The 113,158-nt window shown below is 55.2% G+C and overlaps 6 protein-coding genes across 10 annotated transcripts; 3 read left to right on the top strand and 3 right to left on the bottom strand.

The window, feature by feature from the left end:
- Positions 1-1,873: 1,873 nt before the first annotated feature.
- ODAD4 (outer dynein arm docking complex subunit 4) lies at positions 1,874-13,999 on the top strand. The gene is made up of 12 exons (XM_062595776.1): positions 1,874-1,981; positions 2,159-2,290; positions 2,578-2,731; positions 4,670-4,731; positions 5,775-5,931; positions 6,983-7,207; positions 8,214-8,421; positions 9,971-10,057; positions 10,539-10,735; positions 10,938-11,038; positions 11,890-11,968; positions 13,677-13,999. Exons 1-12 carry the CDS (start codon positions 1,874-1,876, stop codon positions 13,979-13,981), a joined length of 1,815 nt encoding a protein of 604 aa, XP_062451760.1. The 3' UTR covers positions 13,982-13,999.
- A 315-nt stretch (positions 14,000-14,314) lies between these two features.
- CNP (2',3'-cyclic nucleotide 3' phosphodiesterase) lies at positions 14,315-21,410 on the top strand. Of its 3 annotated transcripts, none has more exons than XM_062595544.1 (4): positions 14,315-14,415; positions 16,780-17,449; positions 18,099-18,241; positions 18,842-21,410. In XM_062595544.1, the coding sequence occupies exons 1-4, from the start codon at positions 14,323-14,325 to the stop codon at positions 19,292-19,294; spliced, it is 1,359 nt and encodes a 452-aa protein (XP_062451528.1). In that variant the 5' UTR covers positions 14,315-14,322; the 3' UTR covers positions 19,295-21,410. The 3 variants fall into 3 exon arrangements, with proteins under 3 accessions (XP_062451528.1, XP_062451529.1, XP_062451526.1); XM_062595545.1 differs by lacking the exon at positions 14,315-14,415 and adding an exon at positions 14,538-14,607; XM_062595542.1 differs by lacking the exon at positions 14,315-14,415 and adding an exon at positions 14,860-15,238.
- Positions 21,411-26,791: 5,381 nt separating this feature from the next.
- On the bottom strand, positions 26,792-48,220 carry DNAJC7 (DnaJ heat shock protein family (Hsp40) member C7). The gene is made up of 14 exons (XM_062595541.1): positions 48,117-48,220; positions 37,038-37,126; positions 36,377-36,501; positions 36,175-36,288; positions 35,541-35,615; positions 33,814-33,932; positions 33,231-33,384; positions 32,284-32,448; positions 31,170-31,261; positions 29,897-29,970; positions 29,343-29,489; positions 28,878-29,030; positions 27,954-28,016; positions 26,792-27,091 (listed from the first exon to the last, which is right to left on the bottom strand). The coding sequence occupies exons 1-14, from the start codon at positions 48,197-48,199 to the stop codon at positions 27,054-27,056; spliced, it is 1,491 nt and encodes a 496-aa protein (XP_062451525.1). The 5' UTR covers positions 48,200-48,220; the 3' UTR covers positions 26,792-27,053.
- A 144-nt stretch (positions 48,221-48,364) lies between these two features.
- NKIRAS2 (NFKB inhibitor interacting Ras like 2) lies at positions 48,365-51,753 on the top strand. 2 transcript variants are annotated; one of them, XM_062595832.1, is made up of 4 exons: positions 48,365-48,519; positions 49,264-49,403; positions 49,718-49,959; positions 50,470-51,753. In XM_062595832.1, the coding sequence occupies exons 2-4, from the start codon at positions 49,310-49,312 to the stop codon at positions 50,707-50,709; spliced, it is 576 nt and encodes a 191-aa protein (XP_062451816.1). In that variant the 5' UTR covers positions 48,365-48,519; positions 49,264-49,309; the 3' UTR covers positions 50,710-51,753. The 2 variants fall into 2 exon arrangements, with proteins under 2 accessions (XP_062451816.1, XP_062451817.1); XM_062595833.1 differs by lacking the exon at positions 48,365-48,519 and having other exon boundaries at positions 49,310-49,383.
- A 2,033-nt stretch (positions 51,754-53,786) lies between these two features.
- ZNF385C (zinc finger protein 385C) lies at positions 53,787-103,156 on the bottom strand. The gene is made up of 10 exons (XM_062595338.1): positions 103,131-103,156; positions 102,148-102,242; positions 87,866-88,105; positions 62,176-62,318; positions 59,055-59,165; positions 57,164-57,329; positions 56,678-57,001; positions 54,878-55,065; positions 54,350-54,454; positions 53,787-54,194 (listed from the first exon to the last, which is right to left on the bottom strand). The coding sequence occupies exons 1-10, from the start codon at positions 103,154-103,156 to the stop codon at positions 53,964-53,966; spliced, it is 1,629 nt and encodes a 542-aa protein (XP_062451322.1). The 3' UTR covers positions 53,787-53,963.
- On the bottom strand, positions 65,573-73,548 carry C26H17orf113 (chromosome 26 C17orf113 homolog). Of its 2 annotated transcripts, none has more exons than XM_062595687.1 (3): positions 73,470-73,548; positions 69,703-70,332; positions 65,573-67,639 (listed from the first exon to the last, which is right to left on the bottom strand). In XM_062595687.1, the coding sequence occupies exons 2-3, from the start codon at positions 70,219-70,221 to the stop codon at positions 66,107-66,109; spliced, it is 2,052 nt and encodes a 683-aa protein (XP_062451671.1). In that variant the 5' UTR covers positions 70,222-70,332; positions 73,470-73,548; the 3' UTR covers positions 65,573-66,106. The 2 variants fall into 2 exon arrangements, with proteins under 2 accessions (XP_062451671.1, XP_062451672.1); XM_062595688.1 differs by lacking the exon at positions 73,470-73,548 and adding an exon at positions 72,340-73,443.
- Positions 103,157-113,158: the final 10,002 nt, after the last annotated feature.

Genomic DNA, 113,158 nt, shown 5'->3' with positions numbered 1-113,158 from the left:
AAATGCAGCAAGACGTCTATTTACCAACGTTCGGAGGAAACAGCAATCCCGGTTCAGCTTACGTGAGCCAAGCGGACGGCCCCCAAAGCACACTGGGGGATGTGGGGCAGGACGGTGCCCAGGCCACGCTGTCTAGGGGGCGTGGGGCAGGACGGTTCCCAAAGCACACCGTCCGGGGGACGTGGGGCAGGACGGTCCCAAAGCACACCGTCTGGGGGGGATGTGGGGCAGGATGGTCCCAAAGCACACCGTCCGGGGGACGTGGGGCAGGACGGTCCCCAAAGCACACCGTCCGGGGGACGTGGGGCAGGACGGTCCCAAAGCACACCGTCCGGGGGACGTGGGGCAGGACGGTCCCCAAAGCACACCGTCTGGGGGGGACGTGGGGCAGGACGGTCCCCAAAGCACACCGTCTAGGGGGACGTGGGGCAGGACGGTCCCAAAGCACACCATCTGGGGGACGTGGGGCAGGACGGTCCCCAAAGCACACCGTCCGGGGGGGACGTGGGGCAGGACGGTCCCAAAGCACACCGTCTAGGGGGACGTGGGACAGGACGGTCCCCAAAGCACACCGTCTAGGGGGCGTGGGGCAGGACGGTCCCAAAGCACACCGTCTGGGGGATGTGGGGCAGGACGGTCCCAAAGCACACCGTCTGGGGGGGACGTGGGGCAGGACGGTCCCAAAGCACACCGTCTGGGGGATGTGGGGCAGGACGGTCCCAAAGCACACCGTCTGGGGGGGACGTGGGGCAGGACGGTCCCAAAGCACACCGTCTGGGGGGGACGTGGGGCAGGACGGTCCCAAAGCACACCGTCCGGGGGGGACGTGGGGCAGGACGGTCCCAAAGCACACCGTCCGGGGGGGACGTGGGGCAGGACGGTCCCAAAGCACACCGTCCGGGGGACGTGGGGCAGGACGGTCCCAAAGCACACCGTCCGGGGGGGACGTGGGGCAGGACGGTCCCAAAGCACACCGTCCGGGGGGGACGTGGGGCAGGACGGTCCCAAAGCACACCGTCCGGGGGGGACGTGGGGCAGGACGGTCCCCAAAGCACACCGTCCGGGGGGGACGTGGGGCAGGACGGTCCCAAAGCACACCGTCCGGGGGGGACGTGGGGCAGGACGGTCCCAAAGCACACCGTCTGGGGGGGATGTGGGGCAGGACGGCCCCCAAAGCACACCGTCTGGGGGACGTGGGGCAGGACGGTCCCAAAGCACACCGTCTGGGGGGGATGTGGGGCAGGACGGTCCCAAAGCACACCGTCCGGGGGACGTGGGGCAGGACGGTCCCAAAGCACACCGTCTGGGGGACGTGGGGCAGGACGGTCCCAAAGCACACCGTCTGGGGGGGATGTGGGGCAGGACGGTCCCAAAGCACACCGTCTGGGGGGGATGTGGGGCAGGACGGTCCCCAAAGCACACCGTCCGGGGGGGACGTGGGGCAGGACGGTCCCAAAGCACACCGTCCGGGGGGGACGTGGGGCAGGACGGCCCCCAAAGCACACCGTCCGGGGGGGACGTGGGGCAGGACGGTCCCAAAGCACACCGTCCGGGGGACGTGGGGCAGGACGGTCCCAAAGCACACCGTCCGGGGGGGACGTGGGGCAGGACGGTCCCAAAGCACACCGTCCGGGGGGGACGTGGGGCAGGACGGTCCGCGGGGCGGTGGCCGCACCGCGGCGCCAGGGGGCGCCGAAACGGCGGCGGGGCGGGGCGAGGCGGTGACGACACGGCCGTGGGCGGGGCCGCCGCGCCGGAAGCCGGCCGTTGCCAGGCAGCCGTTGCCAGGCAGCCGTTGCCAGGCAGCCGTTGCCAGGCAGCGGCGGCGCGGCGGGCCGGGCCGGGCCGGGCCGGGCCGGGCCGGGCCGGGCCGATGGCGGAGGCGGAGGTGCCGGCCGGCACCTTCCCCAGCTTCGTGGCCGAGGGGACGCTGCTGGTCCGGCGGGGCGAGCACGACAAGGCGCTGCCTTGCTTCACCAACGTGAGGGGCCTGCGCAGGGGACGGCGGCGGGCGGGAGGGCGCGACCACGAGGGGACGCGGGCTGGGGAGGAGGCATCACGAGGTGGCATCGGGATCCGTGTAGGCTTGGAGCAGGTTGCATCAAATGCGTGTGCTTACGTGCTTCCCGACCGCGCATCCATGTCCCCTGCATTCCAGGCGCTGCAGCTACGACCAGGCGACAAGCACTGCCTAGTTGCCCGCTCAAAATGTTACCTTAAACTTGGAGACACAGAAAATTCCCTCAAAGATGCAGAAGCTTCGCTCCAAAACGACAAAACATTCTCCAAGGTAAACAGCATGAAGGGATAAGAGAGCCTGGGGTGTCTAAGGACAAGTTTTTTATCTGTGTGAAAATCTGAGCATTCTGGGGAAACAGCTGACTTGAAAAGCAAGAGGGGCCTCATCCTGCACACTTACCTTAGTGCTCCCAGGGAGGTGGAGGTGGTTAGTCATCTCGGCAAGAATTTCAGGATTGGACTTTACTGTATGCACGTTGAGAGGGCACAGGGCTCTCACTTCTGCCGAGCAAGAAATGTAATGAAGTTTCCAATGTCTTTTTTTAAATGTCATTTCAGGGACTTTATCAAAAAGCTGAGACTCTATATACCATGGGTGACTTTGAATTTGCATTAGTGTTCTATCATCGAGGCTACAGACTACGTCCAGAACTACAGAAATTCAGACTGGGTATCCAGAAATCCCAGGAGGCAATTGTTAACTGCATTGGAAGTAAGATGTATTTCATGGAGCTTATAAGCATAGCCAGAAGCTGTCCATTTGATAGCTGATGACATGTACACACCAAAAATGGCACAGCCCTGTTCCTGGTTTGGGTTTTTTTTTAGAGGGGCTGAATGCCTATTCATATAAGTGTATCTAATAACTTCAGTTATGAAAGTAAATTATGACTTTGGCACAATTTTGATTATTATATTTTGATTACTAATATTTCTAAAGTCACCTTGAAAATACTCTAGGTACTATAGAAGAAAGCAGCACATCTACTTACTACCATACTCATTTTTCTGCCTTCTGTATTAGTAATTACAGAATCCATTTTGAGATCTTTATCCCCATATTAAAACTTCTTAATGAAATTTGCCTTGCCACCTGAGACTGACCATTCTGAGATCCTGATCTTCCTCCAGTTTACACTGCATAAGACCAGTGAAACTGTTGACTATTGCAATGGAGCACTGCTTTCATAATTTCTGGCTTAGATCATAGAACTCTGTCCTGCAGGAGAGAGGAAAGGCCAAGGACCTGATGACGTTCAAAGCAAAGCAAAACCTTGTCCCTTTTCCCTTAGTTTTCCTCTCAGCAATGCTTTCTCACATGCAGACAAGTGTGGACATGATGTGCACCCGCTCTTGGGCACATGGACACACCTCAGATGGGGCTGCCACCTTACACAAATGGCTTTATTATATGCACAGAGCAACCTGCACAGAGCAGCTCGCAAGGCCACTGTAAAACCTGCCAGGCTAGTTAGAAACTGCTCAAGTGGATCCCCTTACAGCCTATCCATTCACAGAGCCAAGACACACCCTGCCTGCACACCCATACATGTAGGTAGTGATCCTTAAGATATTTAGGTGCCTCACTCTGTTTCAAAATTTCAGTCCACCTCCAGTGCAACAGATTAACTTCATGTCACAGCTGCATCAAAGCCTGAAGCTTTTTTTTTGCATGTGATGTTCATTTGGAAGACAAATAGGGAAGGAGCCAAATCAGGCTTTCTTTCCTCCATTGCTGCTGCTTTCTTAGCTTAATCCAAGTATCTAGATATCATTGCAATTCTCAGTTAAAATGCTTGCTGTGCTTGATATAGAGCTAGGTACTTTGAGCATCTGGGCAGTAAACAAGTGAACAGATGAAAAACAAGCCATTTTAAATCAAGCTATATCTCCTAGATGCAGGGGGGAAAAAAGGACAAAGAAACATGTTGTCATTTGATCTGGATGTTTAAATAGTTGGGAAATGCACATACGTTAATAGGGCACATCCCCCAAACCGCTTTACTAAATCTGTTTTGCTTGGCAGATACAAAAACACCTGCCTTCCCTGATATGCATGTACTCACATAGCTTATGTTGTCCCAGTTGCCTTGCTGGAAGAAATACTTCTACAACAGCATTTGAAGCTCCTTTCTTCCTTCTGACCAGGCCAAGATAAAGAAATGTTTTTCACTGTTCCTACATTGCCAGAATGGATTCTGAATAGCAGAAATGGATGTCACAATGAAAATGAAATGGGATTTTTGCCATTGTATCAGTGCCTAAACACTTTAAAATACTTCTCTGCATTGCTGAAGATCCTTATGAGGTTTTTTCCTCATTTTAAATTTTAGCTTTGATCCCTTAGAAGAACATGCCAGCCTTTTGTTAATGCCTCCACACAGGATGTAGCATATGTCTATGTCAGAATTCTGATCTGTGATCGGAGCCCCCGGTGCCATGTGAAAATAATAATTAAAATCTAGAGAAGATCAGCATTTATGAGCTGTAATCCCTGCTTAAAGAACATACAACCACATATTTCAAATGAAAGAGTTAGCTTTATTTGAAGCAGGATAATATAGGTCTGGCACATTTACAACCATTTTGACTTCTAGAGCTCTGTATTGCAGTTCTTGAACACTAACAAATACATTCTCTGTATTTGCAGGTCCATCCTCAGTTAAACTGGAGAATAAAGAGGACCTCTGCTTTTTAAGCAGGCAGGCAGAGGTATAGTGGAAGAGCTCTTTCTTTGGAAGCTAACCAGAGTTATTATAATGCTAATGCCTTCTGCAAATAGGCACTACAGGATTAATAGTTTCTGTAGCAACATGGATGGGGATATGACTGGTCTAGTGAAGCATTCTGAGCATAAGGAGCATGCTGATCCTTTATGAGAGTATTTACACACCTGCTTTTAATGGAATTTTGGCTCAAGCTACAAAAAATAGAAAGGAGAAAGCAGAAGGGCAGGGAAGAGCAACCAAGGAGAAACAGAGCCTAATTTGAAATTTCTTTACCAGCCTGACTGTTGTTTCTAAAGGGAGATCACCCAGCAAAAGGTAATAAGTAACAGCACTGAGGTTGGAGCCAGGGTACATTTAACTATAGTATTTACTTTGGTTTTACCAGATGTTTAAGGTTCACATTTTTGATAGTGGGCACTTTCTCAATTGCTTAATTTTGAGGTGGTCTCCTGAAGTAGTGCCTTGTTCCTCTGAGATGCCAAGCACACACATCTTCCTTTGAAGTCAGTGCAGTGAATGCTCATCCATTTTTTCAGCTGGAATTTTGGGTACCCAGTGGTTAGAGTAATTTGTACAAAGAGGACTAAAGATAAGCACTGCAATTGCTAGGATTTGGGGTATGAAACTTTAGAAATACTCTCAGAAGCCCTGGCTGTTAAAACCTCCTTTTCTTTGACTGAGGAAAGCTAGACCTGCCTATCCCACAAACCTAATGTGCTTCCACAGCACTGGCCAGAAAGCCCTCTGAAACAGTACAAGACACTGTACTAAGACAGTGGTGCTCTTGCTCTAATGCCCCCTCCTGTTCTTGGAGGAGAGGGAACATGTTTGGGTTCAAAATTTCAATTGCTTACGACTAAAGCAATTGGTGGGACACACGTCTGACTTCTTGCTTTTACTTAAAAAATAATTTGACCTATACAGAGTGTAAACAGAATTCTAAAAGCCAGGCCTTTCCTCCAAATTTTAATGTTCCCTGCTTATCTCCCTTGACTTACTTGATTTTTTTTTTATTTATTTCTATAGAGCAAAAAAGCAAAACAGAAAGTCCAAGTCAAACTGACCAAGGATCAAAAGCGGACAAGCAAACAGGAGCGTGTTAGGAATCCACAAATAGAGCGACAGCTTCTCGGAGAGCTTTATGCTGACAAGGTTTATCTAGAAAAACTGCTCAAGGATGAAGGTCTTTCTACAATATATTTAACTAAATGTTCTTTCTATGCAGTTTCTTCCTTTCTTTTTCTTCCTTCTTTTATATCCCTATGACTATTCTTCCCTATTTCCATCACAGCTTACATATCACATAATGTATGCAGTGGTCTGGAGAGAGGTAGATGTCTGGAGAGTACAGGTGATTTTGAGCCAGATCCAATATTCATAACTGTGTGTGAACATGTTTCCTTCCTAATGAAATAGCAGGTTTTTCTAACGAACAGTTTAGCAACAAATCAACTAGAAGTAATCTGTGCTGATGAAATCAAAAGCAGAAACTTTATAATTAAAAATTATTTCATTTTTTTGCGTAATGATAAAATACACTAAGATTCATATTAAGTGCAAGACACTGCTAATAGATTATACTTATTCACAGTTTCATTATAAATGCTGTTAAGATCAAAATGCAGGGTTAGCAGAAGTATCATATTTTAGAACTAGCTGCAGAGGTGATCCCCATGTAGTCATTTTTCTAGGAAACTGTTTACCCAGTAACAGAAGAATAATTAAGAATCTAGTCTATTGGCAGCTTTTATATTATTAATGACAATAATACCATATGTGGGCTACCTATTTTCCAAGCATGCAAAAGCCCTCTCAATTTCCATATTTCAATCTAATCCACAATACTTTCTTGCTTTGAAATGCAATTTAAGTACAAATGAGTCTGCCAGGGAAGCAGTTCCCCATGCAGTTGTTTTGTCCTGGAGGAGAGGTTCTCACTTACCACAGCTGACTCCCATTAAGTAGGCCTCTTCTTGATTCTGTCAGCAGGAAAGGCAGCAACTCTAGGGGCTGGGAAGCACAGCTCCAGCTCACTAAAACATACATGGATGGGAAACCATAGGAGAAACTTTCTCCAACCTCTCTCCCAAAACCACATTGGTTCTGAGGAACGGAGTTTCTGGGGCTCTCTATCGTAATACACAAACATTCACAGGCACTCCCCCTCCACTGAACTGCAACTTCATTCATCGCAGACATTAATCCTTTCCTGAGTTCTACCATCTTATTTTCAGACTTGATGAAGAGCACCACAAAGGAAGGGATCAAAGTAAAGGACCTAGTTTTGAGTGGCATTACCTACCTGGACACACGTACAGAATTCTGGCAGCAGCAGAAGCCTATTTATGCCCGAGTGAGAGAGCGCAAGCTCAGGCAGCAAAGGTGGATCCGAGACAAGAAACGAAAACCAACTGAGGTTGCCAGATATATTGTGAAGAGTATGGAAGACATTGACATGTGTACGTGTCCTCACTGGAGGTAGTAAGAAAATGATGATTGGCATATACAGTTATTTGCTGTAGTAATTACAGACAACAGTGCAATTATTAACAAACAGTACCAGGCAGATTTTGAAAGTATTTGTTTTTACATTCTTCCCCTTTCCCAAAGCAATACTTTGAGGAAGAGAATCCAATACTTTATTTATTTATTTAACTTCTTCTGTACTTGAGGCCTTGCTAACTGTTTTTCAGAACAACACAAAGCTAAGTAGGCCACTGCTGCATGCTTAGCAAGTGCCCCTGGCCGGTCTGGTAATTAGAAGTTGTTTTACTGAGAGAATATAGGGTACTGGAGTTAATCATTTCTGTAGCCGAAAAATACCACTGCAGAAAAATGAAGAATCTGAAGAACAGTGGTCTAGAAGGAAGGAGTAATTCAGTTCTACCTCTGTTCTCTTTCTCTTCGGGCTCCATGTTTTATAACCCAGGAGAGAAAAACTCAGACATTACTGCCATTTAGTTAATTTCAGTTACAACAGCTTGGTGCAGACAATGACAAAACCATCCTGCAGTCTAATCCCCAGAGCACTGTAACCAACTGGATGCAATCAACAGCTCACCAGGAGAGGGTAAGGGACTAATTTAGGAGATAAAAACCTAAGTATTGTAGCTAGTACTTCATCTTCAAGACCAGGTTTCCCTGCTAGAATGACTACATGCTTTCAGCTGATTTTCAGGCAATGGACATTGTCTCATTTATTTTTCTTTACCAAATGTGAAGTGCTACCAGAGTGCTCTATCACTTGCTGTGATGAAAGTGACTGCTAGCAGTGGGAAATGAAGTACTGTCTCCCAGGGGCACATTTACTGGAGACTGATGGGGAGAGTGTAGGTGATACATGAAGAACCAAGAGCAGTAACCCTTCCCAAGCTGTTTCAGAGGCCTACACAACTGCTCTTATTCTTGCTTCCCAAATATTGCTGTGTCCACACACTAGCACCAAACTTTGCTCTTTATCTCTAGTGCTGACTGGTGGCTCCCCAGAAGAAAGCTGTAAGAAAGCTGAGCATGTGCTAAAGACAATAAAAGGATGGTCAGATGACGAAGTTCCCAACAAGAATGAACTGATTGGAAACCTCCATAACTGCATTGGGAATGCTCAGATAGAGATGGGCCAGATGGATGCAGCTTTGCAAAGCCACAAAACTGATCTGGAATTTGCCAGGCAGAAGTAAGTGCTGAGAAGCTCCAATGCATGGGGAAAAGATCCAGTGTGACGAGGAAAGTACCTCCATTCAGATGTTTTAGCATCAGATAATGTAACTACCGCCCGGAGATTTAACAGGGCATTGCATTCAGATGCTGCCAAAGTGTCATGGTCTCTAGTGACTTATTATCCTTACTGTTTAAAAATAAGAAAACTGAAGCAGATTGTTAAAGGACCTGGCCCACATGACACACCAAAATCTGTGTTTAAACAAAGCAAAAAAAAAAAAAAAAAAAAAAGAACACAAATCTCAGACTCAGCACTTATAACCTCTAGTCTGCACTTCCTTCTCAGAAAGGTCAGGCTCTGATTCTTATACAACTTTTTCCTAAAGTCATTTGCATTCAAACCATGATGGTATACATGAAATATTTATCTAAGAGGCATGAGCTACCTGCTCATACAGAAAATTTGCTGTAGCCTTTCAGCTAAAACAGAATGGAGCAGATTAGATTAGTAATCTAATTTTTCAATGCACATCAGAAAACACTGAATAGTTGCTTGAAATTATGTTATTTTGTTTTTATTCTTACTGATATTGCATAGGGCTGTTAAAATGTAACTGGGTTATTGTTTATCATTTTCACAAATGACAAATGGTTTATTTTTTACTGTTGTTTAAAGACACTTCTACCTCCTTCCTGGTGATCTTCACTCCCCACTCTCCATGCCAATCAAAGTTAAGAATTAGCAGTGGAGAGGCAGGAAAGAGATGCATAATTTTACTACTTTTTCAAACTGACTGAAGGTTGTATTTAGAAGACAATTGCAGCAATTACTGTGGGGGGGGGGGGATCGCCCTCTGGTGGCTAGAGTTCAGGAAGAGCAAGAGGAGACGTTCTGTTGGCTCCCATAGCCCACAGCAATGCATTGATTCTCTCCTTTCATCAGCTTTTTTATTTGTAAGGTGAGGGTAGTTAAAACAGTCCACTTCCAAACATGAGAATGAGGACTAAATAAGAAAAAACTTTAAATTCTGCAGGCTACATTATTCTAAAAGGAGCTGCCGTTAGCATAGAGGAAAAGCTCATTCAGAGCACTGGGAGCATGGTCTGTTACAAGGAATCTGTTGATGTGAACACCCTGCAGACACTTTGTTCTTTCACTTTCTCCTTGGACAGGCATCAACTATTAGTGCTAGAGACCTAGCAGCTGACAGGGTTCTTCCATGGGAAATGTGAAAGATCCACACGGCAAAAAAGGAAAGTTGAAACAGAGAGTAGTGGAAAAGACTCACAAAGTGCTGCCAGCTTTACATGAAGAAGTAAAAGTGACAAAACTAAACCATTTTTCCCTGTGTCTTACAGGGCTTCAGTTACAACAGCTGTAGATAAAAAAGCAAAAATGTACCTTGATTTTATGACTTTGATGTTGGTCCTTTAACTCTGCTCCTCAACCTTATCCTGCTGTCAGGTTGATCACCAAAGAAAATATATAGGGCTGAAGAAAATGCGGACTGTATCAGGCACAAGACTACTTTAGCTACTATAATTTCTTTTTCTTTTCAATGCAGCAATCTGCCGGATGCCATATCCAGAGCGCTTGATAACATCGGCAGAGTTTATGCCAGAATCGGCAAATTCCAGCAAGCTATTGACACGTATGTAAACTTAGTAACAGAAAAAAAGAATAAGGTTTTATTTAGAATTAAATAGATGCTCTCTTTTCAGGTTGTTTAAATACACTGCAAGCAAGGGTGACTGAGAAAGCCAGTTGTAGAATACATGCCTTCTGCCAGGAACTCAGCTGAGGTGTACCTCTCACTGTACACAGATCACTGACAGCACCAGATGCTTCTGGTGCTTATTGACTGAACAGATTTTGGTACTCAGGAGTATTGATTGCACCTTTGTCCCAACCAGCAATATAGACAGCAACAGCCTTAAAAATCCATCATCAATCTGGAGTTCTCCAGATTTTACTACTTGGTCTTTTTCTAAATACTTAGCAGATCTCAGTATAGAACAACTTTTCATAATAACAGCATCTGGAACCTTTTGTTTATAGAACCAATGGTTGAAATTATAACTTAAATTATAATAGCACTCATTGAAATTCAGTAAATGTCTTTCTTCTTAAAGTTGGGAGGAGAAGATTCCAATGGCAAAATCCAGCCTGGAGAAGACCTGGTTGTTCCATGAAATTGGCCGATGTTACCTTGAACTGAATAAAGCTGAAGAAGCCCAGAATTATGGAGAGAAGTCCCTACAGTCAGCAGATGAGGAGGGAGATGTTGAGTGGCAACTCAATGCTAGTGTACTGGTGGCACAAGCACAAGGTAAAGATGTTAGTACAAATTTCACCTTAAGGATGGAGACAGCCACTCTGTTAACCATCTTAATGAGAGCAACTCCATGATTTAACAACCAAAGCAATTATTCAGATAAAACTTTTCATGGTAGATTTGCTTAATTAACCTGTTGTTTTTCTTTCATTTGTGATCTTGGGTTAAAACAGATGTTTTTGTTTGTTTGTTACAGTAAAATTAAAGGATTACCAGGCTGCAATCATCAACTTTGAAAAAGCACTTGAGAAGGCAAAGCTTATTCACAATGATGAGGCTCAACAGGCCATCATTATTGTAAGTGGCACGTTGCAACAAGGAGAAAAGTTTGGGGAAGCATCAACAAGTTAGCTGTAACTATTGTTCTAATGTCATGAGGACAGAGAAAATGTCATTAGACAGTTATAGCATTAGAATACATTCTCTGAAGTAGTTTACATAATGAAAGATATGAAGCCTTCCATCTTGGAAGATATAATCCCTGTTTGTGAACCAGTACAACATACAGAGGAAGAAGTCCTGGCCCTGTTCGGGTCAAGGGAAAATTTTCTTTTGGCCTCCTTGGGGCAAGATTTTCATGCTCAGAATACAGTGGTGTCTCCTTTGTGTTCAGTTGCTAACAACTGGAATGTAGGGTTGAGCACGTCTCACCCTTTTATGACCTCTGCAAAATGCCCCAGAGAAACCACTTTGCATCAGACCATGGAACAACATCTAGGGCACAGCCAGTGTCCCAAGCATAAAACAGTCTGCATGTTACAGCAGTCTGTCTTCATTGGTCTGCCAGTGCGTTGTGTGTGATCCTCCTGCCTAGCTCAGACAGCACTAGGCTCATCAGGCACCTCAATCACAATTTGCTGCATAAAAACATACCTGTTTGGGGATGCCTCATGGGTGTCCGAAGCTCAAACCAAACCTACTCTCCTGCATGAAGAAAAATGATTGTGTGTGTGTGAGAGAATTTTCAGAGGAGGAGACATTTGATAAGGGATACTAACAGATATTAATAATTCTTGCAGGGATAAATGAAGCACATTGCTGCAGAGAGTTTAGGATAGTGAAGGAGCAAGCAATGATAGCAGAAATAAAAAGAAACCAAACTTTAACTGTATTTCTAAAGTCTTATTAATGAGCCATATCACTTTCAGGCCTTAGATGACGTGAGCAAAAGCTTCATCAAAGAGTTGAAAGAAGGAGAAAGAGAAATGACAGCTGATTCTTCTAAAGGTAGTTGTTATCTAGACCTCTGCACCACATACAACTAACAACTCCCCACTTCCCTTTTCTGGGGCACCGACTGAAACATGGGAACAAATCTCCTGATACTTTCAATAAAATGACTGCATACCTATCACTCAAGTTTGCTGCAGTCAGTGCTTGAGGGCCTGAGGTCCATCCAGCTCAGGTTTCTTTAATTTTCTGTGCATCATAAAACTACTGTTTTCAGCATGGTGTTCTTGCAGTGAAAATACAGATGAGGACACGGCATGTTACTGTATTGTCCAGAGAACAGGCTTGCACTTCGGGTGACAATAAAGCAACTGCCACATTGCCAGATAGCAGGCATCCAAATTTCTGGGCTGCATGCATTCTCTACTTGTACACTATAGAAGGAATTATTTTATATGTGAGGTCATATCCTAGTTACACCTTGTGGTTTCAGTTTTCTTGGCAGTGAGGGTTTAATATTGATACTTTGGTATAACCTATAGCAACTCTCATGCAAGTGAAGCCTTGCTAACTTGTAACGGGGAATGAGCTTAATTTCACTCTTCAGTGCCATCCATATAAAAAGCTGCTTCTAAAAACACTGAAAGCAGCTCAGTGGGCCTAGTCAGAAGGAAAACAGCATTAAAATGAGACTGTAAAAATGACTGTGAATACAGGAGATCAACAGTGCTGAGACCTTCAAAAACCTCAGCTGGATTTTTAGAATCCCCATTATATAGATGTATGTAATTTTATGATGCCATCTAAACAATAGTACGTACTACCAAGCATCTACAGCATGAAGCATGACAGCATAAACCATTTACAGGTACACAACAAACAGACACTGTTCCTCATCTCAACATATATAGCTTCCCCCTTCTCCTTCTGCCCCCCCAAAGAGTGAGACCTAACATACAGTATCCTCTCTGCAGTCCCAACTGGCAGGCCTTACTCCGTGTAGCTGTAGCATCCTCGTGGTGAATGAGAGGATAATTAAGTTCTTGGAACTCCACTTCCATCACCATGCTCATCTAAGGGCTCTCTCAGGACTATATCCATCCTGCTCTATCTGAGCAGGAGATGGCAGCACTTCCCAAGTTTCCTCTTTGTGCCTGCAGGGTACAAAGTCTGTGTACAGTCAGACCTGCTCTGGAGTCATCCTTCACCATATTCTTGTGCACTGTAAGTGTAGGAAAGCTTCCTCCTCAGCTGGAACAGGGCAAATTTGCTCACACCTACTGAGCAGCAGGAGCACTTGCAAGCAGAGTTAGCGAAGGATAGCTCTGGAGCAGTGTATATTGCTCAAGACATACATGCCCCAGACATTTAGGACTCAGGGTTAATCCTGTTAAGCTTTTCTGAGCCAAATGCTGTAATTTGAATGAACAAGGGAAAGTGCAAGCCTCCCATCTCGGACCATCACTTTTCTAGCTCCACCTTTCCTAGGGCTCGCTGCAACCACTATACTTGGACTTTATTTTGTCTTAGTTGATTAATTCAGACTGACGTGCCTGCCAGGTTGGTTTCTATTCACTTTAGATCATGCAGCTCAGCTTTTTGCATCATCAGTAAATGGAGTCTTGTGAGAAAGAAAATAAAGAGAAGAGTTTTCTGACTGTAGTTAGTGAAGCAGGCCAGGAATTTCTTCTTTTTTGTGCCCTATTGATTGTTCAGTGCTGGAAATTGGTTTAAATTTGCTTTCCTGTCCCCTACCCCTCCACAGACGATGATTGCAGCAGTGAATACACAGAAGACAGCTCCAAGAAGAACACAGAGAGAGAGGAAAGTGAGGAAAGTGACCAAAGCATTGAGAATCAGACAAATGAAAAGCAAGAGGAAGATGCTGAGAAGAACAATGAAGAGGAGTACGGAAATGATAAAGAGGAGGGAAATGAACAAGAAAACGAGGAGTGCAAGAGCAATGAGGAAGATGATGATTATGATGAAGAAGAAGAAGAAGAAGAGGAGACTAGCATGGGGGAAAGGGAAGATGAGGATGAAGAGCAGCACGACTCCGCATCCGAGTAGAGTAGCAATTCCTGAGGAGCTAGGCAGTAGAATTAAATTTTGTGCTGCAATGTTGGTTTTACAAGCAAGAGCTCTCTCCCCTTTGCTGTGCCTGGACAGCAGCTGTGTCGCCTACCTATGAGTCCAGGAGCGTGAAGACTTCATGCTCTTCCCCCCCAGCTTGCACGGGTGTGCTGGAAGCCCCCGGCACAGACACAGCTGCGTGGCCGAAGGAGTCCGGCTTCCCGGCCAGGCGTGAAGGTGCAGCTCGCTGCCGGCCCGCGCCGGTGCCCCGGTCCTCCCGGCGCAGCAGAGCTCCGGCCCCGGGGAGGGGCCCGGGCGGGGCCGCGGGGCCCCGCGCTATGAAAGCGCCCGCGGCGGCGCCCGCCCCAGAGCCGCTTCCCTGCCGCGCCGCTCCGCACCGGCGGCCGCCCGGAGCCGCTGCCCTCACCATGGTGAGCGCCGGGGGAGGCGGGGGGAGAGCGCGGCCGCGGCGCCGCTTTCGGTTTTGATTCCTGGCGGGGAGGAAGCGGCCGGGGCGGAGCGGAGCGGAGCGGAGCGCAGCGGGGCAGCGCACGGCACCGCGGAGCGCCCGGAGCGGCGGGGACGCGGCGGCGGCAGCGCCCGGAGCCGGCGGCGCCCAGGGGGTAACGGAGGGGCCGGGAGCGCCGGGAGCCGGCGGCGCCGCGGGGGCAGCGCGGGGGCCCGGGGCCGGCGCGGCAGAGCCTGGAGCTTCCCCCGGGAGGGAGCCCGGGGCAAGCGGGGGCGCCGCGGGCCGCGGGCGGCGCTGAATCGGGGATTGTTCGCCCGAGGAGCCCCCGCTCCCCGCTCCCGCCCCCGCGGTGCCACTGCGCGGCCGCGCCGCCCGTGAAGGCGAGCATTATAGCGGGAGCTGGCCGCGGAACAAAGGCCCGGGGGGGCTGTTATTGTTCTGTTGTTTACGCAGCTGAGAAGCGGCCTCAGTCACTGCCGCTCGCCCGCAGCTGCTCCCGGCAAAACAGTTCGGCTGGCGCAGGCCAGGCCTGTGCCGGGCACGCGTAGCCGCCTCGCCGGGCGGCCGCAGGAACAGCGAGTCGAGAGGCTCTGCAGGTCCGCGCTCGGGCCAGACCTCCCAGACCGCTTCGGAAACACGAGGCTTCTGCTCTGAGGAGGAGCAGCTCCCTGGGGCGTCTCATGCTGTCTCCTTTTCTTGCACTCGTCCGTGGCGATCAGAGGAAGCTGAAGTGCTTGTCCTCTTACGCGATGACCTGGGAGCCCGGAGTCCTCAGGGAAGCCAGCGTAGGTGTCCCAAGAGACCGGCTTGCTCCTCGTTTTTGTTTTTTTTTTTTTTTTTTTTTTTTTTTTTTTTTTTTTTGATCCTACTCTTGGGGTAGGAATTCTGCACCAGGTGCCCCGGGGACCATGCTTGGAGCCAGTCGTCCCCTGCTAGAGGCCTGGCCTGCTGCACAGTGAACACTGAAGCAACGCTGGTGCACAGGGCTTGTGCCAGGGTGCCTCAAAACCAAAAAGCCACCTCCAAATTCTAGAATGAAAAGTAGACAAATAAGTTAATCAGTTGAAATAGTTCATTTTCATGCAGTGTCCTCACCCCGCAGAGTCAAGCAATATTTTTCTGCAATGGGCAGAACATTTATGTAATACGAAAACCCCATAGATCTTCGGGTCAGTGACAAATACGCTCTTCCAGTATCGTGTCTGTGGTTTCTTGACTGCTGGTACAGAGCTTGGGTCTTGTTAACAAGATGTTGTTGTTGGCAGCAGAGCTGGGACTAGTCTGTAGCAAGGATGCAGCTGGGGAGAGAGGCTGGAGAGTTTGTGTATTGGCTGACAAAATTGTTGTCCCTGTTGATACTAGCAGAACCTTAGACAAATTCCTCATTTTCATAAAATCTCAGATTATCCTAGATCTTAATGAGAATTAATCTTAGATACCAGTTATTGCATCTGGTCAGAAAAGGGGAAGGAGGAAGTGCCAGCTGTCTCGTGGTGTCGAACTCGACCGTTTGTTTTGGTGCTGATTGGATGCGTTTAACTTTCAGTTTGAAAAATGCTAAGAGCAGGTTTGCTTTTGCCTGAAGCAATTTAAGTTGTTCTTCATTACAAGACCAGCCTGAAACTCCCACCTCTGAGGGGCAAAGGTGCTGCTGTGCAGTGTCCTAGGCATGAAGAGAAGGCAGTTCTTAACATGAGGTAGTCTTGCTGGCTTTACTCTGAAACAGCCTTTCCTACAGGACTAGAGAAACCCTAAACAGGCCTAAATCTGTTTATAGTCTTTGGATGAATGAAAGAAACGTGAGCAACTGTTGCGTTTCCCCCTTTCAGGCCGAGTTACCCCGGCACGTGGTCTCTTTGTAAACTAGCAACCACAAGTGTCGGTTTAAGCATCCTAACGCTCCAGCTGCCCTGCCTGGCTTCAGCTTTGCGGGAGCTCGTGGGTGCACGCTGCTACCGCGTGGCGGTAAACCTTGCACTTCCAGCTCGGGCAGCGCTGCGGCCGCCGCCAGCGGCTAGCGAAGGCCTGAGCCGGAGAGGGGAGCAGGGCTCCCCCTCCGCTGCGCCTCCTCCCCTCTGTCCAGTGCCAGGACAACACGGTGCCGCCTGCGACTGCTGCAGCGGCTGTGGGAGGGGTTTGAGCCACGCGGAGCAGCTGAGGTTACGTGGAAGCGGTGGCACAAATGCACTCCCAGAGCCGACGACACCCCTCTGAGCACAGCCTTCCTCCCCCCCGATAAGGGTCTGAGCGGCGCACTGTTGTGCAATAGAAATATGCTGTCTCTTGGGATTGCTGGCCTACAAAATATTTTCTTCTTAAATTTCAGAACAGAGGCTTTTCGAAGAAGAGTCACACATTCCTGCCTAAAATATTTAGAAAAATGTCTACTCAGTCAGCAAAAGAAAGGCCTGAAAGCTTGCAATACCCGTTCCTTGATGATGATGATACCATCTCCACGGTCAAAGAATCTAAAACCTTTTTTATTTTAAGAGGCTTGCCTGGCAGTGGAAAGTCCACTCTTGCCCAGGCTATTCAAGATAGGTATAAAGATGCCTGTAAGGTGATTTCTGTCGATACCTATAAAATTGTCCCTGCAATAAGAAGCACTGTTCCTGAAGAATATTCAAAAGTTGATGAGGATTTAGTTGACTATTGCAAACGAGACATCAGTGTTATTGTTTTGGACGACACTCACCATGAAAGGGAACGACTGGATCAACTGTTTGATATTGCTGACAAATACCGGTACAAAGTCATCTTGGCAGAGCCAAAAACACAGTGGAGAATAGATTGCTTGCAGCTCAAGGAAAAGAATCAATGGAAATTGTCAGTGGAAGAGCTGAAGAAAATGAAACCAAGCTTGGAAAAAGAATTTCTACCCTTGTATTTTGGGTGGTTTTTGAGTAAAAGAAGCTCAGAGATCCTGAGGAAGGCTGGACAGGCCTTCTTAGATGAGCTTGGAAGTCTTAAAGCCTTCAAAAAGGAGAATAAATACTGTATGTATAGAAATATCTTTTCAAGTTTTTACTCTGTTGATCAAACATTAACATTCAACAAATAGAAGCTGACCAAGTCTGTTCTAAAATGACACTTTTCGTTAAAGTTTGCAACAACAAAAACTCTGTTTAAAGATACTTACTAGTCCCTATATTTTCACAGTTGACAAAGTTGCTCTTGTAAGTTAAAAAGAAATGAAACAGTTTTCTTAAGAAAAGTCTGCTTAGCTCCTCTGATATTGTAAGGAGCTGGGGTAGGATGCTGGCAGTGTCACATAAAGCAGCTGAGCATCCCACTGGTTATTGTGGGGGACTATGGAGAATTAATGTGAAGAATAAAACAGAAAAGGGAAATATGAAACAATCTTGCCCTTTATGTGGTTCTTGCAACACAAACCACAAAGATGAACAGAAGTTTTTCTAGTTACAGCCACTATTAGCCTAGGTGAGGAGGGAACAGAAGTTTTTCTAGTTACAGCCACTATCAGCCTAGGTGAGGAGGGAATAGTTTTATTTATCTAGCAGCAAGTAAGATGAAACATTAAGGACAAAGTTGAAGAAAGTTGAAATGGGGCTCAGGCTTGTGGGGTGACGTGGGGGGGTGTTTGTCATCTTTTAGTAGTAAATTTTTATTTACCTGTATTTGCAGTTGCTTCTGCTATTGAAGATCCCAAAATAAAGATAGATCTCACCAGCTACTTTGTGAAGAGGCCACCTGGAGTCTTACACTGCACCACAAAATACATGGATTTTGGAAAAGCACCTGGAGCTGAGGAATATGCCCAACAAGAAGTTAGTGTCTGGGTTCTGACTTTTCCCTGCGGCTCTTTCTCCATCAGACTCTCCCGTCTTTCTAGCAGTATATCCACAAAGCTGAGGGAATGGGCTGGGGACGCAGCTTCATGTTGAGGTGGGAGGTGATTTTAGAGAGAACATCTGTGTCTAAAGCATAGCAACACTTTCTGGTGGCCTGTGCAATAGAAAAGTCTGAAGTGAGAGAGACACTGACTAGTTTCTGTTAGTCTGAAGAAAATACACCTACCCCCAATGCAGCCCTGACTTCCAGCATCATCCCCAACAGCTTGATTTGAATGATAATGAATTAAGGTGCTTACACTTACAGCTAAACTATTTCATGCTTTAACCGAGCACCCAGTTAAATAATGGGATTTATGAAGGAAACAGACATAACCAACTCCAGATTGTGGAGCAGAAATGTTAGGCCACCAAGTTCTACTTGTATGCCCTGTTACAAGTTTGTCACAGTGAGGGTTACCATGATTAGCTAAGACCCTGAACATGTGGAGAATAAAGCTAACCACACTGCTAGAAATCCCACCCATTTGTGGTTCACTAAAGCTTTGTTCTGGGCTTATTTCCCTCTTTCCCCAGGCTGTGAAGGCTTCCTACGGCAAAGGCTTTACCTTGTCCATTTCTGCTCTGTTCGTCACAACAAAAACTGTCGGGGCTCGCGTGGAATTGAGCGAGCAGCAGCTGCTGCTGTGGCCAGGAGACACCGATAAGATAACGCCTGCAGACAACTTTCCAAAAGGCAGCCGGGCGCACATCACCCTTGGCTGTGCCAGCGGCATAGAAGCAGTCCAGACCGGGCTCGATCTGCTGGAGTTCGTAAAACTGGAAAAGGCAGGGAACAAAGGTGAAGATGTGGGGGAGATTGGAGGAGGGAAACTGCTGTATTTTAATAATGGAATGTGGATGCTTGTGCTTTCTAAAAAGATTGATGTGAAGGCAATATTCTCGGGTTACTATGGTAAAGGAAAACTTGTGCCTACACAGAGCACCAACAAACGGGGCTCTGCTTTTACTTCCTGCACCATCATCTAATAGTATGGGCAGGATAGATTATTTGTTTGTTACCATTTGTTTATTTTTTAAAGCAAGTAACTCCTGTAACCTTTAAAATTGTAAAGTGAAATAATCGTACCTTTACTAAATAAGTCCTTTTGCCAACTCCAGTATGTCTCCACGGAGACAGTTTATTGGCCTCAGGAAGAAAACAAGTGACTCTTGACAGACAAAGGAAAACTGTCAAATAGACCCAAACAGTTAAATAGATAAAAATGTCAATGACTGAAGTGCTGAATGCTTTTTTAAGTAGAAGAGTTTTGGAGAGGCCTAGCTGCACTGCTCTGCTTGTTTGCTCCTTCAGAGGAAGATCCATGGTCTTTTATAACTTCCCTATGAACCACAATCGTTAGATCACTATATGTCAGTACTATATGATCAAGCAGTGGCAGCCCAAAGCCTGTAACTGGTGTGAAGCCAGGTGACATGAACTGTATAACATCCCCCCCACACCTTTCCTAAAGCTGAGGGACTAATACTAGCAATACTAGTAGCTGAATTACTAGGTAAAGACCAGTAAGACCCAATTATGGGTAATTTCTACCAAGCATGGCAATTACTTCTTAGTCATCTAGTCCCCAAGATCAAAGATTTATGAAGGACATCAGGGTACACAAAAGCCTCGAGGAGAGGGCAGCCTCTTGCGTCCACGTGGCTGCCCAGGCCTGGGCTACCCAGCTTCATGCTCACTGTTAGCACGCAAAGGCTTCCTTCGCTGTGGAAGGGGATGTGCAGCTGGGTGGCCAGAAGGAAAGTGCGTGGCCAGAAGATGTCTTAAAGACAACTACTGTGGGCTAAAAGAGTCACAGAAAGGGAAACAAGCTAAGCATCAGGAGATATATTCAGTTCCTGTAACATGGCTCCAGTCACTTTCACAGCACGCGTCAAATTGGGCTGAACCAAGTATGGTTCAGTGAACTTATCCTGTAGGGAACAATCCTGCCTTGGCAGGGAATGGAAGAGATGAACTAGCATCTTTTCCGTTTATGTTATAGAAACTAAAATCATGTCTGAAGTATAGATTTGTACTTCATACAAGATTTTACTACTTTTATCTAATGTAGTTGAATGTTAAAAGTTAAGATGGAAGTAACATTGTAATTTAGGAAGTAAATGGAGGTACTGTAATGACATAACTTAAGTCTGCTCAGATCTAATTTTTTTTCCAGCTGGTGGTTTAATGTTCAAGCACTTCCGTTAAGTTTGTCTTACTGAAGCTTATGTTTTTGCTTAGTGAAACTGTTTGCCAGTTGGTCACATACTGTCATTACCTTATTATACACTTAGCTCAACTAATGGGATTCAGGTCAGAACAACAGTTTAAGCTCATGCTATGGCTCAGTGTTTGGTATATTGAAATTAATCCAGTACTAATATGTAAATGCTTACTGTGTTTGAAAAGCATGTGCTGGGTTCATATCTGTAAAGGAGCTGTCACATGGATACAGCTTACCAGTAGCTGTGCACACACCGAAAACACTGTTTACCCAGCCCAGTGCTGCATGAGAAACACTTCCTCTCTCCAGATTTAAAACAAAAGCAAGGTGCACGTTAGGGCTAATCTTGTAAACACTGTGCAAGCTTACTGGTAAAGGAAAAGAGTTCCTGCTGTTTCAAAAAAGATGGATGACAGAATAAATTCCCATTATACCTTAAAAAAAATCCCCCAAATCCAAAAAACCTAAACTTGTAAACTCCCCCCACCCCCTTTACCTTCATCAGAGTAAAGGTCACTGGCTCCCATCAGAAACTATTTGACGAAGCCACCAGAAAAGTTGCGTCTGCCTGATGCTCAGCTTGGGCCTTTCCTGGCAGAAAAATCATATATGGCTTTGTTTTATCAAAAGAAATAAGAAGTATTTTAAAGCATCAGTTGAAGACAGCTCTTGCTACAGGGTAGGAGCCTGCTGAATCCCCTTTCCTTTCAGTGTTCTGGTAACATAACCCAGTGCTCCAGATTACATCCAGCACCGAAATACACAGCTAGAAAATCTTGTTCATTTGCCTGTTTAAGAACAACAGTGAGACTGTCATCATTTAAGTGTTTATTAGTTTGTACATCATATACAGTTTATAATAAAGTAAACCAATTGCATATGGTTTTGCTTCAGTCTGTGATATTCTTCATATAAACACATCATTATGAATTATGCCTAATGAAGTAAACAACAAATATTCACATTTTTACTGTTCACATCCTAGAAAGGTAAGGGTCCAAAGAGGAACAGTGTTCATACTAATGTGAAGCCTGCCTTAGGGAGGATTAAGTGTTTGGCAAAGCGATCTGCAATATTGATTGCTCCATGCAATATTCCTTTCCTCCTAATGGAAAGGTAATTTACACTGAGGTAAATATTCCTCCTTATGGAAAAGTATTTACACTGAGGTAAACGTTCAGAATTTGTCTTCAATTCAGATAAATAAATACTATAGCACAGGGTCTAGCATCCTCTCCAAGTTGGCTTCACATCAGTGTCTGCTTTTTGTCTTGACTACTCCTTTATGTCTTTACAACAAAGCAGATATGCATGCAATGAAGGTGTTCGGTTTGCTGTTTTGCACTCCCCCCCAACATTGCTTCACACTCTATAGTCTTCTCTGAAGCACAAGCTATTGAGTGAAAGCAGGGAGTAAGATGGGGTAATCAACATAATACTGGCTATGCCAGAACTACAGTCAAATTGCATACGCAGCCAGAGGCAGCATACAAGTTCCCAACGAGCTACTGCATTCCTGAGCCATCACCAGTAACACCAAAGCTGGAGTTCAGTAACATCATGTTGCAGACTATCTTGGCACTCTACCTAAAAAGCTTCACACAAGGGCTTTCCTCCCTAGGTCAGACCTATGCTAAAATGAAAAATTAATTAGTGCTAGTCAAAGAAGAAGGGATAATCCTGCCCCTTCCTCTGCACACGTGGGGAAAACCAGGGGAAGTCAAGGAAGGCCAAAGCATTACATACTATCTTTCACAGCCAAGCACAGGTCCTTCTTCCCCGGTGAACAGGTACAATATGGACATCCACTCTGGAATACAGTAGCTGCTGTGCACAAATGGCCTCTGGGTGTAAGGAGGGTCATGGAACTGCTATCACCAAGTTTGTCATCTGTCAGAACTGGTTATAGCACTAATATAACAGAATGAGATGGACCTTAGCACTACTCAGAAAAACTGAAGTAGGTGCAATACATAAGCTGTCTTCTTCCCTAAGGAAGGGGAAGGGAGGGTACAAGGCACAAATTTAAATGGGACGAAAACATCCGCTTGAAGATAAGTGAACATTTTTAAGTTTTTACGGAAACTGAGGAAGTAATTTTGAAGGAATAGCAAACCACTGTGTGGTCCAAATGCTTTGGTCATTCAATTGGTTGAAGACTGATTTGGCTGAGCATGGCCATCCAACGAGGCTGGCTCAGAAACCAGCTCTCATGGTTGGGCAAAACCGCCAAGTGAGTTTCCGTATCGGAAACGGAACGGCACAATAGCTTCCACTCTGTATCCTAGTCCGATACAAAAAGAGCTTTAAGGGACTCGCAATATTCCATGGTTACTTAATACTGTTGTCCCTAAACCTTTTTTTTTCCTCCTCTTAATTTGCATAAATGCAAGTATTTACAAAACAGTCAAAAGCCTTTAACACTAAGAATCCAGCTTTATAGCAAAACTTCCAAGTTCACAAATGAAATCAGGTACCTTCCTATGTAGCATGTGTAGCAGAAACAATTAGAAATGCCTGTCAAAGTGGGCAGCCAGAAGCATCTTAATGTTCTTTACAGCCGATTTCAAGTCCAGGTTTAGTATATCTGGAAAAGACTCACACAAAGCTCCCCTGCAAAAGGTGGAGCTAACAGAGCATCAGATTTGAAAAGTAAATCTACACAAGGAAAAAAAGAATAAAACCACACCACACTGGGCTTTGTGGTCTAGACAACTTACATGCAAGCATCTCCCAACACTAGCATTACTGATGCATGTTTTCATTTTCAAAGCATAAAATTCCTTCCATTTTAGTATGAATGCAACTGCACTTCACTATGTGAAACTAGCCCTACAGCAGCTCAAACATTACAAGTATCATGAATTAAGCAAAGAAACTTTAGAGGGAGAACACAATCGTTAAACAATTCCTTATCTTTTGGCAAATGCTATACAGAATCACAACAGCTTAGCCTAGCTTTACACAGGTTGCTCTGCTGACAGCCAAACTCCCCATATGCACAGTTTTTCTATAGCTTACATCTTCTATTGACAAAGTCAACGGTTACTCTATTATTCAGTTATTGAACAGTCCAATAGCAATTACTTTTGTCTTGTCTGCTAGACCTCTCCGGTCAATAATCTGTTCTGCCTTTTACCCACACCAACTCTCCCTTCAGGCTATCTCCTATCCGCAGGGGGTCTGAGGAACAAGCAAGAAAGATGAATCGAAAGCTGCTCAACATGGACATTTCAGGTCAAGGGAGTATAACTATTTACCAGGCTGATAAGGGAGCAGGGTCTGCACATGGCAAACAGCCTGGTGACATTTTTAGCTACATTTTTGAGTTTACTATTAAAGCTCGCTGTCGTGCCCCCCCCCCCCAAAAAACTCCTTTCAGTAATGATCAAGACCAACTTCCAGAAAGACTTTTTTTTCATTAAAAGTAGGAGCTTTACCATCAAGTTCATGTTGTACCCTGCAGTCATGTCAAAGGGAAAAGCATCTCTAACTTAGACTTGATCCAGGTATATCCCCCTATGCTTGTGTTTGAAGAGCATCATCTAACTTCAGAAAAAGCACAGGCATAACATCAGTTTAAGATACTTACTAATCATTTGGGGGGCAAATTCCTACACCTGGTAGCTCCTATCAAGCCAAAGGAAGCCAGGGAGGCCTGTAAATGGTAGCAGCTATAAAACAGCATTAAGGTTCCCTGTGGCTACATATGAAATACAACCCACCAACACCATTCTGTGACTATTCAGTGTGAAAGGCAATGTTTTAAACAATGCACATCTGAGCAGACTTTTTCCTGAAAGCAGCAGTTCTGTATCTCCAAGCTGTGCTAAGACAGGATGGAGGTTACAACGTCAATGCAACCTGCATCACAGCACCCTGCTACTGTCCTGAGGTAACAAGATAGTCACTGAATTCCATTAACATCATAATGCACTCTGCAAAAGTGAATATATGTTTGTACTCACTTTTAATCACATAATAGTGCTCCTTAAAGAACTCTTGGCACTCACCATATTAATATTTAATAACATTAAATCATGCATTCATGTACAGTTTTATATAAATATCTGCTGTTTACATTTTCCCTCTCAGGAGGGCTCTCAGAAGCATTCTACTTCTGTCTTCCAAAGAACAGTTTCATCTAAAGTTTGGAGAGAAGGAAGCCTCTTTTTCTTAATTGGGGGGAGACAGGGAGGAAAAAAAATTAACAGCAACAAAAAAAATCATACTGAGAAATGCAGGATTTATCCCTGCATGGTGATAAAAGACTAAGAAAATTCCAAACTGTACAGTAATATTAATACACACAGACAAGACATTACGAATCCAGAATGCCTCACTGAAATAAGTCCTGTAAACTCTAATTTACAAGTGCCATGAGAACTGGAGAAGTCTCAATATGCATAGACTGGTATTTTAATTCCCCAAATATTTACCATTCCAGAGTCTAAAAGATGCTAGGACCTTACTTTGCTCTCAGTGCAATCCGGGTAGATCCATCAAGTTACACTGGTGCAAAGAAAGTTAGAATAAATGTTGCAGAGTCTATTTTTGGAAACATTATTCAATATTGACTCATTTTAAAAGTTGAATTTTGAGTGAGTTATAAAATGTCACCTTTGCTCTGCAGCACTAGAATTTAAGCCCTTAAATCTTCCCTCTATGAAAACAGATTGTCAAAAATTCTGACAAAGAACAGCCACAGGACTGTAGTATTCAGCAGCAGCACCACGTTTCTATTGAACTGATGTAAATGAAGTTAACTTGCATTGCAGTCTAGCAACTGTCCAACTGAACAGGACAAGTACAGCCCTCAGAAGAAAGGAAGACAAAGATATAAGCAGTTTCATGCAATGAATTCATTGCAATCCTTTTTTTTTCCTGCATTAAGAAGTCAAGTCAGATGTTATAAAAAAGTTAGTGTCAGGTTTCTCTAGGAAAAAGTCTTGCAGACACTCAAAAGAACATCTGTTTTCCAGCCAGGCAAAATCCAGCTCTCCAAATGTCACTACACTACAGCAGATCAGTTGAAGAAACTCCAGATACAGCAATGCCTCTAAGAGGCTCTGCCCCTTCACACTGGTGCTGCTGAGTGCTAATACGCACAAACCTCACTTCTGCAGCAAGGTCTCCTACAGTTCTGTCAGATCTAATGCCACATGCTAAGCTCCAGAACTCTTTTAAAGGTAATATTTAACTTGATCAAAGCAACTAGTCAAAAAAGAACTTCCATTTTATCTCTTCACATTGTAGAAAAAAAATAACTCTAGAAGCAGAGTCCTCCTCGGCTGATAACCTGCTATAACATTACATTTATGGTGAAAAATAAAGCAGCATTTCATTCATGCTAACAAACAGTACCACCAAGCCAAATCCATTCTGAATTCAAGATGGTGCAGCTGCACACAGCTCCAGGTTTTAACCTCATCACTCCAGCATTTGTCCTGACACTGTGCAAGAGAAGCAAGTTACAGACTGTCAGTTCAAAGTTTAACTTTGCATTTTCTTGCTTCTTTGAACAAGTAAATTATTTTTATTTGAAAAATACTTAACTAATTTAACGTATTTGTACAGTTCCTGTAAACGTTATGAGAACACACTCCTGCACACACACATAGTAACCATTTTCAGTTAATTACCTGAATATAATTTTGCATGTCTTCAAAGCTAGAAAGGGCTCATCCACACTATGGATCAGTTCATGAAATCAAATATGAAAATTTTAAATCATAAAGTCAATCTTTAACACAAATATAAACATTCAAGTGGATTAATCAAAGAAGATATTGTGAGGAAATTCAGCCCAGGGCAAATTAAATGTTCCCTTAAAGACAACAATTCTTAGAGTGGAAACATAAAGCCCTTAATTCTAACTCCATCACCAAGAACTCTCACATAAGCTGCCCTTCTAAATCCAAAGCATTTTTCTTGATATGAAAATGTTAACCTCTCATGCTATCATTTAAGTTAATGCCCAAATGTACCATTCTGATAGAATCATGACAAAAAAATGACAGCTGGTAGGTTAAAAAAAAAAAGCAATTGTATCATTGATTGAATCTTAGCAACACTTTCAGAAGATCAAAATAACTTACAAGTTGCTACAAACCCTAGACATGCTGCCACACTACACTCTGGAGCCAACCAAAACAAAGCAGATTATGTCACCCTCTCACAAGTCAAGATTCCAGGAAGAGGACTTCAAGGAAATCCCCTCTGTCGAGAAGCAGGAACAGTCTGAAAGTACAGGCCAGCATGGAGGGACCAAACGATTCAAAGCTTTATTATTATTATTATTATTTTAATAAAGTTAACAATAAAACAAAATTCACAAGCCTTCCCCTCCCCGAGCTGGTTTCCTCTTTACACACAAAAAGCACACAAAACAGAGGTCTCCAACCGAGAAAATGAAACTGCTCTAAGTACAATGAGACATGATGAAGGAAGGAGTCTAAGTATGTCCGTATTCAAGGTTAAAATAAGCAGATCAGGTATGTGTAGGGTGTTTTTTTTTTTTTTTAGCCAAACTGGAAAAAGAAATTTCCTGGCCCAGAAGCTGAAAAAGAAAATGAAAAATATTTAAACTTTCAAAATTCTAATACACAACTATTAAATATCATCCTGCAATATCTTGATACCAATCAAGTACTTAATACAAACAAAACCATTTGGACAAACAGAAAACAGCAGATCTTTTATGTATTTCTAACAACCAAAAGAGTAGGCTACTGCTAATATGCGTAAAGGAGGCTTGGAAGCAGATTTACAAGGATTAAGGTAAATAACACACAAAGTATCCAAGACTTCTCAAAATTCACTGACCAAATAGCCTTAAGGTATGTGCAATTTCCTAATGGTGGTATGGATACTACCTAAGTGCTGACAGCCTACTCAGTGCTCTATAAAGCCATTCTACTCCATGGGGTGTGACGAAAGCCTGATCTCACAAAGTTTGAAGGGCACTGAGTAACAGCTTCCACTGCCTCCAAAATATCTAAAGGCGGAGGCCTTCAGAAGGATTTACAATCTTACGAAATTAAAAGGAGATAGACGAGTGATACATATGCACAGTATTTATGACCAAATATCATCTTTTCTAGCTTTCGCATCAGTAACTGTATCCATGTTATGGTCAAGTAGTCCCAAGCAGCAAAAAACCACTTAGATGGTCAAAGCTCACACACACTACTTGAGAAGAAAATCCCTGGGTTTGGTCACTTTTAAACATAAAGGCATCAAAACCAGTCATCAGCTGAGATGCTGTGCAGATAAAACTTTCAAAGTGCTCTTAGATGCCCTTATGTAGAAAGGTCAAATACTCTCCTCAAACAGCACATCTCCTCTGGCAAACATAGCTGTCCAGTTCAGTGATGCACATACTCACATTTCAAAGTTGATTGAAGGACACTTCCACCTACCTTCAAAACTGAAGCCACCTGGCCCACCAAAGAAGGCCTTGAAGATATTATTTGCATCAAAGTCTACAGGGGAGAAAAAAAGTTGAGTTGAATGTAAATAACCAGGTATATTTTTCACAATTTAGATAGTTACTTAATTGAGGTCCCATAAAGCATTTTACATATAGACAGAAAGCTATAGTCAAATAGTTTGCTTTGTCTGTTGTAAGTCAAGAGCACAAAACAATGCTATATAGCAGCAGACAGAGGTCACTGGAAGTGACAGAAAATAGACAAAACGAACAGTTGCCGGAGAGACAGGTTCAGTCACAGGGCACCATACTAATTTTGGATAAGCAGCATTTAGGGACTCAACCTTTTGTTGATGTGATTTTATACTGCTTGTTAAAGCCAAACTTCTGCACAATGGCAGCCACAACATATATGCTGAATCAAGGATAACATCCAGCATGTAATCCAGAATGTCCTGCAGCTTCAAATGTTCTGTGCAAGTCTGCCACTCAAATACTTTCAGAAGCTAAACCCAGTCATAGAATCAGAGAATCAGTAAGGTTGGAAGGGACCTCTGGAGATCATCTAGTCCAACCTCCCTGCTCAGCAGGGTCACCTAGAGCATGTTAGACAGGGTCGCATCCAGGCGGGTTTGGAATAGCTCCAGAGGAGGAGACTCCACAACCTCCCTGGGCAACCTGTTCCAGGGCTCTGTCACTCTTACAGTGAAGAAATTCCCCCTCACGTTCAGGCAGAACTTCCTCTGGTTCAGTTTCTGCCCACTGCCTCTTGTTCTGTCACATGGGACAGTCAATTCACAGGATTATCACATATAGGAGGTAAAAACTACCAAGCTCCTTTAGAGTAGGAGGCAGACTCAATGCTCTGAACTTTTTACGGCTGGCATGGTAGAATACTGTAAAAAATGCTTACCTCCCATGTTCAATCCATCCTCTTCTAGATCCTGCCCACTGTCGTAGCGAGCCTTCTTCTTGGGATCTGACAGGATGGTAAAGGCTTCACCAACCTCTTTAAATTTCTTCTCCTCTTCCTTCTGTACTTCTGCGCTTGCTCCACTGTGTCGGTCTGGGAATAGCACAGGAAAGAAGCTTTCAGTTTCTAGTGCAAATGGAAAACAGCACAGATTCCCAGCTACTGCAGGCTTGCATGAAGATACAGACAATGCTATCTGAATTGGTAGAAAAAGATAATCAGGCAATTTGGCACATGATATATTTTAGAAATCTAGGGTCAAAAAAAATGTACACAAATTCCACTGCCTCTTTATTCCTGTTTCTATGTGGTGGGAAAAACAACAACAACAATGGTCATCCCCCCCAAAAAAGAAAACCCAAACAAAGCAATTATATATGCTCCAATAAAACTGTTTTGGGGTACCTGGATGATGCATTAGTGCTCTTTTTCTGTAAGCCTTCTTGATCTCATCTTCAGAGGCATTTTTGTCAACTCCAAGGATTTTATAGTAGTCTTTTCGTTTGCTCTTTTTCAGTTCTACCTGTGCATTCTTTAGAAGTTGCTTGTGTTCTGGGAAAAAAAAAAAAAAAAAAAAAAAAGCAATGCCAAAGGAAAGCAGCTTTAGTGTCAGGCACAGTATCTTGCTCTAGAAGAGGCTGATAGACTAACATGTTGAGGCAACCTAGGATGAAGTATTTGAATGTCACAAGTAAATAATTCACTTCATTTAGTCAGATAGCTAACTGAAGTCGAATTGTCATTTAAAGTTGGTTCCAAATACAGGTATACTTCTTAGTGCTATTAAAGCAATTTTTATTAGACATTGAACCATAAAGACCAAGACTACTCTGCCCATTTCAGGTACTAAAAAAAAAAAAAACAGAAGAAAAAGAAAGAAAGAAAAAGAAGACAGAAACATTTGGCTCTTTGGTCAGTGGAAGCTTATATGCACAAAAAGAGAACACTAATATACTTACCTTTTGTTTTTTCTGTCTGATAAACTTTTTCATAGTCTCTTACAGCATCTTCATATTGTTCTGTGTCCATATAACTACACAAAGAAACAGTGGTTACCAAGGTATACTTCACAGAAAACAACAAAAGAGAATTTAAGTACAAGCTTTCCAGACAGACATGACTTAAAGTCATGCACTGGATTGCAGAAAGAACAATTGTTACAAGAACCCTCAATGGGTCACAGCTAGACTGACTAGAAGCCCTGGCACCTGTAATTTGTGGGAAAATCTGGCACAGGATCCTGTACTTTGGGCCCCAAGCTCAGAGCGCAATCTCATTTGGTAGCACAATTTCTGCTTTGACAGTCTGCTAATTATTTTATCCAGTGGCAGGATCTAACATGAGCCAGCAAGAATTTAAGGAAGCTGGTGCAGAGTTATACACTAGCAACCCTGGTTAGAAGTGACAATCCTCACATTTCGGAGAGGTAAGTGTACCCTCTATTGACATTTCAACCTCAGTTACATGATTTTAACTAATTACTGTAATTTAACAATTACTGAGGTGGAGCTCAAGAAGAACATTGAGTGTTAGAAGTTAAAACGAGCACACAACCGGAAGGCCACAATAACAGTTTTGGTTCATCTATAGGCCACAGAGCTCTGCCACAAATAATCAGGAACTGAGGAATAATCAGTACTGAGGAAAGTAGCAAATAAAGTTGCAGTCAGAAGAGGACTTTGACTGCTTCCCTGGTTGCTACCAAGTTACAGGGGAGACCCAAATATGCCATGTACAACTTGCCCAGTCTGACTGTGTTATACTGCAATATTACCTACGGCTGAAATACATACAGTCTCAGCTAATTTCCCCTTTATGGGAAACAGGACAGTGTTTCAAGACCTGCTGTCAGAGGTGTGAACAGCTTGCTCTGGGTAAGATCTCTTACTCCCAGCAACCTCTCTGAAGAAGCTTAGCAGAGAGGATCTCTGAGACAGAACAATGTCCTATATTAGTCTATAAAAATAGCCAGTGAAGCCTTAAAGCCTCACACACACTGTGCCTAAACACAACAGAAAACACAGTCCCAGATCCATGAAGACAGGGTAAACTATACAGTCCCTCTCCTGTCTCCTTGGCAACATACGAAAGGGGAACAAATTCAGGGCTCTTAAGACAGAGCTTTTTATTTCAGTTAAGCTTCAAAAATGTTATCCCTGCCACACGGTGCTGTAGGCATGAAGTTCCTACCCAAAAACCTGCTCAGCATATCCATGATACAGATCTACTTACCACTGTGCTCTCCTCAAGTATGCTTTGATATACGTCTCATCCAGTTTTACCGCATTCGTGCAGTCATCTATTGCTTCTTCAAGTTTCCTAAGCTACGATGACAGACGTAAGTAAATCTCAATCAGAGAACAAATTCTGATAAATAACATTATGCTTTTAGGCAAATGGAAGTCCAGGAATTTTTTCACCAATCCCTTCACAACACAAAGCTTTTATTCCCTACAGAGAAACTAGAAATTAGGCTAGTGAAGCAGTAAGTTCTTTATAGAACTACCTGCTGCTTCCTTCAAGAAAAGCACTTGGAAACAAGGAGCTTCCTGAGAATGAGTTGAAGAAAAGTTACTCTGGGTCCAAACTAATTCAAGACAGGGTAATAAATTTAGGAACATTTAAGAGAAAAAATAAATAAAAAGTATTGTCTCTTTTCAGGCACAAAGACACTAACAATATCCATTAGTACTGCCTTTGGCTCACTCCATTTCCTAGGTTTTGGGAACAGCCCCTGTTTCTTGACCAAGTAAGGTTATCAAAAAACTCCACTTATAGAGTAGGCATCAAAACACAGATAGTTTAGGAGAAAATATGTATAGAGGAAATGCATGGTGGGAATGTGAAGCAATGTCACATGAACCACTGTTTCTCCAGATAGGTTGCTGTTGTATGTTGGTCCTGCACTGGTAAAGGTGCCCAGCTTTTTAAAATTAGGTCAGATTATTTTAGATCAAAACACAGAGCAAGACAGATGACCTGCTAAAAACAACCAAAACCAAACCAAACAAACCTCAAATCCCACCAGAACAGAAACAAAAAAGGATGCTTAATTGCTGATTAAGATAGGGTGGAACTACATTCCTCCTCTCCCTCCCACTCCCTGTAGCCTGAGTACTTGAGTTTTGTTTCTTCAGGAGTCAACTTCTTTGGCTGTTTGGAACAATCCCAGTCATTATGCAAGTACAGAAACTTGAAACATTCTCTACAGCACTAGAATGATCCAGCTGTTCTAGAGAGTCAGGGAAGCTTATGCTTTCCAGAACAATGATCTGCAATCTATAAGATATGTCGTGAGGAATACACCTCAAGATGAAAAACCACCTGCTAGGTGACTATTTCTTACCTTTGAATTAACTGTCCCTCGGTTACAGTAGAGTTTGGCATTTGTTTTTATGTTATTTGGATCTATTCCTAGTGCCTCTGTGTACAGTTCATATGCTAGTTTGTAGTTTCCTTCTTTGAATGCTTTATTCCCATCTTCTTTCTTTGCTTTAAGTGCTTTGGCATTCTGAAAGTAAAAACACCCTGGTAAAACACTAACTTAGTTGTTCAGGGAGTGGCCAGCACCTTATTTTGCTGGGCTAGGCTCCTTGAATATAACTGTTCTGGCTTTGTTTCAGACACTATTCAGGCTACAAAAGCTGCAGCCTTGCTACAGCAGCTGAAACAAGATGCAAGCATCTCTCTTTCCCCCAAAGAGAAGGGCTGAGGAACAGCCAATACCAATTACAGGCATTCTCCACAGAAGTGATGGTTCTTTAACACTTAGGATGAGAACATAACAGTGAAGTAAACCTATGTATTAAAAAAAAAAAAAAAAAAAAAAAAAAAAAAAAAAAAAAAAAAAAGGAAAGTAACCTTTTTTTAAGCACTTATATAACTAAACAGATGAAAAACTTGTACACTGTACAAGTCTGTACACTTGTACACTGTACTGTAGAGAACTACAATGTAGTAGAAAGGAGGGAGGGAGCAACCTGAAAGGCATAAATTGCTTAAATGCAAGGTAAACTATACGCACTAACACTGACAGTCTGAAAATCAAAAGTTCTTTACTATATCTGATCAAGGAAAAAAAGAATGGAAGAAAGATCTTCTAGCAACTCACAGTTATACCTAAGAAGCAGTAGGCTGTCTTTGGGAAAAGTTTGACACACTACTTGCTACTGTAAATCTGGGGAATGATGATCTTGAGGGATGGAGAGGGGATTGTTTCAATGGAACCTAGTTATGAGTCTGGTAAAAGACTCTAATAGTTTTGCAGTCCCAATCCCAGTATCCACAACTTACACGGCAGGCAAGACATGCTTTCTCATGATCAGGGGCCATTCTGAGTGCCTGGATAAAGAACTGCACTGCCTTCTCAATACAGTCCTCATAATAAAGGCAGAGACCACGGACATACAGAGCGTCTGCATTTGTTGAGTCCATTCGTAATATGTCACTGCAATGGACATACACATATTAAAATAAACCCAAACAAACATCCCCTGCCCCCCACCCCCTGTCAGATGTTTCCCTTTTCCAAATTCCTTCTGAGCTCCAAAAGCACTTTTCCTCTGCTGAGCTATTTAGTTATTCTATCAAGTTTGTGGTATAGGCATGCAAAAACAATAGGCACATCCTCAAGTAGGACTGATGGTGATTAACTGAGCCTAGGTATAATTTCCTAGTGAGATTAAATTGAAGGGGGATGAACTCATGTACTCTTTCTCACCACAATTTGCATTAAGGACTATTTCCATTTTATATCTCCTCATTCTGGGACTTTCAAACTAAGCTAAGCAAATCTCTTCTCAGCTAAGGGGTTGGGAGAATTACATAGAACTCTATACCACTTACTACTCAAATTCTATATGTCGAAGATGCTCACCTTGCTACAGACTGTGCTTCTGGGTAGCGACCCAATAATGCTAAACATTCAGCCTTGAGAATTTTGAACCGGTGACAAGCAGGAGCAAACTCCAAAGCACGATCCATGCAAAATACAACCTGATGTGAGAAAAAATACCACCGTGAACAAAGCAAATAGCCAAAGGCCTACTTTGAAAGACTCTTCCATTACCACACTTGAGAATTCATATTTGTCTTTGAACAGGAAGGTAAGCGTGTAGACACCTGTTTCCTCTGCAACTGGAAACACTTATTTCATCAGAAATTTTTCTCATGTGCAGGGTTTTTTTTGTTTGTTTGTTTGTTTTTTGGAAGGACTTTCTTTACAAAAGGTCTGCAGCACCTGTTATTTGGGTATCAAAAAAGCACTATACATAGTTTGGAAATACACAGAAGACTAAAGGGACACCTGTAAAAGGTCCATCCCTTTAACCCTTCCGAAACTGTAGGCCCTAAAGAAAAAGCCAAGGAAGACAATTCTGCCTCTTCTTCCTGCATTATCAAGACATGTGGGAGAGACCGAAATTCAATACATTGAGACAGTTTGGACTGGACAAAGCACAAAAAAAAAAAAATGTGAAGGGCCGATCTTACACCGATCTGACTGCTATGGGCAGGGTGATCTAATAGGTCTTTTCCATCTCCAGCTCTCTGGTGGGGACAGCTGCACGAGAACAGGGTCATTGTTCCACCAAGGTTCATCTGCCTCCCTGGCCCGTGACATCACGATTGCTCTGTGGGAAGCACTGTGCCACAGCCTGAGGAACCCATGGCTGCTGGGTGAAGAAGGAGCAAGAGCAGCTCTCCAGAAACAAAGATCACATTTCATGCAAGACTCCCCAGTGAAGTGAGATCAGAGAAGTGAAAGGACAGATGCAAAAGCCCAGAACATGCAACACAGACAGGGCAATTGCTACACACACAATCCAGACTGACCATACATCCCAGTTGCTCTTCATAACCAGATAAGGCAAAGCTGGGATTTACCCTTTCAAAATTTTGGTTTTAACCTAGAAGGCAGCAAGACACTGAGCTTATGATGTGGTGAACAATCCCAAACTTGGGCCATATACGCATCCACTGAAGAGAAACAGTTGCTTGAGAAGTAATTAGTGCCTTTCAGATTTCATGCTGTCATTTCTTGTTACATCAGGTCAAGACCAGCTGCATCCTGTCACCGCCCTTGGGAAGAAAGATTTAGAAACAGCAATGGAGCTTGCCTGAAGCAGATCTGCAATCCTCCTTCAATGGCCCTCACTATAAGAGTTTTTTTGTTTGGTTGGTTGTTTTTTGTTTGTTTGTTTTTTAGGAGGGGTGGCGGAGAGAGCGAGAGCGTTGAGAAAGAAGGTATGCATTTTAGGAGCAAAGCATGATCAAACGCTGCTGCTGCAGACACAATTTGTATCAAACGCCTTATTCATTGTTCCACTCACCCTGCAAAGTAAACACTAAGAGGAAATTTGTCCTGAGCCAGTCACTCTCTTCACTTTGCATTTGTTCAATGCTAAGAGAACATGAGCTCTGCCATTTTCACAAATCTTACAGTTCCCAAGACAACCCTGATCCAATAGCAAAACTATGTTGTACAGCACTTCCCATGAGGGCCCAGCTGATGCTAGGCAGGGGGATGAGATCTGCATCTGGCTGAACTGGCCAGATAAGATATGCCAGTTTGCAATGCCACAAAAACAATCAAATAAATTTTACCTTCCTGAAATCTCGTTTCTCAAAATCCACTTCAGCTATTTTTTCATACTCAAGAACAGTACTGGCGTTCTTCAGCTGAAAGACAGAAAAACATAAACATTGCAGAACAGTCACTGATCTACACCACCATCAAGTAGCATTTAAGCTGCCAAGTGTCAAAGCAAAAACTATGGCCAGCTATGGAACAATAGTACAGATTACATTAATGCTTTTTGCGGGATTAAAATCAGTTTGAAACCAATTGACCCAATGGGTGGCTTAGGAAAACACATGCCTGTGAGTGGGATATACCAAACACAGTTGAGGCAGCAGTCTTCTACATGCTGCATCACCTGTTTCCATGATCCCTCACCACTGTTCACCACTCCTGGAGTGCTGGGAGAAAGACCAGCTTAGCCTCCATGCTGCTCTGCTAAGAAGAGACAGTCATACGTAAAGTAACTACTGAATCCAACAGTTTACTGAAAAACAGACACCATGTCATTTTTTCCACCACATCACAGTATGCAAACAATCACTATGAACCTGAATGTGATTCCACCTTGCAAATTATAAGTGAAAAGCTTACTAGTTCAATCTGTTTCTTTGGAGAGTCCCATGTACTGGGAATATTTAGATTTTGAAAGCTTCTTACCTCTTGCTGTGCCTGAGTATTCTTATGATCCAGTTCTAAGACTCGTTGGAAGCAGCGGCTGGCAGCCATGGCATTCCCTAGGGAAAGATGGCACTTCCCTTCCCGTAGATGGCCCTGAAAAGACAGTTAAAAGGCAGTTGCAAAAATGGTAATAGACAGAGACGGGTATTCAGACATAAGAAATATGAAGTTTTCTGCATACCCTTACAAAGGTATCATCCAGTCTGACGGATTGCTGAGCATCCCCCAGCGCTTCTCGGAACCTCCCCAACATCATTAGGGTGGCAGCTCTGTTACCATAATAACTGGCATTGTTAGGACAGGTATCTACGGAAAATGTAAGAGCACTCACCGTTAGTGTAACGCAGGCAGCTCTACAACTTGTAAAACATATTATAAAAGCTGTTGTGGGAATCAAGATCATATTCCCTCTGAATTTATAACATAACACCTGGGTGGCTTAAGCTGATGCATGATGGTCAAGCAGATGTTTATAAAAGCTTAGGAGAGCAAACCAAAAACCTATTGCTTGTCATATTGTACACAGGAATTCATACAGAACATACTTTGTGGTGTTCAGCTTGGCAACATTGTCGACCATGCATTAGAGGGAAATGCTGGATTGGCTTAATGTTAAGAATATTCTGGTTGGAGTAGACTCAGAAAAACTGCTGCAATTACCCACATCAGCACTAGCTTTCATTATTAATCTGGTGAAACTTTACAAGGTAAACAGGCAAAAAAAATAGTTTCCACCTGGCATGTGCTGTTAGCAACCTTGCTGTGTATTTTAAATTGATAATCAACTTTGATTTTTAGACATGGTATTCTTCAGGATTAACAGTATCACCAAATGTTCTCACCTATGGCTTTCGTGTAATAGTTGTATGCTTCATTATAATCTTTCTTGGCATAGTACGCATTTCCTTGTTCCTTGAAAGATTCTGCTTCTCTGAAAAGGAGCAAAACACTACACATTAAGATGAACAGATCTTAAGAACACACACTGACCACAATCAAGCATCTGATCCCCAAGCTATCTTAGTATAACTCTTTAGTGCTTCAGAACAGATGAAAAAAGCTGGTTGATGCAAAATTTCCTCCATATACATTACTCATAAGAAAAGAGCACCTCATGTTCTGCTGGCTTTCAGATACTCTAACACTTCAGTAGGACCATGAACAGGGAATTACTCACAGGATATGACTTAGCTGAACGTTACATGAATATCACAGTAAACTAAACCCATCTTCGTGTATCCCTCCTTCAACAACATCCGATTATTTTCTTTCAGAGTTGAGTAAAACTCAAAAAATTATACCTTGTTAATCAAATCAGCCTAATCCTGCAAAGTCCTCACACTCAAGAGCAAGCATTTACAGGGACAGTTTAGGAGATTTAAAAACATACAACATATGGTTTAAAGCAGCCTTAAACTCTTGGAAGTAAACTTTCCCCTCAAGAAAATGAAACTCTTCTCTATCTTCTTCCACCCACCTTCACCACTTTATATAAGCAGCCGAAGAGGGAACTTTTATTGGCACTATTCTACAGTCACGGTTAAACCTCTGCACTCTAAGGAAAGCTTCATCCACAACAAATTCAGCATTCACCATCCAGAATCAAGTCCTGTTATTAAGTCCTGTTATTAAAAAAAGTAGCCTTTATCTTCATCCCTGTGACTACAGCACAGCAGCTTGATCATACCAAGACCAGTATCTACACTGTTCTACTATCCTATAGGTTGCTCCAACACAGTATCAATGGGAACAAAATCCCCACCTATACTTAGACTACAACAAGAAGAACACGTGCTGTTTTCCAGGAATCCTTAACGTGTGATGAGATCATGGTGTCGTGAAGTTTAATTCAGAACATTCATTTCCCTTCCTAGGCTATTTAGCACATGAAAACAATGAGACCAACTCAGAAGAGGCATCCCCCTGCTCTAAGGTACACCAGTCAATACTTGCATCATGCTTCTGCATCTTCACTGCTGTAGCTAGAGTAACAGCCACCGCTTGTCTACTCTTTGAAAGTCCCTGCACGACCAGAACTCTGGTCACAGATGAAGACACATTCTAAATATCAGAACATTAAAGACTGGCACAAAACCACCATATTTAATGGCCCCAGCAGGGACTGACTCAGCCAACATATCTATGATTCCCAGTTACTCTCTCCTTTGATAACAAGCAATCTTGTACTAGAACAGCCCAGCCATAGAGATCAACTGCACATGGGAAATGACTGTAACTGCACCAAAAGTGCAATTAAACTTACCACAAGTCATCTTGTTCCTCTTCAGTGATAGCCAACTGATCTGGATATAGCCTTTGCTGAAGCAATGAGGCAGAGGCCAAGGAAACTAAAGTAGCTGGGTGACATCCCCATCTGCCAGAGCACAGTTGCACTCGCAGGCTCCAACTTGGGTCATTTCAGGCTGTGCTGGAGCACTGAGCTTCAGCATTTTCTTGGAAGAAGCATCCAGCAAGATACAGAAGTGCAAGTCTCCTTGCACCACTAACTGAAGGAAAGCTATTTACAGAAAAACCCGTGGTAAACAATAACATGAGAAATCAGGGAGTGCAGGGACAAGAGAATGAAGAGTCACAGGACTTTTTTTTATACAAAAAACTGCTTCCTTCCAACTGCAGGGCAACCACAAGCTGATCAACTGCTGTTAGATGAGAAGCTTTATTTCAGTATCTTGCAGCATTATTGTAACAATCAAAGGCCTAAGTCAGAGGCAGTCTTCATTGTATCAGGTACTATTAATGCAGAGATAATTTTTACCTCTAAAAGTTTAGGCTAATAATTGCAGAAGGTATAATGCAGTTGATGTCATTCTGTATTTCTGGATACCTTTACGAAATTCTCAATTCAAAAATTAGGTGCAGCTCTGGGGAAGTTTCAGGATTAGGTTTTACTCAGAGGAAGCAAAGACAAAAATGACAATCATAATAAAGTTAAGAGGATGCAAGTTGACTGTCTTTACTAAAGGCTGTAGCTACAATGCATTTAAAAAGCAGAAAAGCAAAGGTTGTCATTATAAGATATGCACTGATGATATCTGATTTCACTCTACACCAGTGTAAGAGGCCTCTATGAGTATGTAAAATAAAATTGACAGGAAGACTGATTAGTCCTGCACTTTAGTAAGCTGCCAAAGAGCAGATTTTGTAAGTCATCAGCATTTAGCATTTATACCTTGGTAGTACCTAGAAATCAGGCCTAATTTTACTAGTCCCTATGCCTAGTAAGTCTTCTAGCCAAAGAGTCAAAGCTGAAAAATACCTTTTAATACTAAAATGGATTGATTCATGGTTTGTAAAACCATACATGAGAAATGCATTTATCAACTTGAAACTGCACTCACTAAGAAGCTGCCAAACTAAGGCAGACTGTGAACTCAAACAGCAGCCTCTAGTCCAGCCCCTTTCTCCAAGGGGGGAATGCTGTATAGCCCTATCGCGTTCACAGGGGCTTATTTCAGCAAAGGCAGTGCAGAAGGCAATAGTGGAGCAGAGAAAGCAACAAGAGTGAATGAGAGCAATGTTGAGCTAAGCCACTAGGGAAAGAACAAAGGGAATTGTGTTGAAACAAGTTAACATGTTTTTAACCTTATTCGGGCTCGCCATTGGCCATTCCCACACAACTGCCTCATGCAAAGGGTTGTTTTCACAGAAACATCACAGTTTTGCCAGCTGGCAAAACAATAGACACAGGGTGCTACCACTCCAAGTGCCTTCAGGGTCAGGGCTAAAGTATGTGCTGTTCACTTTCATTTTTAAGTTCTGCTACCAATTACATTCAGACAATAGGCCAGATGCACCCCTACTGTAACTCTACTGAAGTCAAAAGATGGAAATAACACACAGTCCTGCTGGCATATTTATTGGAAATCAGATGAACAAGCAACTGGGTGGCAAAGAAATGAGTTGGTGTGTGACTTTCTGCAACAGCAACGAGCTCGCATCCCACAGCTTCAGCAGGGCCCTGTCACAGCTTCCAAAGTCTGTGCTGCATTCCCATCTTCCCATCGAACCTGGCCCAGCGCCCAGCAAGTTACAAACTCACTGGGTAAGCAGGGAAAAGGCCGTGCCTCCTCCTTCCCTGCCCCTCACAAGGGGCGTAAGATCTAGGAACAGCTATGCACTCTTTTCATTTTCTGCTAAGAGAAAAACAGACTTGGCCTAGTACCAGAAGCAACATGGTCTAATTTTATTACTCAGATAACTGGTTTCTGTAGTTTGTTGGGAGGGATTTGTATCACAGAGGGTGGAACACATACTTTGTATGATTAAAAGCGCATCCAAACACAATTTCTTTTGAATATTGTGGTTCAACACTCAAAATACAGCAAAAAAATAACAAGTCTGCGCCTCCAGACCAGGTGACTAAGTAGTTTAACCAAAACTTTAGTCTTTTGTTTCTATAACTACAAACTGAAAATTGAGAAGAAAATTGTTAACTGTATTTAAGTATTTTCACTCAAAAGCTCTTTGTTATATAGTCTAAAGAAAAGGATGAACAGTATTAATGGCAGAACTCTTCTCTCTGAGCCACCACTGTATCACAGAATCATAGAACAGTAAGGTTGGAGGGGACCTCTGGAGATCATCTAGTCCAACCCTCAACGTAGCCCCGTATGGGAATTGAACCCGTGACCTTGGCATTAGCAGCACCACGCTCTAACCAACAGAGCTAAACCTGCTTAGCATACCAGCCCCTTATTCATAAATCTTTTAGCAATTTTACCTGTCATTTTACAGGGAAGCACTGCCTAACAGATGCAGTTAGAGGGCTGCGTGCCAGCACATCCCCTCTGCCAATGAACTGCTGGGAAGAGTTGTGAAAATGGAAGAAACAGATTTATACGGCAAAACAGCTTTCACAAAGCACCAGAATCTGGATTATGAAATACTGGAGATGTAAACACAAGAATTACCGTCTCCTACTATTATTTGTTTAGTTTCCTTAAACATTTATTTTAATACAGACTGATACATCTACAAGTCACAATGCCTCAGAAAGCACTAACAAAAGAAACACACGTGGATATTTCTATTGTTCACATGGTTTAAAGCTGAATAATGAAAAATGATCAAGCAAGAAAAATAAAGTTGCCTTCAGAGCAAAGGCAAGGACAGTTGCTGAAAATGTAAGATTTGTGGTCTGAGATCCCAGAAACAGAACAGAAGCTGCTCTCCCCAGTTGTGTTCCACTGACATAGAAAGCTCACAGAGAAAGCAGTTCTTGTTTACCACAGGCTCTGGCTATTATAAGAAAAGATGCAGATCTCCTGATATCACTGGTAATTGTTTCAAACCAAACAGATGCTGCAGCCTGAATGAGATCATTCTGCATCTTGCACTGATGTAGGCTGCATTCCCCACTTGCTACTTTTGAAACTGAAGAAGAATCACGCTTTGCTAAAAATACAATCCGAGTTGAATGGATTCCTTTGTTAGGAGAGGCTAGTGTCTTTTTAGGGCCTCTCCACAGTGAATCCAGGGGATAGAGAAGACAGTTGCATCAAGAATCTCAGTAAGAAGCCTGTCTTTCACTGCTTATGCGCATCGACAGCTCACAAGGAGGGAACTGTTTGGAATAACTCTCTTCCTGCAAGCTATTCAATTCTTTTTTTTTTTCTCCCCCTTTTATAATGTCTGTCAGGACCCCTTATTTAAATTCTCTGGCTCCTGCCACCTAGAGACTTGTCACCGACACAGGACAAAGCCTGACGCTCCCTCTCATACCCCAGGTCTCACAGAATGCAGCGTGCCATCGCCACCGTCCTGCCTCTCGTCAGGGACAGCACGCGCTGCCTGCCTGGTGAGAGGAGGAACCTCACAAGGCTCCCTCTATTCACCGTGCCCCGCTAAAAAGCTCAGCCCATGCTCGTTCCCAGAACAGAACAGCTATGAGAAACAGTCATCCTGCGCAGCAGTGACACAATCCCACATTTGCCTAAGAACTTCTGCCTCCTTATCAGAGCCTTCCATATGCCACCCCCGTTTGAGCTCCGATCACGGATTCCACCCCTCCTACTCTAGCTCATAATGAAGCAGATGAAGATCTACCTTGCGGTGAACCTGATTTTCCTAACTTGTCAGAAACTTAGGAGGTGCTGTTTGCACAGATCTCCAAGGTCTAAATGTGCTGGCACAGACCCTGCTCCAACACTAACATTCTGTGCACATATACACCGGTATTTTTGTCAGGCCTCAAGGACTGTGCATTAGATGACCCAGCAATCTCTTCTGGGCTGTTTGGATAAGAGACACACATCTGGATTTTCTAAGCAATTCTTGCAGCGATTTATTTTTTCTTTAATATGATGTGGTGCTTTTTTCCCTGATGCAGTTTTCTTGCTGAAATTCCACCCAGATCTCAGCTGTCGGATGCAACTGAGCTGCTTGGGTAAAATAAGTTTGGTGATCTCAGTAGAGTTTACAGCAGGCATATGTCTAGAGCTTAAAATTAGCCATCATATTTGCCACTGGACATACTATACTCTCCTGTCCTTTTTTTCCAGGGCTCAGAAGAGAAGCCAAATACTGAATGGGCCATAGAGATTGATCTTCCCTGGATACTTCAGAGATCCTTCCTCCAGGTTAGGATTTACACTCTATAATTGAGGATTTACAGTGAGGGGAACATATATCTCATTAGTAGTGTTTATGCTTTCTGTCTCTAGGGCACAGAGAGCGCAGCTGCAAAAACAGGTCCCTGAAAATGAAACAAACCCACTTTCTCTCCTACAGCTAGACAGTATTACGCTGCCCCTACTGCAGTACAGACCAAAATGAATACAGAGCAGAACAGTACACCAATGCAACATGTATCTCTGTGCATCAGCACCCCCCACTGAACAAGAAGTGGTTTTACTACCAGCTGCAATATACCAACGAAAATGAAGATGTTTACTCACCCCAATACGAGGAAAACTGAAGTCTTTAGAATAAACATACTGATATTTGCACATGTAGACTCATCAGCTGAAATGTAAGACTGTAAGGGCTGCTTTGGGATGTCAGCATCTTGCAGGAGCAGACAACAACGTAACTGACATTTAACTAAGGAGGTGCACAAAAGATCCAAAGTATCCTCTATTCACACACCCCAAAACATTCCCAGTACCTGAGTACAAACTCGAATATGAAAGACCAAAAGCCACAAGAACTAAAATGCACCACAAGAGAGCAGAGAAGATCAAAGAAATCAACTAATACTACTCCCTGTAGCTCTAAATGAAAACAGCCAGATGAGTTCTGAAGTTTAATTACATAGTTATGTAATAAACCTTGCTAGCAGAGGGCAGGATTAACTTCCTTCATAGTAATGACTTAATCATTTCAGGCAAGGTAAAATCATAGCATTCATAAAAATCCACAGAAGGGTCCAGAACCAGCTAGAGACTGCTTTTAACACAAAGACCTAAACCAAGGAAGCCAACCAGCAGTAGGAATTACATGGTAAGACAACTGCATCTCCAATGTGGTTCACCCTCCCCTCCAAAAAAGAATGCCTTGTGTTAAAGGTAACATGCTTAAATTATAAAGTACTGGACATTACTTATACCATATAGAGTGACTGCCTAACTTAGACTATTCAAATATTCAGCAAATGTATGGGAGAGTTAACACCTATTATCATAATATCATAAAATAATTTTACATTAGTAAAATAGGTTGGATTTACAGCCTGGGAAATTCAAGTGTCCATTTACAAGCAGAAGAGGAATAGTGGAACCTTAGACTATCCCATAACAAAGCTTATCCACAAATAGTGCTCTTACAGTCAGTTCAACCCCCACAATTCTGTCAGCACTCTCTATAAAACCAGGCAAGTAATGACATTTATTCATGAAGAGCTTAACTGAGATGTAACTCATTTTATGTAAACAAGCAGTAAAAAGATTCTTGCTAATAATCTTCACCTGACAACCTCCAGGCAACATCTGTTGAACCCATCAGTGACCTTGCAGTTAGGTAAGGTCTGAAACATTCTTTTCAACTTCTGCACAATTTGCTCTGGTGGCAAATTCCACCTTCACTGTTTCACTGCGGTAATTGCTATTTCCTACCCAGCCCACAACTCTTCTGGACTCTACAGTAAAAGCACTGTAAAAGCAACAGTTCGGACAGATTATTTCATAATGACATTTTCCAAACTATTTGAGATACCTCTTTTTAAGAGGCTTACATATCCTCCAACACTGAAGAATGAGGAGAAAAATCCAGTCTTAAACACACACAAACAGAATCTAGAGCTGCCAGGAAAATGACAGGCAAATTACCCCTGCCAAAACTCCATTGACCCCAAGCTCTCAGACCAGCTGGACCAAGTAAAAACCCTTCCCATATGCTGGAGATCTAAAAACAAACAAAAAAACACTTTTGGGGGTGGGCTGGTCCCTGACTGCACCAGAACTCAACTCCAGACAATCAGTTGCTCCTCAGCACAGAAACTGGCACTAACGTCACCACTACCCAGCAGATAAAATTAAAGCAGTTACATCAACTCTTTCCCATAAGGATCCCCAAACTTATGCAGCAGTAGGAAATGATTATCCTGTGACCGTGCTCCATTTCTGTCCCTTGAGCAACCTGTGAAAGAGCCATTCAGCATATTTAAAGCTGTTCCAGTGCATCACAACTGCAACCATTCTGAAATACAGATTTGCACTTTTGCTAATTTTTACCTTCTTATTAAGCCACAGAGAACAGAATCATATATTTAGATAGAGGTTAGTCCACAAGCAGAATATCAGTATCTTGTCAAAATGTAATTCCTAAACAGAAGTACAGAATATAGAAACCCTAGATGGTGACTTATAGCAATGATTTACAGAGTTTTCATTTATTCTTGCTGGGTTTTATAGATTCTAGCACACTTGCACCATAAAGATTGCACTGTATCATCAAATTCTGAAGTGTATTACTGTGTATGCCCATTAATGCCCAATGCCTGCAAAGCCCTTACATGACTCAAGATGTTTTACAAATATTAGACAGCTAATTAAGTCTCCAACTACTCTCCCTAGGACAGGGAGCATCACCCTAATTTACATTAGACTAACTGAGCCATAGAAGTTAAGCAATTTAGTTAAGCCAGGATGGGCCAAAGCAGAGAAAAGGTTAATGCACAGGATGATCTTGACACCAAGAAAACCTGCTCTGGCTGGCAGGCATGAGTGTTTAAAGTCTATGCCTTCCAAGCAACTAAAAAGAGAATAACTGCAAGTAAAATAATCACTTCCTACCTGGAATAAGTTTCCACCAAATGGCACAAACACTTCTCTTCTAATGAGATAAAAAAGTGTATACCTCAACAACAAAAACAAAACATTGCAAAAGCACCTACAAAACCATGGAGAGACTGAAAAGTTAATAACCATGAACTATAGTACTGGCCTTATCACACCGAGAAAAGCAAGAACATCTAGGCTGTCTCTGTTCTTCACAGTTGAGGCTTCCCCTCAGAGCAGGGAAAGGACCAAGAATTCTTCTATGTCTGCACCTGTTCAGACTTTCCTCTGAAGATTGTCCTATTCATTACTGATTTCCAGCACTCATCACTTCTGCAATGAAACTTGGGAAGGAGGAAGGAAGGCTACTGTTAGAGGTCACCATAATAAGATGACAGTGCCTTTAGCATGATTTTTACGTTCAGACACTCAACATTTCAAACGCCCCATTTAAATAGCCTGGGGGGAAGGAATGATTTACACACAAATAGGGCTTTCCCAACTTTACAGGCCATGCAATTTGTCTTTAGTCTAGGCACAACATCCAAGTGCTTCTTCAGAAACATCTAATTTAACTAACTCTTTAGTATGACATCACCAGGAAGTCAGTATATTTCCAGTGCTGCTCCATAAGCCTTCAAACCTGAACAGTATACAAGCAGCACAAAACACCCCAGGCCATCAATATTACTTTGAAAATAGCATTCCTCAGAGGCCACTTTCAGTTCTGTTTTCTCTTCACATTTCCATCAACTGAATAATTCTCTGGAGCAGTTGCCCTGCCTTTTTGCAGAAATAGTTCTCTCCTCCCCAGTTCCCCAGGAGATAAAAAACTGCCCGTTTTAAATGCTGCAGAACTAGTGGAGTTTCCTAGACACTGGACTTCCTCATTTCATTCCCTGTAGAGACTGCAACACTCAGATGCACGTGGGAACCAAGATCACTTGCTCTTGAAAAAAAATAATAAAAGAAAATCTGTAGCTGGAAGAAAAGTGGGAATCCTCACCATTCCCAGTCCCCAAATCACTGTCTATTCCTCAGGCAAGTTATAGCAAATCACTTCAGAAATTAACTAGTTACAGGAACTATTTTAACAGTTACTTTAGAAGCTCTTTTAACTACATCAGCATTTTCAATCATCCTATTCTGATATACAGCTGCAACTGACATTTTTCCCCATTATGCACAGAAAGGCAAGGCAGAGTAAAACTTGCTCCAAATACCATTAAAAGATTTTCAATCATAACAGCCCATCATACATGAGGCAATTTGGTACAATATACTGCTCAGAAAGCAGGTATGGGAGAAGTGAAGAACACTCAAATCTGAGAATTTGAAGCTGTGAAGACTTCCCCTTCCCCACCAGTTTAATCCTTGCTTCCTAATCCTCCATGATGGGAAAAGAGCTTTCTTCAGAAACTAGACACTCAAAATCTGATTGACTGAAGACAGCTCCACTCTACACACACAGAGAGAGAGAGAGGGAGAGAAAAAAAAAAAAACACTTATTCTAATCCTAGTATATACCCTTTGGAAACTATAAGGTTTAGCATGAGATATACAACCAAGGCATCCTAAATTGAAACATCATCTGGCAGGAGGCACAGCCCTTCATCACACATGCTATATCACAGCTCTGGGCTGGATTACAGAGCATCTCTGCAGAGCCCTGGGTCTGAGCAGCCAACTCTTCCCCGTAGAGTTGAGAAATCCATAGCTAAAGGTGCTGCTGCACCCTTTGCTTTTACGATTTGCTCTGAGCAATAACCTGTAGCAAGCTCCTCCCAAGTGAAACATCACTGCTGCTTAACACTCCTTATGCTACAAGCTTCTTAGCACCCCAGTGCACGCCAGATCCCACTCTGCTCTCAGCTGGTGGGTGCTGCCCACTGCAGAGCACCAGACAGGCCCACAGCGACATGCCTGTCAGCGGCCGTGCTCTAGGGGCTGGCAGAGACCTCCCAGGCCTAGTCCAGCCCCCAGCAGGCTCCCAGCGAGGACCAGCAAAGGGAGAGTGGCCGTAAGGCCTGCAGCTCCCTCAAACCAAGGTCCCCGGTGCCACCGTTCCGCCTTCTTACTTCCCACAGGGCTGCCCCCCACCCCCAGCAAGGCTCTCCCAAAGCTTATCTTCTTTCCTATGGGGCTGCCCTATACACTATACCTTAACTGTGTGCAGCTGTCCCAAGACTGCCCTGTAACCTATTCCAAACCTGTGGGGCTGCCCCACACCCCAACCCTGCAGGGCTGCACCAAGGCTCATATCCTACGCCAAACCCGTGGGGCTACCCCAGACCCTACCCCAAACCTGTGAGGCCGCTCGAGACCCAGCGGCCCCGGACTGCCCCCAGGGCCCCCCAGACCCTACCCCAAACCTGTGAGGCCGCTCGAGACCCAGCGGCCCCGGACTGCCCCCAGGGCCCCCCAGACCCTACCCCAAACCCGCGGAGCTGCCCACAGGCTCCCCCAGACCCTAATCTCCCCCTCCCCCCCCCGTGGGGCTGCCCCCCACCTCCACCCCCGTCCTCGGAGCGGCCGCCAGCCGGGCCATGCGGAGCTGCCTGCCGGTTCCCCCGCCGGGCCCGCGGCCGCCTCCGCCAGCCGCCGACCCTCCGGCCCCGGGAGCCCGCCCGGGCGCCTCCCCGGCGGCAGGGGCAGCGGCCCGCGCCGCGCCGACAGCGGCGCTACCTGCGCGCCTCCTCCTCGCTCTCCAGCGCGCCGGGCGCCTCGGGCGCCGCCATGATCACATCGCACTCGGCCGCCGCCGCCATCTTACCGCCAGGCCGGGCGCGGGGGGCGGGCGGGGGCAGCGGGCGGGAGGCGGGCGCGCAGCCGGAAGGGGCGGGGACTTCCGCTGGCCACGACGGTGGCCCCCGTGGGCCACTATTGGGGCGGGCGCCCGGGCCAGCGGGCTCGCAGCGGGGCCGGGGCCGGGGCCGGGGCCGGGGCCTCCGGCCGTGGCGCGGCGCTGCCGGCGCCGGGGCGACTCACGGCCGTAACGGACGCGAGGCAGCGGCGGCCGCCGCCTCCAGGGGGCGCCGGGCCGGGCCGGGCCGGGCCTCGCCGCGCCCCTTCCGCCGCCGCGGCGCAGGTGAGGCCCCGCCGTCCCCCTGGCCCGGCCCGGCCCGGCCCCGGTTGCGGGCACCGCACTGACCCCCGGCCCGATCCCGCCTCCCCGGTGCAGGGGGGGGGACGCTCCGTGAGGGGCCGCCGGTGCCATCTCGGGTCCTCGTCCCGGCTGTGGCCGCACCGGGCAGCGTGCGGGGCCGTGAGCCCGCTGCTGTCCCCCCCGACGGGGCCGTGAGCCCGCTCCTGCCCCCCCGACGGGGCCGTGAGCCCGCTCCTGCCCCCCCCCCCCCCCCGCCGAGGGGGCCCTGTGCCCGCTCCTGCCCCCCACCCCGAGGGGGCCCTCTGTCCACTCCTGCCCCCTCGACGGGGCCGTGTGCCCGCTCCTGCCCCCCACCCCGAGGGGGCCCTGTGCCCGCTCCTGCCCCCCACCTCCCCGACGAGGGGGCCCTGTGTCCACTCCTGCCCCCTCGACGGGGCCGTGAGCCCGCTCCTGCCCCCCCCCCCCCCCCGCCGAGGGGGCCCTGTGCCCGCTCCTGCCCCCCACCCCGAGGGGGCCCTCTGTCCACTCCTGCCCCCTCGACGGGGCCCTGTGTCCGCTCCTGCCCCCCCCCCCCCCCGCCGAGGGGGCCCTGTGTCCACTCCTGCCCCCCCGACGGGGCCGTGTGTCCGCTCCTGCCCCCCTCCCCGAGAGGGCCCTGTGCCCGCTCCTGCCCCCCCTCCACGGGGCTGCGTGCCCGCTGCCCCCCCCGACATCGTGTTTCGGCAGGGGGATCTCTCCAGCCCTGGCCGTGTGCGGAGAGCCGTGAGCCGGCATGGGGAAGAGCTGCAAGGTGGTTGTGTGCGGGCAGGCCTCCGTCGGGAAGACGTCTATCTTGGAGCAGCTGCTGTACGGGAACCATGTTGTCGGTGTGTATGGAGTGGTGGTGCTGGGTGGGGGAAGCCTGGAAGGGGCCTGTCTGCATTCCCACTTGCTCCACAAAGCCCCTATGGATGAGGGAAAAGACAGGGGTGAGACAGCCCTGCACTGTGTCTATATGGGGGTCGTCAGAGCCTGGCACTGTTGAGCCAGAACTGTCCCCCAAAATACACTGGCATCAGCGGAGGAGGAATGACTTGCGGCACCCTGCCGCAGGCTGCCCGGCAGGATGGCTCTCCAGGCTGCGGCAGGGACAGTGCCACGGTCGGCTTCCCTGTGTCACCCCAACCCATCTCCCTTGCAGGTTCTGAGATGATCGAGACGCAGGAGGACATTTACGTGGGCTCCATTGAGACAGACCGCGGGGTACGCGAGCAGGTGCGCTTTTACGACACGCGGGGCCTGCGGGACGGCCTGGAGCTTCCCAAGCATTGCTTCTCCTGCACTGATGGATACGTGCTCGTCTACAGCACTGACAGCAAGGAGTCCTTCAAGCGGGTGGAGCTCCTCAAGAAGGAGATTGACAAATCCAAAGACAAGAAAGAGGTGAGCAACTACAATCTTCCCAAGGGAATGGGGCTGCAGAGCAGGATCTGCTCCCTTTCTTCACCAGTTCTCCCCAGAGAGACTATCCTCACCTCTGGCTTTCACAAGATGGTGATGAAGGCCTGTTCCGTGAGACCCTCAACTGTAACTGGTACCATTCTGGGATGCTTTCAGGGGAGGGTAGGGCTGGTGATTGAGATCTCTCTTCCTGCCCTTGTGGACTCAACTCTTCTGCAGGCCAATGTGGTGTTGAGTGTGCAAGTGCTCCATAGGCCCTTCTACTCTGCAAGTGCTCCATAGGCCCTTCTACTCTGGGGCTGGTCTGAGACACACAGTCTGAACAAGTTGTTTTGAAAAAAAGTTGTTTTAAAGGCCTTTGCAAAGAGGAGGAATTTAGCAGCAGAACTGGGCCTGGCACTGAGGGTATTGTCAAGGCAGAGCCAGGCAGTACCAGTGGACTCTGTGCTTGTTACCTTCAGGGGTTCTTCTCATCCTTGTTTTTTTGAACAGGTCACCATTGTGGTTTTGGGTAACAAGTGTGACCTGCAGGAGCAGCGCCGGGTGGACCATGATGCAGCCCAGCACTGGGCCAAGGGCGAGAAGGTGAAGCTGTGGGAGGTGTCTGTGGCTGACCGGCGCACGCTGATCGAGCCATTCATCTACCTGGCCAGTAAGATGACGCAGCCACAAAGCAAATCTGCCTTTCCCCTGAGCCGCAAGAACAAGGGCAGCGGCTCTATGGATGGCTGAGCCTTGTCCTTCCTCCCTCTCCGTTACCACTTCCTCTCCCTCACCTCCCTCCTTTCCCTGCATTCACCTCCTGCTGAGCCTGTTTGGCATCACAGAGCCAGCGGGAAGCATGGTAGCAGGAGGAATAGGCTTCCCAGGGCCGGGGACAGTCTTTGAGGATGAGAGAGGTGACCCACCTGCCTGGGCTGGGGCAGGGACTGCTCTTTCACTGTCCACGTCCTGCAGCCATCTGAGGTGCTGCAGGAAGGCCCGAATTCGCCGAGTGACACTCCTCTCCTCACAGGCCTCGTCTCCCGCTCTCGGGCACGGGCTGGCAGACCTGGGGGATGCATGCTGCTCAAGGTGGGGTACAGCATGGGGCTAGCCAGCAGGTTGGGATCAGCTCCGTGTGGGAAGGCTGCCAGGCCAGAGGAAACATTCCCTGGCTGCCAAGCTGCTCAGTTCTGTATTGTACTGGTACCGCGTGAGAAGAGGCTGTTTGCTGGCCGTGCATCCAGCACAGCCACGGTCAGAGCAGCGCTCCCTTGTCCTGCTCCTGGCTGGCTCTGGGGGGATGTAGCTTTGGCCCAGGATATCACCCCCTTCCCGGCGGCGTTCTCTGCTCCTGTACATGCAGAAATGTTTGGTTCTTGGTCAAGTTGTGTGCAAGGTGTACGTCGTGCCCCAAGGAGGGCATGGTGCAGAGCACCGCCTGCCTCATCTGTTGCTGAGGGCAGAGTCAGGCCTGTGTCTCACAGTGCTTACATCCACGATCCTGTCACTCTGCTTTTGCTAAGTGCATAGTCCGTCCTAACTTGGGAGACACTGGAACTGTGCTTAGCTTGCAATGCCCTGATGCTTAGGGCTGTGGCAGTGCTTCCCGTCTGCCTGTCACAGTGCTGGCTCTCCTCTCAGAACCACAAGACAAGGGGAAGGTTTCCTGCACGTGCTCCCTTTGGCTAGTCTGGATCTAGGCAAAGATGACGAGAAAGCCCTGGCTTGTTTATACTTGTTCCTTTTATTTACTGAGTAACACAATAAAGCGATGAGATTTGATTATCAAAATATTTTCCCTTTTTTTCCCCAACAGTTATAGTACATCAAAAAATATACAATGAACATTACAGGAGGGGTACTGGCCAAGTCCCTAGAGTCTGCTTATTTCATTTTTGTGGGGGCTTTGTTTAATTACTTTTTTTTTGGAATCAAACTCTGTTCACATCACTCCAAGGTTATTTACAGAGGGGCACACGTCATTGAGCACTGTGGACTATGCCCTACTACCTAGTACAGCATATGCTAAGTCAAAGGCAGTAAATGCTTTGGATAGCATGGGAGCAGGGAGGGTCTCTCTGGCGGCAAAGGGGGAGGCGACAGAGGGATGTGTTCTTATGCAGCTCGTTGCAGTATTATTGTTATTAGAAGGAATGGCTTTCAAGGGGTTAAAGTGCCAAGTGTAGGAGTGTATTAGGACTCCACTGGTGGAGGGGTGGTGGGAGCAGCCACTGCTGGCTCCAGCAAAGGCTTTTTAGAACAAAATGCAAGGGAACAACCCACCAGGGCCTACCGGCTCCCGCAGGCTGGAGTATGGCCACAGCTGCGTGCTCCCTGGTCCCCCCTGCTCCTGAGGCTGATGTGTGCATGCAGGAGAGGACGTGCCGCCCTTCTCGGGTGGGGCCGTGCCGGGAGCCTGACCCTGACCGGGGAGGCAGCGTGAGGAGGGCAGGGTGAGATGAGCGGGGCAGAGGCTGCCAGGAGCAGCGCGAGGGCTGGAGCTGGGGTGACCCACGGGCTGCTTGGCGTTAAGACGCTGCGGGAGCTGTGTCCCTCCCGTTACCCGCGGGGCCCCTGGCAGCGCAGACCCCTGCTGCATGTGTCCCCCTGCGCTGTGGGACCATCTCACTCTCCTGGTCTCGTCTGCTGGGAGCCTTCCTTGCCTCAGCTGCTCTCTGAGCCAGGTCTCCCACCACCCCTCTCAAGACCATTCGGTCGTCTCTACCCCCATCCTGCCATTCAAGTGCCCTCTCCCGCTGCCTCCCACCCCACTTCCCTGCACCTCTGTGGTGGCTGGGGTAGTGGGGAGATGCCCTGAGAGGATAAATCCATATCCACAGGCTCCCTTGCCCTCCTGTCCTTGCTTGGCAGCACCCTATAGCAGCAGTGCGGGTCAGCACTGCCCATGGCTTGGATTAACGGGACCCTCCAGCAGCAGCAGCCCGGCTCTGTGCAGCCCCTCTCCCGCTGTGCAGAATTGCCTACCGTCACCTGAGGCTCCCGGCTCTCTCTCCTCAGACTTCTGGGAAGCAGAAGATTTCAGCCACGTGAGATCCCGTCCTGAGCACCGGTTGTGCACGCCGGCCAAAACCTCCCCGCGCTCCTCGCCTCGCCGACAGACACCGCTGGCAACGCGCGCTCGTGGGCTGCCGGCGGCACAGACCGACCAGCCTCTTTCCCGAGGGCTGGGGGAGAGCGTGGCCCGGCGCACGGGGCCAGGGGCCGCAGCTGGGCGGCTCTGAACCAGCACCCGGAGCCAGGGGAGGGAACCGCCTGCACGGGTCCAAGCGTCCCATCGGTTTTCTGCTCCAGACGACACTCCCGGCTGCACAGACAGCGTGAGCACCAAAGGAAACCGCAGCCAGCAGAGACGAGGGGCGAGCTGCTCCCACGGGATTGCATAGATTGGGGTGGGTCGTCACTCCAGCGCGAGGTCCGGCTGGGTTGCAACGTTCCTGCGTATTTCTACCTACAGCAGCGCCTCGGGCAGCGCAGTAGGAGCCCGCAGCGCCGCCCTGACAGTTTTCAGGCCAGGCCGTCGCTGGGTCTTCTGAGCACAGTGTAAAGCAGATCTACGGCTGCAGGGTCGCTCCGGAGCTCCAGCCCCGGCGTCCCCGGAGCGCGGGGGCCGCCCCACGCGCAGGCTGGCAGCGGCGCGGAGCGGGGGGACGGCGCCGAGGGGGGACACGGCGGGGCTGTTGGGGGGGGGGGGGGCGCCTGCCCGCCGCCCCGGCCCTGCCGTGCCGCCCGGCAGCGTCCCTTCGGAGGGGCCCGGGCTCTGCCGCCGGCCCGGAGCCGGGAGCCGGCCCCGCCGGGGTGGGGAAACGCCGCTTTCCACCCGCGCCGCGGGCTCCCGGGGCGGAGGGAAGGGGCCGCCGGAGCCCCGCGCGGCCGGAGCCCGCTCGAAGCGGGGGGGGAGCCTGGGTGCGCGCCTACGACTACGTTTCCCCGCCGGCCAGAGCAGCGGCGCGGCCGGGAGCGCGGCGCCGCGGCCGGCGGCCCTAGTAGGGCGCGAAGACGATGGGGCCCGGCGTGGCGCGGACGTGGGCCGGCGGCGTCCGGAAAAGGGCTGGTCCGAGGATGGGCGCTTGGAAGAGGGTGGTGGCGGCGGCGGCGGCGGGTCGCAAGGCGAGGGGCCCGGGCACGGCGCACACGGCGGCGGTGGTGAGCGGGCTCGGCAGGAAGCGGGTCGCCAGCGTCTTGGTGAGGTGCTTCTGCAAAGCCAGCTTGGACTGCGGGCGGAGAGAGGCGGCGAGCGGCAAACCGTGAGCGCAGCCGAGCCGCCGGAGCTCCCGCGGGGCCGCAGCGCCAGCGCGGCGTCCCTGCACGGCCGCCAGCTCCGAGCGTCCGCAAAGCCACCGGGGAGCCCGCGCGGCCGGCGGGGAACACTCACCGCGAGGGCCGCGTTCTTCTGCAGCTTGTTGTAGGGGCTGTACTTCGGCTTGGGCGGCTTCCCCGCCAGCCTGTCTTTGTGCCGCCGGCTGCTCATGTGCTGCACGGGGAGAGCAGCCCGCGTCACCCGCCGCCGCCGGAGCGGAGGTATTAATCTGCGTCGCGCAGACCACCCCGCGCCGCTGCTTTTCTCGGGGCGCTTCGCCGGGGGCGCGCGAGCCGCTCCGCGCGAGCCCCCGGGGCCGCTGCGCCCCGGCTCGGCTTTGCAAACCCAACCCCAGCAAAGCCCGTTTCCTCCCCAGGGCGGGGAGAAGCAGCGGGGCCCGGGCAAGCAGGTGCGGGGGATCTACATCCTTAAGGATTTAAAGGGGGTGCATCATGCAAATCTGGGACGTCAGAGCCCCCGCTGCCCCGCGTGGCCGTCGGGTGCCGGGAGGGGACGCGGCGCCCCGGCGCGTGCCCGTTGCAGCGGTGCCCGCGCGCCTCCGAGCAGCGAGCCGCGCCGGCGGCCCGGGCTCATCACCTGCTTGAGCTGGGTCTCCGAGTTCACGTAGATCTCGCAGACCTGGCAGTGAAACGCCTTATTCTGGATGCTGATGCTGCCCTTGTTGCCGATCCTCTTGGCCTTGTGCCCTGCCCGGGAGAGGAGCTTGCCGCGGCCTCGCCGCAGCTGGGCGCCGTGGCCCTCCAGCATCGACTTGTGCTTGGCGCCTGCGGGGAGAGGGGAAACTCGGCGAACACGGAGGTACCGCGAAGGAACCGCCGTCCCCAGGACGCCCCGCGCGGCGCCAGGCTCCAGTGCGCTTCGACCCCGCCGCTCCGGGCCGACGAGAGGCCGGAGAGGGAAGGGAGGCTCGGGAAGGGCCGCGACCTTGTCGAGGTCAGCAGCGGGCTCGGGAATAGGCTCCAGAGCTCGTGGGTGGCTGCTTGCCCGGCTGCCACCCAGCTAGCGCCCCTCTCTGCACTGCTGCCTGTTCACCCATCGGGCAGCCGCTGCTTCGCGCCCGGCCCCGTGCAACCGCCGAGCCCCGTGCAACCGCCGAGCCCCGTGCAAGCCCCTGAGCCCCGTGCAACTGCCGAGCCCCGTGCAAGCCCCATGCAAGCCCCTGAGCCCCGTGCAAGCCCCTGAGCCCTGTGCAAGCCCGAGCCCCGTGCAAGCCCCTGAGCCCCGTGCAACTGCCGAGCCCCGTGCAACCCCCGTGCAAGCCCCTGAGCCCCGTGCAAGCCTGGCTTGCATGCACCAGTCCTGGCTGCAGCCGGAGGACGGGGTCGCTGGCGCCGGCGGCTCCGCGTGAGGCGGCTCGCCATGCCGGCATCGCCTCCGCGGACGCTCCGCACAGCAGAGCGGGGAAGCGCCATCACTTGTCCGCCATCACCCCGGATTTCGCATCCAGCTGCCAGACACGCTCCGCTGGGGAGAAGCCGCCTTCCCAGCCATGCTCCCTCCTTCCCTGCACCAGACCTTCGGAGAAGCTGCTATTTTAAGCACGTCCTGGAGCCTGTTCGCCCGTGCCCTGGCATTAGCATGGTCTGCGGCGCTCGGCACGCGGTGGCCGTGGCGCCGCAGCATCCGAGCCGTGCCCAAGGTCACAGCAGAGCCAGGAATAGCTCGGGGGGTTAAAGGAGGCAGGGAAGCGGGAAGCAGAGGTCCTGCACACCTGGGAACAGGGCGGCCTGTCCTGCCGCGGGGACCGCCAGCACGGGGGCACGCGGGTAATTTAAGCCAGCGCTAATTCATTCTATTTTTTAAGGCGCTAAGCAAGGAGCCTGTACGCTGCGTCCGTGCGACAGCCGCAGAGGGACACGAGCCCGCGAACATTTTGTTTGTTTGTTCTTTTCCCCCCAAATCAGCTCCTAAATTTGTAACCGGAGCTGACAAAAGCAAAAGGACACGTCTGCAGCTAAGCCGAGGCTCCGTCCTCAGCCGACCTCGGCGCGCGGGCACGCAGCCACCCCGGCGCAGCGCGGCTGCCGCCCCGAGGGGGACTTTGGGCTGGGGGGGGGCTCTCCCCGAACCGGGCCAGAAGAGGGGCTTTCCCTTAAAACGCGGGTGTCGGTGATTTTTAGCACTGCACGAAGAAACCGGCGGGGCAGGAGCTGGCACTGCAGAGACCGCCGAAGCCGCTGGAGGTGCCCCGCGCGGCGGCTGCCTCGCGCGGCCTTCGGTCAGCGCCAGGAGAGCACCTCGCCCCGCCGGGAGTCCCCGCACGAGCCGCGGCACCGCGCGCTTGCAGAGCGCCTGCAGCCGCCCCGGGCGCCGCGCGGAGCCGGGCCGGAGCGGCCGGGTGCCCGTCCCGTCCCCGCCGCGGGCGCTCGCCCTTACCGGTGTTGTGAGCCTCCAGCTGGGACAGGGAGTTGACGGTCACCTTGCAGGTGGGGCAGTAGAGGTGCTGCCTGCTCCTCCTGCCGTCCCTCTCGGCGTCGGGCGCCGCGGCGGCGCTGCCGCCCGGCTCGGCCGCCCGCCCCTCGGCGCCCGGCGCGGCTGAGGACGAGGCCACGCTGGCGGCGTCCGAGCCGCCCTCCGACGGCTCCGAGCCCGGCGGGGAGCCCGGCGGGGGGACGGGGCCCGGGGACGCCTCCGGGCTGGGTGCCGGCAGCCCCGGGCCGCTGCTCTCGCCCTCGGCGTCCTCGGGGCTGCCGGCGGGAGCTGCGGGAGGCAACGGGAAAGGGGAGCGGGGAGCTCGCCGGCCGCTGCCGGCGCAAACGCCGCTGCGCCGGGTCGGGGAGGACGGCGCCGGCGCCGCCGCAGAGCCTCCTTCCAGCCTCCGCGGGCCCCCTCCCTCGCATCGCTCGCCCTTCCACCCCGTACCTGCGCCGCCGCCGTCCCCGCCGCCCTCCAGCGCCGCGGGCAAGTCGCCCGGCTTGTCCCGGCCGCCGGCCGCCGCCGCCGCCGTTTTCTGCTTGCTCTTCATGGCCTCAATGGCCTTCAGCCGCCGGGCGTGCTTGTGGCCCTTGTAGTGGGCTTCCGCCTGGTTCTGCGGGGCGAGACGGGAGGGCGCGTCGGTGCCGCGGCGGGGGATGCATGCACGGACGCACGGACGCACGGACGGATGCACGGACGCACGGACGGATGCACGGAGGTGCCTGCCCCGCGCCGGCCGCCCTGCCCCGGCCCCGGGGCCCCCGCGCTGCCCGCCGGCCGGGCCGTGCCCGCGTGCCGCGGCCGGCGCGCTCGGCTGCTCCTCTGCTCCCGGCGGCGCCAACACGTTCGGCGCGAGGCATCACCTTGCTAAGACACCGCCGCCTTGCAGGGCCGAGATAAGGGCCCTGCGCTGATTAAACACACCGAGCCGCTTCTAGAAGGAGCTTTCAGGCAAAATTTATGACTTCAGAAACCTACAGTGAATTGCTAGCTGTAAAAATAAAAAAGAAAACCACGTCGGTGGGGAGGACGTATCCCCTGTTGTAACCTAGCGGGTGTCTAACACGGCATTTACGTTCACGGGCTCCTTTCTCCCGGGAAACGCTGCATAGCGAAGTGCGTATTGATGGGTTCGTGCCTGCGCGGAACTGATAAAAACGCACACAAAAGAGACCAACCCGACGGCGCGCGTGCTTGGCAGCCGGGGACAACGCAGCACTGCCTCCGGAAACGCGCAGAGTTCAGCGACTTACGGAGACTAAACCCAGCGAGAACTAAGCCGCTGTATCGGGGACGGATGCGCGCGGCGCTTTCGGAGGCGGCCCCCGCGCTTGGCAGGCAGGACCCCCCCCGGGGGCCGGGGCAGGCGCCCGCCAGCGCCGGGACCCCCGGGGCAGCGGCGGCGAAGGGGGCCGGGGTGGGGCAGCACCCGCCAGCGGGGCTCGCATGGGGCCGGGCTGCCGCCAAGGCGGGTCGCCGCACGCAGCCGCGGATGCGGCGCCCGGCGCGGGACCCCACGCGCCGCGCGGCCCCCAGCACCAGCCCCCTTCCAAACTTCTCCTCGGTTCCCCCCCCAGAAGATGAGCTGCCGGGATCAGCGAACATCTCCTCGGGCCCCTCTCCGAGGCGGCTCATCTGCTTGGAAGAAAAGAGAAACCACCCGGGCAGCAGCGCTCCGGGGAGCCGGCGCAGGGAGGTTACGTTCAGCTCCCGGGGATCAGGTACGAACGGCGCAGGCCGATAGAGCAGCCCGAGCACGGGGCCGAGGAGACCCGAACACAACGCCGAGGCCGAACGAGCCGGCGCGGCAAGCGGAGGGCGCAGCGGCCCGGGGAGCGCTCGGGCCCGCGAGCGGGAAGATGCCGGGGAAATCGTGAGCCGGGGCAAAGGCAGGCGGACGGGGAGCAGAGCTGGCCGGAGCTGCGAAACACCCGTGGGCCCGCTGCAGTCGCTGGGGCAGCATGGGTCCCGCGGGGCATCCGCGGCTGCCTCTGCCGTGGGCTGGGGCCAGGCTGCTGCCGAGCACGGTGCACGGTGCTGGGTACCGCGGCACACAGTGTTGGGTACCGCCATGCACGGTGCTGGGTACCGCGGCACACAGCGGTGGGTACCGCCGTGCACGGTGCTGAGTACCGCGGCACACAGCGGTGGGTACCGCCGTGCACGGTGCTGGGTACCGCGGCACACAGCGGTGGGTACCACCGTGCACGCTGTTGGGTACCGCGGCACACAGCGGTGGGTACCGCCGTGCGCGCTCAGCCCTGTTGCCCCTCGGCGCCCTGGGCCCGCTCCGCCTCCCGCTAGGAGCACCCCGCGCCGGGGTCGGCGCCCCGCTTACCGCCGAGTTGAAGCGCAGGTGGCAGATGTTGCAGGAGATGAACTGCTTCTTCTTGAGCGGGGCGGGCACGCCGAAGGTGTGGCTGATCACCGCCTTCTGCACCGGGTCCATCTGCAAGGGAGGCAAGGCACAGGCGGCTCGGTGCCGGGCCGCGCCGCGGGCGTCCCCGGCCCCCGCGAGGGCTCGCCGGGGCAGCGCCGGGACCGTTCGCTCCTCGTTTCTGGGAGCGAGCAATTAGCGAATGAGTTGGGATTTCGGCCAAGCCCAGAGCTGCCCGTGGGAGACTCGTGCACCGACTACGCACTCTGCGCCAACGCGTTCTGGTTGCTTGTTTTAACTATGCTTGGAAAAAACCCAGCCTGCAGGGCCCAAATACTTGCTCTCGCCTGGCAGAGGGTGACAAGACCCCCCTGTCCCGGGGCCTGCGGCGCCCGCTGCTCCCGCGGGCGAGGGGGCTCTGCCCGCCGGCGGGCGCGCGACGAGCGGGGCCGCTCGCAGCGGGGCCAGGACGGAGCCCGGCCGCGGCACCCCGGCTGCCGCCCCGCGCCCCGGGCTGCCGGTGGGAATTACCGGCCCCTCCGAGGGGGGTAACCCCTGCTGCGGCCGCCCCGGCTCCGGGGCGAATCCCCCCGCTCCGCGGGCAGCCCCGTTACAAGCGCCCGAGCGGCGCGGGAGCCGCGTCCGCGCCCGGGGCTCACGGCAGCCCTGGCGCTTCTGCCTCTCCCGACGCTCAGCGTCGGTCCTCGGCTGCAGCAGCAAACTTGTTTGAAAAGCCATAATTGTTTTAAACAAAACACATTTATTAAGGGGGGGGGATGAGAATAACCTCTTTGTCTGAGCCTGGCTGTAATCTATAATGCAAGTATTGTTCCCCTGCCCTGCGGCATAGGAAGATTATCTTATCTGAGTCCTGCTGTCAGAAGAGCCTGGGGTTTTTAGGCGATCGTATTTCTCTGCAAAGCTATTTAGTTGCCGAGACAGGTGCATCCGTCTTCGAGGCACATGCCTGGACAACGGAGCCATTATCGAGACCCCAGATTCCACCGCAGAAGCGAGCGGAATGGTAATAGCAGGTGATTAATGCAGGGCCTGTTTCCATGAAATTTTGCTCAATTCTCTGGGATGCAACGGAAGCGGCGCTGGGGGCGCGGTGGAGCGCCGGGGGGACGCGCAGACGGCGGCGACGCTGCGCCCGGCGCCCGCTGCCCGGGGAGGCGGCTCGAGCAGCCCCGGCCGCGGCCCCCCGCGCGCGGCCGTCGCCCCCCGCCCCGCCGGAGGCCAAAGCAAGCCCCCGGCGCCGGGGCCGGTCCCCCGCCTCGCCGCCGCCCGCGCGCTGCCGTCCGGGCGGAGATGAGAGCGCCCGCGGCTGCCGGCGCGGCGGAGCAGAGCGGGTCTGGGGGTGCACGCGCTGCGGGAGCGAAGATCCCCACTTTACAGTCAGCTCTTACCGACTCAGATGACTTTCTTTATCCCTGGATGTTCCTACTGATATAAATAGAGACCTCGGCGCTGAGCTTCCTGCCAGCCAACGGGGTCAGAAACGGGGATTCGCGGGGACAGAGTATCAGTTCAGATCGCGTCTTCTGCTGGGGTTTTGCAAGATGCTGCTAGATCTCGGAGATTTGCATTATCCTAAGAGCTGGGAGTTGCCTTTCAAGCATGAAATGCGCCTTCCCTGTCGCGTTAGGATCTTTTTTTGTCCCCCTCTCCTGTTGTTGTTGTTTTAAGTGGCAGGAAAGCTCGGCTTGGAAAGGTTTTGCTTGCTCCAGAGTAAAACATCTGCTGGGTTCATGAGAGCCTGGTGACCTGCTCAACGGGCCAAGTGCTCTGCCGGGCAGCTCCTGCTCCTTGCTGCTGCGGAGGGGACGACTTGCACCGCGGTCCGCGGGGCAGAGCGATGCCAAAATTCATTTCAGCCCCCTCTGGGGCAAACCACAGCGGCAGCCCGAGCTCCCGACACCGCCGCGCTGGGCCCGAGCGAGACGCAGGGCTCCGGGACGCTCCGCTCCGCGCCTCGCACGCTGAAACCTCTCCGCCCTCCTCCCGGAGGAGAGACAACGCTGACGAGCCCCTTCTGCACCTGGGGCTCTGAAAGCTTTCTCAGAGCCCTGCAAAGTCGCAGCACGCGCGCGGGGACACGTGCATCCCGAACGGCTGAAGGGCTTAGTCCTGTTCCGGCCCGGAGAGGTGCGCGGCGAGCGTCCCGGCGAGCCGGGGATCTGGCAGGGATTAGCTCCCAAATGCAGAGCCGCCGCAGGGGCGACGGGCCGGACCTGCCCCTCGCACAGCTGTGCTGGGGGCGTGCGTTTCCAGCAAGTGTAAGAGATTAATTCCCTAATTTTTTTTTTTTTTTTTTTTTTAAAGCAACACGACTTTGGAAAACACGTGCCAAGGCAGGGGCAAGGAGAGCCCAGCGGCACAAACGGTGCCTGGTTCAAGTTAGCTGCTGACTCCAGCGACTAAAAAAGGAACGAAGAGCAGCAACGCTAACGGCATCAAAAACCCCCTCCGCTCCCGTGATTCTGCTTGTTAGCACAGGGGAGAGACGGGCTAAAGCCGGGATTTCTAAAGAGCTTAAAGGAGTTAGATGTCTGAATCCCATTCAGCAGCGGCAGGAATTTGGTACGTAATTTCCGTGGCCGCCTTTGAAGAGCCCGGTGACGGTTTGCACCTCGGTGGCACGGCCGGTCTCGAAGCCGGGGCGCCCGCTCCACGGCCCAAGCGCCTGGTCTGGCTTCGGCTGGCGCTTGAGCCGTGCAAACTAGCAAGAGAAATTCTGCGACGGCGAGACGGCCCAGCACCAGCTCGGGGCCGCGTGCCGTCAGCCGGACGCCTCGCGTCCTCGCAGGCGTTCTCCCTTCGCTTATTTATTTATTTTAAACTATTATTTTAAACTAACGAACTGCGCTCTGCAGTTACTTCATTACTATCGATTCCAGGAGCAAAAGCCAGCTGAGCTTGGTTAAAATGAAGCGTCTTTTTAACCTCGGTCCCGGGCAGCGCGCGCGCGGGAGGCGTTGCGGACCCGTCACGCGGCCGGCGTTCCCCGGGGGCCGGCGGCGCGGGGGGAAAGGCGCCCTGGGGCAGGCGCCCGGCCGCGCTCGCCAGCCCCGCGACTCACCGCGTTGAAGTTGGGGAAGAGGTTGAGCGGCGACGTCCCGTTGAGCCTGAAGGTCAGAAAGTGCTTGATGTCCAAGGGGGGGTGCAGGGGACGCCCGGGGATCGGCAGCGAAGCTAAGAGGGGGCTGCTGTGTCCGGACGGGCCTAGACGGGAGCGGAAAGAGAAGGAGGTTTAGGCGGGTCTCGCTCGCGGCGCTGGAGCACGAGCGGGGCGTCCCGCGGGGACCCTGGCCCCCCGCCCCGGGCCGTCCCAACCCAAGCGGCCCAGGACACCCTGGGGCTCAAAATCGACGCCCGAGTCAAAACGCGCTGCAGCCGCCTTCGCATGGGAACGGCGCCGCGTGCAGCATCGCGCTTTGCGCCGTCGGAGAGGATCTTGCGCCGCTGGGAAACTCCCCGGCGGCCTCGGCTCCGCGCCGGCACCGGAGCTCTGCCCCCGCCGCTCTTCCGGTGGGAAGCGCCGGTGCGAGGCCCCCCCGGCCGGCGACCCCCCTCGGCAGCTGCTCGGCACCTTCCCCGCACGCTGGCCGCGAGCTCCAGGGCTGCACCGTGCCGCGCTGCAGCGTACTGTGCTGTGCCGTGCCGGCGGGGCTGCACTGTGCCGTGCTGCACCGTGCTGCACCACACCACACCGTGCCTTGCCGTGCTGGCGGGGCTGCACCGTGCCGCGCTGCACCGTGCTGCGCTACACCACACCGTGCCGTGCCATGCCGGCGGGGCTGCACCATACCACGCTGTACCGTGCCTTGCCGTGCTGGCGGGGCTGCACCGTGTTGCGCTGCACCGTGCTGCACTACACCACACCGTGCCGTGCCGGTGGGGCTGCACCGTACCGCGCTGCACCGTGCTGCACTACACCACACCGTGCCGTGCCATGCCGGCGGGGCTGCACCATACCGCGCTGCACCGTGCCTTGCCGTGCTGGCGGGGCTGCACCGTACCGCGCTGCACCGTGCTGCACTACACCACACCGTGCCGTGCCATGCCGGCAGGGCTGCATCGTACCGCGCTGCACCGTGCCTTGCAGTGCTGGCGGGGCTGCACTGTACCGCGCTGCACCGTGCTGCACTACACCACACCGTGCCGTGCCGGCGGGGCTGCACCGTGCTGCGCTGCACTGTGCTGCGCTGTGCCGTGCCGATGGGGCTGCACTGTGCCGCGCTGCACCATGCTGCACTACACCACACCGTGCCGTGCCATGCCGGCAGGGCTGCATCGTACCGCGCTGCACCGTGCCTTGCAGTGCCGGCGGGGCTGCACTGTGCCGCGCTGCACTGTGCTGCACCACACCACGCCGTGCCGTGCCGGCGGGGCTGCACCGTGCTGTGCTGCACCGTGCTGCACTACACCACACCGTGCCGTGCCATGCCGGCGGGGCTGCACCGTACCGCGCTGCACCATGCTGCGCTGTGCCGTGCCGATGGGGCTGCACTGTGCCGCGCTGCACCGTGCTGCACTACACCACGCTGTGCCGTGCCATGCCGGCGGGGCTGCACCGTACCGCGCTGCACCGTGCCTTGCCGTGCTGGCGGGGCTGCACCGTGCCGCGCTGCACCATGCTGCGCTGTGCCGTGCCGATGGGGCTGCACCGCACCGTGCTGCACTGCGCCGTGCACTGCACCTGCACACGCATGGGGCCGAGGCGGCTCGACGCCGCTGAACGCGCCTCTCGGCCGGCAGGAGCTTACTACTGCTCCTTCTCCCTTTTTTCTCCTTTCCGTTTTGTTTTATACGACACTCACTGCCAGCAGAAGCCAGGCCGATACAGGCATGGAGATAAAAACCTGAAATCCAGAGTTCAAAAGATTCGCGAATTCCCGAATAAAAAGCTCGGCGCGCGGGGCCCCTCCAGGCAAAAATGACCTCTTTCTGGGAGAACGCACACAGCCGATTCTGTATCTTCCGAGGAGCTATCCCTGAGTCACTCCTGACTCCAGGGTAAAAATTACATTTTGCTTCATCAGGCGTGCATTGATCGAATTAATTCCAAAGTCACCCAGGAGGGAAATCTGCGAAATGGTTTAAAAATAAATAAATAAGCTAGCAGCAGCGGGGAGGAGGAAGGCAGCAAAACGGAGCAAAAAAATTGGGCGAGCGCCACACGATTAACCCTCCGGGGTGCGGAACGGCTCCGGCGGGGCCGGGCGGGCGGCGAGCGCGTCCCCTCGCCTCCCCGCCAGCCTCCCCGGGCGTCCCCGGCCTCAGGGTCCGCGCCGGAGCTCGCGCCGAGGCGCTCCGCGGCGCGCGGGAGCCCCGGCCCCGCCGGCAGCAGGCGAGCGGAGCTTGCTGCTCCGCGACTCCCGGCAGCGACAGCGCCCGGAGCGGACGCGGCCCCGCCGCCGCGGGAAGGAAGGAAAGAAAAAAAAGTGGAGAAAAGAAAGGACCGGGCGCCGGTCGGCTCGCCGGCGCGCTTCGGGCACCTTGGCCAAGGTTACGCCGCGGCGCCGCTGCTCCCGCGCCGCTGCCCCTTCCCCGCCTTCGCCGCGGGCCGGATTCCGGCGGCAGCTGCCCGCCGTATTTTTAGGCATTAATTAGACACCCAGTTAAGGGGATTTGCTTTGGCAGGAGCGGAGCCGCGGGGCGAAGGACGCGACCTCCGCGCCGCTCCTGCCGGGGCTCCTCCGGGGCGGCCGCGGGCAGGGTTTGCTCTCGCGGCGGCGCAGCCCCGGCGCCGGCGTTCGGGTCGAGGTCTGCGGCGCGCGGACGCCGCGTCCGCCGGACGGGGCCGACTTACCCGGGGCCGGAGCCGGACGGTCTCGGCTAGGCACCTCCGCGACCAGAGGAGAACTAAGCCGGCGGCGGGGCCGCGGCGCCGGGCCGGGGGCTCCTGCCCGGGAGAGCCCCGGCGGCGCCCGACGTGCCGGTGGGACGCCGGCGCCTGTGCGCGGGGACAGGCTCTGCCGGCCGCCGGCGCGCGAGAACGACGCGGCGCCTCGGCCTCGCGTTTCGACTTTATTGCAAAGTGAAAGCGGGAGGAGGGTCCGCCCGGGCCGGGGAGAGCAGCCCCGCGCCCCCCGGCCCCTGCCCGCCCGCCGCCTCGCCCGCCCACGGGAGGGAACGTCTGAGAGCGAAAAAGGAGAGAAAACGCTCCTCAACCAAAGGGAACTCCAGCTCGCCCCAGGAGTCCGTGTCAGAAGACTTCCTTTGGCTGCAAGATGCAGAGAGCTTACGCTGCAAAGGGAACTTAGGTACATGATGCTACTCTGAAAAGACAAGCAGTTCACTTTTTTTTTCTTTTTTGGACCCCTGTTTATAATTTATTCTGTCATTGCAAAAAAAAAAAAAAAAGTCCTTTTAAATATCTTTGTACTTTAAACACTAGCAAAGTTAAGATAGATCTTTTTATATATATATATTTATATATATATTTATATATGTACATACAAATATATACACAATGATGCATTTAAAAGTTACCATTTCCTTGATGATTACAATATCATTCTCTAAATGACTCGCTTTTGAAATGATCATGACTTGGATCCAATGCCAAAAATATTTTGTGCTGTGTGCAAGAATATCAACAAGACACTGCCAGGCATTTTTGGATTTGCCACAGAGCTAGGAAGATAGGCTGCCTTCTCTGCGTTCCTTCGAGGCTCCAGGATAATAAAAACCAGAGATTTTTGCAGGGTATTAAGTAAAAGCTGCTGGGTGTCATTGTGCAAAGGCAATGTTACATCCGAGTTCGTGAGAAGATTTGCTTTCATCTCCCCCAGGAAAAGCTCGTCACAACTTGGAACGGAAGAAGGTGGTTGAAGCCCCCAGGAAGCCTCCGCAGAGGCTTCGAACCCGGCCGGCGCCGGCGCCTCTCGGGGGGCAGCGAGCGGGGCTGACGCGGCTGGGCGAAAGGATCCCGCTCCCTCTTCCCGGCGCCGAGCCGGCCGGGCTCGGCCGCCCGCGCCGCCGCGTCCGCCTGCCCGCGCCGCCGCTCACTTCACCTGCGCCACGAGGAAGCTGGACTCCCGCATGCTCTCGTAGTACTCGACGGCCAGCGCAAAGTCAAACTCGCTGATGGCCGGCCCGTCGATGGCGATCTTCATGAGGTCGGACAGCCCCTCGTCCCTGGCGCAGCGCGACCGCCCGCGCTTCAGGAGCTCCCGGCCCCGGCTGATCTTCTCGGCCAGGACGGAGCCCAGCGGCAAGGCCAGGGCGATGGCCGCGAGGACGGCGAAGTCCGGGAAGAGCTCGTGCATCTCGGAGTTGCTGTACACCAGTTTGACGCAGAGGTCCTTGAAGGACAGCTGGCTGAGGCTGAAGACGATGCGCTTGAAGAGGGGGAAGTCGCTGATGGCCCTCTCGCTCACCACCACCCGCGAGTACGCCTGCAGGAGGAAGTTCAGCTCGCTGACCCCATAGCTGCCAATGTCCTCCAGAGACTGGGGGTAGCACTTGGGGTTAAAGATAGCTGAGAAGGAGCTGATGGCCTCCAGGACGCTGCTGGGGAACCTGTCCAGCAGGTTGCCCCGCACGCTCTCCAGGTAGCTCTCCTTCAGGTGCTCAAAGTGTTTCAGATGCACCTCGGAGCAGTTGGCCAGCTCCACACCTTTGTAGTAGAGCCGGCTCTCGCCCTCCCGGTCATCCAGCGGGTGCTCGTTCATCTCGTTGAGGAACTCCTGGAGGTTTTGCCCGCTGGCGCTCTTCTGGGCCTGCAGGGTGGTGGCCGTGGCAGAGACGATGGGCTTGAGGATGGAGAGGTCAAAGTCCTCAATCTGGAAGAAGCGGCTGAGTTTCTGGAAGATGGGGAGGACGTCCAGGAGGATCTTGGTGAATGCCACAAACTGGAACTTCTTGAGCTCTTCGCAGAGGCTGAGCGCCACGGGCGACCGCTCCGCCTCGCTCTCCAGCAGCAGCACCAGCGTGGGCCACGAGGCATCGATGGCTTCCACAGCTGGGAAAATAGAAGTCCAGTGGATGGTCTTGGGGCTCTCGAGGTCTATCTCGCAGAGGTCCAGGACGCTCCGCAGCTCCTGCAGGCTGTTGCTTTCCCCTTTGAAGCGGGAGTAGAGCCTGTACACGGCATCCACTGTAGTCTCGTATTTCTGGAGGTACTCAACGGTGACGACGCTCTCGGCCGGCAGCAGGGAGCTCCCGTGGGACAGGCAGTGCACCTCCGTGAGGAGCGGGCAGAGGGACGTCAGCGCGGTCCCCACCCCGCTCAGCCGCTCGGCCCCCAGCGAGGCGCCGTCGGCGCTGAGCCAGGTGATCTTCATGGTGGGGATGCCGAAGGAGCGCATCACCTCGCCCACCTTGCCCGCCACCGTGGAGGCCTCGCTGGCGGGCAGCTCGAAGCTCCCTAGGAAGGTGGCCGAGGTCTGCCCGCTGCAGGGGGAGACGGTGGTGGTGAACATGGCCAGGCTGCGGTGCTCCATGACGTCCACCGTCTCGTCCACCACCAGCCCAACGAACGGCGAGGCCTTTATCCTGCGCCTGTCCTCGTTGCGCAGGACTTTGGCGATCGCTGCCTGGGCCAGTTAAAGAAGGCGGGCAGGGGAGGGAAAGAGAAACACAAGTGAACTTCAGATCCACGCCGGAGGCGCAGGGCGCTCGGAGCTCCCCGAAGGCAAGCGGCGCGCGACGGGAGCTCTCGCGAGCTCCGCGAAGCGGCGAGTCGCGCGGAGCAGGAGAAGCCGCTTTTGCTCCCGTCCTAGAAAGCCACTCGCTGACGTAGGAGCAAAGATCCCCCAGCAGCCGAAGGAGCTTAGCTTCAAGCGCACGTGAATTGCCCTCAAAAACGGATTCTACAAATTCTGCTTTCTATTCCTGATGCTTCTTAGGAGCTGGGGAAAGTCAGCGGGACACAGGCATTTTTGAACTGGATTTTCGAACATATACCTAAAATTAAACACGTTCTAGCACCCTTTTGCGAGTCAAAACGCTTCCCCAAGTTGTAGCTTAAAATACGCAGCAAGCCCACGGTCACTGCTGTTTGAACTGGACTACAGCGTGCCCACATTCACGGGAAAAGAGCTAAGGACGGTATCTGTGTGGACCTTATTTAAAAGCATTATATGCTTCCATGTCCTACCACATCAGTTGAGAACTTGCTGGGTCTCATTTTTCCATCTATTCCATCGAAGTGCAGAGTGTAATACTGAAAACTACCACAGGTGCTGAGTAGTACAGCAAGGGCATTTTATACTAGAGTTGTGGCCACAGATCTCAGAAGTAACTTTGGCCCCGTAACACCCCAAAAGGCGTATGCACACGTCAGCTCCCTCCTGGACGTTAATGTATTCCCTCCTCTTTTTCCTCGCCTGCATCCAAATCATCAGGGTAAGGTTCTGGCTCAGGAAAGCACCAAAATCTGCACCAGCACAAAGCACAGCTAAATGCCACGGGCTTGAGCAAGGCTTGAACACCCTCAACAGCCTGCAGGTATTTCCTGAGCAGAACTGAACCTCTCCTTCCCCCTTTGCACAGGGGCTCCTGAGACTCGGTCTGTGCCAGGAGCTGATTAGGAGACCCCAAACTTCCTCCTTAAGTTATAATTTCATTAATTACTTTCACGTTTTAAAAACAAAGCATAGGTAGGAGCAGCAAGAGGACGTCATGGCATCTTTCTGCTTTACTTCATTTCACCCGTCTCATTAAAATGCCCCTGGTTTGAACGGAAAACTTCCTTCGTGTGTGCAAATGCTGCAAGTAGCACTCCAGGCAGAGAAATCTAATTAATGGATTTAGTCTATCTGCAGTAAAATAAGGCTCTTTATATATCTAAAATGACTGGCAAACAGCCAAGATTCACTAAAAAATTAATTTGATTTTAACAGGCATGAAGCATTGGTAAAATTAAGAAAATCCTTTCTAAACTCTCTGGCTACTTGATCTTTCTGATCGCTCCGTTTAAGGCAAAAGAGGAAAAACCCACAGCACTCGGGGGCTAATTGAACTCTTGAGCTTTTATCCTTCAAATATTCGCCACTAAGCTGCCGCGAAGCCTGTTGCGCTCGGACAGCGGGTGGAGGGAGCCCAGGGCTCCCGGCCGCGAGCACGAGGCTGCCGGCGCCGGACCGCGGCGCCGCCTCCAACCCTCAGTGCTCCGGGTTTGTAAGATAAACGCGGCTTCCCTCCGGCGAAAGCTGCCATCAGCCTCTGCTGAAAACAGCGGGCGAATCGCCGGCGCCGCGGGCGGGATCGGCGCGGCCGGGTCCCCTGGAGCCGGTCCCCGAAGAGGTGCTGTAGCCGCACAGGACGCACTTGTCCGTCCGAGGAGCAGCATCGAGGTCCGGCCGCGAGCTCCGCCCGACGCACGGGGCTCGGGGCTCCCCGCGCGGGCAGGGCGGGCGCCTGCCGCCCGCGGAGGGGGCCGAGCCCGGGGGGCTCCTCCTGGCCCAGGCAGCTGCCAGGAAAGCCCCAGAGCACGCGCTGATGACGCCTGACGCAAGACAAAGCGACGGTGCTGCAAAGCACCGAGTCCCTCCAGCCCGGGCTCCCGCGCGTGCCTAGACGCCGCTTCGCCCAGCGGGTTAGCGGGGCGGCGAGGCCGCGGAGACCGGCAAGGCAGAGCCCCCCTCCGCATACGCACCTGCATCTCTCTGACGCTGCTGGGGTGGTAGTATTCGCTGTGCTCGGAGGTCAGCAGCGCCTGGCACAGGTTGAACTTCTGGAACTCGAGCAGGGAGGAGCACTTCTCGTCCGGGATCTCCTCCTTGGCCATCCAGTACACGGTGGTGAGGATGGCGACCTTGGCGGGGTTCACCTCCACTTTGATGACCGAGCGCAGCTCTGGATGGCTATGGACGCGCGCCTCGAAGGCCAGCTGCTCCCGGTTCACCGCCAGCGCCTGGCGGTGAGCGCCGGAGGTGACGTGCCGCAGCAGGGCATGGCGCTGGAAGTTGTCCGTGCCCACGGTAAAGGCGTTCTCCGCTTTACCGTGCTTGTTCTTCACCAGCGCCTGGCGACACTCTATGCAAAACATGAGTTTCCTCTCATAGTCAAACTCCAGCCAGGTAAATTCTTCCTTCCAGTGCTCATTGAAATAGCGCTTACACTTTTTATTGGAATTGGAAGTTTCCCCAGCTGGCTTTTTCCCTGGAGGCACCATACTGCTGTGGCTGGGAAATCAAACACTACAGTTGAACTGAAACTCTCCTTGGAGGATCAGCCTCTACATTTAATTTAGTAAGGAAGGTCTATTACCACTTTCCTGGTTCGACTGGAGATGAAAGAGACACAAGGGGAGAGGGATTAGGGCCCTCGCAAACCTTAGTCTTTGCTGATATTTTTATTCTTGCAGGCTAACGACGACACGATGGTGGCAGGAGTGCTCAGACGAGGCAGGACTGTGCAGCAGCCCCAGCGCTGGGGGAGGACCTCCCACTGAGCTCCTCTTTTGCTGTCCTCAGCAGCTCCAGATACCAGTGCTGGGATTAACATGCACACATGGCCCTTCTCTTAAATTACAGGGTTGTCTAAATTCACTTCCAATCAGACCAAACCTTCAGGCTGCAGCTGATGTTCGGAAGATATGGAAGGTCCAAAACTGTTTTTTGACAAAACATCTGAAAATCAGAGTGTTTAGCCTCACGAGGAGAAAACACTTGATTCTCCGAACAGCCAGGGACAGCCAATGCTCCGCATTGCAGAGGCTCACTCATCACTCCCAGACTCGCTGGGGTGAGGCAGGCCCCAGACTCCCGTATGTCTGTCTAGAAACCTTGTTCTAGCTAGTGGGACACGTCTGGGCTTGGAGCACCTTGAAAGGAGGCCAAAGGCAGGTTCTCGCATTGCACTTGGGTCTCTTTCCACTAATGCCGAGAGCGCCGCACTCACTGCTGTGCACGGCTAGTGCCCAGAGGTCTTGAGCTGAGTGTGGCCAAGGACCGGCTCTAGACCACATGGCTGGGGTTCGTGTGCGCATGCAGGTGTGTGTTGTCATTATTTCCTTGCTCGCCCTTATCTCAGGAAATTGCTGCACCTCGGCCGGCTTCACAAAGGCACAGACAGTGCCCTCCGCAAAGCACGTGCTAGTCAACACAGCTACCGCCCACCAGCCTGGCCCAGACTCGTATCATTCCTGTTGGATGTCAGAGGCTCTTCTGATCTCCCAGAAAAGCTGCTCCGCACCCCCGCTTCCCTCCTGCTTCAATCAAAACCAGCCGGGCTGGCAGAGACCTACAACCCGAAATTCAACTACTGCAAGTGAAGAAGTTGAAGGAGAACTTGCACACTGAGCTCTGCCAGCAGATCCCAGGTTCATCTCCATCTGGAAGGTGGCAACTACCCATGACCACAACAACCATGGGGCGCAGACACCGAGCACCTGCTTTGGCCAACCACCTTTTCCAGAACTGTGGCAAGTCCAGCATGGAAGCGCCCGAGAGCCGCTTCCAGAAACCCTCCAGGAAGGAAGAGGGAAAGCCAGGACTTTCCAGAACATCTGTTGAAGCTCTGAGACTACAAAGCGCATATTTAAACCAGTTAGCTGAAGTATTTAAGCACCTGCTTAACTCCATGCATACACTTAAGCCCCACTTAGCTCGATCCTTGCATTCTTCCATGAACTGGATCGAAAAAAACAAGCTTCATCTTGAGAAAGGCGATGGGAGGCACTCAGTACAGAGGGGGCAAAGAGAGGAAGAACCGAGAAGGGAGGAAAAGAAAAAAATGGATATTCAGCAGCAAGTCACCAATGCAAGACAGGAAATTCTCAGTGTAACTCACTGAGAAACGCACAAGGGATTCGGGATTTGAGAAGAACAAAGCCCCCAAGAACGGAAGCTGTTGCACGATCATCATGAAGAAACAGAAAACCTCATGACTGCGGAGTCGGAGCAGCACGCCGACTCCTGGAGCCGCAGGGATCTGCTCCCGGGGGCCGGCGGCTCCCCAGGCGGGCTCGGCGCCCCGCGGCACGGCGCGCCCGGGGGCACCGCGGGCACGCCGAGCGCAGCCCCGACCGTGCTCGCAGCTCGTTCATCCGGGCTGGGAAGACCCAGGAGCATCCCAGACCGGGGCGGGGGGAGCCCCGACGTGCCGGGCAAGCCGAGGCAGGGCTGCTCGGCCGCCGAGCGCCACGGAGAGCCGGGACAGCGACGGCGCGGGACGCGGGGCACCGAGCCGAGGGGCCCTGCCCCGCGCCGCCCCCGGCACCGATCAGTGCTCCGAGGGGGCAGCCCCAACCCAGAGGCACGGGCGTCTCCGGGCGCTGTCCCAGGCGCACCAGAGAGGCCGGATGAGGATTGTGCTACTCCAAAGCTTCGCTCCGACCAGCCAGCGTTACACGTTTCCAGGAAGCGAAGAGAAACTCCAGCCCAGATGGAAGCTCTCTTCCGGACCGCAGGGAACACAGAGTTTGGGGCTTGCAGCAGGAGTGTGGATTCCCTCCCGTGGTGCTTTTACTCTCTTCAGCGCAACTGTGTGTTTGCTTGCAGGAGCAAAGCACCTGGAGGCAGCACCTCCTCGCCACGGGGCGACCAGCGAGACGCAGGGCTCCGCGCCCCAACCGGGGATGCCGGCACGGCTGCGGCTCCTCCGCAGCCCGGAGCCTCGGGACGGAGCAGCGCCCCGGGAACCGCGATGGGGCCGCCGTGCAAGGGCCCCCGCCGGGGCGCGTCTGGGCGAGCGCTTCCTCCGAGGGCCCAGCGCCTGCCGGGCGTCCCCGGGGGAGCGCGCCCCGCGCGGCACCGGCATCCCAGCGCCTCTCCCGAGGCCGCTCCCCGTGCCGCGCCGTGCCGTGCCGTGCCGTGCCGTCCGGGGGCCGAGCGGCTCCCCCCCGCCCTGCGCCGTGCCCTGCCACCTGCCAGCCCCGCGGCCCTTCCCACCTACGGCAGCGTCGGGGGACTCGCTCCATCGAAAAGCCTTGGAAAGAAAAAAAGAGCCGTTAGTCTGCCGGGCGCGGGAGCCGGCGGGCTCCGCTGCGGCACCGGGCGAGGGGCCGACCCGTCCCGTCCCGTCCCGTCCCGTCCCGTCCCCCGGCCGCGGAGCGGGTCTCCCGCTCGCTCCCAGCTGCAGGAGCGTCGCCCGGCCGCGTCCGCCCCGGGAGCGGGGCAAACAGCTCGGCAGCGGCCGCGACGCCGTGCCCGGTCTGCTCGGCGCGGCGCGGGAGCGCGCTCAGCCCCGGCGGCAGCGCTGCCTGCGAGGAAGTTTGGGCAGCGTTTATTTCTGAAGACAACGAGCGTCTCCCTGATGTGCAACGTGAACGAGCCCGACAGCCCAGAGCACGGGTCGCTCCAACGCCCGCCCGGCTCCATCCCCGGGAAAGGCTCCGCGAGCGCTCGGAGCGGCGCGGCACGCAGCCCCCGGCGCGGCGCGCTCGGCCCCGCGCGCCTCCCTCCCGCTGCACATACCTACCGCTTCAGCGCTGCCATCAGCTCGGGGCTGAGGGGCTTGCACACTTCCCAGATATTTTTTTTTTTTTTGATAGGAAAAGATCAAATTACCAAAAAAAAAAAAAAAAAAGCAAGCAGCCAAATGAAACAAAGCCAAAAAAAAGAAAAAATATTCTCTTTCATAAAGCAGCGCTGCGAACGGCCCCGGCCCCGGGCGCGCGGGGCCGGGGCGCGCGGGGCCGGGGCGCCGCAGCCCCCCGCGGGCGGGCGCCGGCGGCGGCGAGGCCGGCGCGGGGACAAAGCCTGCGGCGGGCGCCCCGCGCGCTCACGGGAGCGCCGGAGCAGCCATCTTGCTGCGCCGACTGTCTGGCTCCGCGGATGCTCCCGGCAGCCGGCGGCGGCAGTGGCCACTAGCGGCGGCCGGGGAGGGGAAAGGCCGGGCGGCGGCGGCGGCGGGCGCGGGCGCCGGTCCGCGGGGAGGGCGGCGAGCGGCGCCCCGCCAAAGCGTCGCGCGCTCCCCCCCCGGCCCAGCCGCTGCAAGGCTTCTGCCCCAAAGCGCAGGGCGCGGAGAGGCCGGAGCAGAGCCGGCGCCCGGCCCGCGGCCGAGCGCGCAGCGCCGCGACGGGACCGGCCTCGTCCCGCGGACGCTGCCGCCGCGCGGCACCGGGCGGCCGCTCCGCACCGGCGCGCGGCCGGCGGCGCGCGTTCCTCTCTCCTGGGGCAAGAGGCTCCTTTTCGGGCTCAGGACGTTCCTGCCTGGCTCCCCGAGCTCGCGCTAAGGCGAACAGGAGCTCGATGAAACCAGAGACCGGGGATTTCAAGGGCAAAAATATGCACTATTTATTGTCGTGCTAATGCAAGCGAGGAAAAGGACTTAGTGCTTTTAATGAGTTTTGTGGCACGAGCCCTTCCCAGCCTCCGTTTTGCAGCTCTCGGAGCAGGACTTCGAAGGTCATCAGTGGGGGGGGGGGGGCAGGCACTCTCATGCGGGGCCCAGGGGCCGAGGAAGGCCCCGAGGAGGAGGAGGAGGAGGAGGGCAGAGCCGCGGCCGCAGCGGCCCAGGGGGACGCCGGGGCGGCAGATAAGCATCGGCGGTGGCGGCGGATGAAAGGCAGCAGCCGGGTGCCGGGTCACCGGGCAGCCGCCGGCGCTGAGCCGGGGGGGGGCTGCTAATCGCGCTGCGGTTTTGCTGTGCGGTTTTGCTGTGCGGTGAGGGTCCCCCCTCCCCGTAAGCTCCTCCGTAATCGCTTACGAGCTGCTTCGACTCCGACGTCAGCCCTTCGCCAGGACGCGCCGGCAGGTCGCAGGGCCTCGCGGGAGCAAACCGGGAGACGGGGCCGGGGAACCTCCGCGGGGAGGACTCGGACGGCTGCCGGGGCTGCGGGGCCAAGCGAAGCTCCCCGCGCTCCCAGGACGCCGAGGGCAGGCTCCGCTCTGGCGGCGCGCACTCCCGCAGGGTTCGCAAGCGAGCGGCTCGGCTCTGCCTCGCAGCGGCCCCGCGAGCGGACGCGGTCCCGGCCCGGGGCGCCGCGCCGCTCCCCAACCTCCCGGGCGGCAAGTCAGTGCAAAAGTCACTGCTGAGATCTACAAAAAGCCGCCAAGCCAGCAGCATCCCCGTCCGTGCACGGACGAGGCCAGAACCACGCGGGCGTTTTGCTCATTCAGAGAGCGGAGAGGTGAGCTGAGGCCCACGAGAAAGCTGGAAAATGAGTGTGCATCAGGCAAAACCCGCGTTGCTTGCACCGCAGCCTGCAAGCAGCAGGGCTCGGGCACCGCGGCTCGACCCGGCACAGCGAGCTCGGCAGGGCCCTGGCGCAGGGCACGGGGGAAGCCGGTGCGCGACAGGCAGCTCTGCGTACGTTGATGCTTCTCTTGGAAGCACCGCTTTTACCAGGGTTTTTGGATGGCGTTTGCAGGACGTCCCTGACCCTTGCAAGCACTGCCGCCCTTGCTTCCCTGCAGCACGTCAGAGGCTTTCTAAAGGAACGCAAAGGGAAACATTCCCGCTTGCTCCTCAGCAGCAGCAAAGGTCTCGATCAGATTTAATCATTGCTATCTTTTCCCTCCACGACTCGCCTCGCGAGCCCTGCGGGCAGATGACCCAGCTGCACAAGCACGCTCGCCGTCCCCGCGGCACGGCGGCGCCCGCCACAGCCCCGAGCCGCGGCCCCGTCCGCACGCACAGCCCTCGAGGAGCAAAGGCGCCCGGAGACGACGGCGCGGCCGGCGGGGAGCCGAGCTCCGCTCGCCACACAGCCCCGGGACCGGTTTTCCCCTATTTTCTTTGCAGCCATAAGAAAGTTGAATGGAAGAGCTTGAAAACCTGACTGTACTGCCCAGAAAGATATTAAGTCCTTGAGCCCAAACGTATTTCATGAGATTTTCTCTTCTATGCACTAAGGTTTTAAACCGCACTCTGCTCCCCGGGGGCGACTCGTGCTCTCCGAGCGGGTAGGAAGCGCTGCCGCGTTCCCAAGGCCGCTGGCCCAGGGCAGCTGCATCCCCTTTTCTTGCCCCCCGAAGCCCCATCTCAGGCCCTTACCACGGCAAAGCTCAGCGCCACGCTGGTGCCAGCAAATTAGCTGGAAATGGGCATTGTGTGGTGCCCCCCCCCCCAGCAGAGTCTCCCTGCGGCCCCTGGGCTCAGCCTTCATCCTGAGCATCATTTAAAAAAATCACAAATCAGAAAAATCACAGCTGAGTCCAGCTCATCACGGCTAGAGAGCGATGGGCAGAAGGGACAAGGCAGCAAAGACGCTCCGAGGGCTGCTCCGGCACCGCCCCGGGGAGCTATCCGGGCTGCAGCAAGCTAAGGGGCTCCCGGAGCAGGGCAGCCCCACGCCGCCCGCGGCCCCGGGGACGGCGGGCCGAGAAGCGATGGACGCCCACGGGGGTGCCCACGGGGGGTGCCCACGGGGGAAAAGCCCCAGCGCCGGCTGCAAAGAGCCCGGGAACGGGCAGGACGCAGGGTCGCAGCCTGGTGCCGCGAGGGCCGGGGAGCACAGGCCGCTTCCGAACCCCAAACCATCGCGTTTTTCCCTTTGCCCCCGCCCTCCCCCCCTCTTCCAAAGGCCAGGGCCCTTCGCCCCCCCGGCCGCAGGCTCGCGACGCTGCTGCAGGAGCACGCGGCTCTGCCCTGCGCCTGCCCTGAAGCCAGGCTGGTCATACTCGATGTTTGGAAGCGGACACACATCTGTCATTATTTTTAATGAGTGTTTTTTTTTTTTTCTCCCTACTGCTAGTATTTTGGTGCCGTTTCCACCGCTCCTACCCAGACCGTGCCAACGGAGCCATGGAGGGGCACAGCCAACCTGCTCGTCCCGACGTCCCTCAGCGCTCAGGGCGCAGGAGAAGGCTCCGAGCTGGTGAACCCCAGGCCCCCGCGGCGAGCACCGGCCGCGGTGCCGGAGGGGCGCTCGGAGGGGCCGGCCGGGAGCGGGTCCCGGCCCGGCAGCCGCCGGCAGGCTCCCGGGAGCATCGCGCGCGCAGAGCCTCCGGGAAAGGCCACGTCTCCTTGAAATACGGGTAGCAATCTGTCACTCCAGCAAGGTGGGGGGGTAACTAAGAATGGTTAAAAAATATTGCTGTAAATTATATTCCTGTCTTGACAAAGGAAACAGCGAAACTGTGAGCCCACATCACACGGGAGGTCGGGATTAGGTGGCTGCTTGGTCTAAAAATACCCCCGGGGAGGCTGTCGGAGGGATGCCAGCTCGACAGCCTCCCCCGAGCCTCCCCGGGGTGCGCCTGATGCCTGGAATCGGTGAACAGATGTTTCCCCCAGGCCATTTCCAAGAGCAAGCCCCCTTGGACCAAACGCAACGGCTGCGTTTACAGGAAAAGTCCCCCCGAACAGCCTCAGAAACAGCCAAGTTCCACCGTGCCGCTGAGGAAGGCGCCGCAGAGCCGAACCCAGCGGTCGAGCTAGGACAGGAAGGAGGCGGCGGGGGCTCTGCGGCGCCCTTGGCCCCGGCTGCCCCCGGCCCCGGACCACCACGGCTCCCGCCCGCGGCCGCCCGGCCGCCTCCAGCCCCAGGAGCAGGCGGGACCAACCCGCGGCCCTCGCTGCTCCGCGTCGGTAAAGTGCGACATTTCGACAATGCCAACAAAAAACAAGGGATACAAAATCCTTGTTTAAATCTCAACTAGGCACTTGTGCACCAGGAAGGAATTTCGAGGGTTTTGTGTTTATAACCTTGGTGCTAGCAGTCACATGGGGCTAATAAGGACCGCTTGCATCCAGGCTGATAACGGTGTTAAGGACAGGTCCTGTGGTGCTACAACATCTTATGAAAATAACATTTCTTTATTCTGAACATTTTGCTGTTTGGGACATTGTGGTGTTTTCACTCTTTTTCCTGGTGAGGCATTTAAAACATAAGGGGAAAATAAGAAGACATCAGACACTTGCCAGGGAGCAACCAAAACGCAGATACGCTTTGCAGCAGCAAACGCTCTCCTGAGCCCAGCGTCAGCCCCAGGCTTTCCTCGGAAACTCGCGGCTCCCCAGCGCAGTCGGCACCAGGAATGCCATTAAACTCCTGCACGGATGCAACACTACACAACGGCGAGATTTCGAGAGAGATTGCTGGCAACGAATTTATTCTCACTGCTTTGCTATTTGAGATGGGAGTCTGAAACCTCCACAGAGGCAAAGCAGAAAGAAAAGAGACCGAGAAAGAGTAACGTAGGACAAAGTATCCTGCTCTGACTGCGGGCACGGTTTGCATTTGTATCTGCGCATACACACACAGAAATGCATCTATTTATGTCTATGCTGCATTTTGAAGCTTAAAATTAAAGTATTAGTGGCTTTACAACATTTCTTATATATCTGAAACTACATGGCTAAAAGCAAGCTATGCTTTATTTTTATTTTTTTAACTCACTTTGCCTGACAAGTATTGTAGATAACTATCTGGAGCACTGCTGTTACATGTTCCAGGGACACAGCTCGCGGAGAAAAGATTATGTTTCAAATTATTAGAAAAATTAAAGCGGTATATGAAGGACAGCTGACAAGCAAGGCTGGAGCTAGGAAATAAAGGTACCGCAGACAACCCTTGGCAGATGCCAGGTTAGTAACAGCCGTGATTTCCCTGGACCTGCTGCTCTCGCAAAACTGGATATTAGCAAGCAGGCGCCTGCAATACGTTACAACACGCAGACGTGTGCACACAGGCGCCTAGGAGCACGCACATACGTGCACGTATGTGTGCGTACGTGTGCATGCATGCATGCATGCAAACAGCAGCAGCCCCGCACGGCCGTGCCCAGCGCTCCTTGTTTGTGTTTGCCGGCATTAGGGAAAGGCACAGACATCACACGAAAAGCTGTTCTCGAATGTCTCCCGCAAAGCCGTGCCATTCCTGTAACAGCGTGGGGGAAAGTTAACGCTGACAATAATAAAAGCACCAAAATTGCCAGCCCCAAATCTGTGCCTGAAATGGGTCCGAGAGCAAGCGTTACACTTCATTTGCTGCTGCAGCTCAACTCGGTGAGCCTCGGAGAGCCAAGGAACAACAGAAAACCAACAGCAACGCGGAGCCCTGCAAGCTTTTCAACTGCGTTTTCTTCAAAGGCGCTGCCTGCCGCCTCGCCTCTCCCCACCTAACCTCATTTCACATGAAAAGCATGAACCGTTTACGTGGTGGGTGCAGCAGGCAAAACAGAGCCGGAGGAGGCACACAAGTCAAAGCCGACCCCCAAATGAAAAGCAAGGACAAAATATAGCCATGTCAGCGTGCAACCTGTTTCTTTCTCTCTTTGCAGCCCTGGGAAAAAATCAATAAGATGCAGTGAATCAAACTCAGCTTGAATCCCATAAGTAATTAGGATTAGGAGGCTGGGAGCCGAGGAAGCAGGCTGCGTGCGCGGTCGGGCAGGGGAGGGACCGTTTTGTGGGTGTACGAGACAAGGCTGAGTCAATTCAAAGCAAAAGAGCAGCTCTTTACACGGGCTTTCCAGCAGGACGGAAATAGAAAAAGCAATAAGGATCTGCTTTGCTTGGAAAGGGGAAAACCGAGCGCTGGCAATTGAGCGTGGGTGCAGGACAGGGTGCAGAGGGGACCCCGCAGGTGCACCGGCGTCTGCGTGCACGCGAGCAGCCAGCCCTTCCCCAGCCCGGACTCCTTCAACACTGTGCCCTTTGCAGCTCCCTCCGGGCAGAAAATAGCCCACATCAATGCTTTCCCAATATCGAGAGCCAAGTCTTTGGCCAAAATTGCAAAGGGGAAGAAGATACCCTTCTCTCCGGAGCCTTAGCAGAGCCACCCACAAATTAAGAGGCAACCAGATTTCCTGTTGTTTCTTTTTCTTTTTTTTTTTTTTAAGAAAAAGAACAACTTGCACCTTGATTTATTTCAAATTTCCCAGCTCAAGGAACTCCGCGAACGCCCCTGGCAGCAGCCTCCCGAAGGGACGCTGCCGGCAGCGCCGCGGGGCCAGCCCCGGCCGCGCTCGGGCGCCGTCGCCACCGCCAAGCCGGCCGCGACCCGGGGCTCCGGCCGCGACCCGGGGCTCCGGCCGCGACCGGCCGCGCTCGCGCCGGGAGAACCCGCTCCGCAAACGCCCTTCGCGCCGGGGGCTCGTCCGGAGCCGCACGCGGCGCCGGCGCCGAGGCCGAGTCGCCGTCGGTTCGCTCGCTTACCGAGGAGCATGTTGGACGCGGCCGCCTCGTCCCCGCGCCGCCGGTTTCTCCCTCCGGCGGGCGCCCGGCTCGCGCACAGCCGCCTGCTCCGGAGCCGCCGCGGCAGCCGAGGCCCCCGCGCCGGGGCTGATGCACTTACACCTCAATTAAAAGCTTAATGCTCGGCTGATCCGCGCCCCGAGGAGGCGAGCGCCGCGCTCCCGCAGCCCAATCAGCGCCGCGGAGGGCGAAGCGCAGCCGGAGCCTCTCCCCGCGCCGCCGAGCCATTAGCATGGCAATGGCACGGGGGGGGGGGGGGGGGGGGATCGCGGCCCCCCTCGTCCCCCCCGCCTGCATCCTCCCCCCCCTCCCCGCCACGGCCGCGCTCTCCTTCCCGGCCTGCCGCAAAGGAAACTCCGCGGCGGCCCCGCCGCGAAACTTTGAGCGGAGGGGAGGGAGGGCTCGCACCCCCGAGCCCCCCCCGCAGCCCCGCGGCGCGGGAACCGGCCGCCCCCGGGGCTCCGCCGCCCCCGGCTCCCCCGCCGAGACCCAGGGGCGCGGAGGGGCGAGGGAAGCCGCGGCCGCCGCCTCCCCCCAGCCCCCCTCCCGCGGAAACGCCGCGCGGGGGGTCCCGGCGGGCGAGCGCCGAGCGCGGCTGCGGCTGCGCCCGCGGGCGACGCGCCCGCGCCGGGACCTTCGCGCGATCCCCTCTAATTAGAGTTTTGCATAAGCCCCCAAGTGCAGGGTTTGCTTTCCTCCCCGTCATTTTAATCAGCAAAGGAGGAGATAATTGAACATTCCTGAAAACATTAGCGTGCCTCCGGGCCGAGCCTTTGGCCTCGGCAGCTTCCCGGGAAGGTGATGCTGCCGCCTGACTGCACGGGGTCTTTAAAAGGGAGAAACGATTAAAAGGAAGGAGGGGAGGAGAGCAGCCTGTTCAAGGCGCCGCGCAGCCTGCGGACGATCGGGAGCGAGGAACAGGCAGGAATTCAAATCCTTTCCTCAAGTCAGCCAGCTCGGAGGTTTGGGTAGAAACCCGCCTCTTTCAGTTAAGAGCAAAACAACAAGAGATGCAAACGCCAAGAGGCCGGATTCATCTCCGAGGGCCCCGGCGGACACGGAGCCACGCTCGGAGCAGGGCGCTCGTGGCACAGATCCCCAAACGCCACCGGCGTCGTGCAAAACACCCGCGGGCACGAGACGGCTCCCGCGCCCCGGCGGCCCCGGGCGCGCGGCGGCAGCGCCCGGCACCGGCTTCTCCGGCAAACGGGGCCGGGAAGGAGCCTCCCGGCCGGGCGCCCGAACCGAGCGGCGCTGCCGCGGCCCCCCCGCCCCGCCGGCTCCCCACTCACATTCCAGCGCGGTGGAACCACCGCGGGCCGCAGGAGCGCCCGGCCTGCCGCGGCAAGCCCGCTCGCGAGGCGCTGGCAGCGGAGGCGAGCGACGGCGCAAAGCGAAACGGAGGAGGAGGAGGAGCAGGGGCAGCGCGAGGAAACCGCTCGGGAGCCCCGGCGTTGCCGGGGCAAACGCGGCGCTGCTCCACCGCGCTGCCAAGAGCAACGCGCGGCGCCCGGCACGGCGGCAGCGCTCCTCGGCCCCAGCGCGCATCCCGCCTTCGCACCCTGCCGCCTTCCCGGGTGCCAGCAGACCCGGCTACGGGCTTGTCGGGCCCTGTTCGGACGCTGGCTCTGCCTAGAGTCGCTGATTTTACTCAGGCACTTTGCAAAGACAGATGCCACACAGCGGGAGCTGCCATGGAGCGTTTACTCTGAAACCTACTGAAGTCAGCGCCAAGATTCCTGCTGGCTGTGAGGCAACGGGGACGGGCGGCTCCAGCCTTGGCTTCCCACGGCAGGGTGGGAGCAGCCCAGCAAACTCCAGCAGAATCTGGCAAAACCACACAACTACGGGAGGGGAGGGCGAGGGACAGAGGCAGGGCAGGAAGCCCCCCCGTCCCAGCTCAGCAAGGCCTGCAGGGCCCTTTCTGGCTGACTTTGTTCCCGGAGGGTTTAGGGTATAATTTGGGGGTGAAAGATGCCAGATAGGATCAGGACCGATACACCTGAGGGAGGTGTATCGTTTTTCCTCCTGCTCTGTAATTTGAGCCGCCGTCACAAGCGGAACGGCTCAGGCGTGGAACAAAACGCCAGTGTTTGATCCCCGGCAGGCCAGGAAGCCGGGCGCTGACCTTTCGTGCTCCCGAGTTTGCTCGGGATTAAGATAACATATTTTAAGGGCCACGTTTGCCCCCGGGGGGGGTTCCCATGCAAAGACGGCAGCGCTAGCAGCGCACGTCCCCCGGGACCCGGCCGATGCCGAGACCTGCGGGACGCCAGGCGAGAGCCGAGATTTCAGAGCGCAACTCCCAGCGACGAGCGGCCGCCTGCCCGGGGAGCTGCCCGCACCGCGGCTGAGCCAGCCCCGCACCGGGCACGGCGCCGGCGGAGCCCCAAGCGCCCCGGAAAGCAACGATCCTCCAAAGGCAGCGTCGGTGCTGCCGCCCTGGCTGGCTGCGTGCAGCACGGATACATCGGCCCTCCGCCATCCCGGTGATCCCCGGGCAAACGGGGAGCGAGCACGAGGGCCGAGCCGGGCAGCCCAGGCAGCGCCGGCAGCGCCAACCCGTTCGGCGGCCAGAGCTGAGCCGAGCTTCGTCCTGCAAACAAAGCAAAACAGAAAATCCTTTTTTTCTTTTTTTCCCCCTCCTAGCAATAAAAAATAGCTAGCAGTTAAAAAAAATGCGTTCCTGATGAAAAATTCTGCTTTGCTCATATAAAAAGAGCAAAGTAAACTAGGGGAGCTAAGGATGAAGCTTATCTGCGGAGAAGGTCGCCGGCGCTGGAAGGCGCCGGGGGACGCGGCCGAGCTCGACCGCGACGGGTGCCTGGGCTCGTCTCCCTGCCTCCAGTCTCGGTTCTCGGCAAAGACGTTCTGCTTTAATCCCCGCTGCTCCGGGAGAGCAGCGCTGCCCTTCCCGAAGCCGCGGCTCCAAGCAGCGGCAGGAGCTGTGCGCCTAAGGGCCCTTTCTGTTGCAGGGTAAGGTGCTAAAACATCAATTCCCCCCTGTTTTAGTAAAGATTTGCTTTGAAAAAGCGGTTTAAATTTGCCTTCTCAAAATTCTCATCCTTCCCCTTCCAGTATTTCTACTCCCCGGGGGCCGGCGCAGCCCTCGAGAGCCGCCGGCCGCCGCGGCGGGGGGACTGCGCGGCGGGGCCCGTGCCCCGCAGCCCCGGCCGGCGCTGCCCTCCGCGCTCCCCTCCGGAGACGGCGGGCGGAAAAGCGGCCCCCGGCGCTGCGGCTGCTGCGATTGCTCGAATCACGGGGACGCGGCTCTCGCCCTCCGCATAAACATGCTGCGATAGCATCGCGCTATAAAAAGGAGAGATCACCCTGAGAAAAATGACATAAAGCATGGCTGGGGAAGATCTTCTCTTCATGGGAAATTTTATATTGCTTACGACTTACTGTCTGGGAACATAAAACAGTTTAACCAGCCGACCCTAAATCGCAGTGACAGCCTTGCGCTACCCACAAATCTCCGCTCGCACTGATTCAGCTCGGCCCTTCTACCTACCTCCGCCCTCCCCGTTTTATTTTTAAACCCCTGTTTCCCCTCCTTGCTCCGGGAGCGTGCGCGGCGCGGAGAGGAGCCGCGGGAACCGCCGCCGCCGCGGCGCTCGGCTGCTCCCAGGCGAGCCGACGCACGCTCATCGCGACCCACCGCGGTTCCCGTTCCCCCCCCCGGGCTTCCCCCCTCCAGACCCGTGAGCTGACGCTACCCGCGGAGCCGAAATACCCTCGCCTGCTCCCCGCTCTTAATCCGCTGCTAATTAAGGTCACGTGTGACGTATCCCCGAGCTAAGTGGCCGCAAAACGCCGCTGTTGCAACTCGGCAGCAAACTGAATCAGAAAAATCAGCAGAATCGAAGATTAAGGACAACCAGATCACCAAATACGGTGCTTAGAAGCAACCCAAGGTGTTTTCCTCCAGGTTTGGGGAAAAAACCCCACTTCTGCGGCACCACCGCGTACACGAGGCGCGGGGACCGCCGCCGCTGGCTGCCCGGGCTCCCGCCGGCGCGGGCCACGGCTGCGGCGTCCCGCGCGGGACGCGCCGCCTGCGCTGCTCCCCCCGGCGCCGCGCAAAAGCTTCTCCGCCTCGCTTCTGGGAGGGCAGCTCGAGTTTTGAGGGTGTTTCTTAAAATAAACATGTAATAAAAAAAAAAAGAAAGTCCCCCTCAATCCCTGATCTGAAAGCAACGTGCGGAGTGCAGGAGGCTCCGCGAGGAAGCGCTGGGCAGAGCAAATTCCGCCAGCAAAAGTTAATAGCTCATCGATTTATTTTTTATTTGAAGTTACCGACTCAATAAAATCAGGGATTAATTACAATGCACTTATTAATCCACGAGGAGCTGAACAGCAGGGCTTTGGTGAAGGGGTGAGTTAATGGGGGATTTCCAGGGGATTTATAAAGGGAAAGTTTTCTCCAGATTAACAGACGAGCACCAGGTCATTGCCTACGCGGCACGAACGCTCCCAGGAACGAACGCAGCCGTTAGCTCGCGCTAAGCACGCAGCGCTGCCGGGGAGCATGCAGCCGCGGAAGGAAGCGAGCCGATTCCGGCGTGGGGTTCCCCGGCGGGAGCACGGCCTCTGCCCCGAGGCGAGCTGTGGGGCCCACCTGCCCGGCTGCGTGTACGTGCTGCGGGATGCACCACCCATGCACGTGCTGCCTGTGCACCATGCACGCACACTGTGCGTGCACTACCCGTGCACTGCGCACACACACACTGGGCACGTACTGCAGGACACGCTGCTTGTGCACCGTGCACACACACTGTGCGTGCACTGCCCGTGCACTGCGCACACACACACACACTGCACGCACTGCAGGACGCGCTGCTTGTGCACCGTGCACACACACTGTGCGTGCACTGCCCGTGCACTGTGCACACACACACACTGCACGCACTGCAGGACACGCTGCTTGTGCACTGTGCACACACACTGTGCGTGCACTGCCCGTGCACTGTGCACACACACACACTGCACGCACTGCAGGACGCGCTGCTTGTGCACCGTGCACACACACTGTGCGTGCACTGCCCGTGCACTGCGCACACACACACACTGCACGCACTGCAGGACGCGCTGCCTGTGCGCACGCTGCGGCCCCCCCCAGGGCCACAGTCCCCAGCCGGCCGCTGCAGAGCCCAACCGGGGCGGAAATTCTGGGCGGTTACCGAGAATCCCCCAAAGCGACCAGATGGAGGGGAGGAAGAAAACAAAGCAAGAGAAACCCTGGGAAAACCAGGGCACAGCCTGTGCCGCCGCGGCGCAGCGAAGCCGTCGGGCCCCCGCGACCTCCAGACGAGGAGAGCCGCGGGCGCCCGGGGACGAGCAGCCGGGGCAGCGAGGGGACGAGGGCAGGATCGAGACGAGGGCAAGCGCCGCGGCTCCTCCTGCGAGGCCCGCTGCCGCCCTTCCCCGTTTGCCCGCCGCTCCCTTGCGCTCCCAACTGTTCTTTTTTCCTTGATATCCATAACTAACCCTGCCAGCCGGCGTTACAGTCAGCGGCCCGCTCAGGCGTGCCGGGCAGACGAGCGCTGCGAGCGCGTCTCTCGGGCCAGCTGTACCCTGCGCTCTCCCTGTCAGATTTCTCAGAAAAGTCCCCAAAGCAGGAAAGCAACAAATTACGGCAGGAACGAGAGAGGGAGCGAGCGCGGCCGGCTCCCCCTCCGCAGCACCCCGGGGTGCCGGCGCGGCCCCCGGGCTCTCTCCGGCCCGTGCCCGGCTCCGCGCGCCGCCGGCCCGCGCGGGTGAGGGCGAACGGGGACGCGGCGCGCAGCTCCGGTACGCTCAGCTCCGGTGCTGCAGCTTTTAAGATCAGGGTTTGAGCAGCAAATGAAGCAAATCTTCAAGGCTGCTGTTCACCAGTTAGGCTATAAACCTGCGTCTTTGCTGTTGTTTAAATCAATGCGTTGGGCTTTACTGCAGACGAAGCGCCACGGAGCATCACCCTGTTTATTAAGGGCAATTAAGTGACTCCATGCATAAAACAAAATTAAGAAAAATTGAATTGGCACCTCTTTTCTGGGTAATCAACAGCTAAAGAGATCTGATAGCAAGCAGCAGCCGGGAGAAGGCGGGCAGGAAGCGCTCTCGGCAGCTGACCTTTGGGATATTGGGTGCCGGAGACACGTGAGGACGGGATCACATACGGCGATAAGGCGCCCGGCGCAACCGCTCAAGGTCAGAGCCCGCGGACTCCCCCTCCTCCGAGCCGCTCTCCAAGCCAGGCGACTGCTTTCCCAGATGGAGCGCAGGGTGCTTTTCAGGACTGGCCCAGCAGCAGGGCTAGACCAGCCCAGGCAAAAGCGCGACTATAAACCCGCGCTACTACATCCGTGCAAAAGGCTGCGGGGAGGTTTCGCCGGCCGGCTCCGAGCAGCTTGCCGCAGCCGAGCGAGCGCCGGGCGCAGCGGCCGCGGGGCGGCTCTGCCCCGCACCTGCATCGCTTCGTTTGCACGAGGCAAAACCAGCCGCTCGCGCCGGCCACGAGGAGCCGGCGGGGGCGCGGGGAGGGACTGCCGCCGGCGGCCCCCGCGCCCGGCGCCCCGCTTCTCTGCTCGTCGCAGCGCTCCGCGGAAACGAGCGCAGACGTCTCGGCAGCTAATTGGGGAAACCTGAGCTCTTCGCCTTTGTCAGGAAAAAAGGATATTGCAGCGCAGCGCTCCGAAGCGGCTGGGGGTGGGAGGAGGCGCCGAAGGGGCTCGAACGCTCGCTGCCTCCTCCGGCTCGTCGCAGCCGCGACTCCTGGGGACGCTAGAAGAGACGGGGCTGGGGGGCAGGAGCAAATCCCGGGGTGCCGGGGGCTCTAGCGGGGCCCCATCTCCTGCCTGGGGGGCACAAACAGCGCTCCAAACCGAGCTGACGGCGCCAATAGCTTGGCCACCCTGGAAAAATCACAGGCGGTAATTAAATCACTCTTGACCCAGTTGGATGTGAACCGGCATCTGCAACACGAAAACATCTTTCATCTGCGGACATCCAACACGTAATTGCTGCCTGTGCTGCAATTCAGCATCAGACAACAGAAATCTATGATTTGCCTTGCAAGAAAATGCCTAATGAACAATGATTTGTTTTTTAGTTGGGGCTCTTTCTGGCATAGAGTTAATAAATTGTAACGATGCTCGTTATTGCCTGTGTTTGGCAGCTAAGCCCCTCCGTAGCGCTGCGCAACGCGAAAACAAGACGGCCCCGGACGGGGAGCGCGGCGCTCGGGGGGCAGAGGACGGCCCCGCGCCGGAGCCCGCGGCCCCTCCGCGACGGGGCGGCAGGAGGCGAGGGGGCGGGCGCCCGCCCGCGCCGCCGCGAGCCCCGCGCGCCCGGGGCCGCGTCCCGGCTCCCTCCAGCCCCGGACGGGACGAGCTGCTCCGGCTTGACGTTCAGCGCACATGCGAGGCTAGCCGAGCGGCACGTCAGGGCTTTTTTTTTTTAAAAAAAAAAAAGATACCCCAAAAGCAGCAGTCCACCCTTAGTCCTCGGCATCAGGATTCGAGCAGCATCTGGAGCCGATGGCACAACCCGCGCGGGGGCCAGCGGCACCCGGGGAGCCGCAGCCCCCGCGCTTCGGCCTCGCCGCAAGTCGCGGACAGGACGGCTGCCGAGGAGCATCCCCGGGAAGCCGGGGAACGCCGCGTGCCGTGCCGTGCCGTGCCGCGCCATGCCGTGCCGCACCGCACGGAGCGGCCGGCCCCAGACCGCCGCTGCCGCCGCGCTCTTACCTTGCGCCGCCAGCGCCTTGCCCTTGTCGAGCTGCTTGAGGCGCTTCTGGTGGGACTTGCCGTTGTAGTGGACCTGCGCCTGGGCGGCCGAGTTGAGCTGGATGTTGCAGACCTCGCAGAGCGTGAACGACTGCTGCTTCCTCTCGCGCTTGGAGCGCTGCTCGGGCGGGCAGCCCGCCGGCTCGGCCGCCCGGAGCCCGGGCTCGGGGCTGCGCGCGGGGCTCAGCGGCCGCTTCATGCCTGCGGGGGAAGGAGAGACGCGCCGTGAGGGCGCCGGGAACCCGGCTCGGGCGCAGCCTAAGCGGCAGCACGTCCGCGCAAGACGGCGCGGGAAGCGGCGTTCCCGGGAGGCTGCGGCGTTGCGGCGGGGAGCCACGGCTCTCCTTCCGAGTCCCCAGCGCCAGCAGAAACTCCTGGCATCCCGTAAAGCCCCGCGCCGCGGTGCTGCGAGCTTCCCCTCCGGTGAAGGGTGTCCGGGCACCGACCTGGGCATCCAGGGACACGGGGAGCCGCCCCTGCGCGGAGCCCAGCTCTCCCCCCGGAGCCGGCCCGGGATGCTCAAGACCGAGGCTCGGAGAGGCGCGAAGGACGCCCGAGCCCCGCGGTCGGGTCGCCCCTCGGAGAACCGGCCGGGGAGCTGGCAGCTGGCGGTTCCTCAGCGGGATCCACCCGGGGAGCCCCACGGGGCTGCTCATGCCGGCGCGGCGTGTGCCGGAGCCCAGCGCGGCTGCCGGGTCTCCGGCGGCCCCAGGACGCCAGCCCGGAGCGAGTGCGTGCGATAGGTTTCGGTGCGTTAGAAGTGTGTGGGGAAGAGGGAAGAAATTCAGGCAGCCCAGCGCCGGCGCGGGGTAAGCCGCCCCGCGCAGCTCCCGCCGGCAGCCCCACGATGGCGCAGGCACTCCGCCTTCTCCCCCTCCGACACGGTGGAAAGAGGAAAACGGGCGAGCGGAGCGAGGCAGGCGGGAGCGGCGCCCTTGGAGCCGCTGCGGCCCCGGCTCCTCGCCGCGGCTGCCGCCCCGGGGCCGCTCCGAGCCGGGAGCGGCGGCGGCGGGAGCCGGGTGCCCCGGGGCGCCTCCCCCGCCCGGTATTTTCACTGCCCTTGCATCGGGGGACGCAGGGCTAAACTGGACCGCCCGAAGCCTCCGGATCTCGCTAGGCCCAGAGGGGGGAACTGCTGCCCCTGTGCTTTGCTCTTTCCCCGTCGGGGCTCCCCGAACGGTATTTTAAAGGTCCTCCCTAACCACGCGCGTTTGGCTCATCCCTTGATTTCTCTGGAGCCTTCGGAGCCACTTTTGCTTCTCAGGTGCCAGGTCCTGAAATCGGGCGACTCGCGGCCCCAACACCCCCCGTGCACCAGCCTTTCCCTGCCCGCTGCTACCACGCCAAAAAGGTGAAATCCACCCAGAACGGGGCCTTCCCGGGCGCGGGCGCCAGCGCCGCTCGCCCCCCGCCGCCACCGCTGCCAGAGCCGTGCCTCGAGGCCACCAGCACCTCCCCGCTCTCTTCCCTTTCCCAGTCCGGACCTTGCCCGGTGACCGTTCGGAGTACCGGATCGGCGGTGCGTCACAGTCCCTGGATTGTAACACAGGCAGCGCAGGACACCGCCAGACAAGTGGGAACAGCCGCAGCACCTAGTTCATAATTTTAAGGTCAGTTTTATATTCTTGTATCACAGCCCATAACCTCAGGTCTCCCTCTCTTTCTTTTTTTTTAATAACGCCATAAACACCCGTTGCAAAAGGCTGTGATGCAGTGCCGAACGTGAGGCAGGATTTAGAACCGGGGCACCAAGGGGCCGCGCTAAGACCTGGCCGGTTTTACAGCCGGCGCGGTCGGAGGCGCCCCGCGGACCCCGGCCACCCCGCGGGGTTCCTGCTCCCCGGGGGAGGCCGCACACCCCGGGGACGGGGCCGCGCGACTCCCCGTCCCGGGACCGCCGCTCTCCCGGCGCGCCGGGGCAGCGGCGATGCTTAAACCCTCGCCCCAGCCCCGAATTCATTTTGGGCTCTGCAGCGACGCAACCGGCACCGGAGCACCTTGCCCTGCCCTTGGGATGCACGTGGCGGGGGTATCCCATGGACCAAGGGGCAGAGGGTCTTTTAGACATTCCCAGACCTTGTCTACAGATGTGAACACAAAGTTTTAATTAGCACCTCCAAGCAATGAAAACAGCTTAGAGCCCACGGGGCCCTTTCAGTAGCCCTAGATCAGAGTCCAAATGCAGCAGCTATAATGCCTGAAAACGCAGTTCCAAAACAGAAACACAAGAAGCTGCAGCAGGTGCCAAGGTCCTAGGTGGACACGGTGCCCTGGCAGGAGGAACCCTCTGACCATGCCTCGACGCCTCACCTGACCAATGCACTGTTGCACTGTGCGTTGCGCAGTCTTGGCCAACACCAAGGTGACGACAGGCGTGTTTCACTCGCCCAAACTCCCCATCTCAGTCACTCTGGCAATACCACGTAACCACAGCCGAAGTGTTGAGCTTGATGCAGATGTTCCTGCATGACTTCTGCAAACCGTCCTGTCTGCGAAACCACCTGTGGCCGTCGGAAGAGTCCCGCCTGGTGTTGATATTTGCCAGTGAACATGGGAAGTGAGTTGCTTGTGGTCACTCAAATGGTCTGTGGTAGCGCTGGGAACCCAGCCCAGATCTCCTTAGTCCCAAACCAACGCTAACCACAAGCACATCTTTTTTTGTGAAGAAACGCAATAAAACGAGTGCTTGCTCTCATCTAGGTCACCCGCTTGAATAGCGGCCAGCTGACTTGCAAATGGAAGTTTCCACCAGCTGACAGCTTTCTGCAGCTTCGTGGTTTCTGCTTCCAGCCAGGGGAGACACCACATCCCAAGCCCACCGCAGCCGCAGCGGACGGTCAGCGTCTTCGCCACGCGGGCCGCCTCGCTTCGGAGGAGCCCGGGGCGCCCAGCCCTGCGGTCCCGACCTCAGGAGACCTCTCCTGGCTGCCCGCTGCCCCCAGCCACAGAGCTCCTGAAGCTGCTCAGTGCTAGGACATCTCTTACTTCAGCTCCTGAACAGGAGCCGCACTCTTCAGGGGGGAAAAGAGCTTCACGCGCGTGCAAACGTCCCAGGCACTGGGGTCCGTACTGACACCCCACTGCTGCTCGGGGCGCGCGGGACAACGCGGGCCCATCCATGGGGCGGGCGAGGAGGGAGCACGGGGACGCGGCATCCCTCGCCGCTGGGGCCGGGCGAAACAGAGCCGCAGGGAACCCCCCGATCTGTGCTGGTTAGCCAAAAAAGTGACCCGTCCCGTGCAGACACCACATGAAGTTTGACCCGTTCTTCTGCTGAGTGGCTTTGCCAGCAGCTTACGGATAAATTACAGTCCCTGCCCTCCGGCCGGGAGGAGCGAGGGAAATTAATAAAGGCAATAGCAGACATCTGCAGCGTCCTGACACATTTATGCCCTGAGCTTGTAAATGGCAAGCCGGAGCACGGGACACGCGGCAGAGGCGTCACAGCCGTGCAGAGGGCCCCCACATCTCCAAATAGCGCGGGGGAGCGGGCCCCACGCGCACGAGCGGACGGACGGACAGACGGACAGCAGCTAAGATAGGATCCTGGCCAAGATCTCAAGCACTTAGGAGAGAAAGGATTCAACAGACCGCTTGGTCCCTTGCCTGAGTTGTCATGTTCTGGATAGTCCAAGGACAGATCTAACAAATCTAGGGCAAGAAATCTAAAAAAAATTTACCTGATTTGAGTTCACACAATTTCATAGCCCTAAATCCTTTTTCTTTATCTGTGGTTGCGTGTGTAGAACACCATTAAATAAAAACAGCGGAAGCAGAAGAACTTGCACGAAAGTAGCCACCGACAGCTGTCACAAAACTCCCGCAAAAGCCCCCAAAAAAGAGCCCTTATTTGAAACGACCCTCCTCGTATTTGTGAAGCTCCACAGCGAAGCCAGCAGACACCACAACCCCCCGCGCTCGCGCGGCCGAGCTCACTTCTTCCTGCTGGCTCCCGAGCTCCCGCTTTGCTACTCTCAAGCCGCCCTTGGCGCTCGCGGAGCTCTCCGGCTGCAGTTCGTTACACGCCTCAAACAGCTGCAGGTCGTACAGAGCCCGAAGACGCAGATCAAGGCAGGAGCGCGCTCGAAGCGCGCCAGCGGCTCCGCGCAGCGCGGAGGCCACGGGGACGCTCGTGCCGGGGGCCCCTGCCGCGCTGTGCCATGCCGTGCTGCACCGTGCCGTGCTGCACCGCGCCGCGCTGCACCGCGCCGCGCCGTGCTGCACCGCGCCGCGCTGCACCGTGCTGCGCCGTGCTGCACTGCGCCGTGCCGTGCTGCACCGCGCCGTGCCGCACCACGCCATGCTGCACCGCTCCGCGCAGCCTCGTCCGGGACGACGCGGCGGCGGCGGCGGCTCTTACCTGGACGCCGCAGCCAGCGCCCGGTGCCGGCTCCCCGGCGGGTTTCCCAAAGCGCCGGCGTCACGTGGCAGAGCAGGTGCCGGCCGGCAGCAGGCTGCAGCTGCAGGCGCCGCCTCGGGCCAAGCGCGGGCGAAGGCGCCTGCCCTCGGCTCCGCCGGCCGGGGGGAGACGCGGCAGCTTCCCCGCCGGCCCCAAGGTCGCGGAGGACGGAGGACGCCGAGCGCCGGCGCCCGGCGAGGGGCAGCCCGGCTCCGGGGCCAGGTCCCCGGGGCGTCCGGGCAGCACCTAGTCCGGGCGCCGCTGCTCCCGCCTGCCCGCTCCCCGCGCCGGCGGATCCGCGCTCCCGGGCCGCGGCGGCTCCAGAGCCGGGAGCGACGGCCGGCAGCGCTGCCTCTCGGCGGGGCGGGCCGGGGACGGGCCCCTCTCCCCCCGCAGACGGGGGAGCGCTTCCCACTCCGCGCCCAAGGCTTCTGCAGTCCTCAGCTTCCCGGTCCACGCTTGGAACAAGCCGGTTAATCTGCTTCTCCAGCGACCGAAAGGGAAAAGCGGCCGGCTGCGGAGCGGCGAAGCGCGGCGCGGAGAGAGGCCGGGCGGAGCACAGGGGCCGGCTTCTTTTTAGGATGATAAACGAGAGGAAACCGAGTCTGGCAAACGCCTGCCGCCGAGCGCGCGGCGGCTCGCTCCCGCGCAGCCGGCGGGTCCCGTTTCTCCCTTGGAAGCGGTCCCTGGCCAGGACACCCCGCCGGGCGCTGCAGATCCCGCGGGTGCTCACAGCGGGCGCCGGCGCCGCGGCCCCCCGCCTCCCCGCTCCCAAATCCGCCTGGCACCGAAGCCAGGCGCCCGGCACCGCGGCGGAGCCTTGACCTTCAGCGCAGCGTGCTCTGAGACCGTGAAAAATCGGGCAGCCGCGCGCACGGCCCCCGGCGCGGCTCCCGCTCCCCGGCCAGGCTCGGGGCTGGCGCCGATTCCGGAGGCAGCGGACGTCGAAGGCAGCGCCGGCACGGCACGGCACGGCTCCCCAGAGGGGACACTCCCGATCTGCCCCCGGAGCATCGCGCCGAGACCCCCCGCGGCGCCCCACGGCCGGGACCCGGCAGAGCCCCCCTTCTCTTTGGCAGCATGAGGTTTTGGGGCAGAAACCGGTTTTTAGGCGCTTTCAAATGTAGCTGCCGGCTGACGCCGGAGGCCTCCGACCGACGCCAGCGCTCCTGCAGGCTATTGTAATACAACCTAAATTAAATATTTCATAGTGCTAAGCAAGTGACATTTGAAATCCAGTCGCGGCAGTGGTATCAAATAAAGATATTCATGATGGGATCTGCTTAAATCCGTGTAATGTTCTGAGTCGGTCCATCAAAACGAGCCCCTTGCCTTTTTGGGATGAAACGGCCACTCTTCTAGATGAAACGCGCGGGGGAGCGCAGGGCCCCCGCTACCCAGAGTAAACAAGCAGCACATTGCCGACCCACGGGTCGGCCCTTAAAATACAGCTTTTAAAACTACTTTCATTAAGAAGTTAAGAATAGCAAGAGACTTTGCATTATTTCTACCTTCTGTGTTCTGAACCCTTCGTAACCCCGTCTCACGCGTTTTGTAACCATGGGGGCTGCCCCGAAACACCCGCGTTTTAGCAGAGCTGCTCCCTGGACGCCGGGGTGCCGGAGCCAGGGCTCAGCCCGGGCGCGGAGTCCGCGCCGCCAGAGCCGAAATAATTTCTCCCCGGGGCCGGGACGTGCCAGGGCTCCACGGAGCAGGGTGCAGGCACACGAGAGCAGAGCTGCCGCAGGGAAGCCGGCTCCCAAAGCAGCCAAACACAATCAAACTCCTTCGTTAACTTCCCTAAAAAAATTAAAAAGTCCCTGGGTCCAGCATCGAGGTGCCGGCTGGAGCCGGACTGTGCATCAGTCGCAGCACGTGGTCCAGGCAGCAGGATCGAGCTTAACGGTGAAGAACGTGAATATTCAAGGACAAATCCTGGGAAAATTCGCCTCAGTGACCTGAGCACTCCCCGGGGGCTTTCTCAGCTGACCGCCCCCCCCCCCCCCCCGGGCACTTGCTGCTGGTTTCTGCGAAGGAAGGACCGCGTGCGAAACGCTGATTTCCTCTCCAAGGGAGCCGAGGGGCCGCCTGCGCCGAGGCGCCTGGCACGCGCTGGCCCAGATCGGCGACGTCTCCCAAGAGCCTGACGGTCCCGGGCTTCCCGGCTGCCAGGCAGAGCTTGGGAACGAGACTCGAGCTGAAAGCCAGCTGACAGAGACCCCGAATTCACCGTTTTTCAGAATTTAGAGTGGGAGGAAGGAAAATGGGACGCCCCATGATTTTTTAATGCCTGCACTTGGCAGTTCCGTATTTAACGTGACAGCAGCCCTTTAAGAAAAATACGTTTGAAAAAAGGGAAGAAAATAAACCGGCAAAGCAGCGTGCTTCCCCGGTGCCCCCAGCGCCGCGCTGCAGCGCGGCGGCCGCCTCCTCGTCCCCGCGCTCGGCCCCGCCGCGCGCCGGGACGCCCCGCTGGCCGGCCAGCCCCTCGCCGGCACCGCAGGCAGGAATTTCTCCCGGCGACGGTACAGAGGAAGGGTGGAAGGAATAACTGGCCGTGCGCGAGACGGAGGGGAGGCGTGCCGTGCCGTGCCGTGCCGTGCCGTGCCGCGCCGCTGGAGCCCCCGCCGCCCAGCCCCGGCCCGGCGCGTCCTCGCTCGGGGAAGCGCAGCCAAGGGGAAGGAACGAGAGCAGCTAACTCGGAGCCTGGCGTCGCGCTCTTCCCCGGGTGCCTCTGCCACGGCTCCTGTTTACTTGGGCAGCGCCGTTAACGTTATTTAACGAGCTGCAGTAGGTCAGCCTTCCTGCTAAAACGGAGCCTCTAAACGGCTTCGTGAAAGGTCACTTGTCTCCCTGCCACGGAAAACACGCGAACGGCGGCTGCGAGGAGCCAGCAGCAAGCCGGCGTGACCGGGCGCTGCGCACCCGGCTGCAGGGTTTCCGCCGCGCTCGGGACGCCCAAAGCAGCGCCGCCAGCCTGGGGCGAGCTCGGCCCCTGCCCGGCTCCCGGCTGCTCGGCATCGCCGAAGAGCTGCCGCCGCTGCCGCCTCCTGCTCCTCCCGCACCGCTCGCCTCCCTGCAGCCCCGCGGCAGCCGCTGGCGACCGCGCCGCCGCCGCGGCTGCCCAGCCCGGCTGCACGGCGTGCACTGCACGTGGGGCACGCTGCACGGGGCACGACTGCTGCGAGGCCCACGGGGAGGCTGAGCAGCCTCCTCCTCCCGCCCCGGTGGCACCGAGCAGCCCCCCGGCTCCGCGGAGCTGCTCCGAGCGCCCGCGCTGCACAGCACGTTGCACCCCGCGGCGCCGGCGGCGCGCCGCGGGCAGGGGGCTTCGCCGGGGCGCGAGCCGTGGAAGAGCCCCGGCCCCCCCACCCAGCAGGCTGCTTGGCCACCCGGGTGCCGCCGCAGCACGTTCGGGCCCCGCAGCTGAAGAGGCAGCGCGACGCACCCGGGGTTTCCGCGTAAAGCCCAGCGGCTTCGGCGGGGCGGCGCGGGCAGAGCGCAGCGCCGCGGCTTCGCTAAGGGCTGCGCGCGCAGCGCGGCCGAGCAGAGCGCTGCCTCCTCGGGCACGTGCGCTAACGCGGCTGGTGCCCCCGCGGCAGCAAACTCAACACCCCTTTGGGAAAGCTGGTGGTTGAGGCAGCGGCTGAATGAATGATTAGTGACTCAGCTGATAATTTTGCTCATCTTATGGCTTTTTTTAGCACCACATGGGCAGACCTCGCATTGCAAACCCTCGCAAGGCACCGTCGCTATTCCCGGTCTCTCCTTCAGCCTTAATCCACCTGGCTTTGCGGCGCCAGCCCTCTCCCGCCGCAGCCAGCCGCCCACCCGGCCCCGGTCCGGGTCGGAGCCACGGGCACGCGGGCACCCGGCACGGGAGCCGAGCGCCGCCCCGGCCCCGGCCCCAGCCTCGCACCGTCCCTTCCGCTCTCTCGTCAGCCTCCTCCAGCCGCTGCCCCGTTCCCGCTGACCGTGGGACGCCGCCGTCCCCCCGCTTCGGAGAGCTGCTGGCCCTGTGCGAGCCGAAGTCAGCTCCCCTCTCGCCCAAGTCGCTCCAAGACAGATGAGCTGAAAATCCTGCCTGCCTGAGCAAAATATTTATTCAGCCTGGGAGCAGATTTACTTTTGAAGCTTCTACAGCCGAGGGCACCGATTTAATCCCTTCACAGAAAATGCTGTTTTATTTGTTTGGGTTTCGCAGCAGCCTCCCCTTTCCAGGGCCGCGGCCGGCGGGGAGCGACCCGGCACCGGGGCTGCCGCCCGCTCAGGAATTGCCTCTCCGGACCCGCCGGGTCCGAGACGAGCAGGGACCGTTCTGCAGCGCGCTGGCCTTTCTCCCTGGGGAGCGAGCGGGGCCGCATCCTTGGGAGGGGGAACGACCCCACGGCCGGAGAGAGCCCCCAGCGCGGCCCGGGGCTCGTGCTCCCGGGAGCTTCCCCGCGAGCTGCGGCGGGGAGCCCCGGCCGGGCGCTGCGGGGACGTGCCCTCTCCGCCGCTGCCATGCCCAGGGCACCCGCCCGCTGCCGGGAGAGCAGCAACCAGCTCTCTGGTGGGTTTTTGCTCTATATTTGCATTTAAAAGGACGCCCCTAACTTGACGGAGAAGAGCTCCTGCGAAGGCTCCGCACGGCACGCACCACGAGTGGCTTTCTAACTTGACACGCTCATTAAATCACTTATTATGCTGGTTTGCTAATTGCCTCCCTGGGACAGAGGTTTGACATTGAGCTGCGAGAGTTCGGGAGCGCGGGATAGCTGCCGGCTGCCTGCGCGTGCCCGGCGGGCAAGGAGCCCGAGTGGAGGGCGGCCGAGCTGCGCAGCGCCCCGGCAGCACCCGGCCTCCCCCGGCACAGATTAATCCGAGCCTCCTTTAATCCTCTAAAGCCCTTTCGTAACGACGTTCCTAATGCTCCTCGGAAAATTTGGGCCTGGGATATTTATAGGTTTTGCCTGCGCACGGGATGTGGGTGCCTGGCGCAGGCTCCAGCCACCCCGCAACACACAGCGGGAAGCAACACTTGCAGGGCCTGGCATGGCACGGCACGGCACAGTACAGCACGGCATGGCGTGGCACGGCACGGCGCAGCATGCCACGGCTTCCTCCTGCGCAGCGCCCGCCCGAGCACACCTCCGCCCAGGGGAGCTGCCGGCTGCAAAACAAGCCTCTCCTGTTTGGGATGTTTTTTTGAAAGCATTTCAGGGTCCCTCAAAAGAAACTTCAACCCTATAAGGCACAGTAAATCTTCTGTGCTGAAACGCTCCCAGCAGTTCAAAGGAATGCAAAGTAGCAGCGGCCCCGACCAGGATAAACAGCATGTGCACGCGCGTCTGCCTGCGGCACGCGCTCTCCGGGAGCTGGGACCGGGCGCGAGCGAGGGCAGGCGACCAACATCAGCGAAAGCCAGTGGCGCCTCCAAAACGCAGGTAAAAAGGGTCTGGCTCCCCCGAGAGCCTCACCCAGCCAGCTCCACCCGGGATACAGGCGTTGCTTTTCCAAGCGGGTAGCTAACCGCCGGGAAGGCTGCTGCGGGCAGGGGTGCGCGGCGCCGCGCTCGGCAGCGCTTTCCGAGATCGCCCGGCCCAAGGTCACAGCCCCGGGAGCGCCGCGGCCCCGATCAGCAGCTTTTCCGACGGGCTCAGCAGGAGGGACGAGGACCGCGCAGGTCCCCGAGACCCGACCCCCCGCGGGGCCGAGCCGGGCGCCCGGAGCTGCTGCGCCCTTCCGAGGACGCCGGCAGGAGGGACGTGGGAAGCCCAGGCTTTAGGAGGAGGCCGCCCCGCTCTCTTTTTCTTTAAAATACGTATTTGTGACTTGCTGACTAAAGGAGGAGAGAGCAGAGGATGTTCTCGGTGATGCACGAGGGAGCGGCACGAAGCCGCCCATCGCTGCTCCTGCGAACGCGGCTCGCGTTCTTGCCCAGGATCTGCACCGTGACTTATTGCCGGTGCTCGCAAAGAATTACTGAAGCAAAACCATGCCGGGACCGAGCGCCAGGGCTCTCCGCGACTTCAGGTGCCAGCAATTACTCACGTCCTCGAAAAGCCAAAGCAGGTTGTCTGGTCAGGGCCGCCGAGAGCGGTTTGCATGCAGAGCTACGTGCCAGCGGAGCCGCGGCCGCCGGCGGCACGACCCCCCGCGGCCGGGCCTCGGCTCCGCCGTCCCGCCGGCGCCTCCCGGCCAGCGGCCTCGGCTGCGCCCCGCTCCCGCCCCGCCGAGCAGGAGCCGAGCAGGAGCCAAGCGGGGCCCCGGCGCCGGTTTCCCTGGGCGCCGGAGCAGCCCCGGGCCCCGCGAGGCGGGAAGCGACCAGCCCGCAGGGGCCCCGGCTCCGGGCGCCCGCCGGGACCCGCCGGGACCAAGCCTCGCCGCGCTGCCCCTGCGGTTTCCAAGTGATCTTTCTTATCAGCTAATTAAAAAATTTCTGTAACTAGGCCAGGGAAATCAAGACGCACTTGGGCACGTTCCCATTTCAAGGGAGGGTAAATCCGTTCCAGCCGCGTTGACGGTGCACGACGTCCTTGTGGCTGAGCTGCGCTCCCCTTCCCGTCGCATCCGTCCCGATCCCGCAGGTGCCAGGAGGCAGGACGGAGCGCGCCGGAGCCGGAGCCCCGCTCCCGGGGCCGCGGGAATAACCCCAGCACCAGCACCACCCGCTGCTGCAGGCAGCTGCGTTTGTCTTTTATTATTTTAATTTCCCTTTTCTTTCTTTTTTTAAAGCACAAACGCCTCTGACAGCAGTTGGGACCCTCCCTGCCTCGAGGCGCCAGGCGGGCAGCAGCCACCCCCGCCTCAGCCACCGGCTCCTTAAATACGTTGGCTTCCTTTTACGACTCGCAAGTAAATTGTTGTGGTTATAATAAAAAACGAGCACTTGTTACCATGCAGCCACAGACTGAATTTCCTTGAGAGCAGAGAGATAATTCTTGACAGGGGCTTCTTGACATATAAATTATGACGCTATTTTGGAGGCAATCTAAGAACATCAGGCTAAGAAACAGCCTTTGTACATCACAATATTATTCCTAAATTGACAAATAGACCCTCATGGGCTTCATTATCCTGCTCTGAGTGCACATTTCTGCATTTTTATTTTCACTAGGAATGATTAAGGGCCTGTAGAACAGTCGGTCCTGGGTTCAGAAACTTCAAATACCAGCACGGCATGAGCTGAGAAGTAAGAAAAATAGCTTGATAGGATCCTGCGCTGGGAGCAGGGCTCAGGACCGCTGTGATTTTTAAGGCTATTCTGCCTTTTGCTTCCAGTCTAGGAAATCCAGCAAGGTAGAGCAACTCTGCTAACATTTTCCACGCGCTGTTGAGAGCATCTGTACAAAAGTCTCTGTTCATAAACACGTACATCTCCGCAAGGATGACGGATAAAAGTTAAAGAAAGGGGAAAACATCCAGGAGAGTGAGGCTTTCCCCAGCAGCTGCTCACGTGCCGAGCGGCAGCGACCAGCGCTTGGTTCAGCACCCCGGCAGCCGACGCAGCGGCGGTGCCGTGCCGCCGGGCTAGCATCGCTCCTCGCCTTCTGCACTGTTTATTCCCTTTATCAACACGCTATCAATATCAGCATGTACATTACCAATAATAGCAACATGTATTATCATCAATACAGTTTTCTCTCTGGATTATTAAACCAATCTCCAGCTATATCAGTACCAGAGGCCGGCTATTTCATCCCAGCAAAATATCCAACAACTTTGCTAGCCCACTGCAGAGGCCACGTTGAGCAGAACGTGATGCACGAGCTCAGCCGGTCTCGTCCACCAGGCACAACCCAGCACGTCACGGATCCGCGCAGCAAAACCATCCTGGCAATTTGTACCAAAGCTTTGCGCATTTACGTACATGCAGAGATCCACATTCAGGATTATAACAGTCTTTTTTTTTTTTAAAATGCGTGTGGCAGATTACAAAACAAGAAACAAACAAAAAAAATCCCACAGCACACATTATCACTAGCCCATTTCTAAACTCCACATATGGCAGGAGAGTTTATCGTCCGTGGAGCTACCCTGGGAGCTGCGCAGGGAGCAGAGCGGTTCCTCAGCTCCCCGCAGAGCTGGTGCAGACAAGTGACAAACATCATTCAGACAAGCCGACACTTGGCTGGATGGCTCCACTGGAAAACACCTGCAGCCACTTAGGGGGAAAAAAAGTACATAATCATGCATTTGACTTGCATTGGATGGAGAAACTCATGACCAGGCTGAAAACCCAGGACAGAGCCTCATTTATTCGAGGATCGGTGCATACGGCAGCACTTCCCATTGCTGCTATTTTCGGACACCGTGCCTCACATGCGGACGCAGCAGCTTATACAAACATCCAAACCCCATATTCGGACGCTCTGGTTAATCGCTGGGACGAGCTGATTTTTGTACAGCACTGGGCAGTGCAAAGGCAGCTCTTGTCTTGCATAGTAATTTTACAGATCTGCTGAGAACTACTCCCATAGGTGACCTTACAGTGCAAGGAGTCCTGTCCCCGCACAACACGAGGTTAAGCCCTTGCAGGAGCAGGCAGTTTGAGCAAAGCAGTTAACAGAGGTCGTGCTAACCCCTTTCACACACCAGAGAAGTTAACGTAGGAGCCCCCCGACCCCCTGGCTTGGGAAAGCTGCACCCCAGCCCTCCCCTTCACGCAGAATTATTTCCAGCACTGAAGATAAATTTTTAAGTTTTGCTCTGAAAACAAAACCCAGCTGCCCATCTCCGAGTGAGCGAGCCGTCTGGATTCTGTGCGAGAAGCCAGTTTTCCGAGGGTGACTGCGATGTGCCCGGCGGTGGCCGCTCCGTGGGCGCGCTCCTGCCCCTTCCCGCTGCGGGCTTGCAGCGCCGCAGAGGAGCCCCCGCCGCCCCCGCTCGCATGCTTCACGCCGCGGCCCAGGTGCTGCTCCGCTGCTTCGCGCTAGCAGAAAAGCACATTGGTAACAGCTGAGAGGAGAGCGGCCGTCTTCCCGATGGGAACAGCATTTCTGCATCCAGGTTTCCTCCTGATTGCTGAGTTAAGCTGCAGGCACGTCTGCACGGTTAGAAGTGCACTCTTCCCCAGGCTGCAGCCGTCCAGAAACGGCACTCGCTGCCCAAATCGCTAACAGAAAGCACCTCTGTAAGGCTTCAGTGAAAGTCCTTTTCTTTAAAAGCAGAGTTCCCCTCGTGGAGACACCACAGAAAGCCCCAGCTCCGTTTCCAACACAAACCTCTCCGTGGCTCAGCCCAGTCCAGCGCTGGGAGCTGTCGCCTGCAGCCCATCGCGGGATGCGCAGGTCATGCACCGCGCGCCCCGACTGCGCGCGAACGCCTCGGCAGCCGCAGCCCGGGCGATGCCAGGGACACTGCTGTGCACCCCGACACTTCGGGGACACTGCCGAGCGCCCCGACCCCTGGGGACACTGCCACGCGCCCCGACACTTCGGGGACACCGCCGAGCACCCCCGACTCGCCGGGGACACCGCCGAGTGCCCCGACCCCCGGGGACACTGCCACGCACCCCGACACTTCGGGGACACCGCCGAGCACCCCCGACCCCTGGGCGGTCGCAGCCCCGGCACGGGCGATGCCGCCGCGGCGCCGCCGCCGCCACGCGAAGTTCCCCCCGCGAGTTTCCCCCGGGAGGCCCCGGCCCGCTCGCCGCGCTGCCCGGCGCGGTGCTCGGCGCTGCCCGGCCCCGCCGGAGCCGGGGGCCGCGGCGGGTCCCGGCGGGGCTTCGCGGCCCGCGCGGGCGGCCCCTGCCCGGCGCCTCCGCGCACCCCCTTCCCTCGCCCCGCCGACAACTTTGCCGCGGCCGCAAGCGCGGCGGAGCGGTGGCCCCCCGGCCCCGGCCCCGGCCCCGCCGTACCTGCCCAGCTCGGCTCCGCCGCCGTTTGCAGCATCCTCCCGCCGGCTGCTCGCTCCTGGCTGGGCGAGCGCGCTCCCCGAGGAGGAGGAGGAGGAAGAGGAGGAGGAGGAGGAGGAGGAGGAGGAGGCGGGGGGGGGATGAAGGCAGAGCGCCGCCGCCGCCGCCGCCCCCCGCGGTGCCGTGCGGAGGCGGGACGGGGGGGAGCTCTGGGGCCGGGGGCAGAGAGACGCTGCTGGGGCTGCTCTCGGTCCTGCCCTCGGCGGCCCCCCCACCCCGGGCCGCCGGGACCGGGCTCTGCGCTCGCCCAGGCGCTGGGCTCCGCGACCGGCCGAAGCGGCTCGACGGGCGCGAGCCGTGGGCCTCGCTGCGGCCCGAGGGCCCTTGCTGCCGAGCCCGTTCGTTACCGCCGGCACGAGCGGCGGCTCACATCCCCACGTCGCCTCCCACCCGGGAGCCGGGGCCGGACCTCTCCAAAGGAGCTGGAGGGACCCGATGTCTCCAAGAGGATGAAACGGAGCCGGGACGAGAGGGATGGAGCCTACAGGGTGCCCCCGAGCACTCTTAAGTGGTTCTGGATGGACAGCAAGGCACCCCCGAGGCGAAGGTTTCTTTGCTGCCATTCAGCTGGCTTGTGCTAACATCAACATTTCCTTAAGTGCAAAAGCACGTGTTTTTCTCTGTTGTTGTTGTCGTTAATATTTGAGCAGCTCCCGGAACCGCTAAGCGGGGCCACATGGCGTTCCTGTCGGCACGCAGCCGCAGAGCAGACCCGCACCCGGCCCCAAGCAACGTGCTGCCTGGGCACCTTACGTGATTGCTGCTCGTGCGCCTGCAGGACGCTTCATGGCAGATCTCAAGGCGCTTCGCAGCCTCCTAGCTAAGCTTTGCTGACCGGCTGGGGGGAGTTGCTGCATCCTCGCCAGCGCTCCAGCCAGGAGCACCGTCCGCCACAACGGGCATACCAGTGGCGCTCGCCTGCTCACCGCTTGGCTTCCACCAGAGCCGGCATCGGGGCCGATGCCAAGGTCTGATCGGCCCCACGAGGATGCTGCAGAGGCAGCAGAGCCCGCCAGCACCACGAGCGGCCGGAGGGCACCAGGCCACGGGGACGGGCATGGGGAAGCACCAGTGCCAGGGACACGGAAACCTGGAGCAGGGAGGTTCAGCATCTCTCTAGCAGCTATTTTGAGGCCTCTTGTGGAAGTCAGTGGATCTTGGGATACACCTAGGTGGCCCAGCGACAGGAGACCAAGAGCCCCTTCCACTGCTGGAGCCAGCTTGGGCCCCAAGGAACGGCGGTGCCTCTGGATGGCTCTGATTATAGAGGACTGTGTTCTTTATGAATCCTCTCTCAAAACCTTGGAGCATTTATTTGCTGTGAAATCCGATTTCTGCTATGCAGGGTATTTTTTTCCCCTCCCTATAAATAATTGCAGGCGCTCTAATGGCTCTCAAGCCTTGCATTACCTTCGCTGTCAGGAACCAGACAAGATTACGGTGTAGCCGTCCTCCCCCAGGAGCAGAGGCAGCAGCACCTCCTCGGAGCTCTTCCACGTTACGTTAACCCTTACGGCCGCCTCCGCCCCGCCGCAGCCCGCGCAGCCGGTCCCACACCCGCCTGCAGGCACGGAAAGCGAGGCTCATGCTGACGAGGCCCCTCGCCCAGCCCGGGCGCCCGCGCCGGGAGCACAACCTGGGGGAGCCCCGGTGAGCAGCTCCCCTCCGCTGCGATTGCCAGCTTCCCTGGCTCAAAAGCAGCCGCTCCAACCACTCTCAGGCTAATGCAATAATCTCCTCGCCATCTTTTCCATCCCCTCAAGTTTTCACGGCATATTTAGGATATCTCTAAATCTCTGCAAGCAGAGATTTGTGAATCAGACGGAGCTCTTCTCTGTCCCTGTTAAGAAGGCGAGCAGGCAAGGCGTCACTGTGCAGCCGGAGCAAGTGTTTGTGCTCTGTTGCGCACCAAGGTTTTTTGCTGCTTGGCAATGAGTTGGGCTGAATGCACCAGCATGGCACAGCCTGCGCCGGAGCAGCCTCTGCTACGGGAACCAGCAATTGCTGCGCCGGAGAACACCCTCTCCCTAGGACACTGTGAAGAAAACTGCAAAGAAAACTGCAGCCTAGTGCTAAATTTGCATAAAACCCAGTTGGAATTGTTTGCCTTAATTCACTGGCGTGCAGGAAAAGAGCACTACAAGGACCAGAATAGACTGACATAGCTGCTAACGGGATGACAGAGTAACAGACAGCGGAGCCGGCGCGGAAGTAGGCCATCCCGAAGAGGCACGCTGCCGAGCGAGGCGCCAGACCTGCAGGATCGTGCCAGAGCCAGCGAGGGAAACCGGGATCCTCCGGCTGCGGGCGCCGGCAGCCCCTGCCCACGGGGAACGCGGGCTCCCCCCGGCACGACCGTCCGTCACTCCACGCGCTTCCCCGCTCCTGCAAAGCTCCCAGCGACGCAAGGCAGCCCGTGCTCAGCGCGCGCAGCGAGGTCCTTCCACGAAAACCCGCCCTGTGGCCAGGAGCATCGGAGCAGCTCGGACCCTGCCGCCACGGGCCGTTTCCAGCTGCCCTGCGCTCCCCGTGCCAAAACCCAAGGCGGAGCTGTCGGGAGACGCCAGAGCACGGGGCGCTTCGGGGCATCGGCAGTCGTGAGCACGGAAAGGCGGCCACAAACCAGGCTGCTGTCGCGGCTTCGGGAGTCGTGGTTTGCCAGCTGCACCCTGGTAGCTTGCTTGCAGCAAGTGCGCCCTTTAGCCTTTGCCAAACTGCGAAGTAAAACGCATTAACTTAAATACCAGTTATTGCAATGCAGGCCGGGTGCCTGGAGGGCCCATTAGGGCAGCTCAACTAACAAGTGTTAAATCACTAGGTGACAGTCGCTCGTCACCTGCCCGTCCTCCCGGGTGTCCCTGCAAGAGCCTGGCTGCTCATTCGAGCATGTGCCTGGAGCCAAGCAATTCCAGGAATCCACTTGATTGTGGGCACAGAGGCTTTGGATGTCTGCGCTCAGTTTCCCTCGAAAATCTGGTTTTCTACGAGTAAAAGCCTCTTCACTCTTCTCCTACGATCTCCCACCTTTCTGTAAGGATTTGAGTTTAATTAAATACATCTCAGAAGTGATGGATCTGGAAAAGTTACTTGGAAGTTTCCAGTCCTAAAACCTGATGAAAAAGCTAGGTGGTCGAGAGCCAGACCATCACAGAACGTAACTGCTTTCAGGGCTGCGACCCTGCAGATCTCTGCCACCAGAGCTTTCTGGCCCTCTGCATTGCAAGGACACAGCCTTGCCCAGCCCTACCCCTCGCCTTGCCTCCTTCCCACCCGCACCCACGGCCCCCAGCCGGCGCAAAGCACACCCACCACCGTGCAAATAAACTTATTTTCTCATAAGGCAACACGGCACAAAGGGAAAGGGCAGGCAATCAATACAACCCGCATCTCGGCAAGGCGCGCTGATCCTCCGGGACACCTCTTTCCTTGCGTTTAATTCTGCTTGTCCCTGAGACAGTATTTGCACCGAGCCAACAGAGACTCGTCGCCTTTAACCTCTTGGTTTGCTGCAGTTATTTCTAAAATTAGAGACAAATCTCTAAACAAAAAGCAAGGTCGTATCTCCAGCGGTACTGCACAGGCGTGTTGGGGGACAGATCAGCAGCGCAAACCGCGTGGCACTGTCAAACCCTTCGCCTTGCTGCATGCGCAGGGTCTCCACTCCGCCTCGTGCTCGTTTCTTTACGGTAACATTTTACAGTCAAAAGAAAAAGGAATTAATCTACAAAGGGAAAAACCTTCTGCAAGCTGCGATGGTGACTGGCTGGAGCAGCAATGCAGGAGGCTTTGCCGGGCAGCTGCACCACGCAAAACCGCCAGCGCCGGCCTAACAGCTCACTCCAAAATATTCCTTTGATTCCCGTTTCTCTCCGCAGGCTCAGCCCAACACAACATTTACTTTTGGGAGCAGGCACTCAACAGAGCTAAACTTCATCTTTCCTCATGCACACAGCGTTCGGCAACTCCACCTTCAGCAAATAAAAACAAGTTTTACAGTTAAATCAACAGCCAGCACCGCGGCGGCCGCGAGGGAAGGGGCTGCAGAAACGCCGCGCTCCCGCGCCGAGCACGCTGCCAGCGGCAGCAGCCAGAACGTTCCTGCCTCCGGTCTTTATTTAAAAAGAAAAAGCCAAAAAAGCTAATTGCTCCAAAGCCCTTTCTCCGCAAGGCTGCACCGCGGGGCCGGGGCTGCATGGCACGGGGCGGCTGCGGCACCGGGCGCGAACCCAGCGGCCGCTTTCCAGGGAGCCTCCGGGCACCGGCTGAGCGGTGCCAAGCTGCTCCCGCAGCTGCCTCCGCCCTTCAGCAGCTGCTAAGCCCATAATTGCTCCCTGAGTCATAAATATCTTTTTTTTTTTTTTTTTTTTTTTTTTTTGGTGAAAGCAGCACTGTCAGAGAATTAAAAAATCTTTGCAACAACCCATAAAGGTTCCATAAATGTTTCAAAGCCAGATCAATGTGGGTTAGCGTCTTTGCAGCCGGGAGAGAGGGGGCGGCGCGGGGGCCGGCAGGCCGAGCCCCTTCGCGACCGCGGGCGTCGAGGGCCACGGGCAGCGGTGCCGGCGGCCGCCCCGGCGCGCGGGCCGTTTCCGTAAGGGCGGCCGTGAGAGCGGGGCGAGCTTCTCCCGCCCGCGCAGCCCTTTCCACCCGAGCGCTTTGCAGCCAGCCGCCGCGATGCCGGCGCTCCTCGCCTCTCCGCTCCTGCTCCCAACCTGCGCCCGCGGCGCAGCCCCGGCCAGGGACAGCGGCACACGCCGCCGACCGAGCCCGAGCGCCGGACGGACTCGCCGCCCGAACGCTCGAGGTTTTTTTCTTGCTATCGAGAGCAAAAGAGCATGAGAAACCTCGAAGCAATCTCAGATTGTGTCAAAAGCTTAGGCGTGAATTAGAAATCTCTTGTGCCAACAAAAGCTCAAGACAGAAAGCATATGCTAGCAAAATGTTTTGCAAACCAAATGGCAGCTAGAAAACGCACGATGTAGCACTGAAAAAAGTGAATTTTGAGCCCATCCTAGGGCGCCGTGGAGCTGCGTTTGTGCGTTTTGAACGTCCACGCGCAGCAGCCGAGGCCCGTCCGGGGCGGGAAGCAGCGCGCGCCCGGGGCCCGGGGGCCCCGCTCCTGCGGCCGGGGGTCCTGCGGCACGACTGCGCCCGCGCGCCGGCCCGGCCCCGCCGCCCGCGGGGCATCCGCACCGGAGGCACCGGCACTGCGCCGCGGCTCGCGTTCTTTCCTGCCTGTTGCAACTTTTAATTAAAATCTACAAAAGGCGAGATAACTAGTCCCTCCGCATAATTGCGGGGAATAAATTTTATTGTATAGAGAAGCAGTTTTAATTTTTAATAGACTTTCATTTTTGAGGAAGAGCAACACTTTGAAGGGAGCTGTAAGCCCTGGTAACACTATCAAAGGCAGGGAGAGGAACAAAGATGGTTCATGGCGCGTTCCCTATAAAACTGTTATTTTAGGGGAGTTTTGCGCTTCCTCCTAACGAGAGGTGAATTGCAGCAGCTCCATTTGCTGCAGGAGGAAAATTAAAATGGGACTGATAAGAGGCCCAGCCTCGAGCGCCTCGCTGCCTCCAATTACAAATGAAAGCTCACAGGCATGCCAGAGATGGGACTTGATGTCTACATTAATTATAAATAAATTATCTACACTTAATGCTTAAACGAAACCCCAGATAAAGCTTTATATTTAGCAGAGCGCTGCATCGGCACATAAATATTTATGGCCGCGGCCCGGGCGAGGCGGCGCGCGGGGCCCCGTGGGAACGCCGGCGGGGAGGGCGGCGGGGCCGGGTCCCGCCACCGGGAAGGTTCACGGCTCGCGCAGCCTCGCGGGTGCCGGCCCGGCCCGGCCCGGCCCCACGCCGAGGACGGCGCTCGCTCCCGGCCGCGAACCCGCCGGGCCGCCCGCCGCCCCGCTGCGGGACGCGCGGGGACGCAGCCCCGGGCTTTTCCTCCTTCCCTCCGGCTGGAAAAGCCCCCAGGCAGAGGGGGGGTTCCCCGCTCCCCCCCCTCCGACAGTTGGTCCCCGAGCTAGCGAGGGAAAACGTGAATCCCGGGATTTTCTCGGCGCGGCCGGTCGCTCCTGCAGCGAGGGACGCGCGGGGCCCGGGAGGCGGGGGAGCCGCGGCTCCGTCCGGCGCGCGGGGCGCAGCCGCGCGCCGCGCTGGCAGCTGCACGTTAAGCGTGACGGATTTCTGACGGATCCAATTATAAAGCCAGGTCTCAGCAGAATCGCGGCCCTGATATTTGGTGCGTGAAATTCGGCTCTGGGTTTTTTCGAGGTTTTTAACTTGTGTTACTCGTCCTCTCCGGGCCGCGCAGGCGTCGTGCACGGCGCCTCCCGACCCAGCGTAAGCTGCGTCCCTCCCTCCCCGCCCCGACGCAGAGGGGCCCGAAAGCCGAAGAAGGGCGACGCTCGCAGCTTTCCTGCGTTCGACGGACCGAGGCGGCGGCTGCTCCTCGGCGCCGGTCCCAGGCGGGACCTCGGCCTCGGAGCTCGGCAGGGTAAACCCCTTCGTGCAGCGGGGGTCTGCCGAGCCCCTCGCTGCAGGGCGCCCGCGCAGCGCTTCTAGCCCGGCTCCCCGGGAGCCCTCGGCCAGCTCTGCGCAAACGGGCCCAGGACGCGGGGCGCGGAGCTTCCCGCGCACTCCCTTCGCCGCGGCGCCAAGGAGAGGCAGGAGCCCGAGGAGCCGGGCGAGGCGGCGAGCGGCCCCCCGCCCCGCCGCGGCCCCTCGCCAGCCCGGTCTGCCCCCCTTTGCAGACAGCCGGCCCTTAGCCGCCCTGGAAATACTCCTCAGATTTAAGCAACCAGGTAACTCAAGGAGATTCAGGCCGAAAAGGAGGCAGGGAGCCGGGGCAGGCTGACTCCCCAGCTCCGCTTTGGTCCAAAGCGGCAGCGAGCCCCCGCGCCGCGCTCTGGGCTGCCTGCACGGCCCCTGCCATGAGCCAGAGCGGGGCAAATTCTTTTTGTTAAACACATACCTGGGATTAGAGATTTTAGTTTATTTTTTGAAGTAGCAGCTGAGAGGTCAGTGCTGTGCCCTGGTGCTGATAGTGGATCCTGTGATCGCAGACGGGGAGGGAACTTGTGATAAAAGCTGGCAAGTTTGCAGTGCCGCAGCAGTCAGATCAGAGTTGCATCATTGTCCCCTGGCTCAGAGATCTGGGAGCTGCTGGGAAGACAGATTTTCTTTTGCACCTGCAAAGCTGTTTCATCCTCTGCTGTCCACAGCTGAGCACCGTCAGGCAGCAACAGCAGGGAGGAAATTGCTAGCAGTTGCTTGGTTGCTTCCCTTGCAGAGCTGGAAGCCTCCCCCGCTCCGGCTTCGGCTCCGCGCCCTCCTCGGGAGGCGTTTGACAAGCGGCTGCAGCCCCCGCTCGCCAGGTCTCAATCTCTGAGGAGCAATCAGGAATGGGAAAATGGAAGCAGAGATATTAAATAGGGACAACCAATTTCCTAGGCCAATCTTACAAAACTGGCAATCTAAATTTGCCCCGAGAGCCGGCAGACGAGCCCGTGGGCTGGAAGGCAGCTTCTCCGGGAAGGCTGCCGCGTTGCAAAGGGAATTGCTGCCTCCAAACAACACGCGCAGCTCGCGTCTGAGAAACGGACGGGCCTGACCCAGGGGCGGCCGCACGTCTGCCACCGCAGCCCGGGCGCACGCCGCGGCGGAGAGGCCGGCGAAACCCGGCGGGGGACGCGGAGCCCTGCTCGCGGCGGCCCCGGTACGGGCGGGCTGGCGGCACCGTGCCCGCGCGCCCCGGTGTCGCCCCTCCGCTCGCCCAGCAGCATTTTTAGCCTGATCAGACTAAAACCGCCACAATGATACAGCCCGTCTCCCCACTCGGGGCGGGAGGGGAGCGGTTTGATGCTAATCCCCCCGTTTAATCCATCGGCAACCTGACGTGCTAGCAGCCGAGCTTCCCTCCCGGCGGGAATCATCAAGCGCGCAGCGGTTGGTAGTGGCAGCGGGACGGAGGAGGCCGAGGATGCTCCCGTTTGATTTGCACGCTGCCGGCAGCATGCCGGGCACCCGGCTCTCCGTGGGAGCCGCTCTCAGTGAGGAGGAGAGGGGAAGATAAGCACGGAGCCAAGAAAGAGCTTCTGTTTCTTGGCCCGAGCTGCTCTGGCTGGAATTTCCCTTGCTGCAGCAAGGGAAGCTCCAGCGATCCCTGGAGCGGGTCACCCCGGAGCTGAGGTGCTCCCAGGCACCGCGCAGGTACCAGGCAGCCGTCTGATTCTGCGACGGGCCTGGGGAGCAAAATTCAGGCCCCCTTTTGCCCCATGGTGCCACCACACTCAGCCTGCTGCTGCCCGAGGCCATGTCTGCCAGGGCCGGAGCCGCACGGGGCCGGACCGGCGAGTCCTGCTGCCGAGCCCGGACGGGAACACCGGCCCGTGCTCCCCAGCGATCCTGCGGATCGGCGGGCTGCTCCCAGCAGGACGCTCCAGCCCGCCGGACACTCGCGGCGCGGGCACCGACGTCCACCTTCCCCAGCGGGCGAGAGCCGCATTTCTGAGCGCAGAGGCGGCTTGCCGAGACCCCGGGAAGGGCCTGCCAACCTCGGCACGCCGCCTGCGCCCGGGGCCGGCCCCCCGGCCAGCACCCCGGCCCCTTCCCCTGCGCTTCTGCCACGACATCACCCGGGAAAGGCGCCCGAAGCACTTCCAGGGACCTGCTCCGGCGGCTCGCCAGCTCCCCGTTGGAGACCCCCACCTCATTCTGAGTTTCAGTTTGTCTGACTTTTTCAAGCCTTCAGTTCTTACTATTCCTCTCTTAGCTAAGTTAAAGAGGCCTATAATACCTGCCAGTTTTCTCCCTGGGAAGGTACTTGCATGCTGTAATCAAGTCACATCTCAGGCACCTTTTCGATAAGCTAAACAGATTGAGTGCTAAGTCCCTGTTAAAACCTCGGCCTCGGGAAAGGGCCAATTTGAGGCGTTTCCAAGCAGAATGGATCAGGGTTTGCTTAGCTGGTGCATTTGAAAGGTGAACTGTTCATTTCTGATGCACTGGTGAAAAATGAAATGAGCTGTATAAAAACAAATAGCTGCAGTGCCCTGGCTCAGGGGGTCTGCGGGCACGTGCTGCGGTGGGAGCAGGGCTCCGGCGCTCCGGGGACATAAACCTGGCCTTGCCCCAAGCCTCTGCCCTGTGTCCGTCTGCAGGAAGCTCTTTCGCAGCTGGAAAACACCTTCCTGGCTCCTCTGCCAGCAGAAGCTGCTGCAGCAGCAGTTTGCTGCCGCTCTAATGGTCCTGTCTCTGCTGCTAGGCAGGGAGTTACAAGAGCCAGGAACGGAAGTGCTTCGGGGAGCTGAGATGAGCAGAGATGCTCCGAACACAGACTTAAATCCCGAGGTTACGGAGTAGGGAGGTGCCAGGACACCGGCACTGCTCCCACAGCCCTCGCTAATGCACGTTTATCGACAGGGCAATTCGAGGGACCAAGAGGGGCTCGCCCTCCGCTTTAATCACAGGACAAGCCGCCCGCTGCTGCCTGGGGCTCAGGCAACAGCGGGTCCGTCCAAGCTGGCGCGAGGTCACACCAGCTGCACGCGGGCACCACCAGGTTAACTTGCAGCCTGGATTCTCCGAGCATAAATCAGGGCAATTTGAGCCTAGTAAAATGATCTGGGGTCCCAGCAGGAGGGATTTTGCCTGGGGAGAGGTAGGAGAGGCCATCCCAGCCCACAGAGAGCTACAAATAACTCAAATGGCCTCATTACCTCTTTTCTGAGGAACAGGAGCTGGGTTTCATGTTTCCCCCGGGGCTAACGCTGCCCGAAACCGGGCTATGCCTCCTTACGGCAGAAGCTGCTGCCTTCAAAGTCGTGCAAGAGCGGCACGCTTGGCCCGAGCCCTGTGCTCGCTGGAGACCATCAGCTGCCAGCAGCTGCTCACGGCGAGGAGCCCCTGCTCCATCGCGCGCCTGCAAAGCCGAGCCCGGGGCGGCAGCGGGGCCGGCCCCATCCTGCTCACCGCTGCGTGCCCCCTTCTCCCACCGGCCCGCGCCGGACTCCCCTCCTCGGCAGGGCGCCCCGACGCAGCCAGCCCAGCTCCTGCCCCTCACAGCCTGCTCATGCGCGCTCTCGGACGCTCGTTGCTGCCTGTCCCCCCCCCCAAACAGACGCTGCAGGGGCCTGCCGCAGAGCCCCCCACCAGAGCCCCACCACCTGCTCGTCGCCAAAAAAGCAGGATGGCACCTGCGAGGCGGGTGCAGAGGGCTTTGCTTTCGGTGAGACTCGCGGTTTGGTAATGCAGATGCACAGTTCCTGGTGACCCTCAGCCGCCTGGGCGCTGTGCCAGCAGCGGGGCCGGAGGAGAGGAGCTGCCCTGTCCCCAGCGCCCGGGCTCTGCCCCGGCTCAGCCGCAGGCAGGGCTCAGCGGGCGGCGGGGCAGGGACTGGCCACGGGCTGCAGGGAGCAGCGGGGGAGCGCAGGCAGGCACAAACCCCGGCCGGGGTGACCTGGTACGACCTTCCCAGGCCGCGCCACTCGAGGGGGACCAAATCTCAAGCAGAGACAACAAACTCTCGGGCACCCAGACGCCCCTGCCTGGGCCAGCAGCCACTGCAACCCGATGTAAAAGCTGTCCTCCTCCCTCCTCCGCAGCACGACGGAGGCTGCAGGCGGCAGCGCGCTGGCCCAGGGCGGCGCTCGGTACCCGCCCGCCCCGGTTCGGCCGCGGCGGCGCTGCCTGCGGCCCGGCGGGGCGGGCGCGGGCCCGGCCCCCCGCGCCCCGCGGCAGCCGCTCCGGGCGAGGGGCCCGTGCACGGTGCGCGGCTGCGCCAGGCGGCCCCGCAGCGGCCCCGCTCCCGAGCGAGGCGACCCCGGCCCCAGAGCCGCCGCACGACGGCCGCGGCGGAGCCCCTGCACCGCGCTGAGCACCCCGCGGCGACCAGGCTACGGGCCGGCACCGGGCCGAGCCCCGGCCCGCAGAGCGGC

This window comes from Rhea pennata, chromosome 26 (genome assembly GCF_028389875.1).
Source record: "Rhea pennata isolate bPtePen1 chromosome 26, bPtePen1.pri, whole genome shotgun sequence".
Taxonomy (NCBI): Eukaryota; Metazoa; Chordata; class Aves; order Rheiformes; family Rheidae; genus Rhea; species Rhea pennata.
This window is presented reverse-complemented; position numbering and strand designations above follow the sequence as displayed.

Coding starts and splice junctions, on each gene's coding strand:
- NKIRAS2 (XM_062595832.1), top strand. CDS start 49,310: ATGGGGAAGAGCTGCAAGGTGGTTGTGTGCGGGCAGGCCTCCGTCGGG. Junction 49,404..49,717: donor GTACGGGAACCATGTTGTCG/GTGTGTATGGAG, acceptor TCTCCCTTGCAG/GTTCTGAGATGATCGAGACG. Junction 49,960..50,469: donor AATCCAAAGACAAGAAAGAG/GTGAGCAACTAC, acceptor TTTTTTGAACAG/GTCACCATTGTGGTTTTGGG.
- C26H17orf113 (XM_062595687.1), bottom strand. CDS start 70,221: ATGGTGCCTCCAGGGAAAAAGCCAGCTGGGGAAACTTCCAATTCCAAT. Junction 67,640..69,702: donor GCAGCGTCAGAGAGATGCAG/GTGCGTATGCGG, acceptor TAACTGGCCCAG/GCAGCGATCGCCAAAGTCCT.
- ODAD4 (XM_062595776.1), top strand. CDS start 1,874: ATGGCGGAGGCGGAGGTGCCGGCCGGCACCTTCCCCAGCTTCGTGGCC. Junction 4,732..5,774: donor TTTTAAGCAGGCAGGCAGAG/GTATAGTGGAAG, acceptor TTATTTCTATAG/AGCAAAAAAGCAAAACAGAA. Junction 8,422..9,970: donor CTGGAATTTGCCAGGCAGAA/GTAAGTGCTGAG, acceptor TTTTCAATGCAG/CAATCTGCCGGATGCCATAT.
- ZNF385C (XM_062595338.1), bottom strand. CDS start 103,156: ATGCCGGCTCTGGTGGAAGCCAAGCG. Junction 59,166..62,175: donor TCTTCCCCAACTTCAACGCG/GTGAGTCGCGGG, acceptor CCTCCCTTGCAG/ATGGACCCGGTGCAGAAGGC. Junction 54,195..54,349: donor ACGCGGCCCTCGCGGTGAGT/GTTCCCCGCCGG, acceptor CTCCGCCCGCAG/TCCAAGCTGGCTTTGCAGAA.
- CNP (XM_062595542.1), top strand. CDS start 15,134: ATGCTGTCTCCTTTTCTTGCACTCGTCCGTGGCGATCAGAGGAAGCTG. Junction 15,239..16,779: donor GAGTCCTCAGGGAAGCCAGC/GTAGGTGTCCCA, acceptor CTTAAATTTCAG/AACAGAGGCTTTTCGAAGAA. Junction 18,242..18,841: donor AGGAATATGCCCAACAAGAA/GTTAGTGTCTGG, acceptor CTCTTTCCCCAG/GCTGTGAAGGCTTCCTACGG.
- DNAJC7 (XM_062595541.1), bottom strand. CDS start 48,199: ATGGCGGCGGCGGCCGAGTGCGATGTGATCATGGCGGCGCCCGAGGCG. Junction 33,385..33,813: donor GAAGCACAGTCTGTAGCAAG/GTGAGCATCTTC, acceptor TGTCCATTGCAG/TGACATATTACGAATGGACT. Junction 31,262..32,283: donor GAGGGACAGTTAATTCAAAG/GTAAGAAATAGT, acceptor CTGTCATCGTAG/CTTAGGAAACTTGAAGAAGC.